At 40.1% G+C, this 144,179-nt stretch overlaps 1 protein-coding gene across 6 annotated transcripts; it reads right to left on the reverse strand.

The window, feature by feature from the left end:
• Positions 1-8,916: 8,916 nt before the first annotated feature.
• Positions 8,917-68,862, reverse strand: SPIN1 (spindlin 1). 6 transcript variants are annotated; one of them, XM_075740537.1, is made up of 7 exons: positions 68,232-68,540; positions 52,340-52,397; positions 32,669-32,894; positions 22,476-22,524; positions 16,866-17,119; positions 15,624-15,857; positions 8,917-12,664 (listed from the first exon to the last, which is right to left on the reverse strand). In XM_075740537.1, exons 3-7 carry the CDS (start codon positions 32,718-32,720, stop codon positions 12,465-12,467), a joined length of 789 nt encoding a protein of 262 aa, XP_075596652.1. In that variant the 5' UTR covers positions 32,721-32,894; positions 52,340-52,397; positions 68,232-68,540; the 3' UTR covers positions 8,917-12,464. The 6 variants fall into 6 exon arrangements, with proteins under 6 accessions (XP_075596652.1, XP_075596654.1, XP_075596655.1 ...); XM_075740539.1 differs by lacking the exon at positions 68,232-68,540 and adding an exon at positions 67,074-67,968; XM_075740540.1 differs by lacking the exons at positions 52,340-52,397; positions 68,232-68,540 and adding an exon at positions 68,732-68,862.
• Positions 68,863-144,179: the final 75,317 nt, after the last annotated feature.

Consider the following 144,179-nt stretch of genomic DNA (forward strand, 5'->3'; position numbering starts at 1 on the left):
TGTGACAAACCTAATGAAGATAATCTTTGTTTGGGTGAAACTATATGGAGTGCAATCACTGAAGAAGTCAGATCAGAAACTGACCGTGGACAATCCCATTCTGTGTGAATACTGGCCACTCAGAAAAGCAGACCCAAAAGCAGAGATCAAGTGAGGGAGCACACAGAATAAAGAAAACATACCACTGGATTAAAGAGTTAAATACACAGCAACCATTGATACAACTTGATGAAATAGTTGTTTTTTTACTTTCACAGTATATATCAATATGCTTTACAGGAGATAGTTATTATAATCTGAGTTATTGATGAGAAAATAGGTAAAATCAGTTTCTACAATGTACACAGTGACTTACAAAAGGGAAGGAAAGAAACCTGCCAACTCAACCCCATACATTAACCAATGAGCTGCTAAAAGAGACCAGTGCACAAATAATTACTACGCCAAAAAAAAAAAAAAATAAAAAAAAATCAATTTTAGCATACACAATCTGCCAACTGAATGAGTTTTTGGATATTCATAGCATTTGCTAGAGCTGCCATGTTTGGTACACTGTTTCCTCAGCTGAGATTGGGAGACCCAAACCCCATGGGTCATTATTACACAGTCAGCAATAATACAAATACTTTGTGAACCTTCCTTCACAACTGTTCTTCTATCCACTTTCTCTATGTAACCTCTAAACACAAAAGACATAATATATTGGTAGGAAAGTACCAAAAGTTTCCAAGTAGGAAAATTAACCAAGTAATGCATAGGTTATTTAAATTGCAATTTTATTACTGTTATTCAAACTGGCTAGTGCCTAATGACATACTGCAGGCATCAAAGGCTAGCTGTAAGGGACTCTTGCTTTCCCTGGGTAAGAGAGATACCGGAATGTAGCTTATCATTCTTACCACAAAGAGATCCAAGTCAGGACTCAATATTGAGCCATAACAGGTACCAATTAACCAAAACATTTTAGTATAGAAGATGCTGTTTAGTTAAGGAACATCCCCCCCCTTTTTTTTTTGGAAGCAAGAGATTGTCACAAATAACAGGTAATAACTATTATAGATAACAATTGTTATACTAACATTTGGAACATACCACTGGGTTCTGGCTTAATATACAATCTTGGCATAAATAAACAACAGCACATAAAGCAAGAGGAAAGAATGTCATTACAAAAACTTATAAATTAGCAGAATTTGTGAGATTGCAAGGAATATTTTTCTTTTAATCAGGAAATACTCAAACCTATTAATAGATTCTAACTAAGCAAGAAATCTATTATATGAAGTGCATCAGCTAAGGCTACAATCTTTGCACTTTTCTTTGGGTTCGAAATTGTAGCAGTGCTGAACATTGGGAAAATAGCAAAGGTATACAAATTTCTCCTTGTTGTATGAAAAGCCTGATTCAACCATCCTTTGCCTCTAACTTTATCCTGGCTAGTGTGTATCACATTGCCAAACAGTGTTAGTTGGTGTAGCGTACAGAAGTGCTGTAGCATTTCTGACCCAAACAGGTATAACAAGGAAGCAATTCAGAGTCATCTAATAGTGCAGCAGCAGCAGCATGGCAACAAGGAACAACATTTGTGCCTGCAGCAGTGGAAAAATACTGAAATAAAATTCTGCTCAAGTTCATCTGAGTTCAGACTCTCTTTTCTCTTCACTCTTTAGCCTTTTGGCAGTTAAGTCTAATTAAGTAGACATTTTTTTTGTGATGAGACCTCTGACTAGGTGCATACCTTTCAGGGTCAGAATCATCCAACATTAAATCTTGCGTTTCTGTGCCTCATGAGAGTGTAAGGCTGTGTGAGGCTTCCTGCAGAACCCAGCGCACTCCTCCACAGTCACTAGCAACCACCATCCCATCCTATCAGTTCCCAGAGCTCTTGATAGGAGAAGGAGGCCTGATTGTCACAAGGAGGGACTCCAGAGTTTCAGTGGTAGTTTTGATATCTTGCATCGAATTTTAAAGTTAATCATGACTCTGCAGTTAAGAATGTTACAGATAGTTTTCCATAGTTAAGAATTTTACAGATTGTTTTGCAGATAGTTGCTAGGTACTGCTAAGGATGACCATTGTGTGGTCCTGCCCCTGTGTCAAGTGATGTTTATACAAACAATGGATCAATTAAGAAGTGATTGTCCAGAGGTAGAAGCGTGATTGTTACTTTGATCAGCAGACCCTGAAGAACCATTTGGAGTTACCAGAAGTATTGGGAAACTAGGGGAAAGGTAATTCTGGCAGGAGGATCTGTGACCACCAGCCCATCAGCCCCCCACCCCAACTACACCACCTACCCAAAAGATAAAGGCGGAGACAAGAACTGACCTTTGCTTACTAGGCAAAGAAACCTGAACCAATCGCTGTAACTGGGAGCGTACTAATTTGTAACCTTTGTGTATAAATATGATAAGAGAACCGGTGTTAGGCGTGCTTGATTTGTGGAAATCCTCCAAGCACCCAGGCCTGAACAAAAGCAATATCTCTGCTGTCTGTGTGAGAATTGGCTTATTGCACACCGGGCAACGAATCCGCTTTTTGGACTACAGTTTAGTTTGCTTTGGTTTAACTAATTTGATAAGCACACACAGAAGTAAATGGCCTCTGCTATATAAATACATCCTCTTCTGGCAAAATTCAGACAACAGGCTTCAGTTCTGGAAAGGACAGCCTGCATCTACTCCTGCAATTCTTCTCAGCAGCCTCTATTCTAGCTAGATTGACTTTGAATGATTTCATTAATCCAAGGATTTCAGGTGATCATTCACAGTATTAGTGCTGATGAGTTGAAATACATTGTAAACAATAAAAGGATTATGTTCTAATTTATAGAGGGGAAACGGGACTACTAAAAATATTGCCATGTATAATGGGCAACATTTTAGCCTAGTAACATTTTTTCCAGCTTCATCTTTAAAAGAGACACTTGAAATCACCTATTGTTTTGTTAGATTATTATGACGATTACAAATTCATAATGTGCAAGGCCAACACAGACAGAGCATGCTTTGAGTACTCAGCCTTGTTTTGTATTGCCCCCGTTCCAGTTTCCCACTGTATAACTTTCTTCGTTAGCAAATAAAGGAACATGTCCTGGGCTAAAAAAAAAAGTCAAGCCGATGTTAAGTGTTTAAGGGCTACAAGCTAGAATACTTTCCTGCAATTAAGCGAGCTGCCAATGCAGCTATCTCGCAGCTGCTGGTAGGAGGTCCTAACAGGAGTTTTGGCAGAGCACATTGACCTCACTGCAGTCACTTGTTTCAGGGGTTTGCAGATAGTCTCCAGAGACTCATTTTCATAAATCTCTGGTTTTGCTGTTTTCATAAAGGGAATGTTATTTTAAGGGTGAGGTTCACTGGCATTTATATTATACATGCTTTATCTAGCCAGTATAAAATCCCAAAGACCTTCCCCTGGCATAGACACACCCAGAATACATAACATCCCATAGCCCTCAGTCTTACGATCTCAAATTTCAAAACCATTAGAAACAGAGAAATAATTAGGAGCTAAGACAGTTAAAACATGGTGTGTTTTTTTGCACTGAGAAAGAAATATCACCAGAAAATTAGTATAGGTTGAAAGCTCTGCTACAAAAAGGCCAGGAAAAGAAGACCTGTTCCTTTGGTTGAACGTGGGTTGAAAAAAACAGTGACTGTATTGTAGAGCTCTAAAAAGAAACTTAATTTGGGAGAATGAAAGATGTCAAAGGCTCAAGATATCATCTGCTAGTCTCTCTGCCTCATGAACCTTGATTTTTGTATAACTACATCATTTTCAATTACGTACAAAATTATCTTAGCCAGGGGGAAAAAAGTCATCACAAGGTTGGTGAGTAGAATAAATCCTTATGCTACTGTGGTAGGTTTACCTTGTCTGGCTGCCAGATGCCCACCCAGCTGCTCTCTAAATCCCATTCCTCAACAGAACAGGAGGAGAAAATATGATGAGAAAGTTCGTCGAGATAAAGTAAAGAAGGTTGCTTACCAGTTACTGTCACGGGTAAGACAGACTTGACCTGGGGAAAATTAATCTATTGCTCTTTCTCAGAAGCCACCCCTACAGCCTCCCCGCTGCCAGTGCCTTGCCATGTAAACCCAAAACAGCTGTTTTAAATTATTGCATCTCAAGAATAACTTCATTCCAAAACTTGTTCTATGGCTGAAACAATTCAGAGGAGGAATTATTTGAACTTAATCGTCTTCTTCATATTCAAGAAATTGGAAGGCTGTTAATTCAGTTAACCAGCTGCTCCAGGGACAGTTCTGGGGCTAAGCCACAGGAGCAGATCACTGCAAAAGGGACATGGTGCAGAGGCAGACAGTCAGACCCAAGATGCAGGGATCAGGAAGCTCTAGAGGTTATTTGCTGCTAGAAAGACAGATCTGTTGTCTGCATACACAGGGAGTTAAGTTTCAAAGAAGCCTCAAAACGTAAGTCTTCAACGTTCACAGCAAAACCACATCACATTCTGCATCTTTGGCTGTGGCACAAATTCTTCCTGTGCGATGGACTTGGACCTTGAAAGCAAGTACTCCCCCAGTACCAGAGCATCAAGCCAGAGCCTATCTTACTGTCGTTAATCACCTTGCGAAGAGCACGCTGCTGCGTGGGACAGGACCAACCTTAATCTGACCTAGTGATGAAAGGATTTTTGCTTCAGAACTAAGTATTTATGTTCTTATAGCTAGACCCTAGTAAAAAGTGGGTTCAGTTGCTGCTGTACCTTGCTGGAGCCTGCTGTCTCACTGCCATGCCAAAGGGCAGTTTGGGATTTCAGTCGGTTGGCAAGGTGATCTCCTCTTCACTCCACTGCACCATTTTCTCTGGTGGTTTTTCTGCGCCTTCACTCTGTCAAGTAGCCATTCCAGATTAATGACTAATCCTAATAAGAAAACAAAAACAAAACAACACGAACCAAAACAAACTTTGAAATCGCGTTAGTTATTTCTAAGATGTTTGCCAGTGATATAATCAGAGAGTTTACGGAAAAACAGAGATATCTGCAGAACTCAAATTTGTCTGCAGCAGCACAGTGCATACTTTCCTTTGTTCTCTATTCACTCAAGTGGACAGTTATCAGCATCACTTATCTTTTCAATTTAGAAACTATGTTGAGTGCAAAAAAGGTTTTTACTCCTCAGAGAACCATCTCAGCACAAAGCATGAAGTAAAAAATGGTGTACAGGAATACGACTACATGCATCACAGGTTTTCTACAGTGAGATTTTTAGCACTCTTGAAGCATTTTCCTTCCTTCCACACACAGCTGTAGAATTCTATAGAAGTCTCAGGCAATTCAGATCTCTCTTTTCATGCTTTCAGGTTATCTGTAAGAGCATGATGGGTTAGTAATTTTGTAATCTCCAAGAGTGTTACTCAGAATACGGAGCACATACTATGTTAATTTGGGCTATTTGCTTGCATAATTTGATTATATTTTAAATATGAGGATTTCCATGTGTTAAACTAATTCTGTGGAAGCCAAAATGCTATGAATCTTCTCCCATGTACACCACTAGCCTCGTAATATGAAGCTGAAGACCAGGATAACGATGTTTGGATTTACACCATTAGAAAGTATTGCCCATCCTAGGCAATAATTAATTTTCTCCACAGTAAACCCCAATCGATTGTGTTTATTATGTATTATGAGCATCCTCTTGGTTAGACTTAACTTCCATTCTTTTGGAATGAACTCTAATTCTCAGTTCATGATCAGCAGATACTGTGTCCGTTTTGGGTTTTTTCCCTACCATCAGAAATCCTAAATCAAAGTAGTTAGGTTTTCCACCTCACTTTTTCAGAAAACTGCACTGTAACTCCACTTTTTCATTTTATTCTATCTGCCAGCTTCTGAGTAGACAATACACTGAGCCTCACGAACAGTAGAAGAGAGTTTTCTGTCAGGCAGAGTGAATATCCTTTTAAGGCAGAAAACTGAGAATGAGTGAACAAAGCCCAAGATTAATGAGGATTCCTTGCAAAACAGTTTCAACCTTCCATAATGAAATGCATAGTAATGCAGCAAAAAGTTACTTGTACAACTTGCTGTTGCTATCCTTTTTACAGTTTTTGAGCAAAATCATTGAATCATTATAGATTTATTCTCTAATGCTTCTGCTATTAACATTGATTTATTTTGTTCTTACAGCTTAAAAGGTTACTTTGGGTTTTATTTATTATTCATGAGAGTTTAAGACAGACATCTGCTTCTGTAAGTTAAAAATGGCTAGGATTTAGCAAACAGTGTTGTAAAATCAAATTAATTAGAACTTTTATGGAAAACATAACCACCAGTGTTCCCAGTGCATGACTCCAATGGTAAAAGTCTTTGTGAAGATAATTTAAGAAGTCATCCCACAGTCCCGTTCAAAGGCAAGTATATACCATGTATAGCTAGTTAGTGCAGCAGGACTAAAAATCATCAGCCCAAAACCCAGCTGAGTGAAATGTGTAAGGATGCTGCCTTTCCTTTCTCATATATAAAGGACGAGCTGCCCTGCTACTGAGCAATCTTCCATATAAATAAGAAAAAAAACAAATCAAAACACAGTCCTCTCCCCTCCCAAAACAGTAGCTGTTTACCTGAAATCACTTTGATTTAACTTGAATGTGCATTTAAAGTAAAGTTGTGTTATTTTATTAACAAAAATATGCCTCTCAACTGTCAGCTCTCCGTGCAACATTCTTAGAAAGTAAGAAAAGAAGTTTGCGCAAATCAAAGTAAGTGTGCCGCTGCCCATGTTCATTACCAGTTACCTTTGACCAGGTCAGACTTTAAGTGCAGAGACCTGAGGAACAATGTGGCACCAAAATGCATCAAAATGCTCAAAAAGGACTTGTAAAAGTCAGACTCCATTGAATACAAGTGAATTTAAGGATTAATTGCACAGGTGTGGAGTGGGTGAAACCACCTCCAAACCATACAGGTTTTTTTAACTGTCGGGCTACAAAACCATTTATAGAAATTGCATACAAGTGAAGTTACGCAAGTCATAACCGATTTCAGACAAATAATGTGCTGAAATCTGTAATTAACATCTAAGTAGAATAGGGAAGTGTTAAGTAGACACCACCTTATTTACACTGGTGAGACCCAGGCTGCTTTCTGTTGTGCATACACGGCTGTACATTGTGCATAGGCAGCACTGCACTCTGAATTTAGAGGAGGAATCAAGGAATTCACAGGGCAGTAAACTATTAAAATGGGAAGAGCAGAGCCTGAAAAAAATGCTTAGTAGCCTGATAACTCTCCCAGGCTGCCAATCATGAAATGAATTAAAATGGTAAGGTATTGATATTGGCAGAAAAAAAGAGTTAAGTGATGTAACACACCAAGGCAGGAACTTACTCACTGAAAAAGAGACTAGAGCTAGATTGAAAAAATGTTTGTAAGTGGGCAAAAAAAGTGAAAATCTTTTATTATCCAGTGCTTGAGGGTGAAAGTGCATACCTTTCATTTCCTTGACCTATTTTTTACTTCTCCTTTTAGACCTTAATGATCTTAAATCGCAGCAGCCCGACCTCCTCCAAAATATCCTTACTATAGCTTATCCTTTCCAAAAAACAATGGAGTTCACTGAAGTCATCAGCAGCTCAACTGCTCACAGCATTATTTAAAAAAATACTAGATTTCAAAATAAATAACTCACTGAACAGAAAACCAGAAGCTTTTTTCTGAAATACAACCTGTTCGTGTGCACAAGGAAGAACCTGACGGATGTGAAGAGTACTAAAGCTGTAGGTCCCGGTAGGACTCCTACCCTTACCCTCCTAAACCTGTGGGACATCACTGTCTTCAAAGCATCTACATTTGAGCTGCTTGTAACGGAGCTCCTAAGCAACCAGCTTTCAGGGGTACTTTCATTCCTGCAGTAACAGAGGTAAAAAATATCTTTGTTTTTATAAGGCTCCTTCCTCTGTGAAGGGAAAAGAGATGCTACAAACCTGAGGCTGGTTCATCAGCTCTAATACTGAACAGGTACTGAACGTTAGTCACAAAACATCAGTGTATCTATTTTCATCTACAATTTAATGCAGCCAGCTCACAGAGACTGACACCTACTTTTTAGATGTAATGCTCTTGCTAAAGCAAAGTCTTAGGCTCTTCCTCACTGGCGGCTGTACGCAATGGAAATCTGCGCTGGGACCAGTTCTCCCGGGCAGCAGGATACAACAAAGAGGACACCGAACTAAGAGGCTTGGGCATTCACCCACACTGCACGCTGGCACAATCCAAAATCTAGTAAGCTTGGTGCCAAAAAATGTATTTTAAGGTGCCCATAGAACACTTGCCCCATTATCAGAAAAGAGGTAAGAATAAAGAAAATCTGTTCAATATTGAAAGTCTGCTGTAGTTATTTAACAACATAAAAAATTAAGTCTTCATGCATTAATCAGAACAGCTTACATGACTTAAAAAAAATCTGCAGCATGGTGATGTTATCTTCTCTGCTCATCACCTCTAACTTGGATCAACTTTGCTTTTTGAACATCAATAAAATGTGCTTAATTGAAATTTGAATTTTATTAATTCAGAGCAGACAAATGTATTGCTTCAACACTGCCAAATGCTTCTGCTGTTCCCCACTGAAATATTTTCTGTGCTCTGGAAACACAGACATGCATAATCCCCTGCAGGGGAGTTTTTCTGTCTTCAGTAAAATACAATTTAAGCCGTATGTTTTACCTTAGCCAAGGTTCGATCTTATCAGCATTTATACTTACTTGGAAAAAAGAATGAAGATTTGGCTTTGCAAGCAAACTTACTTCATAGGGCAAGCAGTATACCAGCATATATGGCTCAGCATTCAAATAATAAATCATTTTTAATTACAAAACTGAAGAAACTGCTTCTTCACAATCTGAAATCACATCACTACATTTTGCTCATGAGAACAAAGTTTACAGTCATAAGTTGCACATAAAGGGTTTATTTTAAATGTTTTAAGGATAGAGTTACATCATAATTATAAAAATTACTTACAGAATTAAGTAACAGATTTAAAGTGTTTATACTTCTAAATGCAGAGAACAGGGAACTGTCTACATTGTTCAAAATAAAATAAAAATAATGAAACCAAGCTCTAAAGATGAAGTCATTACCTAATTTTAAAATGTGAACACGAAGACCTTTGAACTATACACATACCAAGAACCATCCAAATTGCACTAATGATGTAAAATACAAAAAGCACAGCATTTTCAAGGAACCAGAAACTGTTTTTACCATAATTCTTTTCCCTGAAGCAACTAGTCAATTCTATCTGAAGCAAAAGCCTCCCTTTTTAAATAATTCACTTAAAGAAGGCTTCTACTCATTGCAATAAAAAAGGGTTTTCCCCATAGTCTACTCCAACATAGATTAGGGTTTGGCACTCAAAAAGAAAGAAGAAAAATGTAGTGTTTTGTTAATCAACTGTGATTTTTAAATTTTTTTCTTTAACAGAATACGTGGTCCCTTCAAATGCTGTATGACACACACAACTGGAAAATTACCTTCCGTTGGCACTATGCTCGTCTCACCGGTGCATTTAATCCTACTAACAACCATTAAAACAGCACAATAAGCAAATTCACAAAAAACTGAACACAAAATAAAAACAGAACAAAACAAAAACCTAAACATTTTAACATGCAACTTTAGTTTGTTACATTGAACGTTCTAACCCTCTAAGCATGCAAAAAAGGATGGTCTGCATTTAAGTTTTTTTTTTTTTCCTTTTGAAAAGTTTTACATGGCAGCCTGACATCACACACACGCACACACACAATATACAACAATACTACAGCAGGTAAATGTGAAAGGCGAATAACTTTTATACAAAGATCCATGGCTTGTGCCATCACAAGCCCTATGTGATTTTGGAAGTAATGTTGAACCCCTATAACAAGGAACCAACATTTAGTTACCAGGGTAACGCAAGCACTGCATGCAGATCTGAAACATGAGCCTAAAACAAAGCCCAAAGCAGATGGGCAGGGAGTGGAATTAGTCTCAAGCCTCAAAAAGGTGGTTTAAGCTATCAAAAAAAAAAAAAAAAAAAAAAGGAAGAAGATGAAAAGAAATATCCACGCAACAGAGACAACGGGGACATCTAAAAACAACCGTAAAATTTACAGTTTATAGATTATACTCTAATTGGCAGAATACGTGGTGTATTCAAGAGGCTTGCAGAAAACCCACAAATGCAAGCCTAATGCTAAAAATGTTCCAGTAGACCTAAACCTCAGATATTTCAAAACAAACCTTGTATTCCTCAGATATATAGCCCAAAGTTCAGTGTACTATGTTATCCATGTATCTTGTGTATAATCAATACACTCACTCATTCTTGTGCCACAAATATCAACTTGGGCTCATGGAGCCAGGCTCAGCTTTGAGATTTACATGCAGGACTCTTAAGAGTCAATAGAAAACACTTTAACAGATCTGCAGGATGAAAACACTGTGTTGCAAATCTGCTCACTTTGTTCAAAACACAAGGAACATTTACGACTCAGGTACTTAGTGCTTAAGGACTGCATTGAGAAGCTATTCACTGAAAGACAATAGCCTGCCTTTGGTTGCCCATGATGAAATACTGGACATAATGCAATAGAGTAGCAATGGACAAAGAATTAAGGTACCATATTTATATGGAGAGTATTTATTACCATTCAACAGCATAATGAGGCACAAGCCTTAAGGCTAAAATATGAAATCAGGCAAAAAAATGGACAGAAAGGGGCTTAAACCACTGAGTCTTCAATATCAAGAATACCCACAACTGAGGTCATCCGGACCTCTGATCTCTGATTAACAGCACCTCTCCTGCATCCTTCCACTAATGGCATACGGTTGGATATTAGAGTATTTGTTCCTTCCATCAACAGTGTTGACGGTCTTCACATACTGTACTTCTGTGAAGCAGTTCTCTGAAACTTGCAGAGCTCTGCCTTAATGTAACATGACAAATTTGTTGCTGTGCTGATCGTTGGTTGCAATTCTGAAACTTTTTAAAAGCTGCCACACTTAAAAAAAATCCTAATCTTCATTTACAAATATCTTGCAAGATTAAAACTGTGAAAGGATTTTGCTGTTGTGGGCTGCTATTTACATCCACAATCTAATGCAGATGGCTGAACCACTGAGACTGCCTATAGCTTCCATTAGATAGTACACCACTGGCATGCAGAACTCTAGTGTTCATAGAATGAAATTCACATTAACAGCATACCTCAAAGCAAGTACAATGTACATCACAAAAGGCAACAACAGGTTTAAGCTGTAGATTTGTCCGGACACTCCTTATGTGGAAAAGCCAGAAAAAGAGTAAGTGGGGAGGATGCCTTCTTGAACCAAAATGGTTAAAAATAAAAAAAAACCATACAAACAGAGAAATGCAACAGACTGAGCAGAAGGCAACAAATGCTTCTCCTCTAAAGTAAGTCTTCCATGTAAAAGGACCCCCACCCTCCAACCCCTGGCATGAGATTGCATTTACCATGTAAAATATTAACTACTGTTAGGCTTCTAAGTCCACACACAAACATTCAGGTTGCTAGGTTCTGATATTAAATGAGAGACTACTGATTGCCAATGTGTAGTCTAAAGTCTTCCAAAGTAGCATATATACTGTTAAAGTTGTGGCACCAAGCACTTGGGTTTTGCTAAGAAGTGTGGATAACAAACAAAGAAGTACATTTAGGATTGAAGGCAGCCTTGTTGCATGAATTTTACTGGTTCCTACAACTTGTAAATATATGGGCCATTACCCTGCATTTTCTAATTAACTGGTTATACAGACTAAATATCTTTTTATAGTTTAAAGCCTTTTCACTGAAAGGTGCATAAGTCAAACACTTGATTTCCTACTGCCCTGTGACTACTAAAAATACATAAGTATTTCCATGTACAGCAAGTTCTTAAGCTAAATTTGAAATAAAGTGTAGAAACACAGCAGATTGATGTTACTTGGGTTAGGCACTCCTCAATGCTGCACAAACTGTTTAAACCTTTCAAAAAATTCACCTCTGTCCCAACCCTGAAAACAAGGACTGCCAGTAGCCAAGAAATTAGATTTAATGTTACAAAAGAAGGCATATCAAAATATCAAACTACACTTGCATGTGGCAGTTGAACAGGTGAGTGCAAGGTTGAAGAAAAAGTTAAAATCTATGAAAAAATTTAGATTAATGATTACAATACTAGATCAACTTTACACAGCTTGAATTTGCAGCTGTTCTTTGCTTTTAACTCCCTCCTGCCCAAATATATTGACTTCCTTCATGAAAAGGAGTTCTCTTACACAAAATGTGTCATGTTTGTTTATATTCAGAACAAAACAGTTTTGCTGGCAGAGATTGTGGGTTCGCAGGGACATTTAAGCTTTCATTAAACTGGAAAGCAGTCAAGTCTTTGTGTCTACAAATTTTACATGTAATAGTTCCACAAATTTGGCAAAAGTTCACGATGACGTCTAGGATGTCTTCACCAAATCGTAGACATAAATATGGAAATCATCATCAAACTTGATGAAATACACAGATGGTTTGGCTTCAACTTGATGAATGACCATGCCAGTCCTTTTTGAGCCATCTTCTTTGGCATATTCCACTTGTTTGCCTACCAGGCTGTCCACAACTTCACCTGGTTCCCGTTCTGCAGGAGGTGAATCATCTGTAACACAAAAAGCCGTGTACTTTGGTAGACATGATTGGAATTCATCAGTATGGAAGACAACTGCAGAGTCTTCTTTAAAACTCATACAAAACAATCAGAAGTTTTAAAGACAGGCTATGTAGAAAATTAGTTTTGTTCAGACAAGCACCTAACAATTGCCATGCTTCCAGAAAGTACAGTTGCAGAAAAATTTTCAAGTAATACTGTCTTCAGTTTTATTAAGACAAAAATAGCACTTTGATTGGTAAGAGAAGTAAATCTTGTGACATGAAGGTTTACACACAAGTTAGAGAAAATGTCTGTGAATAATTGAATTTAAACCACCAGCAGAAAAAAGCACTGGGTATCCTTAGCAGAAACGCAGCCAAACTAAACCTCCCTCTTACCACACACATTATTCAGTGCATGCATGCCACTGCAACAAAAACATCTCTTCTAAGATGACAGGACGTGTAAACTCCCTATTAAAAGGGGCTTTGGACACCACATTGAAAAAATGCTGTTGGTAAAGTCTAATCGTATTATTTGCTTATTTAGCAAAACCTAGCCAGAAATACCCTTGTATTTTACATGATGCCTACGCTAAATTTGGATACAAAAAGGTGTGATTTGTAACATGCCAGTTGCCAAGGGGTTGGTTACAAGCCAATCACAGAACAAATGTGATAAAAGGTAAAAGCAGGATACTGGAGAACTGGAAGCTAACCACACCTTCTTTCTCAGCTCGTCTTCTTTTTGACTAGTGTAGATAAACTTGTGTTTTGTATTCCAGTGAGGAATTTTCTCAGCAATGGTCACACCTGATGTGACTTTTATTCTGGAAATCCTAAGCCTTTAAATTAATGTCTTTGAACAAAGTTTGCATTAAGAATCCCTTACAGATTTCACCCATCTTCTTTTCAGTTCTGAGAGTTGTGAAAGAACTCCCAACGGAACAAACAAACAAACAAAAAAACCCAACCCCAAACCCCAATAAACCACAGGAAATTAATAGATTGGCTTGTACTTACACTTAAGATTCTTCCACAAACTTAAGTTTCTCTTTCAATTTTTGTTTCAGTTCCTCTATAAATGCACTGTCATACATAGGTATTATCCTCTTAATAACACTTTTATGTAAAGAGTCTTCCTTGGCAAAGATGCAAGTTAAACTCTTACATTTTCATTTAGAATGAATTATGAAGCGTTGACGAAGTTTTAGTATCAGATCCAGCAATACATTTTCCCCTCACCAAAAAAAGCGCAAAAGAAATTATCTAAATTTGGTCTTCTCACATATGCAAAGCCTGTGTTTAAGAAGAAAGAGTTCCCTAGAAATTTTAGTTATAATTCTATGGCAAGTTCCACCAAATTTACAGATATACTTCCAGGTATTCTAAGATCTGATTTGAAAAATACTACTCTTAACATCTAATCCTTGACTTAAGGACCACATATGCAAAGCCTGTGTTTAAGAAGAAAGAGTTCCCTAGAAATTTTAGTTATAACTCTATGGCAAGTTCCACCAAATTTACAGACATACTTCCAGGTATTCTAAGATCTGATTTGAAAAATACTACTCTTAACATCTAATCCTTGACTTAAGGACACAATTCAAAAGATCTGGAAAGCATTCAAATTCAGGGAGGTAGCAAATACTTAGAAGTATTTTGGAAACAGGTAAGTAGTAGATAGTCTCCTGGTGAGCACGGATGAAAAATTGCATTAAAACCATTAATTCTTGAATGGAAAGCATATCAGCTCTTTCCCTACTGCTACTTCAAAGGTGGAAGAAAGCAAAGCAGACTTAAAATACATTCCAAGTCCCTTTTAATAGTTAAGACAAAAAACAAATTATTTGAAGGTTCAAATCTGAAAGAGCTTGCTTTATTTCTTTAGGAAGAGGACGGTCTCTTTTTTCCATTAACATTTGTGGTGTACTCTTTACAAGCAGCAGATACATTGCTTTTTATTATGAGTGGGGAAAAAATATCTAAACACAGATGATCACTACAGACATTATGCAAATAAGTGCCACTTGTTTATTTAGCCAGCAGACTGTTATCAGTGCTAGATCTGAAGGAAAATAGTCTCAAACTCAGCAAAATAATTATAAAGTAATACTTATGTAAAGCACCATGTAGCCAACCACTACAGTTATGTGATTATTAATTTTCTTTAAATCCCTCTGATAGATTGCTGCTGTCAGCAAAGTGTGTTTTAGGTACATGGGAGAAATAAAAACAAAGTATTCTTTACAAGCCTTTTTCCTCTTTTCTGTACCGGCTATCCAAAAGTCTTGAACAATATTGATTATGTGAAAATCCTTCTACATTAACAGGAAAAGCCCCGATGACTTTCACTTCAAGAAGGGAGGGAAAAATTATCCCTTCTAATGTACTTAAATATTTTTCTTGCTAGTGTGTTGCAACATGTGAGAGAAAACGAATTTTCAAAAGATTAGTACCTCTTTCCCCAAGAAGCTACTCAACTTTTTCACAGTGAATACACCTACCCTAACAAAAGTAATCTGACTATATTAGTAGGCCTCAAAGTATTATTCCCACAAGAACTACTTCAGAAACACAAATCAAGAGCGATCTCAACGAGTTGTGACACTTCTATAAGAAAATAATAGTGGAAAAGTTCTGGTTTGTCAGTTTTCATTTAAAAAAATCCAAACATAAACTCTTCCACAGTAGCATGTACATATTTTCAGCAGAATTAGGATTTATAAAATAAACTTTTCCTGCATATGTCACTGCTGATAGAAGTAGAATATCTCAGCACTTAACACAAATATTCCTTGTTGTGCTATGATCTTTGTTAGTTGCGAAACTTAAAAAAAAAAAAAATCAAAGGGAGTAACAAACAAGATCTTTGTTTGTCAACTCTCCTGTCCATAAATAAACCACAGCCAAACGTTAATATAAAAAACTGCCACTTTCCAGAAGAAAACAGTAACTGGCCTACTTACTTGAATCAGGCATAATGCGAAGGTCACCTTCTTTATAATCATCTAAGAGTTGGTACATGTACAAGACGGGATCCTTCTCATAGGTAATATAAAACCATGTGTTCATAATAGGAGCTCGAGCCAAAACCATCCCCCTCCATTCATCTTTTGAGCCATCTTCTGTCTCAAACATGTGTTCCACAGCTTTACCAATCATTGTGTCTGCCAGGTGGGCATCACTAATTCGAGATGAAGCTGAAATGACAGCATTCCATAAGTTCATTCAAAAGCACAGATATATGTCTTTGCGAAAAAAAAATCGTTACTCTGATTCATAAACAAATTTGATTGGAAGTTAGTAAATTCATATACAAAACAAACACTGTCCATTCCAGAGACGACTGAAGAACTTTAGAAATGTTGTTAAAACAACAATGCATCATTGTACTCCCTATGACTAAACAATCATAATGCAAGGTAAAGGGAGATCAATAGAGGGCACAGGAGTGAAGACTCTTTGTATATTACCTAGACACTGGAGGGCATGAGGCAGGCTGGGGAGAAGAGGAAGAGGTGCCAATCACAGAACAGTTCTATGAAGTTAATTTTGAAACTTTGGGGTTTGGTGCCCCCTAACACCATTCTAGAGACTGCTACCAATTGCTTTGCAGTCAGAAGGAGCACCAGCTTATTCTGTTCATAAACTAGTAACTACTTGGGTAATTATTGAACTTCGCAGTTTGAAAGACCTGCATTTTAACCATCTATGGCTAATTCTGAAAATCAAAAAGCCTTGTTACTAACAAAGTTATTTCACTTAGAAAATGCCTTTTCCCCCACTACTAAAAGTACTTAGCTAAAGTACATGAGGAAAAAAATGTGACATTATTACAGTCAGACACACACAACAGATAACACAGCCAGGATGGCTTAGAGTTTAAATTTTAACAGAAATATCAGTGTTAACTTTACATATGGTTCATAAGGGTAAGACTCTAAATGAAAACTACAGAATGTACTGCATATTACTTAAAGACAGAAGGCAGCACTGCGCTTGCTGGTATCATCAAACCTTTGTGGAAAAAAAAAATTTAAATAGAGCACTTAAATTTTATTAGTCAAATTCATTTTTGTCACATGGCAGGTAATCTAAGTGGTCACTTGTTATCTTGGAGGGAGTCTGGAGAGATTAGTGGATGGCATTTAATAGTATATGTCAGCTTATATGTATGTGAATTTAGGAGAAAAACCCGGAACACTTACCAACTCTGTCTGGAAGAACTTCAAGTGCTGAAACTCTTTCATCTTTGTGCAGTTCTAGTCCATACACACAATCAAATCCATCATACTTTATAAGATAGAGAGAGGGATTTACAGGAACTTGATCAAGAACTGTGCCCTTCCATTGTGTTACAGGTCCACTCCCTTCTTTCCATCCATGCTGTATTCTGCAGCCAACAATATTTCTTCGTGGCTGAGAAATAGGTTTGCTTGGTCCCACATTGTTTCTATGCTTTCTGTACAGATACAAACATAATATTAACGAAGTACATACATATTCAAAATTCTACTCCAGACGAGCTGTATGCTTTAATATGGCAATATATTTTATACCTTATTCAAATTAGGGTATAAAGCACATTACACTATATTGGAAAAAAGAAAAATGCGCTGAAAAGTAGTGAAACATTTTTGGTGTGCTTTGTAAGGTCAGTTTCCTAATAGTGGTTTCTAAAACTAGTTTGCTTAAGCTAAAAGAACTACTTTAGCCCTTACTACACCGAATGTCAAAAGTAAAACTCACCTGATGAGGTCTCAAAGCACAAGGTTACCTGGCAGTATTATAACTTTACTACCATGTTTCTCTCTGCAGAATAGTAAACACAACTGCCCCAGGAGGAAAAAGTCAGTGGAAACATTACCTGTGTCTGACGAAAATTCTTCCAAGGCATTTGTTTTCCCTAACCTGTGCTTTCATCTGAAGGAAACTTAGCTTCCTTCTGCATTTACAAGTAGTTTTGACTCCCCGTATTTTTAAAAGACACATGGTAGCAACAACCCTTTTCTAACACTCCTTTTTAGTATAGCAAAATAAAAATGATATGTAATGGTAATGGCAATAGAAGGGATACTCCTTAACGTGGAAAAAAGATTACATATACTTTTTTGTCCTTCCTCTGTTTTCATGGAAGTTGCATGCAAATTCCCTCTGCTGAATAACAGTTGTTCTGATCAACAGTCATGTAAGCTATTTGACAGTTTGAAATCATTGAATGAAAGTGTTATACAAGTTTTGTTCTACCCAGTTATTAAAAACACTAATTGACAATTTTGACTACAAATGGAAGAAACTAAGGAACATTATGACAGTATATTGGTGATAAGGAATCATTATTATATTTATTTTAGCATGTTATAATGCACTTATTCATTCCTAAAAAGATTATTTAGAGGGTTGCTTGATGAAAATTCTTATGAATGTCAACTAGTTGTAAAATAGATTTTTGGGTTACTAGTTACACTTAGTTTACATGGCAATAAAATATGCACACCACTAGTATGCTTAAGAGCAACATCTAAAAGAGAAAGTCAGTTGCAGAAAACAATATTCTTCTTTAGATTAGAGATAGTGACCGAAGAGAAACATCTTCAAGGACAAGGAATGCTCTCAGAAAAGTTCCTATATGATTCAAAAAGGACAAATAACAATCATACCACTGAAATCCTGGAAACAGTCTTGCAGAACAATGCACTCACTACATGACACTGGAATGCATAATGCTGAAGCTGTAATCGTAACTATTAAAAACAAGATGTATGATTCCTTCAGCAGCTTGTCCCACCTCTAGACTTTCATTCACCATGAAGATCTTAGATGGTGGTTTTGTCAAATTTCACTTTTGTTATCATTTGACCTTTTCGGCAAGACCAATCTGCAGTTTTTGTACTCCTAACTTTGCTAGCACAGATTATTATAGGAACTCCAACCTCTTCCTGTTAAGAGGCACTCTCCCACAAAGTTGATTCTAATTTTATACAGAAACTAGAACACACTTTGAAATTTCAGATCTTGCTCAACTATAAATGTATTTTTAAAAATTGTAATAGACTCAGTAATAATTTACTATTACAAAATGAGATGAGAGATCTGGTTCTCAGCACAATAAAAATGAGTTTGTTTTGCATGCAATTAATTTATTTAGTTCTAATGAATCACAGTTCCATTCTAATACAGAATAAAGCTAACTGAAGATTAAAGAAAGTAGTAAAAGAGATAAAACAATGTCAGTTTTAAACAGTTTGTCTATCTGCTAAACATCTCGTTGTCAAAAAAGTAAAAATAACACTGTTAATGTTCAACCTTACAGTCAGTTTTACTTTCTGCCTGTAAAGCATAATCCACTTAATGTTTAAATTGGAGCAATTAAGCAAAAAACTTCACACTAATTTAAAAAAATACGATGGAAAAAGACTACATAACTGAGTTCAAACTTGTAACTACCTTTAAAATGCCTTTGAGAGCAAAGTGCATTACAAATTTAATTAAAAGTCAAGTACCCACCAGGTGTACTTGCAGTTCAAATTTTTGTTTGAAGGTTGTATTACTGTACAACCATTCACCCTCATTTGCAGTGGTTCATACTGCAAGAAATGAGATTTTCAAACTAGTAAATTACCAAGGAAAACCTATTTTTTCTTGCATCTGAACATGTGGTAAGAAAGCAAGCATAGGTTTCTAACTATCAACAAATAATAGCTATGCATATACTCCCATGAAAGACAGTTAAGTAACCAACTCAAACCTCTCACCTCCTCAACAGTGTATTATTTCTGTGATACACCAAGTAATACAAATGTACATAAGCTTCTATGCTCCAGAAGGCCTAACACATTTTTTCCTTCTGTTTCATTACAATTATCTTTAAAATTCCACAAAGACTGGCTCTTGAAGACTGAATAACAATTTTCCTAGACACGTAAAACGTGGAGCCAGGAAAACAAGAAAATAGCAAGTCCTGGAAATAGCTCTTGACACATCAGACACATCCTCACTATAAATGGCTCTTCAACTGCAAAAGTTTCAGATTCTCTCCCACATCTTGAAGGCAGAAGCTGGCAAGTAAAAGCTAGTTCTGTGAAAAGGTTTCATTATCAGAATCAGATACTTTAAAAACTTTCTAGAGACTACACAGGCAGAAAGAAATCTTCCCAGTTTTTGAAGTTGTATTTATATGGTTCTCACACAAACTTTTGTTTGGCAGCTGCTACCAGGGAAACCAATGTAGTGCAGAACTGCACGGAACTGGTAGCAGAAAAATCAACCCTTACTTCAGGGTTGTGCTTAAAAGACAACCTAGCATTTATAAAAAGGAAAATGGCATTTCCCAACAACCTATGAAGTTATCCATTTAGGTTTGGTTGTTTAGTTTTGTTGTTTGTTTGTTTGTTTTTTTAATCATCTCATCTCAGAAAAACACCACAGGGTAGAACTAAGGAAAAAAAAAAAACCACCCAGAAGGTTGAAAGAAAACCATACCCCTCACAACTGTGAAAAACAGGAAGGAAAACTGTAAAACAGTATAAATGCAGTACAGCAGTGATGGTCAGTACAATTTGAAGTCTTTCATGGTGCCAAGCAGAAGTTATTAAAAATAGGACCCAAAACTTATTATAATTGTGATTTGCCTTAAAGACTATCATTAACAGCAGAATGGTGATGAGAAAATTGTTATTAACTACTTTTGACAATATTCAGACTATGAGGCACATTAGTTGAGGCAAAAGTTTTAAAGTATTTTCTGCCCTCCCTCAAAACGCATCATACAGTTGTGAATTTACCTTCAGAAGCTGCAGGAACCAAGATTACAAGTTAGCTTAAAGTGGGATCAGAAATTCAAGATGGTTAAGTTCATTTGTAGTTAAACTACCGGTGTAACCTGCACCTTGAAGTCCTTGAATTGCCAACTACAAGAAATCTGGAGAGCGTATGAAGAAAGGATTGTTTTATACTTACACTATTTCTTGTACTCTTTCCTTATGCACCAAGGGTTGAAAGAATGAGATCTGGGAGGTTACTGACTGATCTGATGCCAGTGAGGCCAGCTTCATATTGATAGAGATCACCACTACCCAGTGACAGAGCACTTGGAAGAACTGCCCTATAACCATAGGAACCCTTTCCTAAATGCTCAACAGTTAACTACCATTTAGTAAAGAAGAGTTCAGAAGACTCATCCACACTGCTCACTCTATCACATTCTCAATTACTGAGTCATGTCCTGTTGCACTGTCTTGGCTCCTTCCTCTGCCATACACCTTCTGAAGCTGGTTTATAAACTCCTCGGATGGCCTTCGAATGCCAGTAGGCTTGTTCCTCTTTTTCTTTAAATGAGGAGTAACTAAATAAATAACTAAATCAGTGACAAAGTATGCATTACTAACTTGTAGACTACCATAAGAGCTCAGAGTAATATCAGCATGTCATTACATGGTTATTCATATCCTACTTTTTTATGGTAAACTACTATGGTCTACTACTCTGCCTCATTCTCAGACAAGTCAGTGAGCAGCACACGAGAAATCAACTTTGTTTGGTGCAAAAAACCTTCACTAAATAATTAATAAACAATTGAACTAAGCTAAATTAACATAAAACTAGGCTGGATGCTTAAGTTAAATGCCTCAAAATCATGTCACTTAGGATCAAAACTTCTTATGCCCCATAAAAGCCTTTATGCTAACAAATTTACAGCCTTTTTAGGTATTTAAATAAGTGTATTTCACCACAACAATAAAGACAAATCTAGCCACCCTCAAGTACAAAAGGCAACCCACCTCTGATAGTCTTCCCATCATACACTCCTTTCTCTGAGCGGTTGAAAGAGAACAAGAGAAATTAAGTTTTAACCAACTCTACCTGCCCCTAGACAAATAAATGTTTCTCTTTGCCTTCTATGAAGATAGACAAGAATGGATAATGATGAGCTTGTGGAATGGATTAGAGTAGTTTTACATCAGGTGTTCTCTCTGGGAAACAGTTAACACTGTTAGCAGTGATTAACTATGTTAATTGTCAAAAATACACCTGCCAAACAAATTGCTTTTGACTGATGCACAACTGTATGACTTTACACTTAAAATACAAATAGTAACATTTTAGTAAGTTTCACACTTACTCAGCTTAGATTTCTCCCACCAGATATGGTATCTCGCTGTTTGACAGTAAGACCAATTATGCCCAGAACATTACGTCTGTTTTCAAACAACTACTCACCAGTGTTCAGCTGCTACTATTTAAAAATGTTGTAGAAGGGAAAAGTACATGCCATGAATGTGTAGGATAAGCAGGCATCCTTCACACACAAATAGCAGCCTCCTTACAGAAGTATTTCAGTATATTCTTTATTTTAGAAAGGTGAAAAACCCTTTTCAAAACTACCACTGTAGTGAATATAAGATTAGGTATTTCTAAGATTATTTCAAGACTGAGTCATCGGTAAGCATGCTTTGCAGTTTTTATTGGCCTTCTGACAATGCATGAACTCTGTGCCAGGGAACAGAGATCCTACAGTAGACGTGGCTAATTTCTTGCTCGCAGCTCCTTCTCTCTGAATTCCAGAAAGAATTGCAAAACTGTATTCAAGGATAATTTCATATTAACAGTCAAAATGATATTTAAAACTCTATTTGTGGGGCATTCTTTCCTATCACCCTCCTGAAAGAATTAGAAGTCTGACTCTACACACATATACAGACCAAGTAGTATTCCACATGATTTTCAAGAACAAAGTGAGAGGAACAATACAGATATATTTCTAGAACAGTACTTCCAGTTACGGAGAGCTGTACTTTGTAAAAATATTAACAACTTACTTGTGGGAAGTTCTTTTCTTCATCATGCTGGCAGACACTCCTGCATGACCTACAACATAAAGGATGACAGAATTAGTGAAAAATAAAGTGTGTATATAATACCAAAAAAGCCATCTTGTATAAAAGTTTTCCTTTCGAATGTTAAAATGTAAAGATTTCATGTTATGACTGATCAATGAACTGCTACAACGGGAGAAGGCTCTGCAGAGAGACACAGGCTACATGCTCTTGAAGCTCAGGGATGAACAGAAGGAGTGACTGATCACAACTATTAAAAAGAAAGCTGAACTTAACACAACAGGGACCCATATGGTCTTTGTTCTAGGAAAATGGCTGTAACAGTTGAGAAGATCAATCAGCTACAACAGTTAAGTGAATCAACTGGCTGTGTAACTTTTCATCCCTGAATGTTGTTGCTGCGCTAAATCAGAATGCTGTGTAATGCTGAATATCTTCAGTTGGTGCTAAAACATTAAACCCTCCTTGTCTGCAATATCGCAAAGAACTGGTCGAAGTACTGGACTGACACACGTGTAACTCTAATGTCTCACGTGTATGTAGAAACATGCCCCGAATTTCAACTATGGATGCTTAAATTAACACCTACAGACAAGTATTTGAGTTTCTCTGTAGGTCTAAACAAACCAATTCTTTTAAATTTAACACTATGCGGATGTTCCAAGCATAGCTTTGGAATGTATAGTTTGAAAACTTTCATGATAGTAGTAGCGTCACATGAGAGAGTCAAGCACTAAAAGTACAATTAACCTTCAAAGTCTTCATAAATATCTCAATATTTGCATTTTCATGTGCAAAACTGAAGAGGACATATAAATAGTTACAGAAATGGCATAATTAAAATAATACTACATCTTCTGATTACAACAGTCAAGCTTATATCAAATCCTCAAAATCTGCATCTTCTTCTGTAATAACATCTGAAATGTTTGTGTTTCAAAAATTAAGCCTTACATGCCAATTACTACAGTAAAGGACCTATTTGCAATTTTTGACTGTTATAAGACCAAGTAATTAAACTGCATGTTTATAAGAACTATTAGATGGAAGTTAAAAAAAACCCCACCCAGTATCACAAAAAGCTTGATTATAAACCCAAAAGACTCTGTGACTTGACTACAACTACAAGCTTTCTGATCATATTGTCAGTTACCTTTTCTGTATTTGAAGTGGCTGTGTTTTATTAATACAAAATATAATAAAACATGTTTTATTAAAAATATGGTAGTGTTATTAAAAACAAAATACTTAGACAAATAAATCTGTTCTCATAAAGCAGAGGAACTGCATCATCAGAACATGATCACACAAATTTTATATTTTACATTACTGTAGGCTGATGAGGCGAAGCTTATCAGCTCCAATAGTTAAAAACACTACAGAAATAACATCCACATATTCTGCAGAATGGTTCAGCATAAAACTTGCTTTCTATCCTCTGCTCAAGGAGTCTGAACCTGTGTATGAGAAGGGACGTCCAAAGCATTTAGTCTTCCAAAGCCTTTGGAAGTGAAGAATAGGAACGCTAGACGTACGCAGAAAGAACATTTACTACAGAAGCGGCAATAAACAGAAAGGAGAAGCTATGCAGATCTCTAGAATGTCTGTTTGCCCTGTTCACTCACTTCCCACCTTGGGAACCTTGTATTTTTGAAAGGATTCAACTTGTTTCTTTCTGTAGTGAGCTCTAAACCAAAGACAACTAAGCACTGCTCAGCTTTTTACGTCAGTCAGTACCTTAAGAGAGCTCCCAGTAAAGTTATGGCATTTGGATGTTTAATACAAAAGTAACAAGATTTCAAGAAGATACAATAACAAGTATTTGAAGATCCTAGGACAAACCCACTCTCGTAATGACTACAAGCCTATTTGCCAGAATTCATCTTTGTATTTGGCACTGAGTTCCATAATGCCTCAAGCAGATGCAAACTCCTTCTAAAGACATCTCAGGTTATATTATTGAGTTGTGTAGCACTTCGTTTGGCTAGACAGTTGCATAAATTCTAGCAAGATTTCACTGAATCATGAACATTTCTGTCCCCTACAGCAGCTCTAAAAACGGGGATGAAACAGCACACAATCCTTACATTTGGCATATTCTAGTAACAAGGTCAAAACCAGAATTATCTGATAAACCTGCCTGAATCTTTCTTTGTCTGGGATAATTCCTTCAGCAATAGTTTTTTCCACTACCACTTGAAAGCTGCAAGAACTCTCTGAGCTACTCATAGGGTCAAAGTTCAGAGTTTGGAATGGTACCTAAACTTAGGTGGTACAGGGGGGAGGAGGAGAAGGATGGCACAGAGAGATGGAAGCATTCAAGATTTCAACAGTACCCCTTTACTATTTATCACTTGGGACAGCATCTTCCTTACTGCTAACACTATATACTCAGATAGCACACCTATAATCCTTGCAATCTTCAGTGAGCATTTTGAAATCCAGACAATTAAAGAAGCCAACTTAAGCAGTTTATGCACATGTAACAGTAAGACAGCCTGATGTAGCAGTTGCATTGTTAAACACACACACATGTGCACCCTCCCAAACCACACCCCCAAATTTCACTGCCTCATCCCCTTTCAGTCACCGAAAAACAAGGATGATGTCCAGGTTAAATGGTAGTAACACACCAGAACTGTTTCAAACTGCTTTTTCTCCCATTTATTATCAAAACTGCTAAAACAATTACAGATACTGATTTATATATATATAAAAAAAAAAAAAAATACTCCAAGCAAATGCAGTTTTTATACCTTAGGAAACTAGTTCCACACTTGAAGACCATATATTACATAATGCTGTAACCCTCAAAATTGCATCAGTAAGATGTATGCACACACTTCTATCTGTTCAACAGCAGCAAATGCAAGACCATTTCCCTAACAGGAGCCTACACTGAAGTCCAGTGATGGCACAAAAAGACAGTATGTTCCAACAGACACTAGCACCAGCAGTAAAAATACAAGGAGTATGCTGAACAGTCTCTGTCACACAGAGGAATATCTATGGACCAACAAGCACCTCTTTAACTATTATTTCTTCCTTGCAAAATATCATCTGAGCCATGCCAAGATAAAACATTTGTTTCAAGCAGCTAATGCAAAGTAGTCTTTGAATGGCTGCAAAAACTATTATTTTGAACTGGTAAAGTCCATTATAACCGATTTACAAGAAAAATATTTAGAAATGTTGTTCAATTTTTCTTTTCCCTACAGGAATTGCGAAATTAATTGGAAATACTAAAATTCCTCTGATGTGTGAGGATATCTTAACTCCTGTGTATTTTGCTTTCTTGCAAGATTAGAGCAAGTGAAGCCACCACAAAATAAAATACATAAAATTTGCTTTATATGGCAAGAAATCAGCTCTGCAGAAGACTCTTCCTTCCCAGTTTAGAATTGCCAAGAGCTTGCAGAGTTTCTTTACAGAGATATTTATTTGTAAGTGCATGACATTTTAATGAGTGATACTTATGGTGTCGTATTGCTATGTGTTAATGACTTAAAACATTCTTTGAGAGAAAGTAAATTTTTTTAAACTACCTTTTAGCATACACATGATCTTCGCCTTCACCTAGTGATTGTGTAACATAACAAAGCAGTAACCTGGCTTATATAAAATCTCCTGAAACCTCCAGTACTATCTAAACAGCTTGGGATAGAAACCTCACTAGCATTAGTCACTTTCTGTCAAGTGCCCAGTTCAAAGCAGAAAGGCACTTAAAAAATCCCAAGCATTTTGAGGGCAGTATCTTCACGCAAATCTTTCAAAAGAAAAAAACCCAAACATCTGCATTCCAAGTGTCCTGGGGTTAAGCACAGTTTGGTCACAAGCACAATGTGACTTCAAAGATGTTAATACTAATTAAAGAACAATAAAGGAGAGTTATTACATTCTATACAACATGAATGGTTTTAAATTCACATTCTTTACCTCCTTTTATCTATGGACAGACAAGTTCTAACTAGAACACCCCATGGAATTCCATATTTTAGATAACACTCAAAATACTGTGTACAACTAAATTGCCCTGAACATACAAATAGTAAAAAAATAACACTGAACAACAAACAAACGTTCTTTCAGGATGCTGAATCCAAGTGAAGTATATATGTCACTTCAACTGAGAGGTATAGGAGGAGAGAATAGGGAGGAGTATGGGAGAAAGCTGCTGGCAATGTTTTGGCAATGAATGGACAGGACCCTCCATTCAATCCATGAAAATCAGACAGACTCTTCAAAAGACACCACAATATCTTATTTCTCTGAATATCCTGTGTTTACATCAAGCAGCAAAAGCTGGATGTTTCTAAGTTATACTTCAGTATCTTTACAGCAGTAATCCCACAGGAACTGTTCTGTATCTGGAGGCTATTTCAGAACTACTTTCAGGGACCCTTCGAAATGCTTATTCACACCTAGTATTGCCCAACCTCAACTTAAAAGAGTTTGGGGAAGGAAGAGAGTTCTTTTAACCAAAGTAGACATAAAATACAAAGATAAAATGAATTCTGACTCTGCCTGAAGATTTCACTGCAATCCTAAGCAAGTCACATCTAGGAGTGGGTTCTCTTTTCTTAGTTCACAGAGACAGTACTGAAACAATTTACACTTGCTTTTAAATGGGAAAAAACTACAAAAGCTTGTGTATGACTTACTGTTTCCTAGTTCTTCACTAAGAAATTACTTTGTTTTCAAGCCATCCAGTAAAGGCATTACACTTGTTCCTGACCATCTGGCAGTTTGGTGGGATCCTGTACCTCTGAGAGATAACTGCTAGGAAGGACTCTAGAGGACCATGCCTTTCACTTATATGTCATTAAAAAGGTGGCCCCTAGACTAAAAAAGGACAAATGTAAGTGTGAATACAAGGGCAATCACAACTTATTTTACAATCAATTATCCTATATAATATTAATGAAGAAAAAAAAAAAATCTGTATTCCCCTATCTTGGAGACAGTCATACACTAATTAGAGAAACAGGCACACTGCTATACAAAGGAGCAGCTGGCTGATCTACTGAAACTATATCCTGGAAAGCAACTCTATACTTTGACAACCTCCTAGAGGTTGTAGCCATATACTCTACTGTTGTGTTGTCCTTCTTTTCTCCATCTTCAATTCTACCCTTTATTTCTCAAGATGGAATTATGAAGTATGTTTTCCAGTAGAGACAGATTTAAAAAACCTAGATATTTTAACCAAATATATCTATCTCTCCCTTTACACCTACTCTACAGCAAATAAAAGCATTTCCTGTGTAAGCAGACAGACAGTACAGATGAAAATCAGCCTTTTTAAAGAAGCCATGACACCTGTATTGTCACTGATTGATAAGTCTCTACAATTGGATGAAATCAAAGTCAATTGCAAAAAGCTTCGGTATTGCGTTAATTTTTGTAATCATATTGGCCTATATGAATACCTGACACAACCACTAGTTTATATCTATACCACCAGATAGGTTTTTGTAGTCTGTACATGATCCAAAAATCTCCTGGAATTCCATGATTACATGATTTTACATGATTAAGAGATCAATTATAGACTTTATAAGCTATTTTCATGCTTTCACCCTATTTTTTAATCAGAAGGAAAAATGAAAACTAGGTTGCTCAGAGAGGTGGTGGAGTCTCCTTCTCTGGAGATATTCAAAATCCCCCTGGACGCGATCCTGTGCAACCTGCTCTAGATGATCCTGCTTTAGCAGGGGAACGAGACTAGATGATCTCCATAGGTCCCTTCCAACCCCTACTGTTCTGTGATTCTGTAATACATTAGAAAGAATATACTAATGCTGTATTATCTGTTCCCAGATGACAGCACTCAATCCCGCTGTTTATGTCATTACTAAATAGTACTGGTCCCAGTACAGACCCTTGAGGGACACCACTCACTACTGGTTTTCAGTTGGAGATTGAGCTGTTGACTGTAACTCTTTAGATGCAGGCAATCAGTCAATCCTTACCCATACAACAGTCCATCCATCAATCCTGTATCTCTCCAATTATGTAGGAAACAAATACCATACTCACCCCCCATTGTTACTGTCATTAGAAATTATTTCAAATAAAGTAATTGTCAAGTTCAGTAGTCACTTAAAGTAAATCCTTAACATTCCCAATGAAGGAAAAAAAAAGCCAACCCAAACCATCACCATGACCACTTTTAAAAGTCTATAAAGGGTCACAAGATCACTGACACGCAATTAATCTGAACACACAGAACACAGCCACAACTGCAGGATTAAAAGTCATTCTCCCCTAGCAAATAAATTTTTAACATAAAACTAAAGAAGAGTATCTTTTCACCTGTTAATAATCAAATTCTCCTTCTGAAAAGAAGAGGTAGAGTTGCCACCTAAACCATTCTGTCACTACCTGGTTGGACCTTTGACAGCTTTCTCTCCCAGAGAAACTTTTCCAAAATAAAAACCCCAAACAACTAACTTGCTATAACCTTAATTTATATCACATTGCAAGGCCTCTCTTCCAGCCATCAAAATAATCATTTTATAAACTCTCATGAATTCAAGTACTGCATTTGCTGTTCTTTTCAAAGGAAGGATTTGACTGCTAGCAGTGGAACTACTGCTGTGATAAACAAAAGTTCTGTCTCTCTTGCTCAGCAATAACAGCTGCCTGCTGCACTCTTTCCTAATGCATATCCATTCTTTCCTAATGCATATCCATAATCAAGAAATAAACGTCAGATAATTCCATGCCTTCCCTCTCCCCACCACACCCCTCAAAAAAAAAAAAAAAAAAAGGAGCATAAAAGCTCTGTAGCCTCAGACCACCAAATACGATCCGGAGGAGCAACAACAGCAAGGAGATCAGCAGCTGTCTTCCTCAAGAATATAACAGCCAGAGGCTGAAAGCTGCTAACACCCACATCTACGCCATAACTAACTATGCCAGGAGTTGAGGCAGACCAAATGTGTATGATTTATGGCTTGTATTTAAATGACAGTGATGGCACATTAATCAAATAAATATAAGTTAAGGAAGGACTTCTCAGTTAAGATTAAAAAACTTCACAGAGAAAGAGATAAAGACAGATTGTAACTGTTGTATAGGTATATTAAAAAGCAAAAATGTCGTCTAAACTGTGTCAATTTTACTGACAATTTTGCATGGTGCAAGTTATAGGGCAACCTATAATGAACAAATAATGGGAAATGCGACTCTTCAACGTAAGTCTATGAATTCTGTCTTTTTTTTTTTTTTTTAAGTCAAAAGAACAAATAGGAAGCAAAATTTTCTTCTCAACATATTTAAATAAAATGTCCTAGCTTAACTTTTTTGGTTTTCAGAAAGCAAATCCAGCCTCATAATCACCCTCTATATAAAGTTTCATGTTATGACACTTCAAATCTGTGCTGTAGTTTTGTTGTTCATCGCATGTCACATTGAAGTCATTAGAAAAAATTCTTCAAACAGTTGCCTTAAAAACCTAGTGTCCAAATCCATTGAACTTGGGCTCAGTGCCCAACTAATGCTTAGAAGTAAACAAGACTGAAATTAAGTACCAGGTCAAAGCCTGCTCTCCTTTCTTTTCTCTTCCAAACACAATTCTACTCCCACAGGGATTCTGCTAGTGTCAAGAGGAAGGATGACTCATAAGTTGATGGAATGAAAACTCACTGAACCAAGTGTTTAAGACTTTGTACTGTGTTTCTCCTTTGAAACCATCTATTAAAAATGTGCTGAAGTTACCTTTGAAATCAGTAGATGTTTCAAATGCGTGACAGCAAATTAACATTAATGTAAGCTAATCACAGGTAAGCACAGTTTGGAAAGTTTCCAAACTGTTTCAGAGAAATTTTCCACTATCAGCTGCTTCAGTTCTCAATGAACTGGATGAGTATTTAAAATCACCAGAACGGACTACTACTTGGGTATTTTAAAAGTTATCTGAGCTTTCCCAGTTATAAATGACAGTTGCTTCAGATTTTTAGAAAAGCACCAATTCATAATGGTTGGTGACAGAAAAAATGTTGCATCATGTGTCTACAAAGTCTTTCCCTGCACAGGTCACTGACTAGTGAGTTTTGCTGCAGCGCAAAATAGGAAGGGTGCTCCCCTTCCCCTCTAAATAACCCACAAAGTAATTTCATAACAGAAAAAAATGACTCAATATACAAAACAATTTACATTACTTAAATAAACTCAGAAGTAACTAATTGAACAGAAGAATGAACAACATTCATCTGTAACCTATTCATCCTCAAAATGCTACTCTGTAGAATTCCTAAACTGCAAATAACAACTTTTAGTCCCTGTCCTACACTAGTGCAGACAGAATACACTACTGAAGCAAAATCTAGCTTAATTTATACAGAACCAACTGTCAACCTACAAAACAATTCTTTGTTAGTCACTTGATTTTTTTTGCATCATTGCTAATAATTCTTACTACAGAGCACACAAGACTGAGATTCACTAGTCTTTCAAGCTGCAAAACTTTGAATAAGCCTAACTAGTCATAAAAGGATTAACGCTTACTCATATTTTGCATTTCTCTGAATAAAAAAATTGCTTTAAAATACATTGACTAACCTGTTTCAGTTTAGCGAGCACACACATTAGAACATTATTTGCATTTCTGTAGTGTTTTCAAGATATTCTCTTTTACAATTCCTAGCTGATCAGCCTCTTTAAAACCATGACGTTTTACTCTAAGTTATAAATATGTGGTGAATAAATTTGTTTCAGGACTTGAGATAAAACAAGAGAAATTCTCCCCTTAATATGTTGTGTTGGTTTTGCGTGGCAAGGTTTTGGTAGCGGGGGGGCTACAGGGGTGGCTTCTGTGAGAAGCTGCTAGAAGCTTCCCCTGTGTCTGACAGAGCCAATGCCAGCTGGCTCCAAGACAGACCCACCGCTGGCCAAGGCCAAGCCAATCAGCGCCTCTGTGATAACGTATTTAAGAAAGAGAAAAAACAGTTAGAGAGACCTTTTGCAGCCAGAGAGAGGAGTGAGAAGATGTAAGAACATCTGCAGACACCAAGGTCAGTGCAGAAGGAGGGGCAGGAGGTGCTCCAGGCACCGGAGCAGAGATTCCCCTGCAGCCCGTGGTGAAGACCATGGTGAAGCAGGCTGTCCCCCTGCAGCCCATGGAGGGAGGATGAGGGGGTGTAGAGATTCCACCTGCAGCCCGTGGAGGACCCCACGCCGGAGCAGGTGGAGACACCTGAAGGAGGCTGTGACCCTGTGGGAAGCCCGCGCTGGAGCAAGCTCCCGGCAGGACCTGTGGCCCCGTGGAGAGAGGAGCCCACGCCAGAGCAGGTTTGCTGGCAGGACTTGTGACCCCATGGGGGACCCATGCTGGAGCAGTTTGCTCCCGAAGGTCTGCACCCCGTGGAGGAGACTCATGTTGGAGAAGGTCGTGAAGGACTGTCTCCCGTGAGAGGGACTCCATGCTGGAGGAGGGGAACGATGAGAGGAGTCCTCCCCCTGAGGATGAAGAAGCAGCAGAAACACCGCGTGATGAACTGACCATAACCCCCACTCCCCGTCCCCCTGTGCCGCTGGGGGGGGCGGAGGTTGAAGCCGGGAGTGAAGTTGAGCCCAGGAAGATGGGAGGGGTGGGGGGAGGTGGTTTTTTTTAAGATTTGGTTTTATTTCTCATTCCTCTACTCTGTTTTGCTTAGTAATAAATAAGATGAATTCCCTCTCTAAGTTCGGTATGTTTTGCTCGTGATGATAATTAGAGAATGATCTCTCCCTGTCCTTATCTCGACCCGTAAGTTTTCTTTCATTGTACCTTTTCTCCCCTGTCTAATGAAGGAGGGGAGTGATAGAGCGGCTCTGGTGGGCACCTGGCCCTCAGCCAGGGTCAACCCACCACATATGTCAATGCAATGCTACAACAAAATTGATTTTGTCCCTTTACAGAATTGTATGTAACTTACAGTTCTAATAAAACTTTGATATTACAGTCTATATTAAACACTTCTTATATGTATGTCTGTACTGCTAAATTAAATTTACATATTCCTTTCCAATTCATCAGCTTCTGTAACAATAATAAACATTCTTTTAAGACAGGAAGGATAATACCTTCACAAACCTTCAACATAACATTAAAAAAAAAAGATCCCATTATAAAAGTAAGAACACTTTTTACCTACTAAACCCAAACAAAACCATCCAGAAAAACACCTCACCTGCATCAGCTCTGGACCGCTGACCTGGTGATTTTCCAAATGGGGTCTTCATTCATCTGTGTTTAAGTGAGCAGCAAAGCTGCTGGACTAGGGTGAAAATCCAGTTCTTTGCAACTCCCAGGATATCTTCTTATTCTTGGAATAAGACAACTACTTATTAATCCACCGTTCAATCATTAATTTGTCCTTCCTCAAATGTAGAAGATGCACTTTCAATTACAGTACTCTGAAAAACAAAACAGGTAAAATATAGTTTGATTCGAGACTTGGTTAAGATAAGCATTAATTGACTTGGTTAGGATAAAAATATTTTGTTTCACTTTAATGCTTGTTTTCCTACTCAACAGAAGTTCCTTCATATTCTGTTACTCTGAGAACATTCAGCAAACAGAGAGCATATAGACAAGACAGCAAAACAAATACTACGGCTGCTACTTTTCCCTAATAGTCATAGGCAAGTTCGGTATCACATCAAAGTCAACTACATACAGAAAGGAAAGATTCTTAAAAAATACTGAGCTTAGTACTGGGAAGAATGACTATGAGCTTCAAAGAAACTGTACTACCTTCACCAGAAGTAAAGCCCAAATCAACTATTTACATGTATTATAAACAAAACACGGTCACACCCACATAGCAGAATAAATTTGCTTCACAGAAGTTCTAAAAAAATTCTGTTGAAAAAATCCAACATTTAAAAGGTACCAAAACACTGATTCCACTGCAATGACTACTCAAGCCACCAATTTGTTAAGTCATCAGTTCACAGAAGATTTGCAGAAGTTTCTGGTGACTCTCTACACCAAAACTCATCAGATTCCTAAAACATTTACTCATCACGTTCCTCTGGATGAGGGAGATAAGTGAGACAACTTTAAGTCCTTTTCAGGATTTAACTACAGAAACTTGTGATCACCTGAAAATTTGAAGAATTACAATTTATTTCAGACTAACATTTTTGGACAGGAAACGTCTATCCAGATTAATCCATTACTTCAGTGCTGCACATGGCTAAGACCATGAGGTCAGATCATCCTTTTAGCCTCATGTCCTTGAGAAATGTCACTTCTGTAATCTGTTAATCAGTTCTGGTCTTCCTTCTTTTACTTCAGTTTTGGAACCTGCTGTCTGTTGGCATACAGGGGTTAAAAACAGGATTGCTCCTAACTAGCGACCCAGCCCAGGGAAAAAGCATACCTTATGCTAAGTCTTACAGAATAAAGGAACATACAAGGACATGCCTTGAAGTATGGTAAAACTGTTACGCAGAAAAATGCATTTACATCTAACAACACTTGCCAATTCTTCCATGAATCGTATCCATTAACTTCTAGGAACACCAGAGCAACACAGACGAATACTCTTAGGGAAAAAAAGCTATAGAAAGACAAACATTCAGGAATTGCAGCTTTTAGAAAGATCCGTACTATGTTTGGAAGAGCTAACTTAGACATCCACAGTCAGGAATTCAGAAGAATTTGCAAAATTAAAGTTAAAAATCCATTTACAGGACCTTAGTAGTTTTTCCACATTTCATCTCTTCCCGAAATCTACCAGTGTATACACAAAAATGCTGAATGATACTAGGGCAACAACTTTTAAAAAGCATCTGAAGACTCACTAGGAAGCAATTAGCTGCTTAACTACTCTACTAGAACACAGTATAAGAAATTTTTCTACTATACAAAAAATATTTTACTATGAATTAAAATATGTTAGCACAAACGCATTACTGATTATGCAAACAAACTCTAAATTCAGAGCACTGCAGTGATATACTACCATATTCAGTCTCACAGGCACTGCATTAAGTATACAAGAGAGATCCAATTTTTTTTCCCCAGGAGAGCTATTAGTTGAGAATCAACTGTAATCTAGTATTATACTTTTCTACTTTTAAAAAAACAAACAAAAAACCCCACCAAAAATCCCTCAAAAAACCACCATAAACCAAACCCCCCCCCCCCCCCCCAACCCACAAACTGTGAAAATCCTTCAGATTTCGAAACTAACATACTCTTTTGCGGTAAGCCATTGACCTGTTGTTCAAGAAGCTGTAAGTATTTCATAACACCTGTATGTATTACATACCCGCCCCAAGATTTCCAACTCATATAAAAAATATAAAGTACTATGTAGGTATTTTAGTTTCACCGGTTGTTAAGTAGCTATGTTTATAAAGATAACTAAAAAACACACACAAATTGTCGTTTTCTACCAGTTAACTTTTTTCTTTAAGCTATGTCCCCAGTCAGTACTACACCACAAATCTGAAGTCATACTTTTAAACAGGAAAATTACTTCCTAATCCTTTTAAAGTCACAATTCATTTCCTAGTACTTAATGAAGTGTTTCACTGTACTCTCTGAACATAAGGACACAAGGCTACTGAACTCAAAATCTGATTCAGTAGTTCAAACTGGTTTTCTAGAAACTAAGCCAGTAACTGTCACTAATTCAAAAATTTTCACTGAAAGCAAATGAAACTTCCTAAAGCTAGCATTCTGAATTCAATTTACATTTCAGTTTCACACTGACAGTTCTGAAGATATTAATAAGGAAGGATAAAACCTGATTTTCTGAAAATAAACTGATGTACTTCGAGAACATCTTGACTTTCAAAGCATATGTAACTGTCTCACTTACTTGATTAAAAATAACCCCAAATCCATAAAATTTAGGATTCTTAAATATGATGAATGACAAAACAACACATTTAATGCCATCATGCAAATATCTTAAACTCTTAATATGGAAAATGATCAAGAAAAAAATTAACCCACAAAATGCAAACCCTTTTATTACAAAGTTTTATTACAAGTCTCGAAGAATGGTATGCTCCACATAAATGCAGAAAAGAAGTTTTTAACATGCTTCTGACATACTCAGTAGCAATAAGCTATACTGTTAAGGAGGAGTGGAACCTCCTTGTTCAGATGCATATAAAATGACTTATGAAACAACCAATTTTTCAGGGCAATTCTGTTGATAGCAGCAGATACGGCAAAACCAATACAAATAGCTTTTTTGGATCCAAACCGATACATCCAAAACAAGTTACACTAATCTTTACAGACTACCAGTAACTTTCAGAAGAGTAGCCTCACTATCTACCCATTAGGCACCAATTTCCCCAACATCTGACAGCACAGCTGCAGGTTTCACTTAAAGACAGGCATTCTTTTCACTATCAGCTGCAACAATTCACCAGCCCAGATGTTTTGCTTGTTTGTTTTCACAAACCTTGCTAGATCACAGCACACTCAAAAAAAACCAATGTGGAAATTAGACGTTGTCCAACAGTGTTCTAATTATTGTGGAGTGTTTCACAGAAGATTGGTTAAGTGTTAGAAGAAAAAAAATGTTAAGACTAAAAACATAAGCACTGCAAATTATCAGTCATACCAGTTTTAATAATGTCACGGTTTAACCCAGCAGGCAGCTAAAACAGTCACACAGCCATTCACTCACACACACACACACACAACCCCCCCTTGCCCCCTCCCCCCCCCCGCAGTGGGATGGGGGAAAGAATTGAAAAGAAAAAAGGTAAAATTCATGGGTTGAGATAAAGAAAGTTTAATAGGACAGAAGAGAATAATAACAATTAAAAAACAATATACAAAACAAGTGATGCACAGCACAATTTCTCACCACCAGGAGCTGATTTTCAGCTAATTCCTGAGCTGTACTGCCTCCCAGCCCACTCCCCTAGTTTTATAAGGAGCATGACGCCATATAGTATGGAATATTCCTTTGGCCAGTTTGTGTCAGCTGCCCTGGCTATGTCCCCTCCCAGCTTCTTGTACACCCCCCGCCTTCTCGTTGGCAGGGCAGTGTGAGAAGCTGAAATGTCCTTGACTGCTTGGCAACAACTAAAAACATCAGTGTGTTATCAACATTATTCTCATCCTAAATCCAAAACACAGCACTATACCAGCTGCTAGGAAGAAAATTAACTCTATCCCAGCCAAAACCAGGACAAATAAGAACAGTACAATCACACTATCAGAGTAGGGAGGACGATATGATATTAAGACAGAAGAAAATAAAACTGTGTTAAAAAATTATTTTTGCAGTATAAAGGCAACAGGAAGAAAAATCAGCACGCGCACAGACTGCAGCAGCTTTCACTGTGAACGAGCTTAACCCCCCTCTATGAATTTAGTTATTCAGAAACAATAAAATGTTTTTATATGAGCTTTTAACTCAATGAAAATAAGTGTAACCACCTAAAATAATTTTCTAGCTTAACTCTCAGTTAACTTTCACGCTTATTTTTCCACTAAATTACATGCATTTCACTGCAACACGCAGCACCATGTTGTTTACTGCATTCTAGTGAAAGCTTCATGACCGTACTATCCATGGAAGAGGGATGTCAGTAGCACAAGATGACAGTTGTGATCATTAATGCTAATGGCCCAAACTCACAAAGTTAAATGCTTCACTCCTAAGCAACGTCTCTAAATTTTACCATCATGAACACAGAAGGCAACTATCAGAACATCTGCTGAGGCAATGCTTTTAGGGTAAGAGTCTGGAAGGAGAAGGAAGGTAGTAGCATGTGTTGCTTGGACCTCTTAGATAGATACAGAGCTGCAAATCATACACCCTTCGCGGCGAGGTGCAGGCTGAGGAGGCCGGCTCCCGCTGCCAGAGGCAGCAGTGAGGAGGCCTGCTGGCACCACCTGCCGGGCTCCAGCACGCTCGCTCCCCTCACAAAACTTCTCCTGCGTGCAACTCCCCTGCTGTGAGTTTGCACCGATAGCTGTTCAGATGGGGACTGGCACGTCACGACACTGCCACAGGACTGTTCTAGGGAAAAAAGTTATTCTGAAAGGGAATGCATCACCTGAAGAGATTCCTTCGTAAGTAATGTTCTAATTTCCATAACTCAGCTCAGAACTGCTGGTACATGTTTCAGTTGAAGTTGTACTGTGGTTTCAGCACTAACAAGTTGGATGAAGCACCTATGTTATTTAGGCTCCCTAATTCTTACCATATGCACAGAAAGGATCATACTATGCCAGTCTTATGCACCCCCCTCCCCAAAGTCAACATTAATGTTAAAATTTTACATCCTAAATGACAGGGAGAATAAAAATATATGCTCATTTTTTGTGTTGCTTTTTTTTTTCTTCCCTAATAAAAGCCCCCAAACACTTTCCTGTGGTATAGGAATTGTAAGCCATTCAAATTCCAAATTCGTTTTGAAGTATCCTAAAGGCTCATCTAGTATATTTGTTATTAAGAACTTTTTTTTTTATCCTATCACTAGGATTTTGCATGGATAGTAACATCTGGTGCCTGAGAAGACACATTACAGTATGTGAACTCTGGACATAAGAGTGAGTTACAGCCAACAGCCATGAAGAGCAATACATTTCAACTATGGATTTGTGACCTGAAAGACCCCAAATCAAACACTACTATCACCTCCCTAAAAAGCCTCTGCAGTATTTCCCCGACCCACAGATGTGTTATTTGTCTACAACTGTACAGAAACAAGCAGCACTGGCATGAAACTGTGTGTGCATACATACAAACACGCACAAATGCACATATATGTGGTTGGACCGGGCTTTGGGCAACCTGATCTAGTGAAAGATGTCCCTGCTCATGGCAGGGGGGTTGGACTAGATGGACTTTAAGGGTCTCTTCCAACACAAACCATTCTATGATAGATATAAAAACATAAATGTAATTTTAAGTTACTTTCATGCTACAATGCTATAGTGATGCAACTGCAGATTATTCAGCAGAAGATGGAAAGAATCTGAAATTCGTGCAAATTATTTCCTGTTGAAAGGGTGTCTATTCAAGTTGAGAATAGGACTGCAAATACTGTACAGTTTCTGCTAAAGAAGAAGCAGCACATGCGTACACTCAATGAAGTCTTGGGATCAGACTATGATACTTCATGATGATTCTGGAATTGAATAAAAATGTTTTTAACCTTTCAGCAAAATCCTGTATTTTTAACTTTGTGTTGATAATATAGAATGCAAGAGACAGTGCATTGCAGTTTCTATTTATAAATAATAATTTGTTAAAACATTTTAGCATAAATAAATGGACAGACTATTTACCCTAATATAGAGCAAAAAAGGGTTTGCTGATAAGTTCTGAAGACGAGAACTATTATAGCATAAAACCAGGGAAGCTGATGTAATTTAGGAATCCTAAAACTCCTGAAATTTCTGTAGTAGAAGAACTATCAAGAGTATTATTACTTTAAAGAACTATCGCAATAGTTCAGAATTAGAGGAGCAGCTTTACAAAGGATACTACTACTTTTTCAGAAGTATTCTATCTCAGGCAACAGTTTGAACAAGTTTTGTGTAAACCATCTTTCAGCAGGTAGTTCTACTAGAGTTAGAAACAGTGTTTCAGGTGAAATGTGGATTTATTTATTTTTTTTCTAAATAATAGTAATTAACTTGAAGCATTAGCACAGTTTTGCAAGAATACATACAAATTGTAACTCTTGAAGACAGCACTCAAAATTCTTACACACAAAAAGAAAAAAAATGTAAGAACAGCCAGAGAGAAATCTTGAAAGTGTAATTCTCAATGTTTCCTAACCATGCTTTTTTTCCTCTTGAATTAGCAAAACATAGCTGTTACTGAGACAACAGTATAGGGTTTTTTTTTTATTTCCACTGCATTTTCCTCAAAACTTACATCATTAAAGCAGTCTGCCACACTTAATTCAATTTAGCATTTAAGACCTCTTATTTTTGCAGCAGATGTAATTTGAAATAAATTCTGACAGTGAATAATTCAGCCACTTTGTAAAGGCAGCAGTAAGAACTTCATTAGAGGCAGTATTATAAAATGGTATTTTAAACAAACTTTCTTTTTTAATTTCAGGGACTTCACCCTCCAAGCATCAGAGTACAATCTTGCAAGATTAATTTTCAGAACTCCCACACTACAGTTCTAAGTTGTAATAAAAGCACCATTAAAGGCAGCAGGAGAACACAGGATTCGCAGCACCCATGTCAGAAGGCACCTATTTCTGATTTAAAAGACTGTTATAGGTTAAATGCTAACAAGATGTTATTTCCTCAAAAAGCTTATAAAACATTTTTTTAGCCTTGTCTGCATTACCCTTATGATAACGTAAGTAGTTACTGTGGGAGATGCAAGGTACAGAAGTGTGTTCTAGTGTGCATCAGAGCACACATGCTTCAATAACCTGGGACTCAAAAAACCCAATCAAGTAGAATTTTTCACTTTCTATGGAAGAACACAAAACAAACCCCCCAAAATCCAGAGGAATCACATTTGACACTACCATCCTGGACAACTGCTCTTAATTACAGGGAGAACACACTATATCTCATTTGGACATATTTTGCTGGCATCTGTTCCTTGACAAGCCCTGGATTACTGGAGAGAGATCAATTTCAGGAACGTAATTCTAAGCACCCAAAAAAGAAGAGTAGGATGTTTGTCTTAAACATTCACAGAAGTATGCATTGAATTCTTAAAATAAATAAAATCCAGAGGTGAAAAACAACTGTAAAATGTGAGATTTCCCAAATGTTTTCCAGCCCAGGAAAACAGTTGCTGGATCTGACTAGTACCACATCAGTGAAATTGCTTATTAAATTTAGCTGTCTAGAAATGAAGCTCTGAAGGAGGCAAAGCCTCTGCAGACAGTAAGAACTACTTTTTTGAAAGTTTAGGTATCTAGAATTGAACTTGTACTTTTTAGAAATATACCAAGGTGGCACTTTCTAAAGCGCGTCTAAATCCTACTGCAATCAAAGGATTATTTCAGACTTTCTGGTCAACTACAAATCACAGTGATGTCATCTCCTTCTCATCTGGCTGGCTTGACATTTTATTCTTGTCCTCAGTATAAACTCCATAACCAACATGAATGTGGGAATCTGGCCTTGAAAACGCAGCAGTCTCCACAAGCGGCATACCTTAAACACAGTTGCAAGGGATTCCCCGTGAAATGCGTTGCATTTACAAATATGAAAGATTTTACTCAGTGGGCCACAAGTGGAAGCAGAGAGTAAACAGTAAATTATCCAAGATAAGCTGCCTGGAGATGACTAAACTAGCAGGTCAGCTGTTAGCCTGGCGGAGCCTAATAGCCATCTGACAAATAGCTATCTGAACATCTGTACAGTGAAAGCACAGAAGTACCTCAGATATATTTCAATTTACCTTTTTTTTTTTTCCCCCCAATCTAGATTAAAGCTATTACAGGTTGTTAGCATAACTTTTGATCATAACAGCAGCCAAAAATTAGGCACAGATACTGTAGTGCAGCCTGTATGCCCTTCATATTTTTTTTTTCCCCTCTTACTCTCTCAGTTCCATCCCACCAATCTCCATATAATCTCTTCCTGTTTGCACAATACCATTGTTTTCATCTGCCATTTGGGTACCCCTTAGAGACAATATCTGGCTTTCTTCCTTTGCAGAACCTTTCATGTGGATGATAGCACTTTCAGCATATTTGAACACATGACTTAAGATTTTAAATATGTACGAACACATCATAAGAGAACTGGTATTTACCTTCAGGGTTACGAAGCCCCAGGTTGTACCAGTCTAGTTTTTCTGTTTATTCTTCAGTGGGGCATGAAAAAAGCCCTTAGAACAAGTTGTCCGAAGATTCTTAGCAAACAAAAGCACAAGCTGAAGCCTGATCCATCAGAGACCTGGAAGGATCTTTTACAGTTTCCTGGAAGTTAGGTAGGATTCTCAATACAACCTGTAAGAAATTCCACTATTAACTCCAATATCTGCCCAAGTAGTTCAAGAAATCACTGTGTGGGAAGCTTTAAGGTGCGGTTATGATAATGAAACCCTAGTCTAGAAGTCTAGAGAGCTACAAGATCAATGCATAAAAGGCTTCCCATAAAGCGACTTCTTTTCTAGCATGAAATTAAGATCATAGGATAAAGATAAAGGGTAGAATTGATCAGAGGTTTGAAAGTGCTTTAACTGTGAACGAGTTAAGTGAGCCACATCTATATTCTTGCTGACTTCACAAATGGTCAGAGGACTACTTTTAGAGAGCACCATAACTAGACAATAAGAAGAACGTTAAATGCTACACAGAATTAGCAGTTACTCTACACAGACTGCCACCCAGAAGTTATGAAATTGAACTGGATGTCTCTGCCACTTAACATAGAAGGATCTGTAAATGTTCTCAGAGAGTGACATGCCCCAGGGTCATCAACACTTCATGCAGCAGCAATGTAACTGCCAAATAATAGAGAGTGACAATTTTGACACTGATATTAAGTAGAAGTTTTGTAACTAAACTTCATCACTTGGGTTATATCAGAATCACTTTATACATTCAAAATTGCCTAAAACTATGACTTCACATTCTTTTAAGAGAGTAAGAGCTGTGAAATGAAAGTGGGAACAAGAACCCCAGTACATATGTTTTTGATCAATGAAATCTGATAGATAAGCTTGCTTCACAACATGGGCAGTGAAGTTTTCCCTTGATCTTGTCTCAGCAAATTCTGTGCTTCTAAGAACACTGGAAAACACAGACCATAATCAAATTACAGAACTGCAATATGAACTGTTATAGCCCAAGCTGTTGAAACTCCAAGATAACAATGTAACTAATGTTTAGATTTTACTTAGATTTCTTATTTCAGAGCAATAAAAGAAAATCTGCCCCAAGAATATGCAAACTAAACACAGAGCAAAGAAGCAGTGTACAATCTAAACTATTTGAACCTTATCTAAACGTTAGATTTAAGAAAAGTACAATTCAGAAATCAAAACCTGGAAATATCAACGTTAAATTCAACTTTTTTGCATACACTGTTTGATAGGTTAAAAAAAGCTTCTAAATTATTTTTAATTTTTTAAGCTTTTTATTTTACAGAACTCTGGGAAATTTTTCTCATGTTCGAAAGCATATAAGTAATTACAAGCTTTTTTCCTAGTAGGATCCATAGAACTTGCCACAGTTCATTGCTATTGAGTAAGAGTTAAATGTTAAAGGCAAAGTCATACACCCATTATATTCGCTTCACTCAAATCACATATGACTCTTTACAAAACCACAATTAATTCTTTCCATCTTCTCTAGAGCTCTGCTCATCTTGCATTTCACATTTTAAGTACCTGGATAATACTGTTCTAGAAGTGACATAAGCCTTAACAAGTGCACAACAGAAGTGACTATTAATACTGCATATGTACATTCAAGCACTTCTATTGAGGGTATCAGGTGAAGAAGTCTGTGTCACTGTCAGCATCTAGCTTGGCTCTGCCCACATTTATTACACACCAGTTACCCTTCCAGATTGGCTAGGTCTCTTCACCTGTGAAAACCACTTGTCACTCTACCATGATTCCTAAAGCTATCTGCCACTCCAGAACACTGAATTTAAGCAAACCAAGAAGTCTTTCACTTTTTCCTAAACTTACACTCTTTCTGCATTATCCTTCTCCCTGACTTTACTCTCCAGTCTTCCTTGCATTTACGTAAGTCATCCTACCATTACTCTATAGAATTCCTCCAGTCATTTGACAATGACCAGTTCAATCAGCTGCCTTTTTTTTTTTTTTTTAACATAGTTCCTCATACCACTACTCTCTTGGGATCACTGCAGCACTTTTTTCTGTCCTAGCCTCTTTGCAAAACTATCTGCAGTACAGGCCTCTTCGTGGTTTCTGGTTTCTCACTGAGGGCTACTTGTCACAAATAACTTTTAGCTGTCATCTCTGAAAAACTCTGCATTTCCATCAATAACAAAACCATTTAAAAAGAAAACATAAAGCAGAACAGAGAATACAAACAGAAAAAGTCTCACTGGTCATCTTCAGCAGCACAACGAATGACACACTCCGAATTATGGCTGCAATGCTATCCAGCCCACACAACACTGGATTGAGAGAAAACATACACAGGAACTTAAGCAGCTCTGCTGTAAAACCCCAGTGGGTGTCTCCTAAGTATGCACGACAAGGAATTGCTCAGTGCTGCTTTGTTCACAGTTGAAGTTCTTCATTAGAAGTTAACTAGGTTTTTTTTAAGTAAAAACACACTATATTCTTACCAAAGATATATAGACTCTCTATACTCTTCACTTTCACATCTCTAATCTAAAGGTTAAAATAGTGGATCAAGAAGGCTACAATTTCTTTCTGCAGAAAACAACCCCTATTTTTCCTAGTTATATCATCATGAAGACAATTAAGCAATTTTGATTGAAGTTTTAATCAGAAGTTCACTCCAAAAAGCTTAAAGCATGCGTCCAGAATAAGAGATGCAAGTCTCTTATGCAAGTCTCTAATGGCTGATCTCAGGCAGTCAAAAGCAATTACAAAAAAGCCCTCTCAAATTCTAACATGAACTAACTTCCAGCATAAACCGAACCATAGGAAGACTCACAGCACCGGTCCCACTGATGACAAAATTCTTATACGCCTTGTTTAGAAGCATTTCCTGACCATGCTCCTTTGGGTTTGTGTGGCAAGGTTTTTGTAGTGGGGGGGGGTACAGGGGTGGCTTCTGTGAGAAGCTGTTAGAAGTTTCCCTTATGTCCAAAAAAGTCAATGCCAGACGGACCTGCCGCTGGCCAAGGCCAAGCCCATCAGCAAGAGTAGTAGCGCCTCTAGGATAACACAGTTAAGAGAAAAAAAAAAAAAGAAAAGGACCAGCAGCTTTTGCAGCCAGAGAGAGGAGTGAGAAGATGTGAGAAACAACTTTGCAGACACCAAGTTCAGTGCAGAAGGAGGGGCAGGAGATGCTCCAGGCGGTGGAGCAGATTCCCCTGCAGCCCGTGGAGAAGACTATGGTGAGGCAGGCTGTCCCCCTGCAGACCATGGAGGATGGTGGTGGAGCAGAGATTCCATGCCAGAGCAGGTTTGCTGGCAGGACTTGTGACCTTGTGGGGGACCCACACTGGAGCAGTTTGCTCCTGAAGGTCTGCACCTCATGGGAAAGACCCACATTGGAGCAGTTCAGGAAGAACTGTAGCCCAGGGGAAGGACTCACGTTGGAGAAGTTCATGAAGGACTGTGTCCCTTGAGAGGGACCCCAGGCTGGAGCAGGGGCAGAGTGTGAGGAGTCCTCCCCCTGAGGAGGAAGGACCAGCAGAGACAACGTGTGATGAACTGACCACAACCCCCATTCCCCGTCCCCCTGTGCTGCTGGGGGGAGGAGGGAGAGAAATCGGGAGTGAAGTTGAGCCCAGGGTGAAGGGAGGGGTGGGGGGAGGTGTTTCAAGACTTAGTCTTATTTCTCATTACTCTACTCTGGTTTGCTTGGTAATAAATTAAACTAATTTCCACAAGTTGAGTCTGTTCTGTGACAGTAATTGGTGAGTGATCTCTCCCTGCCCTTATCTCCACCCACGAGCCTTTCGTTATATTTTCTCTCCCCTGTGCAGCTGAGGAGGGCAGTGATAGAGCAGCTTTGGGGGGCACCTGGCCTCCAGCCAGGGTCAACCCACCAGACCTACGATCTCTCTATGAGTCAAAAATGCAATAGAAGGAAGCCATTTTTAATCCCTAATCTTACACTACTGTATTTCGACCAGCTCCTACACACTGCTCTTTCCAACATTTTATTAGTAGATGGCGGTTCTCCTCAAAATTTTAGAACCAGTGGTCCCTTTCCACCTTCCGCCCATTAATCTCTCATTTACAATTAAATTCATTAGGCCATCCAAATTAATAAAAGCCCTACAGCAGAAATTCAGTTCATCAGCTACTACCTTAATGAAAATGTAAAGGTGAATATGCTTTCTAACATATCAGCACTTTTTAGTTCACAAACACTCACTGCAGTGAACTACTGAATTTTCATTAATTGAACCACATTTGTTAGAAAGCTTTAACTAATACTTGACAAGTTAAGTCATAAATAATTTTCATTAAGTATTCAACAGTTTAATCCAGCCAGCAGCAAAACGCAGGGCACACATAAGCAAGTAAACTCCAATTTCTTATTTTTTAAGTTTAAAAAAAAGTTTTTAAGTATTAGTTAGGCTATCCAAACTATTGCCTTCGTACTTTAAACGAGAGCAGTATTTTCCATTACAATACACAAAACTCAACAGCCCATACACTTGATCTTACACTACTAGGCAGAGCTTAAGAACAAAAAGGTGGCACAGGATTTGGAAGCATTTTTAAAATTTCCTTCAAAAAACGTTTAAAATAAGTAATTTTAACAAATTCTGCAAATTGACTAAAATTAGTTAATAATGCTAAGAAGCAAAGCCTGGCCAAACACTTTACTAGCCGTAACTTCACCAGCCTTTCTCCCTTGATGAGTGAATACGCAACTGAAAAGAGTTGATTTTCCTCTCCATTCAGCAGCAAACACTTAGGAAGACAGCTAATAAAAACAAGCACCAGCCAGAATAAATTTCAAGTATGTGTATCCATGCATACACAACTGTGTACAGCAAAAGAACGAACTATACTGGTTAATTCAACTGACCTCTTCACCTTGTGGGTTTAAAAAGCAGAACAGCTCTTAACCCAGGAAGAACTTCACCTACTACAGCTGAGCACAAAATACAATTATCGCATATGACTGATAAGCACTTTGCATACATTAAGTAAGCAACAGTCTTGAGGTATACAGAATAAGACAACCAACATTTCTACAGAAAGCACAAAAATTTTTCCTATTTTATTGTCAGAGTCAACAAAATAAGTAAGGCTATCAGTTGTAGATGCACAGGAAATCCATTCCTGTTCCATGCACGCAGGGGACACAGCTTCCCTCTTACAGAAGGTAATCACATAACACCATTCTTTCTGACCTGCTTACTATTCATTGCTTTGTTGAAACAGTATAGATATGTAAGTATATGACTACTAACTACGCGGGAGTTTCTTCCCTGTTTTCTGCAGCTAAAGAAGTTTTTGAAGCAGAAACAGTTCTTGTTTGCAGTTTTTTTATTTCCAGTAGTATCTTTTATCACAATTAAAACACGATGTCTTCTACTTTACATTGTGTGCAACCTGTAACAACAAAAACTACTGGTATTAGAAATGCTTCAGGCATTGCCAATATCCTTTTAGAGGCCAAATATTCCAGCTGTGGACAATGCACTGAACACTTGGCCCAATTTTTCAGCAACCCAGCATCTCCCTCTTGTGCTGTTTTTAATAGGATCTAAGTATTGCAAAATCCATCTTGAGCTTCTCTACAAATACAACTGTTTCTAGAAGGCCATCAGAAGCACAAGTATTTCTCATGGCAGCTCATTCCACTAGCAATGCAACGTAGATTATTTTTTTTTAATGAAAAAATTATTGTAATTCAGCCTTATGCATGTGAGTTGCACCTCCTTACAAAATAGTCCTATCTAAGGCTGGGTCTTGCTAGTCCTCTAAAGCAAAAGCTAACTTTTCTAAGTTTAAATGTCAATGCTAAAAAGTTCTCCAGATCACCTGCTTTAACACTCAGCTTATGCAATCGTGTACTTGAAAACTCTCCATTTACATCATATTTAACATCTATCCACCTGTAAATCTGGCTAGAATCAAGTTCCTGTGCTGAGGTCTCCTACTAACCCAGTATAACACAAAAAGGTAAGAGTGTGATTTAATGTGATCTTGCTTCTGTGAAAAGTATTACAAAGGGATGCTTTTCTGTATTTGTAGTGTTGGGGATTGAGCTGATGTCTCTGCTGTAAGAGTAAGACTTGGTTGAAAAGAAACCTTTCTGCTTTCTCTTCCCTTAATTCCCCAGGACACTGGCAATTAAATTACAACTTCACTGACAAGTTGGAAGATTTTATTTCTTCTATTGCAAGACTTAACACTTAATTTTACTAATATGTAGGTAGTCCAGTCACCTAATATAGTATGATAAATAATACTGGCCCTCAAAGCAAGATGAACTTATCACACCATACAATTCTCTTCATAGGGCTTAAGAAAACATTGTTCTAGCTTTTTTGGGGAACACTGAAACAACATTTTTTGCCTCAACAGTAAACAACATGATCCATACACGCCCACACTCTTAAAAAAAATTGTTATGCCAAATAACCTCATACCACACAAACCCCCCCGACTAACTAAACTGAACTCTTAAGTTGTATTTGACCTTTATCATCATTTTCTTTTACTAGCTTTTAAAAAAAAATTGTTACCAACTCATAAAAAAACAAGTTTTCTTAAAAATATCTACATTATTCATCTATAGATTTTCCAAATACTGCTGAATTACTCTGTATGCTGAAGGCTTCAAAGACAGATAATAAATGTTTTCCCCCTTCATGTAACATGTATAATAAAATAGCATCTTAGAGAAGCAGGACTTAAAAAAGTCCTCAAAATGATCATCTATTTTAAGCTGTTTCCTTGATGGTAGGCTAAATTGGTTATAGCTAAAGCATATTTTCCAAGCCTTGTGTTTTCTTTTTACTATTCCTCTATACTTTCCATTTTTATTTTTAAAGTATGCTGCCTAAAATTCTTCTTTTAGATTTTGTAAGCATCCTTCCATTTTATCTTTCAAATCACTAATGGAACTTGAATGAAAACTAATCCAAGGACATGGTTTATCAGAACTCCCCAGGAGATCATGTAACAAGTTATACCCATAAGAATCTTCCACAGCTGAAGAAACTAACCTTCCTAATAAAAACTACCTCTCACTGCATACCTACAATTTATTTCTTATACTTACAGCTTCCATAAGTAGGTTAAATCAAGCGATGTTTTCATCTGAAGAAGGCTGGATGACTGATGAAATCAATGTCTGTTCTAATACAATTACCTCACGATACTTCACCGTATTTAAGAAAGCCACTTCTGTTCTAAGAGATTACACATTTTCTTTCTAAAAATTCACAAAAGCTCTTGTAATCATTGTTACAGATCTTTATGGAGCTAAAATACAGTAATTTTTAAAAAAACATAACAAGTAAATAATGATGAGGTAGTAACAAATTTCCAGAAAGGCAATCTGGTATACACAAACACCTGAAAACTCACCACATATTACCAGTATCCATAAGTACACTTCAATACCTGCATCATGAACATAAGACAAAAAACGATTAACCCAATGAACTTCAACAGCAAGAACTCCTCCATTTTGCCCTTACAAATTTTCAATAGCAGTGACTGACTGGACATTTCTCAACCCTCAGACAGGCAGAAATGAAATGTGGCTTATTAGCTCTAATGACCAAAACAATCCAAGATGTAGGGCAATTCTCTATTATTTTTCAAAATCTGTTTCCTAAAAAGTAGTAAAAGATTGGCAAACAGTTACTTAAAGAAAATGTAAACTCAGCAGAAAGTAAGATATCCCTAAAAATGGTTGTAGACAAATATGCATCATTCCAGACCATCAGTAACTGATATTGCTGTTAAAACTGTTCAGAGAACAACTCTGAACTAACAGGAAAAAGAATCATCCTTCAGCATGGCAGAAAATCGTGAAAATAATCAGAAATACTACGCTTCCGTAGAACCTGTGAAAATATAATTGTCCATAAAATACGCTAACACAGCTCCACAACTTTTAAATTTGCAGCGTTATTTATGTGTTGGGTACAGAAGTCATTAAAGTGAAAGCTGATGAGGGACTGTTTACAAGGGCATGCAGTGATGGGACAAGGGGTAATGGGTTTAAGCTGAAGGAGGGTCCATTTAGATTAGATGTTAGAAAGAAATTCTTCACTATGAGGGTGGTGAGGCACTGGAACAGGTTGTCCAGAGAGGTTATGGATGCCCCCTCCCATTCAAGGCCAGGTTGGATGGGGCTTTGGGCATCCTGGTCTAGTGGAGGGTGTCCCTGCCCATGGCAGGGGCGTAGGAAGTAGATGATCTTTGAGGTGCCTTCCAACCCAAACCGTTCTGCAATTCTATGACTAAAAAAAACACTCCAGTAAATTAATACAGTTCTCTGAACTTTAGGAACTTGCACAGCATGCAGCCTCTGTCGTACCTGCATGAACACAATAAACAGAGTGATCTCTGAAATTGTTTCAGATTTGCGTGGCAAGTCCTGGTAGCAGGGGAGCTACAGGGCTGGCTTCTGCGAGAAGGTGCTAGAAGCCTCCCTCATGTCCTGCAGAGCCAATGCCAGCCGGCTCCAAGACAGAACTGCTGCCAGCCAAGGCCATCAGTGATGGTGGTAGCACCTTTAGAATAACACAGTGCAGAAGGAAGAAAAAAAAAAGGAGCAATAGTTTTTGCAGCCAGAGAGAGGAGATGTGAGAGGACCAACTCTGCGGACACCAAGGTCAGTGCAGAAGGAGGGGCAGGAGATGCTCCAGGTACTGGAGCAGAGATTCCCCTGCAGCCCGTGATGAAGACCATGGTGAAGCAGGCTGTCCCCCTGCAGACCATGGAGGATGGTGGTGGAGCAGAGATGCTCCTGCAGTCTGTGGAGGACCCCACGCTGGAGCAGGTGGAGGCACCGGAAAAAGGCTGTGACCCCATGGGAAGCCCACACTGGAGCAAGTTTGTGAAACTGCAGCCTGTGGGAAGGACTCACGTTGGAGAAGTCCGTGGAGGACTGCCTCCCGTGGGAAGGACCACATGCTGGAGCAGGGGCAGAGTGTGAGGAGTCCTCCCCCTGAGGAGGAAGGACCAGCAGAGACAACGTGTGATGAACTGACCACAACCCCCATTCCCCGTCCCCCTGTGCTGCTGGGGGGAGGAGGGAGAGAAATCGGGAGTGAAGTTGAGCCCAGGGTGAAGGGAGGGGTGGGGGGAGGTGTTTCAAGACTTAGTCTTATTTCTCATTACTCTACTCTGGTTTGCTTGGTAATAAATTAAACTAATTTCCACAAGTTGAGTCTGTTCTGTGACAGTAATTGGTGAGTGATCTCTCCCTGCCCTTATCTCCACCCATGAGCCTTTTGTTATATTTTCTCTCCCCTGTGCAGCTGAGGAGGGCAGTGATAGAGCAGCTTTGGGGGCACCTGGCCTCCAGCCAGAGTCAACCCACCACAGTCCTTTTTGGTACCCAACATGGGGCACAAGGAATTTGAGATAAGGAGAGTAACTGGAAGAGGTAAGAAGAGGCAAAACATGAACTGAACATAGCTAGAGAATGTAATCATGGTTGAGAATTGCTGTTACTCTAATTGTGAAGGGATGAAGGGTGGATTGTGTGCGTAAGCTGTCTACTTTTGTTCAGTGTTGTGATGATGTTCTGAGTTTAGTGTTGGGAATTCTTTTTTGCTAATGTGATTGAAGTTTGTGAATATTCTGTAATGAATATGGATTTTAATGATAATTGTTAAATATGAGATTCACAGAGGTGAGGAGTGGAATGTTTTGGGTTTGCATGGCAAGGTTTTGGTAGCAGGGGAGCTACTAGGGTGGCTTCTGTGGGAAGCTGCCAGAAGCTTTCCCTGTGTCCCTGACAGAGCCAATGCCAGCCGGATCCAAGACAGACCCACTGCTGGCCAAGGCCAAGCCCATCAGAAACAGTGGTAGCGCGTCTGAGATAACAGAGTTAAGGCGGGGAGGGGGAAGGAGCAGTAGTTTTTGCAGTCAGAGAGAAGAGTGAGAAGATTTGAGAAACAACTCTGCAGACAACAAGGTCAGTGCAGAAGGAGGAGCAGAGATTCCCCTGCAGACCCTGGAGAAGACCACGGTGAGGCAGGCTGTTCCCCTGCAGCCCATGGAGGATGGTGGTGGAGCAGAGATTCCCCTGCAGTCTGTGGAGGACCCCAAGCCAGAGCAGGTGGAGGCACCTGAAGGAGGCTGTGACCCCATGGGAAGGCCATGCTGGAGCAAGCTCCTGGCAGGACCTGTGGATCCGTGGAGAGAAGGGTCCAGGCTTGGAGCAGGTTTGCTGGCAGGACTTGTGACCTTGTGGGGGACCCATGCTGGAGCAGTCTGCTCCTGAAAGTCTGCACCCCATGGGAGACACCCACACTGGAGCAGTTCGTCAAGAACTGTAGCCCAGGGGAAGGACTCACATTGGAGAAGTTCATGAAGGACTGTCTCCCATGGGAGGGACTCCGTCTTGGAGCAGGGGCAGAGTGTGAGGAGTCCTCCCCCTGAGGAGGAAGGACCAGCAGAGACAACGTGTGATGAACTGACCACAACCCCCATTCCCCGCCCCCTGTGCTGCTGGGGGGAGGAGGGAGAGAAATCGGGAGTGAAGTTGAGCCCAGGGTGAAGGGAGGGGTGGGGGGAGGTGTTTCAAGACTTAGTCTTATTTCTCATTACTCTACTCTGGTTTGCTTGGTAATAAATTAAATTAATTTCCCCAGTCAAGTCTGTTCTGCCCGTGACAGTAATTGGTGAGTGATCTCTCCCTGCCCTTATCTCCACCCATGAGCCTTTTGTTATATTTTCTCTCCCCTGTGCAGCTGAGGAGGGCAGTGATAGAGCAGCTTTGGGGGGCACCTGGCCGCCAGCCAGGGTCAATTCACTGCAGCAATACCACTGGGATTGCAGATATATAAAACCAAATCCTCTTCCCCCTCTGCTACCAAATGAGCTATCCAGAGGCCAGATAAATTTTCCATTTGTGGAATTAAAATAGATGGACAAAGAACGTCAAAGGGGATGAGTAACTTCACTTGCATCAGAAGAAAGGAGTACAATTATCACGCTTTATCTGTTGTTCATCTTTTGTTTTTCATATAAAAGACAACAAGAAGTTCCATTAGTGGATACATCATTCAGACCAGTACAGTTGTGTAGGAATTAGCTCACCTCTGTCCAGAGGTTTTTGAAGTTCTTGATCTTCCCTTTGATGAACAGACAGGTGCACCTGCAAGAGATTATCATCTTGGCTGGTCCACAGCTCACAGATCAAGGCTTCTCCCATTGTTTGGGTCTTTGAATCAACTGGAACCAGTCTGGGAACCTCTGATCAAAGCCTTCCTCATTATGCTTAATTATGTGCTGCTCTATATGTTCCTGGAGCAGTTTTGAGAAAGAAAAAAGGCCAGGAGAGGCCTATAACCCACCACTAAAATAACTGTGCATCAGCGGTTACGGAATTTACATCCAAGAGCACTAACCTTTAAATTGTAAGCATTAAGTCATATGGGCTGATTAGAAGTAAGTGACAGCAACCATACCACATGTTCACTAAGCCAGATAAGCTATCAATACATCAGCTGATAGTTACAATTAACTATAGACACGGGATTTTGCCTGAAAGGGAAAAGCACTAGTCATTAACACGCACAATGAAAAAAGCACACTGACAAAACCAAAGTGACAAAATAATTAAAGAAAAACAAGATTCCTCAAGTAAAAGGAGTTGGGAGTGGGAAATGACATACACATGCCATATCTAGAATGCAGTAAGAAAAAAAAAAGAACAAACTAAACCTCTTTTCAACTAAAGGTTTGAAGTTCAGTCTCATACTAAATACAAGTAGCTTTCTGAGATTCCTTCCACATTTTGGGGGAAGGGACAACTATATGCCTGCCACTTTAAGAATAAATAAATTAATAACCCAGAAAACAAAAGAAAGTTTAAGTTCTCCAAATATGTATTCCATAAAGCCTTGCAGGTTTAGTTTGTTTTTTAGGGCTCATCAGTAGCAAAGCTAGGTATTAAGCATTTGCCTGAACTTAAACTGATTTAAATGTAATACTTTCTTATTTCATCTGCCTCCCACTCTAGCAGTATCACAACCAGATTCAATAATCGTTGGCTAAGGGATTGTCGCAGTTTAACCCCAGCTGGCAGCTAAGCCCCACGCAGCCACTTGCTCACTCCCCTCCTGGTGGGATGCCGGAGATAATTAGAAGAGTGAAAGTGAGAAAACTTGTGAGTTGAGATAAAAACAATTTCATAGGTACAACAAAAGCTGCACACGCAAGCAAAGCAAGAGAAGGAATTCATCCACCACTACCCACCAGCAGGCAAGCGTTCAGCCATCTCCAGGAAAGCAGGGCTCCATCAAGCGTAACAGCGACTTGGGAAGACAAATGCCATCATTCCAAACGCTGCTGCCCACCTCTTTCTTTCCTCTTCCCCAAGCCCCTTATATGCTGAGCATGACGTTGTATGGTATGGAACATCTCTTTGGTCAGTTGTGGTCACCTGTCCTGGCTGTGTCCCCTCCCAATTTCTTGTGCACCCACAGCCTACTTGCTGGTGGGGCGGTGTAAAAAGCAGAGACCTTGACTCTGTGCAAGCTCTGCTCAATGACCACAAAAGCATCTCTATATAAAACGAAAACATCTCTGTATTATCAACATTGTTTCAGCACAAATCAAAACCATGGCCTTGTACTCAATGTACTGTGAAGAAGATTATCTTAGCTGAAACCAGGACAGGGACTCAATGACATTTTGCCATGTGCTTGTCCTTTGAGAAAGTCCTTGTTTCCCATATTAGTCCAAACAATACATACCAAAAATTGAACATAAGAATCCAAAAAATTGGATCTGAAATTTGGTATGAAAGACACAGGCATTGGCTGTTCTACTGAATAGGAAACAAGCTAAAGAAGGAATAAGAGAATTGTCTAGTGGCAAATGAGCTTGCAACAGCTTCATTAAAAAACAGAATGTGCTTGTCAACATAAAATTTTAACTTCTACATTAATTCATGTACAGGTTTTTAAATAAAAAGCAGTTTCTAGCTTATTTCCTTTCGCACAGCTGCGAAGTGAAACATTTATCTATACACAAACCTTTCAGTCATTCTTTGGCACAGCAAAACTAATTTTGAAAAAAATTTGCCTATTACTGCAAAATTATGCATGCCTTTAGTACTAGAACAATAAAGACACATGCATAGAGCATTTTTAAAGGGTTTAGAGCTCTAGCCTCCTCTTCCCTCAAGCAGCATGGATAAGCACAATCTCTTTTGCTTATTATGGATTTGCCCATGCCAACAGAAGGCATAGTTCAATTTCAGTATTTTTCAGTCCTTCTACTCTGGAACCACCATGAATAGGTATGAGAGTTTAGCCAAACAGCTTTAAAAACAGTGGTAAAGTTTATCACTTAGTAATGTTAATATATGATTTCATTTCTTTTCACCACATTGTTACAATTTTTCCTGTGACTTTACACAATATACCAGTACTCCAAAGCACAAGTTTTTAAAGCATCCACTTAATTCCTTACAGACAATGCAAAACTACTGAGTAAGCCTTGTGTATGTTCCAACTTACTGACTGATCATTTAATAAATGCACAGCCCTCCATGCTTAAAGATATCTTACAAGATAATGCTTTTATAAAAAAAAAAAGTGTAGAAGAGACCTAGTATTTATTCAAAGCCAGAAGAACCTTCCCTGCATGCCTTTATCCAAAGGTAAATTTTAACTCACTTCTAATTGTTCAGTCTACTGCAAATTACCTTGCATTTAACCACAGGGCAAGAACATGCACAGACACCAGGGCAACAAGTTGTCACAGGTCAGTGTAATTGCCTTAAGTTGCACACTTTTGCATCATGGCAAATATGAAGCAGCTTAGCTTCTCCTTATTGATAGGTAGCTGTCCTCCTCTTCACCTCAATGCAAAAAAACATATGCACAAAAATAACCACTGCCCAGGATTTGGCAGCTGCACCTTATTACTGTACAGGTCATATGCTTGCTACAATTCTATGGTAAATGCAAGTGAACTTTAAGTTTTATAATGCAAGTATTTTGATCTTACTCCTGCTCTTGCAAGATGGAGTTGATCCAAATAATTTATTATAATCTTAAGCAAGTTTACTTGGTTTAGTAACGGTTACAAATACAGGCCTCTGGAAACCAGACAGGGAAATGTCTATTTGAAAAAGTAAGACATGTATCTGTTCTCTGCTTAAACGTTTCCTCACAGGGGATACTTAGGTCATCAGCCTTTGTTTGAAGATTAGGTTTAATTGCTATTATGTTAGTCTGAGAAACATTGTTCCAAAGTCAAAAGGGTTGCTCAAACATTCTGGAAGACCAAGCTCAGAGCAAACATACCTAACCCTACTGTTAGAAGGTAATGGAGTGGTAAGTTACTGCACTTAGCTAAGTCAGTTACGTTAATTAATCACAGCAAATCAAACTCTTGGGTTCACATCTCTTTAGGAGGCTGGCTGATCCTTCTAAGTGACATTTTAAGTGTAAAACAGCCAGTTCTCAACAATCCAGGCTAGCAATGCTGCTGCTCCACACACCTTCCAATATTGAGGGAATACGTATTTCATATCCTATTTTAAGAGGGAAAAAAAAAATCTGCCATTTAACAAACCACTTTCAAGCTTTTTAGCTCACCAGTAGTCTGTGGTTCATAAGTAACAAATTATTCTCAGACCTGCGCGTGGTGACCAACAACCCGCCCCCTTCCCCTCCTTTTTCTTAGAAGGGCTCCTGGATGATGTGCACTGACCAGATGCATATTGGTATGTGAAACCACAAGTGTTCACAGTGAAAAAGCAGAAAAGCTCCTTACCTGTGGCTTGTGACTTGATCTTGGAGCACAGGCTGCAAGTCTGATCTTGCAGTTTGATTTCAGATCATAAGTCACAAGTAACTGCGCGGAGGTAAAGCAACTCTATAAAAGCTGATCTTAGAGCAGAGACATCCTCCTGGCCATGGATCCTTGACCGTATGGCACTGCCAGTTGCCTTAACTGCAATCGTTGAGTGTTATTTGTGTTATTAGTTTTATTACCATTAAGTTTTTACAGACTTTTTTCTGCAAGTATAAGGTTAGATCTAACATAGTAACTATTAGTGAATATTTAGATGCTTATTAAACATACATTTATTGGCAATCCTGATGTTTGATTAGTTTAATTCTTTACCCACTGGAACCCAGTGGCTACTATTTCTTTACTTCCTATATTCAAACATTACCGTGTGGACATTAGTTTGCTATTGTACGTATACCTACTTTGCACAGTTGGGTGGAAGTAGGACTGTCAAGGAAGGAGCTACACCAAGCCTATAATCACCTCATTAGAAGGCAACCTGGATTTGTCTCCTCAGCAGTCTGAACCTTTACCGACATGTAACCCCTCACAGCAGTAAGGTTGTGACACTGTTCTGAGCCCTTAGAGCCTAGTACACTGGATGATGCCACTCCAACACTAAATTGAAAAGAAGCATAATTAAAATATTTTCCTAAGCCAAGCTTAAGAATTTGTGACATCAGTTAAGTTTTGCAAGAACAAGTATTTTGCTGACATACTTGAAACGTTTTTTCTCTCTAATGCAGCAGGCTTCTACAACTTTATTCATGAAAGCTCACAGTAAAGAACATACTTTGCTTCCTGCATTCAGACATGACAGTTTATGCTTTAACAATCACTGATTCTTACTGTTTACATCCAATTTCTACAGCTGTTTTATAACTTGCTCATGACATAATCACTATTTGTCTTCAAGATGAGCAGTGGCACGCCACCAGTTTGGGGGAGAGGGTCAGAAGACACCAAAAACAGTGTGTGTGGGGAAGTAAGCCAAGTAATTATAGATCAATACTTAAGATCTGTGCTACAGCAACTACCTATCAGTGTTTAAAGCAGACAAAACACATGAGCATTGAAAATGCTTATCAGGACAAACTATTATTCACAACATTGATTAGAAAGTCAAAATTTAATTATTATGAACCCGAACCTAAGTAACCAATAAGGATATTGACAAATAAGTAGTAAGTCAGCACTTAAAAAAAAGAAAAAGCAGGGCCACAGAATACTTAAAGTGACCAGGTTAGAAAAGAATTACCCACATTAGCTCTGTACGCAAACAGAACTATGACAAGCTGTACTATGAGCCCATTTATTTGTGGATTTGAGACACGCACACCTAAACTTTTACTATAATCAACACCACAGTAACTACAATCATAACACTGTTTAATGAATCACAGGTCTCAACTTGGGTCTCTGTTGGACACAAATACTGACTTGCCGCTACTCTGGTAAAAATAATGTTCTCTTTCTTAAATTAGCTGGGAGTAAGGGGAGGAATTAGAGTGAAGTTATTGGGGAAACTAAGACCTCCTCTAGTCACAAGAAAATGAACAAATAATTTTGTTAGGAATTTCTGCAATGAAACATTTTGTAAACTGAACCATGATCACAGTGATAGAGACCCTACGCCCATACTCAAAGCACAGAAAAATTTCTCCTTACAGACCTGATTTTAAGAAAAGCTTAGACATGATTAGACAATGTAAATCAATAGTAATTTTCATCCTATCCTTGCAATGATCAGGCAAAAAACCCCACAACCCACCTGAAAAAAGGACTCAGGGAAAATGATGTCTTGCCTTTAACCTGCATCTCAAAAAAGCTGAGCAACTAGTCATGAACTGAAACTGTCTTACCTATTTTCTTCCCTTTCAGCCTTTTTATCTTAGATTAAAACAGTTCTCAAACACATTCAAGTAACTGTTTACACTGGAAACATAAATCACTTAAGTGAAAGCACACACTTAAGAATGGCAAGTCTCTTGCCATGGCTACTAACCAATAACGTGATCTTCAGTTTTCCAGACCAACTGCAGAATATTCATTCACTCTCTACAATATTAATATGAATCTCAACCTAAACAGAGTATCAGCTTTAAATAGTGAATAGCTGCAATAGATGTTGAAGTTACAATACGCAGTAACAGCAAGGCACTGAAAACAAAATTCAGCATTGTAATACAAATCATAGAATGGTTTGGGTTGGAAAGGACCTTAAAGATCATCTAGTTCCAACCCCCCTGCTGCGGACAGGGACACCCTCCACTAGACCACGTTGCCCAAAGCCCCATCCAACCTGGCCTTGAACACTTCCAAGGAGGGGGCCTCCACAGCTTCTCTGGGCAACCTGTTCCAGTGCCTCACCACTCACCACTAACAGTAAAGAATTTCTTTCTAACATCTAATCTAAATCGACCCTCCTTCAGCTTAAACCCATTACCCCATGTCCTGTCACTACACTCCCTGATAAACAGTCCCTCACCATCTTTCCTGTAGGCCCCTTCAGGTACTGGAAGGCCACAATTAGATCTCCCAGGAGCCGCCTTTTCTCCAGGCTGAACAATCCCAACTCTCTCAGCCTGTCCTAAAGTACTGGTCTTTCACCAACCCTCCAAACATAAACCAAAAATTGTTACTTATAAAAGAGTATAGCTATAGATAAAAGATAAAGATTGTTATTATTAATTATTATTAATAATTTATGTACTGCAGTCAACATTGGATTCATCAGCAAGGACAATGATAACTTATTAAACTGCTATTCATACTTTTTTCTATAAGAGATGAGAACCATCAGCATTGTGACATCGGTATTTTCTTTGCTTATATACAGTTCTTTCAGATTTTTTTGGTGGAAAACAAAACATCCTCCATAAGTCGGGGTGGGGGGCAGGACAACAGGGAGAGAAAAATCAAGCTGTGAAACCAGTGAATCTCCCTAAAAGTAGTAGACATCAGAACAGACCAATCCTCATACTGCTGGTGCTTTTTAAAACATGGAAGAAAAAAATGCACAAAGTACTAGTTTTGAAATCAGTATGGTATCTACATAGTCATAAAACGAACTGGATCTTGAAGTAGTGAAGACGATGAAGAACTGTTTGAAGTTACTCTGAAAAGTTATTTACTGGATTGTGGAAAAAAAAAGTACTTTAAGAGAACACCTGCATGATTTTGAGTATATGACATTTTTTCCTTAGAAGGAGCTTCCTCAAAACACTTAATTCCTCTTGTTCTGTAGTAGCAGAAAGGTGACAAAATAATGGCAAAAAGGAAGACTTCAATAATAAGGACCACCTTGGAGTCACTTGTGTCCCTACCATACCTTGCTTGTCCCGCAACCATACTTTCCTTTCTGAGACTTTGATGATAAGCTGTGATCAAAACCCCTGAAGTTACTTCACTGTGCATGCAGCACAAATAGAAGTGAAATGATAAAGTAAATTCATCTGGATAGGACTTCAGAGTGAGAACTTGCAGAAGCAACAGCCAGACTTTTCTCTTTTTAGCTTCATAACCTAATTGTCTCCCCAGAAAGCATTGTATCTGACTTGAACTAGATTTGCTAACATAAACATTTAATTGTATTTCCTGAGATTCTGCATCAATGTAGGTATTGATAATAACACCCCCCAAAAAAAAAACCCACATCCCTTTTCCTTTTGGAAATGCACAGACTTATATGCAAAGAGAATTAAGTTGTCCTGTGGTACTTGAAACAAGGATGAGTCCAATTAACTGAGGAGCAGAGAAGGGGAGAAATAAAATTTCAAAAAGGAAAAAAGTGAGATATCTTCCACTGAAAACAGGATCTCAGAAGGCAGGATATCCTTCCCCATAAAAGCAGGTGAGGCTTTCTAGAAGTCTGTCCTACAGATAAACAGAGCACACACAAGAACAGACAACCACACCTCTGCCTTTTATGGTGATTCCTGCTTCATAATTAACCTTGCACCACCCCCACCCAAACATAAAGTCTAGAAATGTGGTTAGAGGCCTAGGTATGACTGAAAACTAGGATGTTTATTCACAGCAAACTCATCTCCCCACTTTTCCTCCTTCAATTAATTTTATACATATGGGAAAAAAAACAAAACAAAAAACCCACTTTAAATGAATCCATATAAATTCTGTTCTTCAGTCATTCAGCCTAAAACTACCTGTAATGTAGTTCACCCCTGGTTCCCCGCCACAGTCACAGCAAGGTATCACCATCTACAAATGTACTTTTCATCCATTAATACAGCTACATGTCCCTAGTGATATGTAATAACAAATTTTTCTCATCTCTCTCCATACAAGCCACAGGTATACAGACAGGTATAACTGAGGGTTGGAGCGAATCTCTCCCCCAACTTGAACTGTTAAGAGAGGACATGAACCAGAAGACAGTCTGCGTGCCCTCTGTCTTATGGCTAGCATCTAACAATAAAGTGCTTTTATTGACAAAATGGAGGTGCAGAAGACTGAAGGATGCAATTCACCTGAGGTATACTCCTGCAGTCTAGGGACTAAAAGTAATTTCTGTCCTTATCCACTCTGAGAGAAGTCTTTTCCTCTTCCCTTCAGCAGTAGAGAGATGACCCTGAGGACAGCCACTGTGAATGCTCCCTCCCCCTACCAACATGTTGTCAGCCATATGACTATTCAACCACCTGTGGCTTCCAGATATATCAAACACCTGCATATTCTTTAACCCTTAAGTGTTAACACTCTGACACTTTCATCATTAAGACAAAGAACTTCTGAAGGGGATTAATGAAGAAAAAAAGTCATTATGTCCATTTAATAAAGTTCTCTGCAACTGGAAAGTCTTCAGAAGGAAGTAGTAAATCTATCTCTTAACATGTTTGCTCCTATTCTGATTTTACTTTGGTATTCTGATCATTACCTAAAACACATGTGGTTATGAAACAGACATAGAATCATACAGACACAGCCAACTGTCTTCCAAGTATAATTATATGAATTACACGACCTACACCCTCCAAGTGATACTTTTATTCATCATTCCTGGTAGACTGAACAAAGACAGTCTAATCTGCAAGTTTAACTTACCTCTGGCCTTCAACTTGAACTGTAAAGACATGTGGAAGAACAGACACAATACTTGCCAGTATCTGATAGGTTCTCTGTGTACTAGAAGACTGAGCACTGTACTGAATTTTAGCACACATTATGTTTGTCAAGGCACTTGGAAAAGGTTACCAAGATAACAGAAATGTGGCCAGGGAACTATTCTAGAAGATGCCTTCTCCTAAGCTACTCAGTTCACAACACTTACATTAAATCTAGAAAGCTGGAAATTTCTGTATTTCAAAATCTCAACAACAAGCACAAGATTATACACTGGACTTAAGCTACCTTTGTTCTGCATACTAGGGAAGAATAATTCTGGGTGAGTCCAGAGGAGGCCACAAAGATGATCAGAGGCCTGTAGCATGTCTCCTGTGAAGACAGGCTGAGAGAGCTGGGGCTGTTCAGCCTGGAGAAGAGTCAGCTCTAGGAAGACCTTACAGCAGGCTACAAGAAAGCTGAGAAAGGGACTGGTGACAAGGGCATGTAGTGACAGGACAAGGGGTAATGGCCTTAAGCTGAAAGAGGGTAGATTTAGATTAGATATAGGGAAAAAATTCTTCACTGTGAGGGTGGTGAGGCACTGGAACAGGTTGCCCAGAGTAGTGGTGGATGCCCCCTCCCTGGAAGTGTTCAAGGCCAGGTTGGATGGGGCTTTGGGCAACCTGGTCTAGTGGAGGGGTTGGAACTAGATGATCTTTAAGATACCTTCCAACCCAAACCATTCTGCAATAAATGCTAAATTAGAAAAATTAGTTTTCCAACAGAAATTATTATTTTATTATAGTAAATACCAGACCAGAAGTCTGACATGTAATAAATCTTTCAGTTCTTACTCACTTAGGGTAAGAGATTACGATCTAGCAAAGTTCATTTTTACATTTAAATTGGAGTAATACAAGTTCACAGGAAAAAAAGAAGGGGGGGAGTTTTTTGAAAGGTGGTCAAATTAAAGTCTATATAGGTGAAATTTTACAGACCTCAGCATGATGGCATGTATCAGCTGGAAGAGCTTACTATGCTTTAGAACAAGTCAAAGAACATTACTGGAAAAAAGTCAAGGTTATTACTCTTTCATTTTATATATTACTGGCCACATCTGGGTAGAGTAGTATCACTCTAAGGAGCAGCATCAGTGGTGGACATGAAATTGCGTGGTAATGTTACTCTTTATAATCTAGTTAGTATAGTAATCTTAAACCAGATTAAATTTACAAACATTCCCTTTATTCATTAATTGTTCTGCTCAAACAGGAATCTAGGAGAGAAAACAAAGCAACACAATGAATATGGAAAAAAAAAAAGCCTCTGAGGTACACATTCAGAGATAACCGTCATCTTAATAGGCTACTCCCCAAATGGGATAGTTACTTTGCCAAATTGGTACCTCAGGATTGAGGAATACCTCTGAACCATTAGGAAGACTCTCTAAAAACAAAAGTATGGAAGATCCGTCACTGACCTTAAAGAAAGGAACACATTTTATTGGAGCACTTTAAAGCACTTCCAAACTTGCAGATAAAACCAGTCTTAAGACTTTACCAGACAGGCTTCCCTGACACTCTGACACTAAAACAAACAACTCTGGAAATCAGCATTAAGAATAGTTAGGTTACCACACACCACCAATCACTCAAGAAAGGCAGCTGTAGTGATTGAACCCAGGGCCCTTCAGCTGAGGTAGCTGGCACTGTTAGAAGGGGACTACCAGCTACAACGCAGTCAGAGAACAGGACCTGCGTACAGTTAGGTCAGAAGTGGTGAAGTGAAAGTGAAGAGGTGACTTCCAAGATGGCAAGTGGACTCGACAGTTGGTCACCATGACAAAATTTTTTCTCCCTATGCAGGGCCACCTTAAGTCAGCAATGTGGGAACAACTGGAAAACAAATGGAAAACACAACAACAAAGGAGTAACTAAAATGATACTATTTCATTTTGTTCAAACTACCATATGGAACCAAAGGTCTAAAGTTCAGCAGTCATTCTGTCCAAGTTAAGCATTTATTAAATCATTGGAACCCACAGAACCACTCTTGAAATAAGTATCCACTCTCACCAGTACTTGTAGGTGCAGACCTCAAATACCATACTGGAACATTCAACAGTAATATTTAAAAAACAAAGCAAACCAATCAAGAAAAAAAACAAAATAAACAAAAAACTCGCAAGAAACCAAGAGCTTACCAGGTCTTAGGGGTTTATAAGCTTTATAGTCTTATGAGAGAGACTATAAAAGCCTATTTGTAAGTGCTTACAGTTTACTGACAGTAACTTATTCTGCAAGCAGATCTCAAAAAAAAAAAAATCAATCATCGAAGATACTTCAAACATCATCTCAACCACCTTGCAATAACTGCAAAGATTAGAATACGCTTAGGTAATAGTTAAGGCTAGATGTCACGACAGCTAATGACAACAATTTCTATATATTCCAGCACTTCGTGGAACCATTTCAATAAAATTTCCAAGTAAGTATGTCAAACAAGACCTTATATAGCAAAAATTTACAGCAGTTTCACAACAGGCATTACAGAAAAGAAACGTAAAAAGGTAACATGGATTTGCAGAACCTTTCTCCACAACCCACTAGCCAAACCAATTTACCTCCTGAATTCTGCACACCATCAGCAAATTCACATTTTATACTACAATAGAAAGTTAACTGCAACCACCACATGGTGAAAGCGCTAAGTTTGAATAAAATTATTTCACCACTGTTTGAAATGGATCAGTGATGAGGCCTCTTTGTCACCAGAATCAACTGTTCATAGATAAATATAAATCATTTAACTACATTGTTTCCAGGAACTCAACACTTATCCATGTCACAGAGATGTGGGTGGAAGCAGTGTGCACATTTATAAAATAAATTTTATATACCCCATTCTTTTGATGTGGTATGCTGAGATCTAGGTAGCATCTGGATAGCAACTGGGACACAGCTTCACATACAGAAAGTACCCATTAGGAAAAACAGTGTCATGAAAGACCAGCATTTGCTTTCCCATCATAAAACCTCTGAACTGAAGTGAGAGAAGGAAAATGAGAACAACAACAAAGCAAAAAATTCTATTATATGTGGTACAAGAAACAAGCTATCTAACTATACAACAGGAAATAACTTTCTATAGTAGTGATTCTCTCTCTTAGTTCAGCTTCAGTGAACAGCTTTCGAAAGATGGTTTTTAAACCATTTTGCTGAATCAGTTTTAGACATCTACAAAAACATATTCTTATGCCACACCATCAAGTTTGATCTTTCTAATACCTGGGGAAATAAAGGAGGCAAGGAAAACCAAAATGAAAGCATGTAAGGTTTACAGCAACAGGTTTCATTCTTTAAAAAACCCAACCAAACCCAAAATCAAAAACCGATTTCATTTCTTCAGAAAACAGAATCTTACCCAAAAACTTTAATTTGTCAAACATTAAGCAAATTATGCATTACATTAAAAAACATTTTAAACCAGCTATTGCATCAGCTAGATGTTTACAGATCTGAACATGTCAGAGAGTACAGCTTGGCAACAGATAGCAAGGAAAGATACAGGGTAAGAAGTCGATGGAAGAATACTATTCAGATCAAGAAAATATACAGAAAGTAATAGAGTATAAGATCAACTGAAAGTGTTTATTACCTTTAGGACTTTATATTTTAATTGGTAATTTCATAAATATTTAGAACTACACTGATTCTTTTGATTGAAGATTGATTGAAAAAATATTTGTTGTTAAAAGGAATTAGTTAGTTTCTAACATCTTCCAGCAAGCTGATCACTGAGACTGCATTTCTTGCAGTTGTCTTTTGCCGTTGTTCTCACTTCCCAATATGAAGTAGTAAATAGTTTTGGAAAAGAAGACTTTACTAGTACCTGATTTTTAAATTTGGTTAAACACAACCTAGCATTACCCACGATGACAAAAATACTGCAGTGTTTTTACTTAGTAGTAGTGAAGACACAAAGATTTGGCAAGTTCTTCAACTAGATCAGCCCTTTGTGGAATTATCAAGACCCACAATACTGATTTTTGACCAAGTCATCAACACAACCAAGACGGAAAGGAAAATCTTCTAGGTGTCAGAAAAGAATACAATTGCAAGCTATAGCAAAGATGCTATAAACGACAAACTTCACAAAGCAAATGAAGCAGAGATGAATTTTACAGAGTAAAAATTCAGTTCTAGCAACAAAACTACAACAAACCAGAGTTACGAAACAGGGCTATTTTTTATGTGATCCATTATTTAAACAGATATGTTGTGGATGGCCTATTTTTATTTTGTTTATTTTGCTCTTCAGCCTAAGAATCAGCTTAAGTATCCAAAGGCCTACACTGAGGGAGGAGCTGCATACTTCAGTACATTTCACACTTATAGTAGGAGAGCAGTAATTTCAAAACTTGGTGGCTATCATAAACGAATGACTGATTAACTACAACTGGTAAACTATTCTAGTGGCTTTACCAATATCACCTTCAGGTTGTTAAATGTAAAAAAACCTGACCGAGTGCAGCAGGAATTTACTGATATATCAAGTTACAGACTTTTGCTAGGACTTTTCCATCTAGAAGTAGTACGGTTGGCTCAGGAGCCATGACGTAGATACACATTCCAAAATGATCTTGTAACTTGGATGACTCCACTCAAGTTTTATGTTGTTATAAACTCATTATTATAAATCATTTTTTCCTCACCTCCAGTTAATCAACAGTTATTGGGGATGGAAAAAGTAGCAGGAAAAAAAAAGTATTAACATATGATACTTAATTCTAGTATTGAAGTGTAGTATGTATTTCTATCTCAGTAAAAGCTGTATGATTATGCTATACCAGTGATTCTCCACTAGAAGCTTCCAAAGCAAAGTAGACAAATACAACAGAGCTAGGACATTTGTTACTTTAGGGCAGTGCTCATATATTAACAGAAGCAGAAGCCATGGCTATCCATGTGTACACAATTGAATAAAGATTGTTACTTTAAATATAATCTTTGAAAAATGAAACATTTGTTATGAATTACAGCAACATCTCTAGAAAGCAGTACAAAGCATCACGTCTTTGCACCTTCACCATTCACTCTTAAGTTACAACCTACATACAAATCTGTTCCAGGGCAGATTGCTTTAGATATGCCCAAACTACCTTCAACTGTTATTTTGGTTTTACGTCATAAGCAAGTAAGCAAAAAAAAAAGCCGTATTTATCGAAGCCAGAAGAGGGTGCTCTGAATAACTGAGGTGGGGGGTATTGAACTGAGCATTTGCCTTGTGTTAGGAGAGGTCAGAAGCATGCTGTCTTGTTTCAGTTTGGGAGCTCACTTAAGTTCACGATGCCATGCCTTTTTTTACAAAAAGGGAATCTGAAAAGCAGGAGCGCTCCTTTTAGCAAAAAGCAATTGCTTCGGTTTGTGCTATTGTCATCACAAGGGCAAGTTAATCTGTGACAGAAAACTAGCAACACAAAGACCTGACAAGTGCTAATTCCAGTTTTGCATCCCATGATTTCCAGTTTAAGATACTGACAAGGAGATACAGGGAATGCAAAGAAATCCAAAAAGCCTATGCTATGTTTTTTACCGACACAATGCCTATTCTGACATAACTAGTTCAGGTCTTTTTAATGTGACTGTGCTGAGTTGATACCCTATACCAAACTACATCCTGAAATGAAAGAAACGGCCCTAGATCATTCTGCAAGTGTAATACAGTATTTCATCTGTGCTAGCACTTTGGTGCATCAGCCACCCCCACCCAGAAAAAGATACGCACATTCCAATAAAGCCTCTCTCAGCGGGGCTCACCCAGTCCCCCCCTCGTTCCCTCCCTGCCTCCCTCGCCCCAGGCCTTGCCAGGCTCCCAAATCCCATTTGATTTTAGGTTTGATTTTGTTGTAAACAGCAAAACGAAAGGAGAAAGCTTCCAAAGCAAGGATCCTTACCCTTGAAATCCCGCCATGCGCGCAATAAGGAGGGTGAATTGTTTTTCCTCTTTTTTTTGGATGGGAGATGAGGGGGGAGGGGGAAGAAACAAAAGCCTAAACGGAGGAGAGGCTAAGCGGCGGAGACAGAGGGAGAAGGCGGAGACCCTGGTGAAGGAGCAGGGCGAGCGTCAGCCATGTTGTGTGTGTTGGTCCAGTATTTACAAACCTGCAGCTGCAGCAGCGCTTGGAGTCTGGGAGAGAGGGGAACGAAGGGAGGGAGAAAGAAAGGCGAGGAGGGAGGAGAGGCAGGCAGAGAGAGAGGGAAGGGAGGGAGGGAGGAGGGGAAAGCGGCAGCAGCAGCAGACAAAGGATCCCAGCGCAGCCCGAGCGGAGCGCGCACACACTCACACACGGGGTGCCTCAGACCGGCAGCGCTGACCGCAGCCCCGCCGCTACCAGCCTGGGGTGGCAGCGCAGCGGCTCCCCCTCCGGCTGCCGCGGCGCGGCCCGGCCCGGCCGCCACCGCACTCACGCCCCCTCCGCCCCGCTTTCCCGCGGACACCGCACCGGGGCACGCTTCCCTCCACCTCCCCTGGCGTGCGCTATCGAGGGGGAGGCTTATCTGCCGGCAGCCCCTCGGCGGGCCCCAGCCCACATACAATAGCTCCGCAGAGGGGAAAGGGGGGGGGGGGGGGGGGGGCGGCACCGACACCTCCCCTCCGGCAGGGGACGAAGGGTGGATGCCGCGTGGGGCCCGTGCCAAGGGAGGGCGGCAGACCCCCAAGGCCCGAAAGGGTGGGGGTTGCCAGGCAGCCGGGGCGCTGCGGCGGAAGGGAGGGTAGAGACGGCAACTTGAGCCCGGGGCCCCCGCGGCCCCGCTGCCGCCCGCCTCTCACAGCTTCCGGGCGGTCCGCTGAGGCGGGCGGCGGGGGCGGGACGGGAGCCGAACCACGGCGGAGGAGGGGGCGCGGGGCCGGGATGCCGCGGGTGGATACATAAATGTCAGCCCCGGGGGAGGGGAGGCGAGGCCGGGCTGGGAGCGGCGGCTCCGGCTCCCCCCACAGCGACTCCCTCCGGCTCTGCCCGGTACTGGGCCGGGCCAGGCCAAGGGCGGCGCGACGGGCTGCGCTCCCCTCCCCCCCCGCCTCCCCTCCCCCGCCTTCCCCGCTCGCTCACCTGCCGGCGGGACGGGCGCCCGGGGGTGCCAGGCGGGCGGCCCGGGGGTGCCAGCGCTGCAGCCGCTGCCGCAGCCCCCTGGCTTGCCAGGCCGCTCAGCTCCTCCGCGGCGGCAGCGGGGACGGCCGCTCCCCTTGTCTCGGTTGCCCCCCTCCGCCGCCGCCGCCGCTGCCTCCTGCTCGCCTCTGCCACATTTGGATCCCCCTCTGCCTACACGAGCACTGCCGCCAGGATAGAGGCCTCCTCACCTTCCTGCCAAATAGTGAGCCACCCGCATCGAGCCGTTCAAAACACAGGGCCGCGCCCCGCCCTCCTCCCCCACCCTGCGCCCCCCCCCCCCGCCGGCACGCAGGCGCACTGCGGCTCCCAAACTGCGACAGGAGCGGAGGACGCGCTCCCCCGCCCCGCCCCGCCCGCCGTCGCCGATCACAACGCGCCTGCGCGGTCGCAGCCGCCGTCCGCAGCTCGGAGGCCACCGCTTCGCCTTCCCCGCTACCCACCGTTACGGCGGTGCCGCGGGCCGCTCCCGGAGCCTTTCGGCAGACGGCCGGCTGCCGGGCCGCCTTAAAACACGGCCTACCCGGCCCTGGGGCGGTGGCGGCTCTCGCCCCGCCCGCTCTCCGCAGCGCGCTCAGCACCGCCTCACGGGCGGGCCGCCGCGGGCCGTGGCGGCGGTGCCGCTCACCAGCAGCGGCTCCTCCCCAGGCAGGCCTTGGGAATGGGGCCTCCTCCCTGGAGCCCAGGGCCGTGGCTGGCAGCCTCACGGGTTTCAGGGCGCCCGGCATTTTCCAGCAGGTTTCCGTGGTGTCCCTGGTCATCTTCCTCAAACAACGTTCAGGTGATGTGGGGAAGTGGTGGTGGTCGTGTCTGTACAGAGAAGCCCAAGAGTGTGCAGGTACCTGAAGGCTGACTACCATTTCATGTGACTAGGCAAAGTTTGTAAGCAATAGAGGCTCTCCGGTGTGCCGAGTTTAGCACGATTGTGAAAGAAAAGCAAAAGATTGCATTTTGCACTAAATTGTCTTCTGGTTGCAATACATGCAACTTTATTAGGATGGAGAAGGAATAGTTCGTCCAAAACTTAAAGGATTCCTTTAAAAACATGTCCTTCTTGTCATCTGTGGAATGGAGAAACAAGAAGATGGGGAACTCTCAAAAATCCCAGCTGAACAAAAGCACTGGTTACAGGTTCTTCACACGGTGTTGATGGACTGTTCTCAGTGCTCCCAGCTGTTGGCTTCCAGTAGGCTGACAGACAATACCCCTGAGAGGGCAGTTGATGGAAAACCTGCAAGCAGTCAAGACTCTTTTTCACCAATTGCCGACCACAAATTAGCGTCATCTACTGAACCATTAGTTTTAAATCCCAGGATATCTAGAAAAAAAGCAGCAGGCTTCTTAACTGTCATGGAGAGCATTTTCCAATTAATGAAACGTGCGCGGTTTAGGTGGAGTTCAACACAAGGAGGAAATGGAATAAGCCATACCAGATATTTTCAGATGAATCTCTGTGTAAACCCTTAATCATAGGAAAGAATAAAATCATCTGTAGGCATTTTGATGAAAATACGATAGTGTCATGAAATCCTAGTCCATCAATTTGGTGCATCATTCAAACATAGACTTCTAAGAACCATTCATAGCTTCAGACTGAAAACAAAATGGGAAGCATCAGTAAGTAAGATTATGTTTTCCTCTGACAATTAAATAATTTGTTTAATGCTGAAAACAGGTGAACAGCTGGGGCCCAGTCTGCCTTATCAAATGTGTACTTTTTCCAAGTAGATCTTGGCACGTGTGTCATCACATCGTACTACTTTTCTTGTTACAACATCATAAGACAAACTATCATTCATTAAGGGAGCGCTTTGGCATGTGGCTAAGAACCACGTGTACACTCAGAGTCAAAGAAATTGATTTGGGGAAAGGATGATTTGGTTCAAACAGTAGCAAATAGGGTAAGATCCAAATTCCCAATTCACGCTCATAGATCACGTCATTCGTAAATTCAGAGTCTTTGACAGAAAGTACAGGAACATGAATGTACAGGCATAGATATTTTGCTTAAAATTGTTGCTGGCAAAGCAGGAGAACAAAGAATCATATCTTTAGTCAGCCCTTTGTTAATTTCACAACTCTTAATTTCATCAAAGAGGGACCATATCCCTGGTAATTCCTCTGACAAAGGGGTCCCCCAGAATCTGTGACATTCTCCATTCACAATTTAAAGAAACTTACAATGAGGGTGACTAAAGAGAGAAGCTTCTGAGAGCATTAGGGAAAGAGAGGGAAAAAGACTGAGAAAGCGTTTTAAAGCTTTGCTTTCTCATAGGAATAAAGTGAGAATTGTACCTGTCTAAATTTTTTAGTGAGTGGGGTCAAAAGCCCTGCTGTCTGGTTTGGACCTTCTCACTTCCCTTCTTTCTACGCTCTCACTGTCTCTGTGGGTAGTGGGAATTGTCCACAGAAGGAGTACATTTTTATTCCTGGAAGGAGAAGTAATGATCATGCATGCCTGTCCCATACCCATCCCAGGTGTGATGATCCCTGAGCTGGCTGGGAGAGTGTTCACTTGATTGAGAAGCATTTGGGATTGACTGCCCATCAAGGCTATTTGTTCGTTCTTCTGAATTGTTAACAGCTCCTGCCAGATTCACCTTTAAACATGGCAGACCAAACCTAACTGTTTAACTCTTGCAGCTTTGGATATCATCTTCTGCTTCAGCCAGATGCTGTGAGTCAGTAGATTGCCTGAGCATAAGCGTGGAGCTCTGCATTACACTATCCCCGAATGACATTTATTCAAGTTATCTGAGGAAGTGTAGGTGATCATGTTTGTACAGAGAAGCCCCAGAGTGTGCAGCTACCTGACAGCTAACTGGCATGTCACATGTTTGTAATAGAGGCCCTCAGATGTTGACAAAAGCAAACACAAAGACTGCATTTTGCACTAAGTTGTCTTCTTTATGGAAGACAGACAGCATTATTTCTTGGGATGGAGGAGGAGTAATTCTTCAAAAGGATTCCTTTAAAATTGTGTCCTTCTTGTCATCTATGGAACAGGGAAACAAGAAAGAGGGTGGAGGAGCACTTCAAAGATCCCTGCTGAAAAAAAGCACTGGGTACAAGTTCTTTACACACTCTTTATGGACTTGGTGGACTGTCCTCTGTGCTCCTAGCTTTTAGCTTCCACTAGGCTGGCAAACCTTCCATTAGAGCTTAGCAACTATAGCGTGACATGATATGACTTTTTGTGTTACGACATTGTAAGACAAACTTTGTTGTATGAAGACGGTCATAAACCACTCTTCATTTGGCTTCTTGTATCTTAAGATTTGAGAAAAGTTTGATTGGACGCCATCATATTCTGAAATCAAAATGAAGTTAACCTAATTAATAATATCCTGCAAACTGTCTTTTAACTTACCAATGTTTAGAAAAAAAAGTCCATACATAAACTTCCTAGAATTTTGGAATGCTTTAAGTGCTACCTAGTTTTTCAGGGAACAGAATGGCTGAACTCTTCCACAAGCTTTGAAGGCTATCTGAATGCTTTGAGTGGGAACCTGGTTCCAAAAAAATTTTCTTTTCCAACATCCTCCCAGCCTAAGAAGAATCAGCCTTAACTACCAAAGAATCAGAGCCCTCTTGACTTGATGGTAGAATCAAGAATCCTCAGAATCCAAGTGGGAAGATCTTTGCTTGATCTGAATTTGAAGGAGGAATGACATCTTGCCTCAGCCTGATTGTCAAGCATCTCTAAATGTTGGGATCGATCAGCCAGTTCTGCTTTAACTTCACTTTAAGGGAATAATTAAGGGGACTTTATTACTTTATTAAAGGGCAACTTTAATTGGCCGCCTGGCCAATCTGTCTTTTCCAAGCAAGTTATCGTAAAGCTGATGATAGAGAAATAATTTAAAATTAAGAGAAACAGAGGCCTCCTTCCACTGTGTTTGGTGGATGACATGGTTGCAACATTTATGAAATGTCATACCTACAGGAACCAAACATCTGTCTTTTAACAATTTTAGTAAAACAGCAATAAGCTTCAAATTTAGGTGATCTACATTAAAATTTGCCCCCCCCCTTTTTTTTTTAAGTGAGTCCTTGCATACATCAGGAAGTGGTGAATAAAACTCAGCTTTTAAGGGAAATGCTCCAACTACTACTGAACTAAAACTCAAGATCTATCAGATATTTCTACCTTCTTACAGAGACAGTGACTTCTGATCAATGTATTTAACTTCTTGGAGCAGGCTTACAGTGAATCTGCTTGGAATTGATTGGGTCGATTTAGATTAGATGTTAGAAAGAAATTCTTTACTGTTAGAGTGGTGAGGCACTGGAACAGGTTGCCCAGAGAAGCTGTGGATGCCCCATCCCTGGAAGTGTTCAAGGCCAGGTTGGATGGGGCTTTGGGCAACCTGGTCTAGTGGAGGGTGTCCCTGCCCACAGCAGGGGGTTGGAACTAGATGATCTTTAAGGTCCCTTCCAGCCCAAACAATTCTATGATTCTGTGATTCTATGATATGTAAAATGTAAATGAAAAAAAAACAAACCCTAAAATCAGTACTTCAATTTGAGCAAAACCAAAAACTAACTGAGATTTAAGAGGTTCGATGGGGAAGTTTTTGTGACAAAATATTTTTTTTCATAGCTCAGTCTCAATTTATGATTAGATTTTTCTTCCTATCAACGAAAGTCTTCATTTTTACTAGTGTAGTTACATCCCCTTTGTAAGTGACTGATCTATTGCTATGTGTCAAGGAATGATAAACTACTGAAGGGGAAAAAGAGTCTAATAAATTTGCTTGGAGAGAAGAGTCACAGATACTAACCCAACATTCCTTTAAAACAGATATGACTTTCTGTCATGTAAGATGAGACCTTTCTTCACAGACTTGCTTTGGTCACAGCAAGAAAGAATGCCAAATGAATCATACTACTATTGCAGAAATTTAAACCCCTCTCTTCCCACTCTTTTTTCTTCACTCCTCTCTGTCTCTCTCTCTCTGTCTCTCTCTCTCTCTCACTCTCACTCTCATCGCCCACCCCCACCCCCAAAAGCAGTAGTCCTCAGCCTTTTGGTAGGCAAAGTATAGCATTTTTTTCCCCTTGATAATTTCCATGTAGGTAGAGGAAATCTCAGTGATAGGTAAGGAAGATATGTACTCCAAAATATACATTTTCTTCATTATTTCCTTTATATAGACTTTGAAACGTGATAAGCTTGATGAGCAGCTTACATTGCAAATACATGACATTAATTTCCATCATGAGAATTTTTGCTTTAAAGGAGGTACAGAAGCACTTGAGACACAAGTGCTATCTGTGTAATGTGCTTTAAAGCTTTCCACGGGAACCAAAGAAGAATATAAAAAAGTACACAGCAGGAAAAAAAACCCACTGTGAGAAAACTTGGGGAAAAAAGACATGACATCCCAACTTATTAATAGCTTTTGAAGAAGATAGGAAAACTCTGTTCTTTCAAAGATTTAGTAGTAAAAGGAAAGAAAAAAATTATGGAATACAGATCGGTTTTTTGAGGAAGCCAAGTTTATTTCCATACAAGATGGAAAATACAACATAGATAATCTTGTGTGATTTGCTTCCAGTAAAGTTGGATTAGTTAGCGAATATTACAGACTATTTTAAAGTTACATAGTGAGCATAATGCCTAATTCTGTTCTGATTTTCCATAGTATTTACATAACTTTTTATTTACTATTTTCATTTGTTATTCATTCACTCTTAATTTATAATATCTTCATTACTTTTTGTGCTTTAATTACGTCATGTCACTTCCAGTTTAGATGCATTTGCTATGTGTTATGCATGGGTTGTGTAAAAAGAAACTTAAGCTTTAGTCTGTTCTGTGTCGATACTGAAGATGGAGTATGTACATAACTTGGTAGAATGATTTACTGTGTTTTAGTGTTCTCAGCTGTGATGGTCTAAGGATACAAATTAGGCTGCTTTGATAGTAATATTTATCCAGAAAGCTTCTAGTAAGATTATGAACATAAAAAGAAATCGCAACATGTAGACTACTAGGTGCACTTAAACTCACACATTAACACATCCACCTTCATAAAACCAGCAACCATCTAAAACATATGCTTGCATAAAAGCCTCAATTACTTAATACACAGCTGTACTTGCAACACAACCTTAAAAAGAATTCACGAAATAAGGGCAACAAAAGGAAAATATTGTTTCAGAGGCTCGACACTGCAAGAAAAAACCCAAAAAACCTATATAGAAATAATATAATATGAAGTGGTAACTCATACTGTTATTTTATACCACTCTGTTTTGAAAATTTTATGAGAATTCATTAAATATAATTAAAGAAGGTTTGGATGTCACATAAACCGCATCTCCCCAGAGACCAGCGAAAAACATCAGGGTGACCATACAACAGATGGAATCAGATTGTACCAGAACAATGGATAAAAGACTTGCCAGCAGATCTTCACAACCATTTCAATAGGTGCCTTCCACAGTTGAACCATAAAAATATAGGAATTATATACATGCACTTAGCAGAATGGGATATACTCCATTTCATCCATCATATGTCTTCATGGAAACAGTGTGGGTTAAACTGGACAAACCCTGCTCATTTACATTGAACCAGTCAATGAAGGATGGAGACACCTATTTAATAGTAGTCTATTAAACAAAATAACTGTCCTTTGTGCCGTCATCTTTTTCTTCTGGGGCAATTAAAAAAACCCCAAAGCTTCAAAACAAGCTTGGGAGCAAACAGTCACACAAGGGAACTAAAAATCCCTAACTAAATTTAATAAAAATACTGGATTTTGACATGTTTCTGTATCTATACATGTTCTAAAATTTCATTGCATTACTAGCACTGACTTTTACTCTACCCTTTGCCAATGTTTGCCGCACCCTTGGTGCAGAGTATTGTTTTTTCTCTTAGGTTTTTTTATGTTGATTAGTACAATTCAGTTAAATTTAGAGTAAATGTTCTTAGCATGATGTGTGCTATTTCTGTTTGATTTCTCAAAAGAAAAGTTCATCTGGTTTGATTTCTCCTCCAACTCCCTGTTTTGTTGGTTGATGCAATAACAGAAATTGTATTGTGTATAAATACCTGCTGGTGTTACTGTGACTGAACATTCCTGTGGGCCTAAGTTCCTAGACGAAGACTGTTATGGCTTTCCCATGCTTCTCGTGTCAGACTTAACTAGACTACCACACATAGTGACTATCTATGTAATGAAATTCTGTAATCTACAGCCTAAAAATAAGTCCTTCCAGTCTGTTTATATTTAATAACAGTATTGGGGTGGTCAATTATTTGTGATGTGGGCACACATCTCATGACACAGAGTTGATTGGTTTACTCTTTTATACTATTTCCTACACTCCGCAGACCCTGTAATACAGGTGGTTACAAAACAATCTATTGTGTTTTAAACAAACCCAAAGCATTTTTGTTTGTTTCATTGAGGAAAACATATTCCTGTCTAAGCAGAACTTGAATTTCACTTTAATTGTTTGTGAAAGTTTTATTTTAACTCTGCTCTACAGTAATAAAAAATATATATAATCTGAAATCAGGTATAATTGGGAGGAATAAATAATATCCCATGTAAATGAAATCAATATTGAAAAATACAGGAAAGTTGCCTCAAACAGTTCTGGCTTAACTTTTTAATAAATGACATTAATCTGAAATAAGCTAACCAGCCTCCCAGCAAAGATACTGCAGAAAGAAAATTGTTTGAAAAATACGGAGGCAAATTGTTTCTATTAATTTTTGATCCAGAGTGGATTTGTTTTCATTAGGAAAGCAAAATAAATTAGCAGTTCCTGCTGTTAGCGGATGTTTAGAATTAACCCGCAAAAAAGCTTACCATGCAATGAAGTTTTAACTGCTTGCAGAAATCATCAGTCTTCGCAACAGGATAGTATCTGAATATCTTAGGTTTTAAGACATAGTTGTTGTGTACTGTAGCAAGAGGAAGGTGATCCTTGAAGTATTCTGCCTGTGGTTCCAGAGAATCCAAAGGTATCTTTTCCATCAGGTAGGTAGAAAATAAATCTTTCTTGTATAGACAATGAAGCAGAGAAGACAGGTAACATGGACTGGCCCCATAGCAACATCCACATGCACCTTGAGTGGGAGAAGGGAATGCCAAATGGGGATTTAGGTTGCAGCTGTGTGTTGGTCAGTAGAGGAGCTTAAGCGGTTGCTACCTCTCTCTCCGCAGGTTCTTTGTACAGTCTCACCACCTCATACACAGTATTTGCCCAGCAGTTTGTGAATACCATCAGGATGGCTGCAGGTTACACACAGATGTGCACGCATATGTACATACTGGAGAAATTTGAGGCCCGCAACTGAGTAAGCTAGCACCACTGCTGAAAAGCCTTGACAAATGACTGTTTGTTTAGCTAGTTATAGAGAAATGTAGTAGGAGGGTTTAGGTTGGTATTAATGGGAATGTCTGGGTGTGGAAGTACCAGGGCAACAGACAGCAGCAGAGGAGATGCAGGCATGGAATGTCTTGATGGCACCTAGATTAGGAGATCATCAAGACATCATGAGGTCTATGCACATCTTCATAGGGCAGCCAGATTGGGATTCAAAGCACAATCAGTTAATCCCAGTGATTCAGAGAGGTGGGACAGGGTGAAGGGACCTATCATCTTCTAAGAGGAAAAAAATATGTCCAAAATCAGCATTTCACCAGTAACCTAAGAAGGGACCTAGAAGTGTTGAGGATCGGTAGTCTCTGTATCTTGTCCTCTACATCACTGAGGAAGTCTGAATGCTGGAAAGACAGCTGGCTTCACACTTAGTGGCACTTGACAGACCTCTTGGACAGACATTTCTTAGTGCCTGTGAGTATTGGGATATGACAGTGTGGGTGAAGCCAGTTTTATTGCAAAGTAAAACCACCTTTCCTTCCTATAAGGTCTCATTTTGAGCTTTGCTGCCAGTGTTACCATATTCTCTCCTATGTAGAGATCTATGTAGCAAAAGGAATGTTGAAAACTGAAAGAACGTAAGAGAAAATGAGGTTGTAAGTAAAGAAATTGAGGGCCTCATAAAAGAGGATGTCTCTTACTTTGTTTGACTGGAACACAGCTCTCTTAAGACTCCTCCATTAAGTCTGAATTGCTGTGCAAGTGCTGTTAAAACACAAATGCATGTTCTAGCATGATAATTAGTAAAATTTGTCTAACCAACAACAGTGTTATAAAGGGGGTGCTGACTGAGGACAAAAGGGATGTTGTTGTTAAAGCCTCACATTTCACCAGGGACAGATCACATAATCTAGCCACAAGATTTCTTTGTACTTTAGATAAGGCCTGTGATGAGTTGTCAAATTCTTTATACCAATGTTCCAATGCAGTGTAACCAGCTTCTTGAGAATTTGCTTTAGCTGATCATAATGGCAATGCAAAATATGTGGGAACAACTATATTATGAAGAGTCACTTTTGGCAGGTGAGGTAAATTCAACATGATTTACAGGGCACCTGTTCTTTTCCTTTACAAGTGTGGTATTTTTTGCCATCTGTATATACATTGTTTTAATTACATGATGTCTAAACTTGTGCTTTACACCCCAGAAAGCTGTTTTCTTCAAGGTGGATGGGCATGCTGTAGTTTTAACCAGCCAAGGTGCACGGTAAAAGGACAAGAGGCAGCAGTCATAAATTACAGCAATGAATATTCTGGCTGGATATAAAGGACAACTCGCTCCTTGTGCAGAGGGTCAGGCCCTGGAATGAGCTGCCCAGAGACAGCGTAGAATTTCCATCTTCAGAGATTTTCAAAACTCAGCTGGACAAGTCCCTGAGCAACCCCATCTAACTCTGAAGTTAGGTCTTCTTTGAGCAGGTAATTGGTCTGTGTGTCCTTCAGAGGTCCCTTCCAACCTAAATTTTTAATGATCCTGTTAAGAAAAGCCTAGTTCTTTAATGTCTTCATCCTGCTTCAGGGCTGAGCATCCTTCTCTGTGGAGGCAATTCTGAGCTTTCCTAAAAACCTTTTGAAAACTGTTTGTATAAACATATGATACAGAAACACTATTTCCCTATAAATCAAGAAATATCAGGAAAATGTTACCCTACAGTTTTCTAGTTAAGTCTAACCAGTGCTATGCTAACATTAAAAAAAACAAAAAACAGAGTAAAAAGACAGGAAAGCTGTAAGCTACACTGTAATTGGCTCATCTGTACCAAATATCTTGTGCAGAAATATTTTAGAGGATTAAACTGGACTCTCCCATGAATACAATCAAGATGTATTTCTTCACCAAAAGTGTTGTCAAGCACTGGAACAGGCTGCCCAGGGAAGTGGTTGAGTCGCCACCCCTGGAGGTATTTAAAAGACACGTAGGTGTGGTGCTTAGGGACATGGTGTAGTGGTTGGACTTGGCAGTGCTAGGTTAATGGTTGGGCTTGATGATTTTAAGGGTCTTTTCCAACCTAAACGATTCTATAATTCTATTCAATGTAATATGCTTTTGTTTCTGTAGAGAGCTGTTCCTCTATGTCTTTTTAGGATCTTTATATAGGATTCACTGCAGCAGGCTCTAGGAGCGAGTGGAAGCAAGCATCCCACTGCAGACAACTGTGTTGATGAGAAAAGAGAAGTCTTCCCTTACGTACCACCTCTTTTCAACATGAGTGTGGCGACCAGTTACATTCTTCTGCTCTGAGTTGCGTGAAACTAAGGGCTTGGGTTCACCTCAACTGGTAATGTAGCATTAGATACAGAGGAAAACAAGAACCAATGCAATTAGTTATACAGGCTTTTTTAAAGATACAGTGAATCTGTATATGTTAAAGGAACTGTAATTATTTTGTTACTGGTAGCATATAACTTCAAAGCCACAGCACAAGCTTGTTGAAGACACATATCTAAGCTAGTAAGAGATTGCAATTATTTGTGAATTTTATCCAGAACCTGTTATTAACACTTACATATAAGGAGTTATATTCTCCAAAAGACCTTGACTCAAAATCATCATAATCCTGTGATAAACAGGGTTTAGTAAATACACCAAGTTGTAGAATTCTCACACAGGCCTGAATAATTTCAGATTTTCATTATGTATATCCCAGCAGTGCAACAAAGTTTATATTTTTATGGTGCTACTACGTTGCTGAAGATAAAGAAATGTGAATTGGCCACACATCTGTAAAGTGGAAGGAGCAGAAAACAACTGATTAATTGACACTTAGTTCTATATTTGTATTCTTTTTAATTGTTTGATTAACGTGGCTCAGTAGCAAGCATGGGATGGAAGAAAGAGACAAACATTATTTAAAGGATGGAATGGAGACCACTTACCTGATTTAAAAACTTATTCGTTATGCTCAGTATAACATGATATATCTATTATCTTACAGAAAAGAAGGCCATATGCTGGTAGTAAAACTGGATTGTAATGTCTCTTGAATATCAACCTGAAAATAAATGCCTTTTACATACACATACACACACACGCACAGGGTTAATGGTAAAAAAACCTTTCAAGCATCAAATAAGCAGGTGTCCCTGATGCTGGAGAAGGATACCACTGAAATGACTTGAGTGAATAGATTTGAAGGGCACTGCGTACATCCAGATGGGGAAACCTTAAAAGCTGGGTCCAGACTATGTCCCAAGTGAATGAGACCTGAGGGGATCCTTCTGCATACCCTGGATTCTTTTGCAGTGCAAAATCTGTGTAGTCGTGCAGGAGGAAGCCAACTATTTTTTGTATCTCCTGCGGTCTGGAAGACTAGTGAACCAGAACTGCAGAACGGCAGACAAAGTTCATCTGCTGTGTATTTAAACACTGGAGACAGATTTATGATGGCCATGCACAACGCCCTTCCAGTCTTCTCAAGTGGCTTGCCTAGGAAGTACTCCTGCTCTTCTGAATCTGGGGGTGGATAGAGTTTAAGCTCAAGGGATCTTTAATGAAAAAAATTGTGGTTGTCACTACATTCTTCCATATCTTGACGTTCAGAATTACTGACCTTGTCAGTGAAATGCCTGGCAGCCTGAAGGCAGGACCAAAAGAGCTTACAGCCAGCTCTTGTCTGCCTTCTCATGTTCCATGTACAGGGAACGAATTTTGTGAATCTGTATTAGTTACTAGGAGTGATAACTTACTGTGTCCTTAATGGTTGTAGATGGAGAGCCGTGTGTCTCTCTCTTTTCCTCTCATCAACAGCAAAAGCAGCAAAGGACATAAGCTCTACAATTAGGTATTATTGGATGTTTAAAAGTTTGGTTTTCAAATGACCAAATTGACAGTATTAGTTTGGATACAGTACAGTTTAGAGGTTTTTAGTATAGGGCAGACCAGAGAAAACTTCTTTGTTTTTCTTTTTAAAGTCTTTCCTGACTAAATTCTGCACCTACATTGCCTTGACTTTGATATTTACAGTGTAAGACATGCCATTGTTTTACATGGTGCTGTGACTTTTTTAGAGCTTACTATCAACAATAATCAAGGACCTGATTGAATCTATAATTGTTTGTATTGCTGATTAAATGGGATGATTAAAAAAAAAAAAGGTGGTGGAACAATGCAGCCAGTGACCTGTATGCCTACGCAAAATGTTGTTGATTGATAGATACAAAATTACTATAGCTCTACTGTTTTATTTTACACACACTCCACCCCGTTTGCTGTTTCTTATAACTTGAATAGTGTTATGAGAAAATTAGGTCAGGTGGTAATAAACAGAAGCTATTCATATTTATGTCTACCTCAAAAAATCATATACTTTTCTGTATAAAAAAGGTGAGTTGAAGAGCACAATCAAAGAAGCACCTTTGGGAGCATAGTAATTAGCAGATCTATTTCCATGAATAAATGGGTATTCACATGAATTTGCTATCTTGATAATCAGGACTGCTACTTAAAGTGATTCAGAAGGTGAAGTAAAATAAGAGCTATTCTGTGTGCAGTATAATTACAATAAAAAGATTAATATAAAACCAAGAACCATCCAATGTAAAGTGTGTTAGGAGGTACATGACAAGTTTAGACAGGGAATTTACTGGTCAGGAGCAAAAAGTGGGTGCTACAGTCTTCCAGTGTACCCATCACCAAATCGGAAAACTTGTAAAGCAAAGAATCTGAAAGTTTGCACCCTTCACCTTTTTACTTATACAACCAGAGCATGCAGGAATTACAATATGTAATACAGTTATCATTGTTAAACTAAGATCACACTATTAAATAGTTACATGTTGCAGAAAGCAGGTTTCTGATACTGCAAGAAAAATGGTTTGGAATCAATACTACAAAATAGATACGATGGCGTTAGCAGAAGAGAAAACTGATGGTAGGGGCTTGGGACAAACAGTGAATATACTGTATTATAGGATATATACATAATATATGTGTGTGGTGGGTGGACCCTGGCTGCAGGCCTCTATCACTCCCCCATCCTCAGCTGCACAGGGGAGAGAAAAATGAAAGGCTTATTGGCTGAGATAAGGGCAGGGAGAGATCACTCACCAATTACTGTCACGGGCAGAACAGACTCAACTTGGGGAAATGAATTTAATTTATTACCAAGCAAAATAGAGTAGGATAATGAGAAATAAACCCAAATCTTCCAGCAACTCCCCCCTCCCCTCCCTTCTTCCTGGGCTCAACTTCACTCCCGATTTCTCTCCCTCCTCCCCCCAGCAGCACAGGGGGACGGGGAATGGGGGTTGTGGTCAGTTCATCACACGTTGTCTCTGCTGGTCCTTCCTCCTCAGGGGGAGGACTCCTCACACTCTGCCCCTGCTCCAGCCTGGGGTCCCTCTCAAGGGACACAGTCCTCCACCAACTTCTCCAACATGAGTCCTTCCCACGGGCTGCAGTTCTTGACGAACTGCTCCAGTGTGGGTCTCTCCCACGGGGTGCAGACCTTCAGGAGCAGACTGCTCCAGCGTGGGTCCCCCACAGGGTCACAAGTCCTGCCAGCAAACCTGCTCTGGCGTGGGCTCCTCTCTCCACGGGGCCAAAGGTCCTGCCAGGAGCTTGCTCCAGCATGGCCTTTCCATGGGGCCACAGCCTCCTTCAGGTGCCTCCACCTGTTCTGGCGTGGGGTCCTCCACGGGCTGCAGGTGGAATCTCTACACCCCCTCATCCTTCCTCCATGGGCTGCAGGGGGACAGCCTGCTTCAACATGGTCTTCACCACGGACTGCAGGGGAATCTCTGCTCTGGTGCCTGGAGCACCTCCTGCCCCTCCTTCTGCACTGACCTTGGTGTCTGCAGAGCTGTTCCTCTCACATCTTCTCACTCCTCTCTCCGGCTGCAAATGCTGCTCCTAAAGTTTTTGTTTGGTGGTTTTGTTTTTTTTTTTTTCTTCTTCACTCTGTTACCCCAGAGTTGCTACCACTGCTGCTGATGGCTTGGCCTTGGAGCCGGCTGGCATTGGCTCTGTCAGACATGGGGGAAGCTTCTAGCAGCTTCTCGCGTAGCCAGCCCTCTCCCCCCCTCCCCCCAAAACCTCACCAGGCAAACTCAATACAATATACTATGTTTCTTTTGAATACATAGTAGCTTATGTTCTTAGTGCCACCTTTACCTGTATAAACATACTAGCTACTATGTACTTCAAAAGAAGATACTTATTAATGTGGTTTACACATGGCTATTACTACAGAATCTAGAAATGCCAAAGTTAAGAGCCATAGGAAGATTAAGAACTGCTTAGCGTGTCAGGAGTATATAGTATGATTTTTCTAATTTGACAGCTAATATTTTACCAGAGATATTCTTTTACTTCAGTTTAATCTCACTAGTTGAATATTTACATTTCTTCAGACAGTATGGCTTGTACAGCGTGCTTCACGAATAACAGTGAAGGGATGTACCTGCCTTGCAAACCCATTGTTGTCTGAGAAATGGAGAACTTGCCTCAGCATGGTATGTATGAGCTGTAAAGCACAAAGATACATCTTTCTGTTGCACTTCTACTCTGCCAGCCATTTCAATTCAGCTGGCCAAAATAGCTCAGTTCTGAAAACACACTTTTGAGTCATTTTGTGTGCATGTTCTGATATCAACAGGACTATTCCTGGTATAGTATTTCAAGGATCAGCGGCTGTAATTTTATGTGAACCAATACTACATGCTTGCTCCATGAAACTCTTGTTGACTTTGAATGTTTTTCCTAAAAGGAAGGTCAGGTGCTGATTCCCACCTCCTCCCCCCCCGCCCCCGCCATTAACTGGTGCCTCTTTCTGCTTTTCTCTAATGTTAGGTAGGTCTCCAATACGAAGTTAAAGCAATTATTCTTTAAGGGGTAAATCTTGTCTTCAATGAAAAGGTGGGGTTTTTTTGTTTGCAGTGAGATATTCTTCCATGACTTATGATACAGCCATTATTTTTTTTTAAGGATTTGAAATTAACACCTGTGCTGGTTTTGGCTGGGATAGAGCTAATTTTCTTCATAGTAGCTAGTATGAGGCTATGTTTTGGATTTGTGCTGAAAACAGTGCTAATAATACAGAGATGTTTTCACTATTGCCGAGCAGTGCTTACACAAAGCCAAGGCCTCTTCTGCTTCTCACACCACCCCAGCAGCGAGGAGGCGGGGGGTGCACAAGGAGTTGGGAGGGGACACAGCTGGGACAGCTGACCCCAACTGACCAAAGGGATATTCCATACCATATGGCGTCATGCTCAGCATATAAAGCTGGGGGAAGAAAGAGGAAGGGGGGGGGGATGTTTGAAGTGATGGCATTTGTCTTCCCAAGTCACTGTTACGTGTGATGGAGCCCTGCTTTCCTGGAGAGGGCTGAACACCTGCCTGCCCATGGGAAGTGGGGAATGAATTCCTTGCTTTGCTTTGCTTGTGTGCACGGCTTTTGCTTTACCTATTAAACTGTCTTTATCTCAACCCAGGAGTTTTCTCACTTCTGCTCTTCCAGTTCTCTCCCTCCATCCCACTGGTGGGCTAGTGAGCAAGAGGCTGCGTGGGGCTTCGCTGCTGTCTGGAGCAAAACCAGCAAAACCACAATAACACCTCAAATGTTTGTTACTTGCAACAACAGAGGAAAATGGTAGTTTTGTGGGTCTGGGAAATTTGGGTCAAGAATGAAGGAAGTCCTGTCTGATTAGGAACAACTGAAATTTTATTGCCATTTCACAGAGACATTTGTTACAAAAAAACCCTGAGAGAATCATATTCCCCTTGTGTGAAACAAAATAGTACTACTTTGTCACAGCTGTAATACCGAAAACCACAGTGCTTTTTGTTCACCTCACACAACTGTAACACTATGGAAATCAACAATCTAATGGATGTATTTGGGTGATTTCCAAGAAACGGCAGAACACAAAATATCCCTGATAACTACTGTCTTAAAAAGATTCTGTGGGTAGAAGTCCACCCCCAGCAGAGAGTATGCAGAGGATCTTCACAGCCCCTAACCAGCCCAAGGAATAAACAGAGAAAAAATGAAAACAACAACTAAAATAAGCAATGGATTTCTCAAAATTTAATCTACTACAAAGACTATGACAAAAGCACTGTCATACAAGAAAGTTTTTGTTAGTTCCCTTTGGTTTTATATTCTTTTACAGTGCTGTTTTACAGCAATGAGATATTACTAGAGCCTGAGGAAGCAAAGCAGGCAAGTCCGATTTCAGTTTTCCAAGATGCATGAAGCAGCATGTATTAATAAAACCACCAACAACAAAAGACTTGGATTTCTTAATGAACTACTCTAATTGCCTCTTAGAAGGGCAACATTTAAAGGGAGTTAAGTATGACTACAAAAGCAAGTTGCTTTTATAGTGACTGCAGGTCTTTATGATATTTAGGACTCATGTTCTCAGGATATATGGCAATGGCAAAGAAATACGAAAATGCCCCGTGTGCTCGTCTTTTGGCATACAGATGAGAGCAACCAAAAGCTCTTTATCTTGCCTCTAAGCTCTACTCCACCTGTAATCCAGATGATAAGACTTCAAACTGTGGAGAAGGTTGTCAAGTTATGGGAGTCATGATTAAAAACCATCTATAAGAGACCACTTTTGCTGTACATGTAGCTTTTTATTCTTATGTCTGAATCCTAAAGTTGGTAAGGATATGGTTTGCTCTACATGAAATTTTTTGCACAAGACTGAGGGTCTCCTCTGATGCCATCCCTCAGAACTCACAGGAAATATATGAATGAACCAGTGTGGTTGTTCACTGTGTTTCAGTTAAGGAAATTCTACTGTATCAATCTAATTTGCATCTGTAGTGAATAAGCTCCACAAATATCTGAATGAATCACCAAATTACATTCATATGTTGCCATTTAAAACCAGCACTCCCTTTTGAAAATTGGAGGCAAATATAATTTTCCTTTGAATCTTCTGCAACCAAGTGTGTCAGGTGATTTGTGGTGACGGATTGCATTCTATGGACATAATTATTTGTGCTGTTTTAACACCTGAGGTATACAGCACAGTGTCTCACTCCTGAGTTAAGCCTTGGGGAAAACATCAGTAAGAGTTCATTTTGACTAACAATGAACTATGATACTGGCGAGATAAATGTAGGGCAGGTATCACTTTTTTACTGTCTCTACCACAAAAACAAAGGGAAGATTTACCATAAATGCTTGTTTCTGATTTATTCTTTGCTGAATTAATTGGATCTAGAAATTAAATACTCACTGATAAATGACGTAAGGAACAATTTATTAATGATTGTTTGAAAAGGTGATTCCATTAATGAAAATAATAGCAAATTTTCTTTGCTGTTTTACAGTAATCTGGCTCATGAGTGAAAATACTTAAGATAATTTTTATGAGTCTCTATGAACTATGTGATGGAAGAAGAAAAACAGATGTCCTGAGAACAGGACTAGTAATCTAGACTCCCACAATTTGAATTGCTGCTACATTAGCTATTAGACAGCTTACAGATGGTTCTAGTTGATTTAAAGATATAGTCCAAAATATTAGGAATGAAGTTTCAGATGGAATTCAGCCTCAGCTCTAATGTTCTACTAGACTACTTCTACCAGTAATTCTTCAGACTGCCAAAACCAGCTTCTATCCACTAAAGTAACCCAGACCTTATGCAATGTACCTTTGTCAGAACTATGAAAATAACCCATAACTGGTCTTACTTTAAGCTCTACAAAACTAGGAATCAGGGGCAACGGTATGAATATATATATAAAATATAACCCAGACTAAGAAAATATTTTCTGTGGACATTAATCTTCCTGCTTTAAGAGTAATTGACTAGAGTGCTTCCTTAGATGTGAAGAGTCCATATTCTGCAGGAGAAGGAGTCCCTTACGCCTAAGAAGTGGGATTTGGACTATCCTCTAGAGGTTATTGAGAGTATAGGAATTTGCATTAGGAATATTAACATTTGTATGAATGAAATATGAACATGATTTTGTGAAAGAAGAAGAAATGGCAGAAGAAAGGTTAGAAAAATAGTATGTATGAATAGCACCTAGAGAAGCAGGTCGTCAAGGTCAAAGCACATGGTAGAAACATTTCTCAAGATCAGGAAAACAAAGACAGACTGAAGCCACTGAGAAAAGATGGAAGAAAGATGAAGAGTACAGCTGGAGTGTTAAGACTCCCAGACAAACGAGACAAAAAATAGGTACATTGGCAAGGTTGCCCACTGACTCAAGACAGATGAGATAGGGTGAAGAGGCAAAAATATCTAATTATTTCATATCCTAGTGGGTGGGTACCAAAGACATGTCTGAAACCCACTTACTTATTATCAGTCATGGCAAGCCAGGATACTTGAGAGCAACCACCCTGTTTCTTCTAGATTACACACAAGAAACTCTGGCTAGACTAACTGGATAAACACATCCTGTGGCTTATGAGTATGAAAGGATAAAAAGAGCTGAGTGAAATCAGTTTTGTTTAAAATAAAAACCACCTTCTCTGCTGTCTCACATTCAATTTGTTACATTAGTTACAGAAAAAAAAATGAGGCATAGTTAAGCCGGTTGGCTAGCCTGTTGGTACCCCCAATAGACATGTGATTGTCATATGGGCATTACAATCTCATGAGGGTACGGTCTTAGAAGGACTGATCTTCACCCTGCAGTTATACCGTACGTTGCTACAGAGCTAACATTTGAATTGCAGCCCTGATCAGAAATTGATTCATAGACTCGTATGCTATATGTGTTGTCATAATCTTCAAGGATATCCTTGCATTCTTGACTGTGAAAGTGTTACAAGAGATCACAGACCTGCAATGCTACAGGCTTGGGGAAGAGTGGCTGGAAAGCTGCCTGGCAGAAAAGGACCTGGGGGTTTTGGTCGACAGCCGGCTGAATGTGAGCCAGCAGTGTGCCCAGATGGTCCAGAAGGCCAACAGCATCCTGGCTTGTATCAGAAACAGGGTGGCCAGCAGGACTAGGGAAGTGATTGTCCCCTGTACTCAGCTCTGGTGAGGCCGCACCTCAAGTCCTGTGTTCAGTTTTGGGTCCCTCACTACAAGAAAGACATTGAGGTGCTGGAGTGTGTCCAAAGAAGGGCAACAAAGTTGATGAAGGGTCTAGAGCACCAGTCTTATGAGGAGCGGCTGAGGGACCTGGGGTTGTTTAGCCTGGAGAAAAGGAGGCTGAGGGGACACCTTCTCGCTCTCTACAACTACCTGAAAGGAGGTTGTAACCAGGTGGGTGTTGGTCTCTTCTCCCAAGTTACAAGCAATAGGACACAAGCAAATGGCTTCAAGTTGTGCCAGGGGAGGTTTAGATTGGATATTAGGAAAAATTTCTTCACTGAAAGGGTTGTCAAGCATTGGAACAGGCTGCCCAGGGAAGTGGTTGAGTCACCATCCCTGGGGGTATTTAAAACATGTGTAGATGTGGTGCTTAGGGACATGGTTTAGCGGTGGACTTGGCAGTGTTACGTTTATGGTTGAACTCAATGATCTTAGGGGTCTTTTCCAACCTAAATGATTCTATGATTCTAAATTATAGATGAGATATCATATCATTGGAGAGAGCTTTAAAAAGAAAAATCCTCAAACATGCTTCTATCTCCTAAACTTACCTTAATTTATATATCATTTGTAATGTAATCATGTGGTTAATAGGGTACTTTATGAACTAGCAGTAGTATCTGATCCCTTCCCATCAACAGCAAATCAATGCTTCATATTGCAAATATTTCCTAAAAACTAGGTGTTGGCATAAGACAGCATCATTAGTTATGTTGTAAGAGCACTCACTGCAAAAACATCCTCATCACCTCATTGTTGCACACCTCAAACTGACACATGAATGTCTGGCAAGGTTTAGTGCATTTTCACCACAACAGCAAGAAGATATGCTGTTTCTACGACTGGCATCCTGTACCTCTACCTCCTTTTCAAACTAATGCAACTTTTATATTAACATGTCTTTGAGGAATCTAATAACTTTCAATTTGAAAAACTGAAAGTTTTAATGTAGTAAAAAAATTTGTATGTTGCAGCAAAGTAATCTTCACAACTCTGGAATAGAGAACTAGTCTTATAAATGGGTTAATGAGAAATAATTGGGTCAGTTCAGAGTTATTTTATGTGTCTCTTTTTCAAAGTAAAATAATTGTAAAGTCTTGTACTGCTACTGAATCTTGGAGACTTAATTTTGTGACTCAACCATCAAGATGGGAGTAATTCTAAGAAACAATCTATCTATAATATGGGCAGGTGTGACAAGTTGGGTTTATGTGGGAAAAACAAGGTCTCATTATTGCTATTTTAATTACACTTTTGGATAAAGCAGTTGCCTAATGATAATGTGATAAAGAAACCTATAAAGAAAAGTAATAATTTCAGTAACTTACTGTGTAAAAATGCAGTGAGGAGGACTGGAGAGGTGTTTGGATCCAGTTCATACTCCATTTCCTCAGGATGAGCACAAAAGCCTGGAAAGTGCTTGCACAACAGTCAGAGTTCATGATTAGTGAAATTACAGGAACTCCTACTCTCAGGATGCCCAGGCACTATCTGTAAGTTTGACAGACATGACAAGTCTACAGGCTACCCCTTTGGTAGGCAGTCAAAAATTAACCTGAGCTTGAAGGGAAGTAAAAAAAAGAGTGGGAAGTATCCTGTTCACATCTTTCATTCTCTGGGGACATGTCATGGCTGGTTCACATTAAGCTGAAGCTGTGCTGGTGCCAACTGGTCCTGCCGCCTTCTGCCCTTTATATATGCACTCCTACTGATCACCCTGTGACGGCTCTAGTGACAAGGCAGTTGTGTGGTGAGTTGGAGCTGCCTTTCCATTGAAAGCACATCTGTACAAAATACAAAAAGGGATTTTTTAATTTGGATCAGCATACTGGGAAGTGTGGAGGGTTATGCGAAGAAAAATAAATCGTTGGACCGCTCCTTTTGACATCAACTCTGCATCTGGTTCATTTAACTCCAAAACTGCATGAAGTGAAGAACAACAACAACAACAAAAAAACCAACCAACCAACCAAAAAAAAAAACCCACCAACTAACCAACGAACCAACCAACCAAAAAATCTTTTTGGTCAATATTTTGGGTAAATATACATTCACCATTCTGTCTTTTATTACACTGTGCTGAATTAAAAGGGAAGAACAAGTGCCTGCATTCCAGAGCAAATATTTGTAAGAGCATGTTGCACTGCAAAAACCCATTAAATATCTTGACCTAACTGTGATTGCTTCAGTCTAGGAAGAATGCCTAAGAGAGGAATTCAAGATGGTCAAAAAACTAGACATACCTTTTTCTTGTGTTGGACTAGTCTTCTTTATCTGTAATGAATAGACTGTCCATTAGCTTTTTGACATTTAACATAATTGTGAAGGTTGATGTGCACAATTTGCAAATATTTGCTCCAAGATATAGTCATGTCTACTTAGGTGCAATTATATCTATTTTGGAAATAATGGCCAACCTCATTATAGAGGTCACCATCACTTCGCTTTTTAATGTCATAAATAATGTCAAAAATTATATCTAAAATATGGCTTCTTTGGCTAGATTCTAGGAAATTATGTATTTCTGAATACAAAAATACCCAATTTTGATGCTTTCTACTGTTGCACTGGAAAAAAAACATAATGCAAAGGAAAAGCACACAGTGTTTAAATATTGATTTACTTGCATATTTAACTTACCAAACACATCAATACTGCATGGTCTAATCTAATCTAAATAATATTACTGTTGTGTGATTACATTTAGGTTGACATTTCAACAACAGTAAATTAAGAACCTACACACATAATTACCTGGGAACAGATTTTATAATCATACTAGAAATCCATCAAGATGGTAGGATTTGCGTTTACCGCAGAACTCATGTTTATACTTTGTCTGTTTAAATAAATTCAGTGTTCAAAGTGAAAAACTCAGAAACTTCCAAATAAATTCTGTTTTACTGAATTGCCATCCTCCTACCTAGAAAGCTGTCAAGGACTGCTGCTAATGTATAACTACTGTAATGACCCAGAAAATAAATAGCAGTTCGGGTGATGTGATAATTTATGTATCAAATCTCTTTCTCCTTTATCCTAAGTTTGTTCTTCCAATGATATTGTGTTGTATTCAGCATGGTAACTTACTTTTTAATACAACACTAGTGTTAAGAGTTACAAATACAATCTCTCTTCCAAGGAGTGCAGAAAAGGGGATAAATGGGATTGAATGATAATAACATTGTGGTGGGTTGACCTTGGCTGGCTGTCAGATGCCCAACCAGCTGCTCTCTCACTCCCCCTCCTCAACAGGACAGCAGCAGAAAATAGGATGGAAAAGCTTGTGGGCTCAGATAAAGGCAGTTTAACTAGAAAAGCAAAAGCTGCATATGGAAACAAAGCAAAAAAAGGGAATTTGTTCACTGCTTCCCATTGGCAGGCGGATGTCCATCAACTTCCTGGGAAGCAGGGCGTCAGCACATGTAGCAGTTGCTTCAGAAGACCAGGACCATAATTGCAAGTGTCACCCACTTCTCCTCCTTTTCCCCAGCTTTTATTGCTGAACACAACATCATATGGTATGGAATATCACTTCGGTCAGTTTGGTCAGCTGTCCTGACTCTGTCCCCTCCCAAATTCTTGCCTACCCGCAGCCTTTGGCCTTTGGTGGTAGTGGGGGCTGTTGGAGAGAAATCTGGATGCTGTGCAAGCAGTGTGCAGCAATAGCCAAAACACTGGTGTGTTGTCAATGCTGTTCCAGCCAGAAATGCAAAGCACAGCACTGTACAGGCTGCTATGAGGAAAGTTAACTCCGTCCCAGCCAGGCCTAGTACGTACGTACTCTTCCTTTTTCTTTTGTCCCATATTTTGAGTATCTACTTAGGCTAGGTTTGATTTGGAATATATTATTGCTATTCAGTATATATAATTTTATCTTGTATAATTGAGAAATTGTGTGTTTTATCACAGATGTGCAAGTTATGAAGTCTTTTGGTTTTACAGATAGATGTGTGACATCCAAGGCAGGATGAACAGCCCACCTTTATGAAATAAGATTCATTCAGAAGTATACACAACCAAGAAATCTCAACTTCCCAGTCCCTTTTCCAGCTGAAGGACCAACTTTTCTCTAAAAATAGACTATTTACCATGTGACTTTTCTTTATTCTGCATAGGATATGTTTATGTGAGCAGTTTGCTTATATAATGTGTATCTGGTATTGAGAAATAAACTTTGCAGTGTATTTAACATAATTGAATATATCTAAAGGACTGATAGACAAAAATGATAAAAGAATGATATGCTTTGTAGTTTCAGACAATAAGATGTCCATGAAATCCTAACTGATTCTGTGAATATAATATTCTGTTATTCAGGGCTAAAATTTGTCTTTTCTCCATTGCCATGGCAGCCTTCCTCTCATGCAGTATTACTAATACATTCACAAAGAATCATAGAACCATAGAATCATAAAACTGTTTTGGTTGGAAGGGACCTCAAAGCTCATCTAGTTCCAACCTCCTGCCATGGGCAGGGACACCCTCCACTAGACCAGGTTGCCCAAAGCCCCATCCAGCCTCGCCTTGAACACTTCCAGGGAGGGGTCATCCACAGCCTCTCTGGGCAACCTGTTCCAGTGCCTCACCACTCTCACAGTAAAGGATTTCTTTCTAAAATCTAACCTAAATCTACCCTCTTTTAGTTTAAACCCATTACTCCTTGTTCTATCACTACATGCCATTGTAAACAGTCCTTCTCCATCTTTCCTGTAGGCTCCTTTTAGACACTGGAAGGCCGCAATAAGGTGTCCGTGGAGCCTTCTTTTCTCCAGGCTGAACAACCCCAACAGTCTCAGCCTATCCTCATAGTAGAGGTGCCTCAGCCCTCTGATCAACTTTGTGATCCTCCTCTGCACTTGCTCCAAGGTCCATGTCCTTCTTGTACTGGGCACCCCAGAGCTGGACGCAGTACTCCAGATGGGGTCTCTACAAGAGCACAGCAGAGGGGCAGAATCACCTTCCTCAACCTGCTGGTCATGCTGGTTTTGATGCTGTTTTTCACCTTTTATGAAAATGAAAACCACATTTAAAGATTAATTTTCAAAAGTCAGCTATTCATTTTGCACACTCTTTGTACCACTTACTGCTTTTCCTGCCACAGTCAAGCATGTCAGAAACAAAGTTCTGTTTCATTTAATTTCTACCACTGGAGAAACAAGATACAAAATTCAACAGAAATAATGAACTTAGCTATGTGCAGCTTAGGATGGTGGACAAGTTGGTTGTGTCTTAATGCTTAAGTAGATATATGAATATAAATTCCAGCTTGAACGGGGCCAGAAGGCCATAGGGCCAGAAAGGCAAAGTGCACTTTCTTAGCTTCCTAGGGTATGAGAAGAGTGAGGCAGGAGGTTCTGCCTCTGGTTGGAGGTAACGTGGCTGCAGAGTAAAGCACCACTTTTTTCCATTTAACACTGCTGAAGTAGAGGAGAGTCTTTCCCTTGACTCCTGCAGTATCAGGATTGAATCTCTGTGATATAAGCATGAAGGTCAGGGGCTCAAGGGGCTTCCTATCATATCTGCAGAAGGTGAGAATTTATATAATTTTCCAGGGAGAGTCATAAGGAACAAAATGGAGATTTTTTTTGTTTATGCAGACCAAACACTTGAGCACATTGAGCCCAATGTGCTGGTGGTAAAAGAAAGATACAGGTTTATGCAGGTGAAGTGTATTCTGGCTCCCAATACTGACCACAGGTATCCTTGTTTAATTTGAACTGTATTTATGAGTGTAAATCTAGATCTAGTAAACAGGGTTACATCAGGCTGGTGGTCAGTCACCAGTGGGGCTCCCCAAGGCTCAATTTTCAGGTCAGTGCTCTTCAATGTTTGTATAAATTTTATGAATGCAGAATTGAAATGTATATTAAGTAAGTTTGCCAATGATACTAAATCAGGAGGAGCTGTGGACTCCCTCAAGGGTAGAGAGGCCTTACAGAGAGATCTGGATAGACTAGAGAGCTGAGTGATCACCAGGAGTATGGACTGTAACAAGAGCAAGTGCCGGATTCTCCACCTGGAACAGAGTAATCCTGATTATGATGATCAACTGCTTAGCTGCTTAAGGACATGACTGACATAACTAACACACCACATATCCAGTTTATTTTAGAACGAAGCATACTTAGATAAGATGTAGCAAAGAAACCTTGAACAGAGGAACAATTTCTCAAACCAGGGAAATGTACATCCTTGGGAGTCAAAAGTCAGCAAAATTCTTCTAGCTGATGTCCTTAGAGTGAACTGTCTCTTCATAAGATGCAAACTACACCTCCAGTGCTGAAAACACCCCCTCCCCAGGTAAAGAAAGACCCCTACTCACCAAACACGCCCCGTAAATTTAAGAGGTATGGTATCTTTAAATCAAGGTGAGGAAAGAGCTAACCAATTGTAGCTGAGAAGGTGTGACTAATAGGTGGAACTGAAGTCCTGACCTGTCTAAATGTACAAGGTAACTGTAACTGGTGTGCTGGCTTTGTGGAATCACCACCTAGCACCCATCTCTGCGCAGATGGGTATTAAACCAAGTATCTTGACTCTGTGTGTGACATCATTGGTTATCGCACACCGGGTAAACGAGCCCCGGTTTGGGACAACAGTGGTACGTATAAACTGGGGGCAAGAGGCTGGAGAGCAGCCCCATGGAAAGAGACCTGGGGGCTGATGGCAAGTTGAGTATGAGTCATCAGTGTGCCCTGGCAGCCAAAAGGGCCAGCTGTGTCCCGGGGCGCATCAAGCACAGCACGGCTAGCCGGTCGAGGGAGGTGATTGTCCCAGTCGACACTGCACTGGCACAGTCCCACCTCGAGTACTGTGTGTGCCTTGATCTAAGAAGGACATCAAACTGTTAGATTGTGTCCAGAGTAGGGTAACCAAGACAGGCCTCAAGGGCAAGACTTATAAGGAGTGGCTGAGGTCACTTGGTTTGTTCAGCTTGGAGAAGAGAAGGCTGCGGGGTCACCTCATCGCATGCCTCCCATCAAGGGGGACAGCAGAGGGGGAGGTGCTGATCTCCTCTCTCTGGTGACCAACGATAGGACACGAGAAAATGAAATGAAGCTGCATTAGGGGAAGTTCAGATTGGACACTAGGAAAAGGTTGTTCATGGATGTGGTGGTGCAGTCATGTGTCCTGTTCCCAGGGCACACTCTGAGATGTCAGGATAAACTCCATTGTGCTGTTATCTTGGTGGCAAGTGCAGTAGCCTGGACCTGGCGTGGCCAGTCACCCCTGGCCACTCTTGTGCCACCTGCTGCCTGAACTGTCCACCAGAATGACTCAGCACAAACTGTGGACAGAATGGAGAATACTGACCAAAGCCAATCATCTCAGGTTCCTACAAAGAGCAATCCAAAAGTGGGACCCTTTGAGCTTTCCAGGACCGGTCTGTGTGACCCAGGATCTCCCCTGCGCTGGGATGCCTCTTGGTAGATTTCGCAAGGACTGAAAGATCATCTGTTGACAATTTCATGAAGACTCAAAGGCCTGATTTCGTGAGGTTCACTGACTGTCTGTTGATGAATGATGTCAAAAGTGAGTAATTTATGAAACTCACGACAAGGGAAATTTTAATCAAAGGTTAACCTCTGCTTGTGTGTATGCAATTGGTTCAGAACGAGTGCCTGTCTGTCTGTCCGCGTGTGTAATTTGATCCAGGATTGCTTGTCTGCCTGCTTGTATGTATGATATGATTTAACGCCCATATGTGAGTGCAACCTTGCTCTAAGTTTCAGGTGACCCTTGCCATTTTTGAATCTTTAACTAAGTCACTATTTTGATTGTAACAAATTCCATTGAATCATTCTGTTAAATTGTCTGATGATTAAGTGCTGTTAATAATTATACAACCTACTCTTGTGATCTATCTCAAAACCATTAATAAATCCTAAATTGCATCTAAACCAAAGCCCTGTAACAAAGTCTCATTTCATGACAACGGAGAGGGTGGTTGGTCACTGGAACAGATTCCCCAAGGAAGTGGTCATGGCAGCAAGTCTGTCAGAGTTCAAGGAGCATCTGGATGATGCTCTTAGTCATATGGTTTAATTTTAGATAGTCTTGTGAGGAGCATGAAGTTCCTTATGGGTCCCTTCCAACGTGATTCTATGATTCTGTGATCTCATGGCTGTCAGACTGAGATACAGGTCTGTAGACTTTGGGTAACTCTTTTTTTGTTGTTTGTATGCACAATCCTTTGAACACATGTGAGGTTGAAGAAATTAAAAACCAAACCACTTCATCACTCTCTTAAAACCCAACAAAATCTAGTGAAAAGGGAAAGTGTTTATGTAGCACTGACTTCAGATTTGATTGTTCAAATCTCATTTTACATCTCAGGAGGACTTGTTACAGTCCAGAAAACAGCATTGGTAAAGGTTATATGATCATACCGTCCTGTTTTTTTCCCTCCTTTTATGATCCTGGGGTCCATTATACTGGTGTTCAGCATTCTTTCATCATGAGTAAGCCTTAGAAGGTTGAAGGCTGCTCCCTTGTGCTGATTCTTAGTAACCAAGAACCTTTTATAAAAGTTGAGATGATCTTGTCAAGATGCCAATGTTCTTGTCAAGATGCCAATGTTCTTGTCAAGATGACAGGACCTCTAAATGCCACAGGGTGACTAGCGTGTCTGTCCCATGGCTAAGCTAGTTGTGTGGTTTTTTTCTTTTGGAAAAAGTTCATCTGATCTAGGACAGGAATAGTTTTTGGTATTCTCTCTTCAGGTTCATGTAAGCAGTAATGTGATTTGGTAAGTCCTCTTTGAAGGGAGGAGAAGGGTAGACAGGACATCTCTCTTTGTAGCTAGCTGAGAAGTAACAAAAGCTTTGCCTTACTATGACACTTGAAGCCTCTCCAAACTGACAAAAAATCTATGTGAGAAGGGGAAATTTGAAAAAAAACCAAACCAACTGACCAAACCAAACACCAAATGATCATTTTAAATTTTAATAGTCTTTATCAGTGATATCAGTAACTAGCTAAAGCTAGTTAAAGATCTACCTATGAAATGAAATGTATGTTTAACAAACACTTCTAAAGATGAATATGTTACAGACTATTGAAAAAGTCTTAAAAGTAGTTGTCCTGTCCCCCTCAGGGTGTTAGGGTGAGGTTAACTTTTTAATTCTCTGCGCGGTAATCAGGAGTAACGACAATTACTTTAGAGGTTCAAACCAATCACAAATTTACTTAAAACTCAGTGGAACTACAAAAGATAGAGGTTTGGTGAAAGTTATAACAATGCTCAAAACTGAACAGAACTATGAAGGGTAAGGGTTTAGCCAAACGTGTGACAATATTACCTTAATGTGCCGAACATGAAGTTACAGACAAAGAGAGTGATAGAGAGGAAAAGAAAGAGAGAAAGAAAAGAGAGAGAGAGAAAAGATATCACCACCCTTGGACCCAGCGATGTTCTCTGCTCGTAGTTGCAGTCTTCAGGTGGTGGGCACATGCCGAAAACTTTTGTTTTCCCCTTTTTATAACCCGATGTGCCCGCCCCATAGGCGGGGGTCTGTCATCACTGAGCAGGTGCAGTATGTGCTCAGGAATGTTCAGAAATGTTCTAGAAATGAGTCGGTGGGTTGTGGGGGTCTGGGGGACTCACTGCCCCCCCACCCCCCGTTCAGGGCTGACCAAGTGAGTGGTGATCTGTCACAGGCACATGATGCACAGGGCACAGATGATCATTGTTTACGTGTTTAGGAATAGAGGAGTGGTCTCACAAGACGTTATCCTGCTTCCACAGGTTCCGTCCTTGTTCAACACTCCCTGGTCATCATCAGCCCATCCCTGTCCATGTCAAGATGGGTGTTTGCGACATTCACTTGTTATCAGGGCCTTACAGTAGCGAAGACAAAAAAGTACTAAATTAACAAACTTCTTCCTACCGGTTATATCATATATATTCATATTTCAAATTTATTAAAAATTACAGATTATAATGTCAACCTCATATGTTCTATATTATATTACTCCCCCCCCCCCCCCCCAGTACCCTTGCTTAATCAATTAACTAAAAAAGTATCCCTTTTTAACAGTATGCTTTTTTTTTTTTTTTTTTTTTTTTCCCCTAAGACATCCTACCAGTACTATAAATCAGGGGAATTGACCAGCTGGGAGAAAATTCATGGATGTTAAAGGATGTAAGGTCCAGAAAACAGGATATTTAGAGAGCTGGGTTTATTTAGTTTAAAGGTGTGAAGACAGGAAGGGAAACTTAACAATTTTCTGATATGCAGAAGGCTGCTGCAGTGAGGAGTAGAATAATCTAATCTATATGACCACTGTGGAAAAAACAAGACACATTTAACTTAGATTGCAGCAGATGAGGTATCATTTGGGGAGCAGCAAAAACTTAAATGTAGGTAAGCACAGGAATAAGTTGATTAAGAAGGTGGTAGAATCACATAAACACTGAAGAAGGTTACAAAAGAAAAATGCATCTGCCAAGAACAAGCTAGGTACAGTGCCAAGGTTTCTCCCAGCCAAATTTTCTACAGTTCAATGAAAAGTGCTTGGAAAAATCGGGTAAAGCTTCACTGTTGTAACACTAAAGAAAAGTGATGCAAGTGATTTAAACTATCTGAAAAAGTGTTACTGCAGAGTATTTTAGACCATTTTGAAACGTCATGAAGGAAGTGGTAAAGGGAAGCATGAGTGAGATCAGGCTGGTTTCCACTCTAGACGATTGTCAAGCAGATTTCCACCATCAGGCTTGGCACTGGAGAGAACTTTTGTGAGCCTGCCCTGCCCCTATTCCTTGAAATTTTCAAAGGGTGTTTTGTTTGTCTAAATATTTGACAGCCTTCACCATGATTCACTCAGGAATATCTACAGGTATTATGGCTTGACAGCAAAAGCATTGATTATTGTGAAGTTTTTCCAGGACGTTCTATTTGACATACTTGAAATAATTTCCATCTTGAACAAATTGTTCAAAACAGACACCAAAATTGAACCAAAAAAATTACCTTGTCTCACTGTGCCTTGTGGCACGACCTTTGACTTAATTGGGAATGGATACATCACAGGCCCTGAATGCCAGAAAAAAACAGACTTTATTCTCCTCTTTTATATGTCTTCTAAATGGTAGTTCAATTAACACGCTGTAAAGACAGACAGCTGTTTAAAAAAAGGGAGGGTCTAGTATAAAAATTAAAATGCTCTATCTTTTTGCACAAACATTAGTTTGGAAGGGAAAGGAACAGAAGAAAAGAACCTGAATAGATTCCTTCCTCTTGGAATATTAGCTGGCAGGGATGGTGGAAGATAGTATCGTCCTAAGTTGGAAGAGAAGCATCTTGAAGCCACTTGAAGCCAGATTTGTTCTGCAAAAAACATGCAGCATAAAACCCAAACTATCAATCCTCCATTCAAATGTTATTCTAGTCTTAATACACAATCATTAAAAATGGAAATCCATCAGAGACACAAGGAGATGCACATACATGTGTTCATATATATATATACTTAAAATCAAATTACTTAGAAAAATAATGTATGTTAAATGGAATGAGTTTATAACAAATATTAAAGTTTAGCAGAAGTTAAACATCTTTTTCTCTAAAGTTATTTATAAAAGAAAATAAAAATTCAGTCCTCTTATGAATGAAACCAGATCATTTTATGTGGAAAACATGCCATGGGGCAACTACAGGAGCACACTAAATGGGACAGGGTAAAAAATTCCTGTATCAAATACTACTTGGATTTTAATTTTTTTTTTCCCTCTAAGTACAGAATAAGGAAGAAAGCAGTTCAGATAGTCAGGAATGGCTAAGTTTTGCTCATATGTTAAACAGTGCCTGGCAGCATGAGAGAATCAGATACCTCCACTAAACCTCAGTGTCAAGGTATTATGGTTGGTTCTGACTATAAACCATTTCCTCAGAATAGCATTTTAGAGTGGGATCAAATGACCAGCCACAGTTGTACCAATAATTATTTTTCTATAGTATATCCATAGCATATAGCTTTCACAACATGCAGATCTTCCAGTTATTCACTTTCTTAGAAACCTACAGAATAAAATATATGACTGTTGGGAAGGAAAGTTCTAGCTCATTAGAGCAATGAGTCAAGCAGCACTTTGTTCTAGTGAAAGTGGATCTCAAATGCGAGGTACAAGAAAACTAAAGCACAAAACTCTGTAGCTTTAAGTAGATGGCAGGGTCCATCACAGTTTACTGAAACAGTTCAAGCCCTTCCTGGAAGGTAGATCCCATTGAATAAGGATGGGAAACTCCATCTCCTATCCTCCATCCCCCTTCTATCAACTGGTTAGTTGGGCAACTCTCTTCTTGGTAGACGATGGCACAGTCTCATCATATTGTAAACCTCACTATCTTTCAGCTGAACCACAGCATGTCAGTATACCTAGCCATGATTAATGCTTTGCAAACTCCAGCTAGAGAACAGCATGCAATATTTCCTCAGCAACAGAGTATCAGGAGCAATTGTTTAATGTCTGCACAGTTTTCCTGCATGCGTGTGTGTGTGTGAAAGTCATTGAACAAGTTGACAAAATATAAGCTCTCTTCTGCTTTCCTCACCTCTGAAATACAAATAAAAGCCGTGAATTGACTATGTCTCTCTCCTCAGGAGGACGGTGGCGATTAGTCACATAGCTCTAACTGAAGATGCTTTAAGTAGAGTGCTCAGCTCAACACAGAACCCTGTATCAAACTTAACTAGTTCTGAGAGTCTGTTTGTAGGTGGACTAAAATGGTGAAAATGTTTGTTTCTCCATGTTCTTCTAGTGAGACGAATGGAAAAATTAGGCTAGAAGGAGGCCCGTCTCTAAGTTTATTAAGTAAGAGGCAGGCTAATCTGAATTACCTGCTCTTTGATCCATTGACATCTTTCTCTTTCAAAACTTGTTCAGAATTTTACATTGTTCCTATTTGTTTCACTGATCCTAGTGCTGCTCTGCCTTTCATGTGGTATATACTTGCTCTTGAACAGAACATCTCTACCAACGCTTTTGTGCTGACTTTTCTTGAGCTTTCGTTACTGCCATGCCTCTTCTTTTACATGAGAAGAGTTTGAGTGTAACCTGTCACTAACTCCAAAGTGATCAAAGCACATCTTGGCATTGTGGAGAAATTGAAAAGACCTAACAAAAGAGTCATCCTCATAAATGAAAGTAAGACATAGAATTTAGTTGGAAAATGCTGAGGACATTTTGTATGAAATATGCTGAAAGTAATAGACATTTCAAATTGTTGTGAGAAATCAAAATAGGTTTCAGATGCTTTTGAATACCCATCAAAGGAGCACAAAGGACTGCAGCTCACATGTACTCTATTTTAAACCTGGCAAAATAATATTCAGATTTTTTTTTTCTGTATACACGTACTCACAGTTGCATGCTAGCTAATTCAAATACAAGCTTCTGTAGAGGTATACAGCATGAAAACAACACAGGAAAAAAAAGATTATATGATATAATACTATTAAAATGCAGAAAGCAGTCACCCAGATTTACTGAGTGAAATTCTGGCTCCATTTCAGACTTGGGAGTTTTGCCAAAAATTTTAATAGGGCCAGGATTTCACTATTTGCATTCTATGATAGAAGAAAAAGGGAAAGAAGATTAAATATAAAGAAAGAAGAGAAAGAAAATTCATACTCATATTCAGCATACGTAAAAATTCACATAGCTATGGATTTCATGCATAATGACAACTACTAGTTTATCAACATGATTTCATGTTTTTAATAAAGCTTTAAATTCAAGCCTATTGTATAGGCGGGAAAATCTAGGTACACTGAGATTGTTGACTTACTATGGCAGCATTTTGTTTCAAGTGTGGTGTGAGAGTCTGGAGGTTGAAGAAAGATTAATATTGAAAGGAAATGGAGCAGAAATTGTGATAACCACCCTTTTTGTTCAAGAATACCATTGCTAAGGAATGCTTGTGCATACATGAATAGAAGTATCCTACTCAGTAATTTTTGTCTTCGTGGATGGATATTTGTGCTTGAGGATAGTGCTATGAAGCCCTGGAAAGTTATTTAAATAACCAGCCCATTATAAGACTGTTCTTTTCAATGTGAGTAAATTGCTTTTGTCCCTCTGCGTGACTTACAAGATGGCTACTAGCTGCAGGATGATGAAAGAATGAGCAGAAGACACAAATTTTCTTCCTTGATACACTGTTCCTTCAGATCCTTATATCTCCAAGAGTTTATTTTTTTAATCTGATATTGTTTTGACAGTGTGCCATTATCCTTCAACATAAGGACTTCAGAGAAAGATTGATTTATTTGTATTCACAATGATTCAGTAATCCTTAAAAAAAGTTGTTTAGTCTTTGGCAAAGAAGAGAATTTAAGATCCTTGAACAATTCCAATTTCCTTCTGTCCTGAGAGTTCCTAATGGGCTGGGAGGTGTTAGGAAGAAAAGGAGACCACATCCTCTGTCTTGTGAAGACAGGGGACTAAAGAGATGGAAGGTCTGGTATCCATGTATGAGGCCTATAAAAGAGGAAAAGGAGATGCCAATTCCAGCTTGGACAACTCCCCGAGCAGTATGATTGGAACACAGGCCCCCGAGTAGAAATACTAGAATGGGAATGTGTTGGTGCCAGAGACCTGTTTGATTTTTCCTTGTTAGAGACTGGAGACAAATGCAGTGTGCTTTCACCTTGGTAGAGCTAGACAGCATTCTCATATCACACCTTGTCTTTGTTCAGACCTCTTACCAAGATTTCAAGGGCAGAATTAATACAGGATGACATTCAATCCTGTTGTGAAGGTAGTGCTGTCTCTCATAGCATTTTTTCACCCAGCTTAGTATTCCACCATCAATATAAGTCTCATAATTTCCAATCTTGTTTTTCCAAGAGCATGCCACAGGTGTAGATCCCATCACTGAAATAGGCTTTGCAGAGCTTTGCAAAGACAATTACATTTTACTTACAAGACTGGGAGCAGTTAAATATAGTTTGCTTGTACAATAGCCAGTAAGCTGAAGACTTTGCTGCTCTGACTCATGTTCCCTCTTGAGCGTGTCGTGGAGATATCCGAGATCTTCAGGCTGCCCTCATTTTACCTGGTGCCTATAGTGGCTCACCGCAGTGTGCCTTCGTGACTTGATCCACATCCCCGCTCGCCTGGTGACTTGGTTGCTAGGTGATCTAGTCCTCCCAGCCAGAGGACAACCTACACTGACAGCACCCTTCTTGTGGGAGAGGATCATCAGGCTTAATCATTCTTCATTGTCAGGCTGGGTCTTTACTGCCTTGAGTATCAGCACAACCTGGAAACAGGAAAAAAAAAAAAAAAAGAAGAAGAAAGGAAGACTAGAAGAATCAGCTGTGTTTCCCAAGTGGAGCATATAGCAACGAAGAGCATAGACACAGAGAATGTTCATGATATCATACTGAATTAATAAGCATTCTTTTTAAAAACTAATATATTCTAGAAATCGTTACACTAAGTTTGGCTAATTAGTCATTAGCATGCAAGGAACTGTCAAAGCTCAGGAGAAGTCTGTTTAAATGTTTCTTTTATCTTCTGCTTACATTTATGAGAAGGTCTTGTTAGTAGTAGTCATTTGTTAGCTGGAAAATTATTTCATATGTTCCAGCCTTTAGTTATATGGAAAAACCTGAAGAGAAGTAAAAATTGCTTAGTAAACAAACCTGGTCCCTAAGTCAGAGAGATTTGTAGTATCTTGCATAGATAGATAGATCTGCTACTTTTTCATTTACATTTATAAATTTTTCTCATCTTTTTAATTTATAAAGTGTCTGTCACTTTTACAAGGAACACTGGTGCTTGAAGAGAAGCCCAGAAACCACTGTGTACTATCAGAAAAGGATATGCTTTTTGTGAGGTATGAGATTACCACACTGATAACGCTGAAATTCTGGAGGAGGATGCTGGAGAACTAAAGGAAGAAAAGCTGGAAAGAAATGAGGAAGACAGACAAAGTTGTACCAGTAACATATTGATCTGAGTTGTGAGGCATAGAAACGATCCAGGTTTATGGAAGACGAACAGAAGAATGCTGTAAGGAAAAGTGAGCGTATAGTGCCAGCAATCAACGTGCCTCTGTGGAACAGCCTCTTTACACGCAGCAGCAGTAAAGCCTGTGTCTCATTAAAGCAAAACTAGGAAAATTCGCAATCTTGAAAGATAAAACTACAAATGGATATAATGGCAACAGGTACCCTACAGACTTTTGAGAAGCATATCTGATGAAAAAATGATCTTGTTAGGCAGAGGCAAAGTTAATTCCACACAACAGTTTTTATCCTCCTCCTAAACTTCTTCAGTGTGCAAATTTAATTCTTCAAAATCAGCCATGCAAATATGAGGAAATACAATGTCACTTTTGCAAGAGCACAGCAGCAACATTCAGCAACAAATGCCTTTTCAGGAATGCTGCAGTCCTGCGAACAAAGAAGCCTCAGAAGATAAGAGGAAGAGTGCGGAGTTATGGAGATGCTAGAAATCATCTTGGAGGCGAAGGTGTAACGACATCCAGTGGCTGTCAGATGATATCGGGAAAGTTCATGCAGGAACTGTGGTTTTAACAGGACATAGAATTAAACATTGGAACAAATGTAAGAAATCACACATCACTTGGAAACATGAAACACTAGACAAGCCTAGATGCAGGACTCACCAGGTGAAGCCTGTGGCTCGCTTTATTCAGTGAGTCAGCCTAATTGGTGATTAATTAATTCTAATGTAGTGTGTGAATGCAGTGTTGCTGTTACACAAAAAATAAAACAGGAAGGAAAACACAGGCATGGTGCAGTCTGCATAAAAATGTTTGCTAAAAATATGCAAATGAAAGAGCTGGGCTCTTTCTCTACGTACTCTGCTGCTCTGGCATGCATCTGGGACCCTCAGAAAGAGAGGGGTAAGTGGAGGTGACCAGGGGAGCTGGGGGTCCAAAGACAGTGCATAATTCCTGTACACCCCAGTGTGGTTGGGGTTTTATTTGTTTGTTTGTTTGGTTGGGGTTTTTTTGGGTTTTTTTGGGTTTTTTTTGATGGTGTTTGATTCATGGTTAACAATACTGAGCAACATGATGCCTCACATCTTGGCCATGGTGGATGTGTCTTTCTGTCACTATGAGCCAAGTTGGAAGGTTTCAAGGACAAAACACTGGCCACTCTAGTTTGGGAGTGGTTCCAGGACAAATGCATTTGGATTAGAGGAAGCCTGGAAATCTTGGCTTTAAACAGAAAATTTGAATTAGACAGAGCCTGGAAAACAGGGTTTTAAATGGAAACAGGACCATGGTGAAGTTATTACCATGAACCCGTAAATCTCAGTTTGGGGCTTTCAAACTACATAGCTCCACTTTGTACTAAATCCCTGTCCCAAACTGACAACATCTGTTGAGAAAGAGCAATCAAGTAGGGAGATCTGGAGGATTTTCATTTTAAGACAGGGATGGCTGAGAAGAGGGAGGTGAGAAACTTCTGGAGAGGATGTTTTGTTTCATGATCATTTTCTGCAGGGATTGGGGGAGAGATGAGAGCTCAACATAATCCCACTTAATTCCTGAGAATTCTTCCCTGATTAGTCACGTTCCCAGCCAGGGAAGTGTCTGCTGATCTTCCTGTGAAACAACTGGAGATCATGACTGTTGTCTGAAGACGGGATAGCAGTGTATGTGCCTATGCATATGCATTGGCATTCCCTCTCTTTCATTTTCTAATTCATGGATGAAATGTGACTGTAAGGATCAGCGTGAACAGAAGTAAAAAGAGCTAAATACAGCTGACAATTACTGATACATAAGTAACATATCAGGATTATAGCAGTTTGTCATACAGTTCAAGGATTAAAGAGAATTTCAAAATTACAAGTGGCAGGTAAAATTCCACACTAAGTTTGCAAATATTAAACCAATCTCACATCTTCAGCTACAACCGAATCCCGCAACACCATGGTCAGTGGGAGTTTTATCAGTCCTGTCATTGCCAGCAGTCTTGGACTGTAGACCTACAACAAGTACAAACCTGTAGTAGCTACCTTTATCAGCAGTTGCTCCAATTCTATATCAATACAAAAGATGGCAGAATTTGGAATCTGATACACACCTGCATTTTCAAGATGAGTAAAGATTTGCCTTGAAGTTTTCAGAGACAATACATAGAATGTGATCCATGTCAAAATATGTAAGTGTAATTGGAAAACACAGAAAATGGTACTTGCTCAGAAAATGAAAATGTATGGTGATCCTAAGCGCTGTACGATCCCTTTTTACCAAAGTGGCTGATCCGATATTCAAGTCCTCACAAGTCTGGGGAAAAATGATGTCAGAGATTGAGGACACAGTAAGGTATCTTTGATATAAAACCATTTACTTTATTGTCTAAAGTATCTTTCCCTGAATATGAAAGGAAGTAAATGATGTGAGGAGGAGGTTGTTCGTCCAAAGCTTATTTAATTTACTAGCTGATCTGTTCACTCTCTTAAGATTTTTCTCAAGGTTCTGCTTCCTCTGGGTCTGTGACTATTGGTCAATAAAAATCACTGTCTACATATTTCTAGCTCTGAACAGATTTGTACTGGATTTTTTTTGGGGGCAGGAGACTTATTCAGTTTGAGACCTCTTCACAGATTCACAGATTCACAGACTGGTAGGGTTTGGAAGGGACCTCTAAAGATCACCTAGTCCAACCCCCCTGCTAGAGCAGGATCACTCAGAGCACTTGTATTTTCAACTTAAACCATAACTAAACAAATGCAAAGAAGCAAATGCAGACATTATTTGGTGTCTTCTTACACTGCAGAAAATTGTCATTGTACCAAGTAATCTCAAATTTAACAAATGTTAAATCTGCTTCCAATCTCCCCAGGAACTTCCCCCCCCCCCCCCCCCCCCCCCATTTATTTCTCCTATTTTTCTCACTTCCTGACATTCTGTGTGAGTGGTTTGTAGATCTCAACAGTCAACAAGGAGTCTGAGTAACCAAGGTACAAAAGACAGGGTAAGGTGAAGAGCATTTAGCAAAGAACAATGGCATAACAAGGAGCAATGGCATGGCTTGGAGGATCAAAAGATTAGACATAGGCAGGTGGATTACCCTAACAATAAATAACTTCTTAAAAAATCACTTTCTAGAATTGCACTTTGAGAGGGTGTCTGGCATTTTGGAAGCATTCCAGCTCATCAAAGGTGTGGTTGTTTCAAGCAGTATTTGTAGCCAAAGGCATCTGCTGGAGGACTCTATCAATGCCAGGGACAAAAGTTTGGTGGAGTTTATTTGGCTGACCTAACAGCCAAAGTGTTAAGTACCTTCTAGGGAACAGGCACCTCATCCAACTTTGAGACGTGTTCTCACCTGTAGAAACTTATTTTCTAGCTCTCTTTCCCTTGATGTACTTTGCCTTTGTTCTCTCCCCTTCTCCCCCCACCCCCCCCTTTTTTCTCCATTTGTTGTTTTCTCTTTATGCTTTTTTTTGACCATAATGTTTGACCCGTACACACGAAACTGGCTAAATCAGTAGGCTGAGCCAGGAGGACTGGAACCTAGCGTGATGTGACAGAAACAAAATTACTGCACAATTCATGGCACAGAATTGGCATTACTTTACTATACTGAATTTGTATATATTTATAATTCAAATCCTTCACAACTTGACAAAGAGGCTGTAGTTATCTGAACTTTATTTACTTCCTCTTCTGTCATTTTTTATTTTTCCCCTCATAAGTAAATAAATTAAAGAGTGAGGAGAATCCTCATCTAAATTATTAGCCTCATTTTAGCAATTTAAGTTAAACAAAACACAATTTGCTGCTCCTTCAAATCAGTTTAATTAATCCTATGAGAACTAAATTAGTCTGTATTTTGGCTGTAATAAGGCCCCTTGTTAACTGGCAGAAACATAAGCTCATTGTATGTCTCAGTATTCATAAGACAGACAAATATTATCTGCATATACAGTTCTTAAAGTAGAAATAAATCTATCTATCTACTTCATAAAAGTGAAATTATTTTTGATAAAAACATCAGCAACAAAACCCATAGTCTTTTATACTCTTATCCTTCAACATTTTTTCTCTTTATTGCTAAAAAAAGTGGAAAGTTGGATTTTTTCTACCAAAAATGTCAATAAGCTTTTAAGTACTTTAAAATAATCTAATACATAAAAATAGGCATTTTTGTTACTACTTAAAAGAATGGCATTTGCTGAATGGATGTGTGTCTTTTGTTTGCGTGTGCAGATAAGTAGGAACTCTGAAGTTTCTCTCATTGTCAGGACAGGAAGCTGCTCCGGTCCACGTGGATTCTTTGTTCTTTAATGTGGTGTAGTCTTCTTACTTAGGCCAAGGACTACTAGTAAATTTTTACTGCTGTTTCTAAACATACCTTTCACAATGTTTTTAGGAATTGTAGTTTTTAAATTTGAATAATAATTTAACTTGAATAAGCAAGCAGGTCCAAAACTTATTTAAGGTAACAAGATAAACATGTGGGCATGTAAAGAAACATACAGACTCATTGCAGAAGTGTAGTTTCCATAGATAATCATCCAACAAAATCACCTCAAGTAATCTTTTTTTTCTTGTGGGGAAAAAGTTATTTTAGCTGGAAAAACACTTCTTCAAGAAATATTCTTCTGAAAAAAATTCAACCAGCTCTTGTTGGAACCCTCAAGCTTGATGTGGGACAAAAATTTGCAATGGAAATTAATTGATGCCTTGTATTAGGTTGTCATGAAATAATAACAATTATTCCATTGTGTTCAAATGTATTTCCTAGCAATACAGATTGGACAGTTCTTTGGCTTGAGAAGCAGGAGATTACTCGATAAAGCTAATACTGCTCTCACTTACTAATTCCAAGATTGGTCACTAGCATTGTGGTGGCTGTTATCACCTGGAGCAGCTTTCTCAGGCTTTTTGTAAAACCTGTTGGTATTAAACAAGGCAATGTGGTCCAGACTGATGTATTTTCTGAAACAGCAGTGACTGCAACAGTGATAAATATGAGGTCAATATTAAGATGGCTTAAATTGGCAAGAGTCAAGTCACATTCTCCTCTTTCAAAATTAAGGTGGAGTTTGAAAAGAACTGATAGTCTTCCAGGTTTTAAATTTGAAACACCGATGAGAAGATTATAGAATCATGGAATATCTTAAGTTGGAAGGGACCTATAAGGATCATCAAGTCCAACTCCCTTCTTCTCTCAGGAGTATCTAACACTAAACAGCATGACTAAGAGTGTTGTCCAGACACTCCTTGAACTCTGACAGCTCAGTGCCGTGACCACTTCCCTGGGAAGCCTGTTCGAGTGATCAACCACCCACTCAGTGAAGAACCTTTTCCTAAGGTCCAGTCTGGATGCAGTTTCATTCCATTTCTTTGTGTCCTATTGCTGGTCACATCCAGATCATTTATAAAAACATTAAAGAGCACTGACTCGAAAATCGAGCCCGGGGAACCCCACTGGTGACTGACCGCCAGCCTGATGTAACCCCATTTTACTATAACCCTTTGAGCCCGATCCGTCAGCCAATTGCTCACCCAATGAATTATGGACTTGTCTTGTTACCTCACAGTTTAAGCTCTCATATGCCAACCATGATGCTTAATGCTGTAGCAGTAGAGGCAGTTGGCTCGCAGTAAAAAATGCAGCTATTTTTGATAATTAACTGCTTAAGGACATGACTGACGTAACTAACACACCACATATCCAATTTATTTTAGAACGAAGCATACTTAGATAAGATGTAGCAAAGAAACCTTGAACAGAGGAACAATTTCTCAAACCAGGGAAATGTACATCCTTGGGAGTCAAAAGTCAGCAAAATTCCTCTAGCTGATGTCCTTAGAGTGAACTGTCTCTTCATAAGATGCAAACTACACCTCCAGCGCTGAAAACACCCCCTCCCCAGGTAAAGAAAGACCCCTACTCACCGAACACACCCCGTAAATTTAAGAGGTATGGTATCTTTAAATCAAGGCGAGGAAAGAGCTAACCAATTGTAGCTGAGAAGGTGTGACTAATAGGTGGAACTGAAGTCCTGACCTGTCTAAATGTACAAGGTAACTGTAACTGGTGTGCTGGCTTTGTGGAATCACCACCTAGCACCCATCTCTGCGCAGATGGGTATTAAACCAAGTATCTTGATTCTGTGTGTGACATCATTGGTTATCGCACACCGGGTAAATGAGCCCTGCTTTGGGACAAGTTTTTGGAAAGCCACATATCATGTGCAGTTAATAAACAGTCTTAGAAAATAAGATGCCCTGTGTACTATGAAATGTAATCACAATTCCACCCCCAGAATTAGGCAGATGAGGCTAAATTCAGTTCTGGTTATAATTTTGTGGTTCCAACAGAACTTGTTGAACTAGTGAGGAGTAGTTCAGACATTGGAAGGGTTGACCACACTTGCTTTCTGGTGAAATAAAAATGCCTTGCAAACTTGGGCAATTCAGCATTCAAATTAGCCATCAGTTTGCAGTTACAACAAAAATTCTTGGATTTGAGTCATTCTGAAAATATTTCTCATGATCAGATGAATAATACTAGTTGTTATTTACCATTATGTTTTATCTGTGGTCACTAGAGCCTGCCATATTACATGTTCGGCAGCACAGAGCTGCTGCCTAGAACTGTTTCCCAATGAAAGCAGAAACATGGGTACAAGTATCTAATCCCACGCTCCAGGTGTTTTAACAGAACATTATTTCCTGTCTCGAAATCTCTCCTTCTGCATCTCCATCTTCCTTTTGGAAGTAAGACAACTAAGGGTTGTAAGGCCCTGATAACAAGTGAACGTCGCAAACACCCGTCTTGACATGGACAGGGATGGGCTGATGATGACCAGGGAGTGTTGAACAAGGACGGAGCCTGCGGAGGCAGGATAACGTCTTGTGAGACCACTCCTCTATTCCTAAACACGTAAACAATGATCATCTGTGCCCTGTGCATCATGTGCCTGTGACAGATCACCACTCACTTGGTCAGCCCTGAAGGGGGGGCAGTGAGTCCCCCGGATCCCCACAACCCACCGACTCATTTCTAGAACGGTTCTGAACATTCCTGAGCACATACTGCACCTGCTCAGTGATGACAGACCCCCGCCTATGGGGCAGGCACATTGGGTTATAAAAGGGGAAAACAAAAGTTTTCGGCATGTGCCCACCACCTGAAGACTACAACTACGAGCAGAGAACATCGCTGGGTCCAAGGGTGGTGATACCTTTTCTCTCTCTCTCTTTTCTTTCTCTCTTTCTTTTCCTCTCTATCACTCTCTTTGTCTGTAACTTCATGTTCGGCACATTAAGGTAATATTGTCACACGTTTGGCTAAACCCTTACCCTTCATAGTTCTGCTCAGTTTTGAGCATTGTTATAACTTTCACCAAACCTCTATCTTTTGTAGTTCCACTGAGTTTTAAGTAAATTTGTGATTGGCTTGAACCTCTAAAGTAATTGTCGTTACTCCTGATTACCGCGCAGAGAATTAAAAAGTTAACCTCACCCTAACGCCCTGAGGGGGATGGGACAAGGGTGCATGAGATTAACCATTTTGCATGCTGTGCATCCTGCACGGAATGACAACATTGTGACTGAATAAGGAGAACCAGTCACCTGTATCTGACCATGAACATTCCTGTATTTCTTGGAGTACTGTTACCATGTGGAACAGGACTTTGGTGGGTATGGCCTGAAATTTGTGTCATGATACTCTTGGATCTGGTACTGATGCTTGCTTGAATTTCTGAGAGGGCTTCAGATTTAAATGCTCAGAATTTACTTGTGACTGTAGATATCTCTACAGTTGAGAGATCTCTCAAGCTACAGCTGGAAAACATTGGTGGTCATTTTTCAAATAGTACAATACGGCAATTGCCAAGAACTTTCAGTTTCAAGACAAGAGGCAGGCTATGGGAATATAAAACTAACTAACTAACTAACTAATACTTTAATGTTTAGAAGTCAGGTCAATTGCAGTGGTGAAAACTCTGAAGCTAATCAGTCTTAATAATTATATATAAAGAAGTCCTTATTATACATTTGCACTTGAAATCAGAGTGTAGTTGTATTGGATAACATCATTTCCATCTGAATAATGAGAAATGGTAATGTCAATGAGGTATCAATCTCCTATACACCCTAGTAATATAAAGAAAACATAAAGGAAATCTAAAAGGCGAAAGAGTATCACATAGCTGGTAGACTGTATAAAACACTTCCAGTAAAAGACTTCGCTTTAAATGTCCTGGTAATTATAGAGACTAGTCAAGGTTCTGTTGACATAAACATACATAGTGGGAACTGCTTGTCTGCTGTGAAGACAAGTGAATACAAATCATATCTAAAAATAATGGGAATTGAAAAATAGTTACTGGAGAAGGCACTGTAGAAAGAATCATTACGCTGTATTATACCTCTTGGGTTAGCTCTTCATAGTCCTTTACACTGCATGATAACAACTGCCAATAAATCAAATGCTACAGTTTTGGATGGCCTTGAGGCATGAACAAGGGCTTCAGCAAAACGATGCTATGGCAGTTAAAGATCTCCAGTTAGCAATTACAGTGCAAGTGCCTGACAGTATTTCTCTGGTAAACTTGGATGTTCAAGGATTCATTTTCTTTAAGAGTTGAATACTTGTGGAGATCGGGAAATAGAGGTCTTTTGCCTTTCTGATTTTTAAGTGCAAGGAAACCAAATGTTTAATGTGATATAAATTTTAGCCAAAGCAGAGGACTCTTGCTTCCTATAAAGCAGAATTAGACTAAATAGGGTGTAATTGATATTTGCATACCTTGAACCTAGGCATAAACACATCAAAATAGTGTAAATGACAACAATATGTAAGCATTTTGTAATACTGTAGTACTGTTAATGGCATTATTAGTACTAACATGTAAACAGTTTGTAATGCTGTGAAGTATCAATACACAAATAATACTAAACCACAAAAAGTCAAACGCAGACTTGTGATGCAGTTGCACAACTAGGGTGCAGGAATACACCAGAAAAATTGTTCATGTAGAAAACTTGGGAGACAAACATCATGGATGCAGAACAAGCAGGGAAATCAGAAAAATCCTGTGGAATGAGCAGGAAAGCTGCCTGGTGGGATCCACGCCCTGAAATCAGATGAATTATGCTGGATGAAGATGAGATTCTCACCTTTTCATTTTTGCACCAGAGGGACCAAGGAGCTGAAGAACACCAAAACTGTTGAAATGGGGATGATACATGTTGCCTCCTTTTGGTTTCAGCTTCCTTCCTTTTCTTCAAAGGGCTTTCAAGCTGGATCAGCCGGACTTAGTGACTAATACAATGGAGAACTTTAGCCATCAGTGCTATCAGCATGGCATCAACTCCTCACTTACAGCTTAATTCAGACAAGATTATTAAGAACTAACTTTGATTATGCAGTGGTAATGATGGCGAGCAAATAAAAGCTTGCCATTGGCCATGTGTATTGTTAGTCAGTGTCACTTTAGCATAGTTTTCTTTTGAAGGTTAAAACTAGCCTCATGTATCAATCTCCTATACACCCTAATCATATAAAGGAAATATAAAGGAAATCTAAAAGCTGAAGGAATATCACATAGCTGGTAGACTGTATAAAAACACTTTCAGTAAAAGACTTTTTTCTTAAATATGAAACCAACTCCTTTACTATAGAGTTATATTGATTTTAATGACATTGCCTTAAGAAGTCATTAACATCCTTCTGGTGTTTGGTATTTCAAGGAGACACATTATTATCAGAGAAATTAAGAAACTTGCTACTAATTTTTATGTAGTAAATTAGATTAAGTCCTTAGCTATTCTGATAATTTTAAAGAACTATCTTAGAGTAACTGTGGTAGCACCTGGTGGTTATTGTGGCTGAAACAAGAATAATGCATTTAGACAGTATCTGTATTGGGTTTATGTGGCAAGGTGTTAGCAGCAGGGGGGCTGCAGTGGTGGCCTTTGTGAGAAGAGACCAGAGGCTGCCCCCCATGTGAGCTCCAAAATGGACCCACAGCTGCCCAAAGCTGAGCCTATCAACAACACTGGTGGTGCTCTGTGATAACCTGTTTAAGAAGGAGTAAAAAATGATGTACAGCAGCTGTGAGAGAGATGAGTGAGAAAAATGTGAGAGAAACAACCATACAGACACTAAGGTCAGTGCAGAAGGAGGGGCAGGAGGTGCTCCAGGCACCAGAGCAGAGATTCCCCTGCAGCCTCTGGAGAAGACTGTGGTGGGGCAGGCTGTCCCCACGCCAGAGCAGGCGGAGGCACCTGAAGGAGGCTGTGACCCCATGGGAAGCCCACACTGGAGCAGGCTCCTGGCAGGACCTGTGGCCCCGTGGAGAGAGGAGCCCACGCCAGAGCAGGTTTGCTGGCAGGACTTGTGACCCCGTGGGGGACCCACGCTGGAGCAGTTCATGAAAAACTGCAGCTCATGGCAAAGGACTAACATTGGAGAAATTGGTGGAGGACTATCTCCCGTGGGAGGGACCCCATGTTGGAGCAAGGGAAGAACGCAAGGAGGAACAAGTGGCAGAGACAAAGCATTATGAACAGATCACAACTCCTGTTCCCCATCCCCTGTGTTGCTTGTAGTGGGGGTGTGTGTGGAGGAGTAGAGGAGTTGGGAATGAAGGAGTGAAGATGAACCAGGGAAGTCGGGGGAAGATGGGTTTCGTTTTGTTTTTATTTCCTGCTATCCTACTCTTACTTCTAAATGGCAATAAATTGAATTATTTTTCCCGAAGTTGAGTCTGTTTTGCCTGTGACAGTAATTGGTGAGTGATGCCTCTGTCCTTATCGCAACCCATGGGCTTTTTCGTCTTATTTTCTTCCCCTGTCCTGTTGAGGAGGGGGAGTGCGAGAGTGGTTGGGTGGGAGTCTGACAGCAAGTCAAGGTCAACCCACCGCATTGTCTCATGTAGACTTGCTCTGTTGTTCACATTCTCACTAGCACCAGTGGAGCCACACTGCTGCCAGCATGATAAGAAGCCACCTATAATGGAGGTCAGGCATATTAGAAATACAAGTTTTCTTTAAAAATCAGAAGTAGCTAAGCTATGAATACACTCATTTGGTAAGAATAAAATAGTTTGTAGCTACAAGTTCATTTGTAAAAGCATGCACTACCATAAAGGCAGTTATTGCAACACACAATGGTAGTAAAAAGAAGCTATTGTGTCAGCCTTACTGTAGCTAATAGATGTTAAATCTAACTCCTGAGAGATGCTGCTGATTTACATGGTAGTAAGAAAGCCTTAGTTTCAAGAATCAAAATACTAAAAGAAACTACTCCTAATTAATTTTTCTGATGTAAAAAAATATCACTGTTTCATAGCCACGAACAGATTCTTAAAATCATCTTGTAAGGCTGTCCTGGAACTAGGAAGCTTATAAAAGCCTTTCACAGTGAGAAAGGGGGTGAGGCATGGGTCTATGTTTGCTAATTTCTGTGTCATCAGGCTGACTGGTCCCACAAAATAAGGAAGAAGAGATGACAAATGTGACCATATAGACCTGAAGAAAAACTGACCATGGTCACAAGCCCTACAGATCAGCTGGCTGCCAGTTGTCACCTACCATTACACTTTGTCTGGAGGGAACAATAGCAATAATAGTAATAATAGTATATATAAAAAACCAAACACCGCGTTACAAAGAGTAGTCAAACTGTAAACAGAATTTGACATATGGCATAAACAAGTGTCTGAAACTCACAGTTGTCTGTTGCTTTTCCTCAGTTAGAAGCTACAATAACTTTGAAATTGCTGTGGTCTGACTCATACTAAGGAGGGCAGCCTTCTGGCCTGCTCAGTCCAAGAAGCAATATACTTTTACACCCACAAAGATTTTATTAATAAATAAAAATATGTTATTAAAAAATCCATGTTTGTTGGAAAAAATCCAACCCTGCAACAAAGTTTCCTGCTGTCCTATCTCTCCATTTATAATGTTTTCACACAAGGATTTGTTTAAGTAGGTAAGTAGTTCTCTAAATAGCTGTTTAGTTACTAAGCTGTTAGGATTATATTTTACTGTTTCATAATCAGTTGCTGACAATAAACTGGAACTCATTTTACCTTCTTATGGTAAGGTATGTTCCTTTTCCTAGAAGGAATGAAATCATTGACTCTTCCTGCAGCAAAATAACATTTACCATGTTTATCTTAAAATCCGTTATTTGATTTCTTTGAACTGTAGTGGTCTCCTGTTTTGTATTTTGTTTCAGCCTTGTTGGACATGCAGCACAGTCTCTGGATAGATAAGATGTGGATTCCAATGCAGCCAGCCAGATGCAAATGACACCTCCTTTGGAGATTTGATCTCCAAGAGATAGCTTAATACAGAGAAACAGATGACTGAAATGCCTGTCCTCCTCAATTCAAGTATTAAAAAAGTAAGAGGCCCTGGAACAGGAGACAACTGCTGTCCACAAAAGAAACAGAATTTTTTCACCTATTACCAAATTATTGCAAGGCAATGGCTCTGCTCTTACAGCTTCTAACTGTGAACAGGGAAACTGTCTGTAAATTCCAATCTTGCTTTGGCTTCCTTCCTTCCTTCCTTCCTTCCTTCCTTCCTTCCTTCCTTCCTTCCTTCCTTCCTTCCTTCCTTCCTTCCTTCCTTCCTTCCTTCCTTCCTTCCTTCCTTCCTTCCTTCCTTCCTTCCTTCCTTCCTTCCTTCCTTCTCCTCCCCACCCCCTTTCCAGTATGGTAAGATATTTAATATAATGATTCAGATTTTTTTTTTTAATGATGGTCCAGCACAGGTACCCATCTGTTTTGTTGTATATGAGACCCATTCTTCTCCGAACTGTACAATACAGAAGTAAAATCCAACAGTCACAAATTTCATAGGACAGACAGGACTTTCTCCTTCCCCCTCCCCCCCCCCCGCTCCCCCTTGCTTTTTAAAGCTCACAGAGGGCAAAGAGATGAATTTTCAAAGATCTGATGAAAAACACAAAGTCATAATGGAAAATACACTAAAGATGGTGAGGTGAGAATTTAATTAAAATATTGTCTCACAGCTGAAAAGGAGCCAGCTGAGCAAGCTGCTGAGATTAAGCTCCTGTTCACCATATCTGAAGCTAGACTTTCACCATGCTTTTCTAGCTGGGTCTTTGTACTAGCGCACAAGAGCTCAGTTGTTCGTTTGGTGCTGGGTTGTCGCTGTGATCTTGGTCACATGTGGAGGCTTTCAGCAGACTGTTCACATTCCTTTAAACTCTTGCATAATAGAAAGCAGTTGCTGAGCATGCTGCTGAACACTTTGCTGTTCTTCTTTTAGCCGTTCCTCATCGTGGAGAATCTCCTCCTGCAGGGAAACTGGAGATGCAGCTTTAGATGAAACATCCAGATACAGCAATTAGCATGGAGAATGAGTTATATTTTAACTTGCTACCCAGCCACTCTCCATCCAAGCTTCACAACTGCTAGAGAGCTACTGCTCTGGTAAACTGACTTTTTTTTTTAGCTAGCTTCAAATTTACCACCCACCCCCCCCCCCCCAACAAACCCAAACTAAAAACATCAAACCACAAAATACCCAGAAACAGAACTCCACAAAGTTAATCCTCATGATCAAACAGCAAAGTTGCTATTTTGGGCATGCCCTCTGCAAAGAAACACAAGAAAATGGATAATTCAATTCTGGATTTGCAGGGAACAGTCTTTTCCTATGTGATGCCTCTGGAAGACAGAAACCTTTTACCTCAGGGCGATGATCATGACCCACAGAGGATTTACCAGGAGCTGAGAAGATTGCACTATTTTTCTCTCCCTGCTAGCACTGCCCAGTGTTGCAGGTCACACACCCTAAAGGAGCAATAACTGCACAGCCAGCTGCCCTTCCCCCAGCCCTGCTCAGCCCCATGGGCACGTCCAGCTGTGCCAAGAAAGAGCCCTTCCTAATCCTCAGAAGTAGAGGAGGCAACACCATGAGGAGACAGCTGCCCTCCTTGGAGCTCATTATCTTAGGGTTGTCAAGCTAAAAAATTAAAAAAAAAAAAAAAAATAAAAAAAAAGAGAAGAGAAGAGAAGAGAAGAGAAGAGAAGAGAAGAGAAGAGAAGAGAAGAGAAGAGAAGAGAAGAGAAGAGAAGAGAAGAGAAGAGAAAAGAAATAGAGAGGTTTTCCTATCCTGTAACCCCCTTCCTACAGGTTTACTTAGAAAGCACAGGCATGAGCCAACAAGCACAGGCAACTCAAACCCAGCCAGGTCATCCCTCCTCCTCCTCCTCCTCTGCTGTCTCTGAGAGGAGGGACATCACTTTCCTGGGTTCACAGACTGAGCGAGGGGGACTACGGAAAATTCAAGACAGTAAGCACATGGCTACTTGTCCAATATACTATTTTTAAAATCCAGGACAGAACAGTTAACCTAAAGACTCTCTTTGGGCATGCTGGAATACGAGTTAGTAGTCTGTGACTCTCACTGCCATCTAAGGTTCCCGGGCAGCATATTTTGCCTTTATTTTCTGTCTAATCACAGGTCCAGTAAGTTGGGCACCCCTGAGGAGACTCAGAAGGAGCCTAACTCCTTCATGGGTCAGCATGACCTCATGGTGGTGGGAACAGCACTGTCTCAGTTCAGGTTTCTGTGTGTAAAGCCAGAGTCAAGGACAAGATGTTCCTTCAGAAAGCACTTGACTCCCAGGAAGCTTTTCTCTATCACCTGGTACCTCTCATTCCAAAACAAAAAGGCAGAAGTGGGGTTTGCAGAAACCTCCCGGTGGGTGGAGTGACATCTGAGCACCATTGGGGAGCGATGAGGACAGCAGGTATGGTGGAGGTTGGCACAGCTGTCTCTGCACCGCCAACCCCCTGCTCCGGCCTGAGTTCTGCTTCTGTCCAAGGAAAGACCTGAAGTCACGTCTTCACCTGTTTCTCTGGCGAGAAGGAAAAACACCCAAGTTTCAGCTTGTAGTGCCTCCCCTCATTATAACTGCAGAAGGCTGTGTCTGCCCTCGGGGTAATAAAAGAAAGGCGTTTTGGTAATGATAAGAAAGCCTGGCTCTGCATGGACCAGTTAGGATGTTTTAAATGTATGTGTCTAGTAAAGCAGTACAAGAAAAGGGGTTTTGTTATCTTCCTACAAAATAAACTTTTTTTTTGGGTTCAATTCCTAATGTGGGAATTTTATAATAATAAATTAGAGCTTAAATAGACCTGTGGAGAAAAAAATGTGTTTAGTATTCATGCAACTGTTCCATCCCCCATGTCCACAAAATGTAACTAAGAAGTTGAAGAAAAAACCAAGTACCAAATTTGAAAGCAGTTTAAAAATGTCACCCAGAACCAGCAGTCAGTGAACTGTTCCCTGGAGTATTTAGATAATAGCATTTTTTTATCTTCTTGGTATTCAGTGTTCAAGGAAGAAGAAAAACATTTTGCAGTAAGAACATATTAATATTGCCCAAAACATATTAAAAGGATCCAAATGGAATCTTCAGCTATACCCACAGCAGTACAACCTCTTCTGGAAAAAGTTCATGGATCTGTCTTCTTTCCTTGCCATTCTCCTCCAACCTGGCCTTGAGCCAGGCTCCATTTTGGGCTTTTTTGCTTTCTGAGGATCTTGTGCAGTTCATGATTTAAAAATAAGATTGCAAAAATGAATATCCATCCCTAGTATCTATTAACTTAATACATCTGTACATGATTCGACAGATTAAAAGATAATCTAGTCTCTCAGAGAGGTCATCTTTAAGACAAAAATTTATCAGAAACACATTACCATTCAACTTGAGGTTTTTCTATGTATTCCTTTCTCTCCATTGTATTTCACTTGCTTGTCTGTTTAGGAAGCAACGAGAAACTTTGCAAATTTACCATTTCAATGTCTGGTCCTATATATCTCAGTCCACATTCACTTGGCTAAGTTTTGCTTGTATGATGAGTGGTAATCAGTGAACCTTTATACCTGAATAGTTGAACTTGTGAGTGAAATCTAAAACCTCTTCTGTAGCTGCACTGGATGTCTTTCAATATCACAAAGAAGAGATATAAGCACATCTGAAATCATTGCTGGGATGTTCCCAGGACAGATCCTGTGCAAGTCTCAAGTTACACAGGTAAGGATTATTTTGTAAATTGAACTTCAGCATTGATGAGTGTTTAGGCTAGCGGCCTATTGACATTGCCTGAAAAAAGTTGTTCTTAAATTAATACAAAAGGAGATATGAATAGACTATTATAAGTATTTGTGTGCAGTTCTTAAAATTAATTTTTTTTTTCTGACCACTGGGAGGCAATTTGGAATCTTAAATGTGTATTGAGCAATTAATCATCAAGCAGTTATGGAAAAAGGCACCTTCTTACAAAATGTACCTAACCTGTTATAAAACACACCTCCAAGATGAAAAGGTCAGGAAGAGTCAAAAGAGTCAACTAAAAGCATGCAAACAAAGAACATAAGTAAACCTAGATTAAATTTCTAATTGGATATCCTCTTCTAGTAGTAAAGTGAGCTTTGAGCTTGTCTAAGTACTCAGGTCCCACACTGCTTATTCTTATTAGTCTTACAGAGTTAATAGAGCTAAGAGGAGCTAAGCTGACTGACTGTGGTTCATGTACATGTACAGTTAAATCCATGGATATTTATGGTGACCCTGCAGCTGGTGAAAGGTCATTTTTTCTTTGTTCTACTTACAAACTCTGCATGTATTCTTATTTGGCATTTATTAGTGGAGTCATTCAGGCAAAAATATGAAGGCCCATGCTTTACTTGGCTGTTGTTGGCCTCGCTAAAGGAGGAATGGAAAAAAAACATGTAAGAGCACTGGAAAAGAGGGTAAGCAGCTGAGCTTACCCAAGCAAAGCTGGGAGCAGAAGCTCAAAAGAATAAAAGATAAACAACTGGCTTTTAAGTTTCCATATTCAGTGGAAGATGTTCTGTATAAAAGCTGTGGTCAATCCCATTGCTGATACTTGATTCCAGCTATTGTCACAAAAAGAATAAGTGCTGGGAAATACAGTATTCTGGGGGTATTTCAGTGGAGTGGTGAAACAGATTGAATGTATCTGCCAAAACAATATTAGAAGCAAGACAGTTAGGAGGGGAATAATTTAGAGTAAGTGAATTTTAAACTTCTTCTGTAAACAGCAGAAATCTCTCAGTGAACATTTAGTCAATCTATTCTCAACATCTGTAACAATCCATTTGAATGATACTTGTTAAACATCACGACACCTTTAACAGAAAATCTCTTCACCTGTAGCTCAAAAACTGTCTGCACAAAGAATATGTGCTTTAAATTATCAACTCATTTTGCAACCATTATTTCTTCAATATTCATTCTCAATGCACAAAATTATTTTATATCAAATACCTGACTGTAATTCAGCTGAAGATACTTCCAAAAAGGGCTAAAACAGTTAATTCCTTTAGGCTGGATCATTCAATACTTAAGCTGATGTAAGCCAGTCCTTCTATCAAAAGAATCAGTCCCCCTCTCAGTTACCCATGACTTGTACCCATTCCCTTGTTCCAGTACAGTTGCCTGAGTGGCTAGAAGGTTAGCTAGATCAGAGAACTTGTGGACATCAAAAGTAAGTATTTTGCCGATTTATTCCTGCCAGCTAGTTCCGTGATTCACTTCACTGCATGGCTAAACAAATTGTTTTGCAGGAGGGATGGGTAGGACTCCTTCTTTTGACACTGCAAGACAACTGTGGCTGTTCAGATTTAAGAGTTTGCTCCCATCCTCTATTGGAGGTTTCCCAGTGTTCCCAGTGTACACATATTCAGAGTAGAGAAAAAAGAATGTGTTTCCACTCATTCAATATGATGTCCAGAAACCTGTTTAAACTCGTCATCATCATCATCACCAATTTAAGTCAATCCTCCAGACTTTCCACTGAAGCCTGTATTTTTCCCTCTTTAGAGGGATTAATCTGTAGCAAAGAGGTGGAATAGATGTTTGAGGAGTAGGGTTTTTTAAACTTCCATATCCTTTTATCAGTGCCTTAGGTGCAGGAAAACAGAAATAAGAATAAAAGGTTCTGTCATAGTTTAACTACAGCTGGTAACTGAGCACCATGCAGCCACTTGCTCACCTCTCCCGCTGCAAAGGGGATGGGGAGAAGAATGGAAAAAAACTCATGGGTTGAGATAAGGACAATTTAGTAGGATAACAAAATAAGATAATAATAATGATGATTATAATGATGATAATAATAATGATGATAATGACAACAACAACAAGAACAACAACAGCAACAAGAACAACAATACAAGTGATGCACAAATGCAATGGCTCACTGCATGCGAAGGGAAAAAACCCAACACAATGCCCAGTCTATTTCCAAGCCATGAATGTGCCTCCCAGCTTGCTTCCCCAGTTATATCAGGAGCATGACGTTCTATGGTGGGGAATATCCCTTTGGCCAGTCTGAGTCAGCTGTCCTGGCTGTGCTCTCCCAGCTTCTTGTGCACCTGGCAGGACATGAGAAACTGGAAAGTCCTTGACTTAGTATAGACACTACAACTACCCAGCAACAACTATCTATCTGTGTTATCAACATTATTCTCACATTAAACCCAAAACAGAGCACTACACCAGGTACTAGAAAGAAAATTATTTATTTCAGCTGAAACCAGGACAGTAAGTACCCTTTACTCTATACCATCTATGTCATGCTGTGAGAATTGCACGTAAGAGATTAAAACCGCTGATGTCTGCTTATCTCTTGTGCAAATGTTGTGGATGGAGATCCACAAGGTTGGTATGAGAAGCACCCGATGGAGGGAGTCTTATGGCAACAAGACAGTCGTATTTTGGGTAAAGAAAGCAGAGTGCAGGCCACAGTTTGCCTTACCTTGGAGGGGCGTCCAGTACACCTGGAATCGACTGCCCCAGGGGTGGAAACACAGCCCCACCATTTGCCATGGACTGATCCAGACTGCACTGGAAAAGGGTGAAGCCCCAGAGCACCTGCAATACATTGATGACGTCATTGTATGGGGCAACTCAGCAGAGGAAGTTTCTGAGAAAGGGAAGAAAATAATCCAAATCCTGCTGCAGGCTGGCTTTGCCATAAAACGAAGTAAGGTGAAGGGGCCTGTGCAGAAAATCCAATTTTTAGGAATAAGGTGGCATGATGGGCGGCGTCAGATCCCAATGGATATTATCAACAAAATAGCAGCCATGTCTCCACCAACCAACTAAAAGGAAACACTGGCTTTCTTAGGTGTTTTGGGTTTCTGGAGGAAGCATATTCCAAATTACAGTCTGATAGTAAGCCCTCTCTACCATGTAACCCGGAAGAAGAATGATTTCAAATGGGGCCCTGAGCAACGACAAGCTTTTGAACAAATTAAACAAGAAATAGTTCATGCCGTAGCTCTTGGGCCAGTCCAGGCAGGAGCAGATGTGAAAAATGTGCTGTACACCGCAGCCGGGGACAACAGCCCTACCTGGAGTCTCTGGCAGAAAGCACCAGGGGAGACTCGAGGTCGACCCCTGGGGTTTTGGAGTCGGGTATACAGAGGATCCGAGGCCTGCTACACTTCAATGGAAAAAGAGACAGTGGCAGCTTATGAAGGGGTTTGAGCTGCTTCAGAGGTGGTTGGCACTGAAGCTCAGCTCCTCCATGGTGGCCCATGCCCTGTGGGGGTGCTTACAGCAGTGGAAGGAGGGCAACTGGCAACGCAGAGGGAAACCCATCTGGGCTGCCCCACTGTGGCAGGATATTGCTGCCCAGCTAGAGAAGCTGGTTGTAAAGGTACGTCATGTAGATGCCCATGTACCCAAGAGTTGGGCCACTGAGGAACATCAGAACAACCAGCAGGTGGATCAGGCTGCCAAGATCGAAGTGGCTCAGGTGGATTTGGACTGGCAGCGTAAGGGTGAATTATTTCTAGCTCGGTGGGCCCATGACACCTCAGGCCATCAAGGAAGAGATGTGACATATAGATGGGCCCGTGATCGAGGGGTGGACTTGAGCATGGACGCCATCTCACAGGTCATCCATCAATGTGAAACATGTGCCATAATCAAGCAAGCCAAGCTGGTAAAGCCTCTGTGGTATGGAGGACGGTGGTTGAAATATAAATATGGGGAAGCATGGCAAATCGACTACATCACGCTCCCGCGAAGCCGCCAAGGCAAGGTTATGTCCTTACAATGGTGGAAGTAACCACGGGATGGCTGGAAACATATCCTGTGCCCCATGCCACTGCCCGGAACACTATTCTGGGTCTTGAAAAGCAAGTCCTGTGGCGACATGGCACCCCAGAGAGAATCGAATCAGACAATTGGACTCATTTTTGGAACAACCTCATAGACACCTGGGCCAAAGACTGTGACAGTGAGTGGGTCTATCACATCCCCTATCATGCACCAGCCTCTGGGAAAATTGAAAGGTACAATGGACTACTAAAAGCAGTGTTTGAGGGTGGTGGGACCCTCAAGCACTGGGACACACATTTAGGAAAGTTAAATTTAGTTAACTAACTGGTTAGTTAACACTCGGGGATCTGCCAATTGAGCTGGCCCTGCCTAATCAAAATTTCCACGCTCAGTAGAAGGCGATAGAGTTCCTGTAGTGTGCATGAAAAATACGTTGGGAAAAACAGTTTGGGTTATTCCTGCTTCAGGCAAAGGCAAGCTCATCTGCTTTTGCTCAGGGACCAGGGTGCACTTGGTGGATGATGAGAAAGGATGGGGAAGTCCGGTGTGTACCCCAAGGAGATTTGATTTTGGGTGAAAGTAGCCAATAAATTAAATTGTATGATGTGAATAGCGATATACTGTATCAATGGTATGACCATAAGAATCACCCAAAACTAATGAAGGATAGACTTTGAAACTCAACAAAGTGCCATGATGATGGAACTAGAACTAACCTCAACTTGTGGCCAGGAACCATCGAAAATCACATCTTTGATGTCCAGATTGTGAGCATGGACCATACCAGATACACCAGCCATGAAAACTCCGGATGCAGCGTGCAACAATCCATCAGCATGCACCATTGTTCTTGCCCTGAGAGACTGTAACGGCAGGTGGAACCCAAAGCCATGACCTAAATGAACTCAACAGACATTTTAGAGCGATGGCCCATAGAGTAATGGAATGGTGTCAGTGAAATAATCTGGGCATGATGTAGATGGTATAGAATAGGTGGATAATGTCCCGGTTCTGGCAAGGATAGAGTTAATTTCACAAGGAGCCAGGGCAGGTGAGCCAAGCTGGCTGGGGGCTATTCCATACCATGTGATGTCATGCTCACAATAAAAAGGGGCTAGTCGGGCAGGGTCGGGTTCTGGCAGGGGCAGGTTCTGGCAGGGGCAGGTTCGGTGGGACCAGCTGAACATCAGGTAAATTGTTTTCTCTTATCTCCTATTGTGAATATCTGTTATCAGCACTGTTGTTGATTGTTTCCCTCTCCCTTGCTGTCCCAGTAAACTGCCCTTATCCCAGCCCTCGAGGTTTTGCCTTTGTTTTGCCGTTCTCCTCCCCATCCTGCCAGGGGAGGGGTGAGTGAGTGGTGCCTGGTGCTCAGCTGGGGCTGGGGCTAAACCATGTCAAAAGGACATTGAGGAAAATACCCCAGGGGGAGAGGAGAGATTGCAGACCTAGGAGAGGCAGTCGAGGGGCTGTGCTCCTTCTCCTCCACCCACGACAGGGACTCCTTCTTGGTAAGCCTTCACCTTCCCTTTTTTGGTGAAGAATGCCTGCGACAGCATTTTGCTAACACTATCATCATATACTAGTGCTACTACAGTAAGTGTATTTATCAACGGCAATTCTGAATTTTTATATCTGTTGCCTTAATAAGTTATCTCTCTTTTTCAGCTTTGTGAAACTGCCTCAGTGAAAGTCCCTTGGGGGCTCTGACAGGCAAACGTTGACTCTGATGAATGGCTACACACATAATCTTTTAGACATAAACTGTTGACCAAGGCTGGTACTGAGACTGAACCTAGGTGCACCTAGGCTCCTCTCTGAGAAAGAGTTTAGAAAGCAAGGGGGTCCTGTCTGAACCTCGTGACTCAATGAGAGGGCCTCCCTCAGCCACACATCAGACTCATACCCTTTTATGCAACGCATTCCCAGGTCCTATATTTCCCAATACGTTCCAATTAATCACCATCGCTTTTCCTGTCTTTTATACGTACACTCAGATATCATTCCCTTAGTCTATGGGCTATCCCTCTAAAATGTTCGTTGAGTTCATTTAGTCAATGGCTTTTGGGCTCCATCTGCCATAACAGTCTCTCAGGGCAGGAAAGACGGTATGTGATGTTGGATTGTTGCATGCTGCATCCAGAGCTCATAGCTGGTGTATCTGGTGTGGTTCATGCTCACAGTCTGCGAGTTGAAGATGTTGATCTTGAGGAAATTGCTGGGTGCTCGTTGCTGAAGCCAATTCTGGTTTCATCACCTCTGTACCTTGCTTGGTTTCATCAAAGCTCATTCTTGATTATTCTGGGTGATTCTTGCTGTAATACCATTGTTAAGATATATAGGAAAGTCAGTAGTAATGACATGCAATATTATGTAGCAATTAACATCATACAATTTAAATCATTGGCTATTCTCACCGAAAATCAGATCTCCTTGAGGTACGCATTGGACTTCCCCATCCTACTGCATCACCCACCAAGCGCACCTAGGTCCCTCAGCAAAAGCAATCCCATGGATGGGTTTGCCTTTGCCTGAAGCAGGGATAACCCAGACCATCTTCTGCAACATAGTCTTCATGTACACTGTGGGGACTCTATGCCCTTCTACAGTATGTGGAAGTTTTGATTGGGCAGGGCCAGCTTGATTGGTAGACCCCCTACAGCAGACCAATCAAGTGGCCTTTGCTAAATGTGTATCCCAATGTTTGAGGGTCCCACCACCCATTGCTCTCAGTGTAGTCTTTAGCAGTCCGTTGTATTGTTCGATTTTCCCAGAGGCTCGTGCACAACAGGGGATGTGATACAGCCACTCAGTGTCACACTCTTTGGCCCAGGTGTCCATGAGGTTGTTTCAGAAATGGGTCCAATTGTCTGACTCAGTTCTTTCTGGGGTGCTGTGTCCCCACAAGACTTGCTTTTCAAGGCACTGGATATGTTTCCAGTCATCTGGTGGTTGCTTCCACCATTGCAAGTACATTGCACTTTTCTTGGCAGGTTTGTGGGAGTGTGATCTGCCAGGCCTGCCCATATTTATATTTCAGCCATTGTCCTCCGTACCACAGAAGCTTTAACCAATTGTCTTGTTTAATCACAGTGCGTGTTTCACATTCAAGGATAACCTGTGTGATAGTGTCCCTGGTCAAGTCAGGAGCCCATCTACATGTTGCATCCCTTCCTTGATGAGCTGAGGTGTCATGGGCCCATCAAGCTATACATAAGTCACCCTTATGTTGCCAGTCCAGATCCACCTGAGACTCTTTCACTCTTAGCAGCCTGATACATCTGCTGGCTGTTTTGATGTTCCTCAGTGGCTCAACTCTTGGGTATGTGGGCATCTACGTGATGCACTTTTACAACCAGCTTCTCTAGCCGGTGACGTGGTTTATCCCCAGCCAGTTTATCCCCAGCTGGCAGCAGAGCTCCAGGGGGCCGCTTGCTCACCCCTCCCCCAGCGGGATGGGGAGGAGAACGAAAAAACAAAGGCAAAGCCACAAGGGTTGGGATAAGGGCAGTTTACTGGGACAGCAAGGGAGAGGGAAACAATCAACAACAGTGCTGATAACAAATATTCACAATGGGCGATAACAGAGAACAATTTACCGATCCAATGACCAATGGACCAGACACTCAGTCCTTCCTGGAACCACCGTGCTGCCCTCCCCACTGCCCGACTAGCTCACCCTTTTATGGTGAGCATGATGTCACATGGTATGGAATAGCCCCCGGCCAGCTTGGCTCACCTGTCCTGGCTCCTTGTGAAATTAACTCTATCCTTGCCAGAACCAGGACAGCCGGGCAGCAATATCTTGCCACAGTGGGGCAGCCCAAATGGGTTTGCCTCTGCGTTGCCAGTTGCTCTGCTTCCACTGCTGTAACCACCTCCACAGGGCATGGGCCATCATTCATGAGTCAGTAAAGAGGCAGAGCACTGGCCACTTTTCTCGTTCAGCAATGCCTAAAGCCAGCTGGATGGCTTTCACCTCTGCAAACTGGCTCGATTCACCTTCTCCTTCAGCAGCTTCTGCAACTTGCCGTGTAGGACTCCATACAGCGGCCTTCCACCTCCGATGGTTTCCCACGATGCGACAGGACCCATCAGTGAAGAGGGCATATGGTTTCTCATCTTCTGTTAGTTTATTATACGGTGGGGCTTCTTCAGCACGTGTCACCTTCTCCTCTGGCGACATTCCAAAACCTTTCCCTTCTGGCCAGTCTGTGATCACTTCCAGAATCCCTGGATGACTGCGGCTTCCTATTCTAGCCCGTTGTGTGATCAGTGCAACCCACTTACTCCATGTAGCATCGGTTGCATGATGTGTAGAAGGAACCCTCTCTTTGAACATCCAACCCAGCACTGGCAGTCGGGGTGCCAAGAGGAGCTGTGCTTCGGTGCCAATCACCTCTGAAGCGGCTCGAACCCCTTCGTAGACTGCCAATATCTCCTTTTCTGTTGGAGTGTAGCGGGCCTTGGATCCTCTGTATCCCTGACTCCAAAACCCCAGGGGTCGACCTCGAGTCTCCCCTGGTGCTTTCTGCCAGAGACTCCAGGTAGGGCCATTCTCCCCGGCTGCAGTGTACAGCACATTTTTTACATCTAGTCCTGCCCAGACTGGCCCAAGAGCTACGGCATGAACTATTTCTTGTTTAATTTGTTCAAAAGCTTGTCGTTGCTCAGGGCTCCATTTGAAATCATTCTTCTTCCGGGTTACATGGTAGAGAGGGCTTACTATCAGACTGTAATTTGGAATATGCTTCCTCCAGAAACCCAAAACACCTAAGGAAGCTTGTGTGGATACATAGCTGCTATTTTGCTCATCATATCCATTGGGATCTGACAGTGTCCATCTTGCCATTTTATTACTAAAACTGGATCTCCTGTGCAGGTCCCTTGCTGTTACTTTGTTTTATGGCAAAACGGTCTTTCAGAAGAATTTGCACTATTTTCTTCCCTTTCTCAGAAACTTCCTCTGCTGAGTTGCCCCATACAATGACGTCATCAATGTATTGCAGGTGCTCTGGGGCTTCACCCTTTTCCAGTGCAGTCTGGATCAGTCCATGGCAAATGGTGGGGCTGTGTTTCCACCCCTGGGGCAGTCGATTCCAGGTGTACTGGACGCCCCTCCAAGGTAAGGCAAACTGTGGCCTGCACTCTGCTGCCGAAGGGATCGAGAAAAACACATTAGCTATATCAATTATGGCATACCATTTGGCTGCCTTTGACTCCATTTTGAAGTTCTAGCATGTCCAGCACAGCAGCACTCATTGGTGGCGTGATTTCATTCGAGCCACAATAGTCTACTGTCAATCTCCACTGTCCGTTAGATTTTCGCACTGGGCATATGGGACTGTTAAAGGGTGAGCAAGTTCTGCTGGTCACTCCTTGAGGTGTTATGGGATGGGAATCAGGTAGTCCTAGTGCAATATTGCTGCCAGTGCACAGTTGTGGTACTGTTCAGCACCTGTTGTTCTTCAACCCTCAGCAACCCCACAACAGAAGGGTCCTCCAAGAGACCAAGGTAGACAGCTGTTTAATTTCCTCTGACTCCAAGACAGCTATTCCAAAAGCCCACCAGTACCCTTTTGGGTCCTTGAAATACCCTCTCCTGAGGTAGCCTATCCCAAGGATGCATGGAGCCTCTGAGTCAGTCACAATGGGGTGCTTTTGCCATTTTTTGCCATTCCCAGTTAGGCTTACTTCAGCTTCCAATAGAGTTAGCTGTTGGGATCCCCCTGTCACTCCAGAAAGGCAGATGGGTTCTGCCCCTTTATAGTTTGATGGCATTAGGGTACACTGTGCACCAGTGTCTACTAGAGACTTGTACTCTTGGGGGTCTGACGTGCCAGGCCATTGAATTCATCCAGTCCAGTAAACCCAGCCATCCCTCTCCTCCACTTGGTTGGAGGCAGGGACCCTCTAATCCTGGTCAGAGTATTCATTACTGATTAATGGATTCATGTGGCACACATGGGTTGGAATGTCATCCTTGTTATTCACTTCTTGTAAATATGAAACAGAAGCTCCTTCCATTAAGATCAGAAGTAAGATCAGTCCTCCTACTCTGTCTAGGGAACTGCCCACCGGAGACTGGAGCAACAGTTTTCCTGGAAGAATCCCCATTTGTGATTGTTTTTCCTTGCAATTCATGTACCCGTGCCTGTAGGCAGGTTTTCCATTCCACTTCCTCATGTCCTCTTTGTGGTCACACAAATAAAACTACAGGGTGCCTCGTGGTATGTAGCCTCTATATCCTCTCTCCTGAGCAGAGGAACACTTACTCCTAATAGCTGACGTACTGGTCCATAAAAGCAGGCAATTGGAACACATCCTCTTTAAGTTGCTGGACCTCCCAGGACAGTTTCTCCAACAGGTTTTTGGGTTTTCAGACAGCCTTTCCACGGCTGAGGCATGGGCTCATAGGAAGGAAGAGAGATTTTCTTCATATTGCCAGAGTTAGACAGCCACTTCATCCACTGTTGGTGCCTCTTTGCCTTCCCAGGCCAGTACTGCCAACAATTTGTTGTACGCTGGTGGTGTGCTGTGTACAAACCTCTGCCACATAGGGTGGGTACATTGGACTTCATCTGGATCTGTGGGTAACTGCACATTGTCTGGGTCATAATAAACCATCTCCCGCACAGCTAATTCCCTCAGGTACTGGATACCTCTCTCCATGGTGGTCCACTTGCCTGGATGACATACAACATCCTCACCTTTCCCTCATGCCTGACAAGAGTCACCTCCAGAGGGTGAAGACTTGTGTCTTTTTCCCAGTTGCCTTGTTGATGCCCCCTTCCTTGGACAGGTATCCCAGCTACTTGGCTCTAATACCAGCCTATTTGCCCCATCATCCCAGCATCACTCTGGTCAGATCTATCACTATCTCAACGCTTTGTTGAGATAGTGTCCCTGTTCGGGCACCAAAAAGGACTGTCATGTTTTAACTCCAGCCGGTAACTGAGCACCACGCAGCCACTCGCTCACCCCTCCCCCCACAAGTGGATGACGAAGAGAATGGAAAAAAACCTCATGGGTTGAGATACGGGCAGTTTAATAGGATAACAAAGGAGGAAGAAGATTATGATGATGATGATGATAATAATAATAATAATAACAACAATAATGTGATGCACAAATGCAATTGCTCACCATGTGTGGAAGGGAAAAAACAACCCATCACCCAGTCTGTTTCTGAGCAGCAATCCCAGCTCCCAGCACGCTTCACCAGTTATACCCAGAGCATGGTGCTATATGGTGGGAAATATCCCTTTGTTCAATCTGGGTCAGCTGTCCTGGCTGTGCTCTCCCAGCTTCTTGTGTACCTGGCAAGGTGTGGGAAATTGGAAAGTCCTGGACTTAGTGTAGACACTACAACTACCTAGCAACAACTAAAACATCAACGTGTTATCAACAATATTCTCATACTAAATCCAAAACACAGCACTATACTGGATACCTGAAAGAAAATTAACTCTATCTTAGCTGAAACCAGGACAGGATCCTAGTGAAAACCTAGTGGAGGAAAGCTATTATGTAACAGCTATTCTGAGATGGTTTTGAACATAGATGGACCATTTCAGATAGCAGCAAAGCCAAAATCCTGTTGCATTTCCAGAATAAAAGGGCATCTCAAAATAAAAAAGGAGAGGAAAGAGTTTCTGAAGAACAGTGCAAGGACTTCTTAGACTAGGTTTGAAGCCACAAACAGCTTTGTGTGAAACTTACGCTTCTGGTAAGCCACATTCGAGAAACATTTGCCCTGACTGACACTGGTGAAGAGAGAAGCTATTAAGATCACAAGTCTTGTCAGGCTAGTTTTTAAGTTAAAAGTGAAATGTAAAGGGATTCTACGTGGTTATACCCAAGCAAAATTTCCAGCTGTGCTTCAAGTACGTGGAGGACAATGAAAGGAAAAGACTGAATATGGGGAAGTCAGGAACTGGGAACTCATACCTCCAGGATAAGAAAATCTTACTACATGCTGCTGATATTTCTGGTTAAAGAAAATCACTCTACACAGTGAGAGCCTCTGAATTTCTTTACCATAGCATGAAAACCATTAGAATGGACACCGCCACAAATAAAAGGCCAAATATGGAGTAGAAGAAAAATGAAACAGATATCAGCAGGGGGCAATTAGGTGCTCTGTACCAAAGTCTCATTTAAAACACCAGGTGTGTACAGGGAATTAAGTACCACCTTAATTTTTTTGCTTAACAGCACAGGCATTCAATAGGAAAGCCATCTAGATCTAGGTTTGCAAGATTTTTTGAGAGAGAGTCTAATTTTGCAGACCAGGTCATTAATTCAGTCTCAATAGCAAGCAGTAGCTCATATCTGAGCTCAGAAAGAAAGAGATGAATATACAGTACCAACCTTGCTTTTCAAGATTAACTTGGCAAAGCTTTGTTCTTCCCCTGCTCCCATACCCAAATTTAAATCAGCTCAATGCTGAATGAAGGAGTTTGCTGCAGGACACAGAAAAAGTTGGGCATAAACATCATAACATAGTTGAAGGCCAGATTTGCCAAAAAGTAAGTTACATTTAGTATCTATAATACTGCTTTGGAAAAACAGTGTAAAATATTGTTTGAACATCTGTAAGTCAGCACAGAGAGGAGACAGAAGAGAAAATTGCATGATTCACTGAAAACTTGAACAGTGAAACACAGAGAAAGTAATGTAGTTGAGGCTTCAGTTCAGATGCATGATGACTTTCTATCAATGTATCAGGAAAGCTACATGTTTCAGAATATGAAAATGGCAAGTGAGTGTTCTCTTTTTATTTATTTGAAACAGAAGAAAATTCACAAACACTTTTGTTGTTAAGATGCAATAAATATTTGTGGGATTTCTTTTTGTGCCACCTAGTCTTTGGAAAAGTTGGTTCTACCTAAGGCCCATAGTGTAGCAGCACTTAAAACCCAGTTCCAAAATTTTTAGCAGTGAAAAAGAATAATTTTTAGAAGGCTGCAAAATTAATGAGTCATTTAAATAAAAAATATATGTAGACTTTTTAACATAAGAAAGATAACTACAAAATACACAGCATCAACTTTCCTACCTCCAAGCCCCTACCATAGAATGGAAAAACTGGAGAAAAGAAGTTGTATATTACAGAAAGAAACTCAGACGATTAATCTTTCAGAAGAACAGCAGGTTGCCTAGGAATTTGGTAGCCAAGGGACATAACAGCTGGCTAAGTTATGTAGCGACATATTACAATGTCTGTGTAGAAATAACCCTCAAATAACACACTGTGGGAAAGTGTTACTACGTTTTCCATCTTATCCTTTGCAGTGGTAAATTCACATTCACAACAGGGGATTATTTCACCCCATTCAGCAAAGGGTGCAGCACAGAACAGGTGCTCAGGTCCTAAGGACAAATGACAGAAAACAAGCTCTGGTGCAGTACAGCAGAGAAAAGGATCCAGAAGGAGCTTGCTAATGCAAAAATTTCTGTGAAAGGGTGGTTAGGAATGTACAGGACAAATGTTCAATCTCTTCAACTTTCGGCTGTTTTTTTCCCTATTCCTTCCTGGATGTTGACTATTTCCTCTTGAAGGTTGACAAATTCTTGTAGGCCACCTCAAGACTGTGGATCAAGCAGTTTGTTGTAAATTTGTTGTTACATTCTTATTAATATTCTTGAAATAAAAACCTTACACAGTATCCATGTGTGATTTATTGCTGCAACGTTTTTTGGGGGTTTGGTTTTGTGTTTTTTTGTTTTTTTTTTTTTTTCTTTTTAAGCTGGGAAAAATGAGAAGGGGGGCAGCCCATGTCAGCTTAATTCTGTACTGGATTTATTAATTCTCTGCCTATCATATTCCTTTTTCTATCCCACAAGGATATTTTCCATGTATAAGTGTTGAGGAGAGAAACTGCATCCAGCTGGCTGTTGCCCAAGAAACTTCCTTCATGTAGCTTTAATGGTAGCATTTTCAATTTCTGAGGTAATGCAGAAAAACACTAGGGGTGCATAAATATACAGGATCACACTAGGAAGGTCATTCTATCATACAGAGAGCATGGGGAGTGCAGAGAAAGAAAGGTGTAGCCATACTAGTCACAACAATCACATTTTATGCTGGTATCTCTACGATTCTCATATCCCAAAAGCCTTCTGCAGTCAATGACTAGGAGGAGGAACTCTAGACCTAAATCTCACACACCACAAGAGGTTCTTGTTCACCTCTGTATGGCAATGACCCAAAGAAGAAATACTGTCTATGAAAATGAAGCCATTATTTGTGGTATCAGCCCTACCTGGAAAACTACCTGCTGCTGCTTTCTCTTGTTGAAAAGTAATAGTGGGCTGAAACATTTCAGATTTTCTCCCTAAAAATTCCAAGAAATAAAAAAAGAGAATACTTCTTGTATTGATATTTCAGAACTCAGAATGTAAAGATGCTGATGTTTTCAATTTCCTGTAACAAAAAGCATACTATCATTTGAAGTGGAAATCTGATGTTGGAGATCTTTGGGTGCATGTGAGTACACATGCACAAGGGAGTAACACAAACTATGGTAAGACACCTGAAACATGCTCAGCTTGCAGCCCGTTCTAATCTTTTGAGAATGTAGTAACCATCACTGACTTCTTTTCTTTCTAAGAAAGAGGTACACCTGGAAGCTGCATGACAGCAAAGAATCAGTTTTCATAGCACTGAGGATACACCTGAAGCAATACTCAAGCATCATAGCCTGAGCTGGCGGTAAAAATATCCTTCAAGAAGTATAATAGAGAACAGTTTTTCTGTAGACATTAAAAAGAAAAAAGAAAAAAGAAAAAAAAAGAAAAAAGAAAAAAACCCAGACAGCATGATGTTAAACTATACTTTTATATTAAGATGCATAGCACATCGCCATTTAAAGAATTTATGCACTCTTAACAAATCGAGAGGAGCGTGTTCAGTTGCACATGGTGTGCTGTGATATGTAGAAGGAAATCTGCCAAAAGAGGAACTCTGTGTCTCAGGGGCTTTCCAGACATCTTTCCAAAGTTCTTTTCGTCTATGGTTCCCAGCACATCAGAGTCTCCTGACTCCACATTGGCCAAGACTGAAAGAATTAACTTCTAAAAGCATGGCTCCTAGTGGAGATGGGATCCAGGGAGAAGTCTGTCAAATCAAATAATTTCCACAAGGTAAAAAATATAACTAAATTCTAACAGGAAAAAAAAAATCACAGAAGATCTCTGGAGATGCTCTGCCTTCAGGAATAAGGAAGATACCTTAGTGCTGGTCAACCATCTTTGGACAGAATGAAGCACATTCTTCCACTTGTAGCTGTCAGTGCTCTTTAGCAAAAATTGTGACATGACAGAGCACTGTGATACTCCAGATCAGTTCCTCAGTCATTTCATGAGGAGCAATTACTTTACCTTCCCTCATGATATAAAGCTCCTTGAGACCAGTCAGACCAACTCCTTCCTTCCTCAGGACTTCCAAAAGCTTCTTTCAGCACTTCTCCTTCAACTTCTGTCATAGCAGCTGTGACTCGAACTGGCCAGATTTGCCCAAAAAACACCTGGGAGATTTCCTACGCTAGACTTGACTCTCTGTAGAAAGACTTCTGAGGAAGGTTTCCATTTAGTCTTAAGCACCAAAGTCTTCTTTCTTCAAGGTTGGTTTCTTACCCCAAAACATTCTATCAGAAGACTCTTTCTGAAGAGCTCATCTCTTCAAGATCCTCTTGACCAAGTTCCTATTATTTTTTAATCTGCAGCAGGTAACACAAGGCCGTAGCATCAGGAGTTTAGTCCATCTTCTTTACTGAACGTTTCTTGAATTACTTATTCATCTAAAAGCCATGTCTTGGAACAAAGTTGACAGGCTCCATATCCACATTGTTCAGAAATGGGATGGATTTCCAAACTCCGTGCCTTTCCTTTTGCAAGTGTGTGCTTGTGCACTTCTACGTAATTAGTCCTTCCTTATTGTGTTTCAGTGTCTAAATTTAATCCCTGTTAAAAATACAGCAGTGGTCAGAGTCCTTTACTGGGACTACAACAGTTGGGGCAACCTAGGGTTTCCATGTGGATCATTCTGATTCTCATCAGATTTCTAGGATACTACGGGGTATGTGCGTGCACATATGCCATACATCTTCTCCTCATACTGTTATACAGTCATATATATAATACACCAATATTATTCTGTCAGAGCGGCAAACTGGCACCTTGAAAACCAGCACTAAATAGCAGCTCTTCCAAATTTTCATTCAGTTTTCATTCAGGTTTTAAAACCTTTGACATTCCAAAACTATACTATTTTTGGACAAGTTTTAAGCAGACAGTGTAAGCATTATAGTTTCTGTCGGCTTTTGAAATTCCAGGTCCAGCAAGGCAAAGTCTCTGGCAGTAGGGTCTATTTATGCACTGAAAATAAATCTCTGAGTTTAACTGCCTGTGTAGAAAGTCATTAATTAACACAGCTGGAGCTACCATAGAGAACCACAGAAGAAGAGAAATAATTTAAATACTATTAGCCTCCACTCTTCTCTAAAATGGTATGTCAAAACCAGTCTGAATTTTCTCATCAAAACCCACTGTTCTGGTAACCTGTTTTTCCCCTTGTGATGGTAAGTGGAGTCAGGTTTGGCTTCAGCACTGACCTATTTTGGTCATTATCCCACAGTAGGGAGCCATCTCAGAATTTGTAGTTTAGTCAAGTCAATTACTTTTATGTTTTTTCAACCTGTGTCACTGGGTAGTCATTTTGCTTTCTGTGTTCCCAAAAGAGATTTATGCTACTGTGCATTTTCCTTATTTAATCCCTTTGACAGCTTTTCTTTATTTAATTCCAGTCTCTCAAGTAAAACAGGCTTCTACTACTAGTCCTGGAGGCAGGCCTGCAACTCTTCTCAAGTTCAGACTTGAATCATCTGCAGTCTTCCCTAAAGGGAATAACTCTGCATTGAAATTATTAATAGTAATAAAATAATGCACCAATTCTGCAAATAATTCATAGCGGATTGTTTATTAATTTCAAGCCATTCAGGATGAATTAATTCCTTTACTGAGCAATGTCTTTACTTAGTAATTGAATCACTAATTATATATTTTACTAAGTAAATTAAGTACTGGGTAATTTATATGTTCACTAATGTTGTTACTGGGTAATCTGGGAAATCTTCCCAAGCAAGTAATTGAAAGAACATATGACCCATTTAAATTGTTCCCTCCAGCAAATAGTTTATCTAGTAATTGTACTGTAGCAATAATTTTTAAATTATATTCCCAGAAGACCACATAAGCAGGGTGTACACTGAGCTTGCAAACTTAAATTTTCTTGTGATATCATAAAAATGTATGAAATAGACCTGAAAAGTTTCTACCAAATAAGGAGTATATTAGCCCATAATTTTAAAGTTGTTGTTGAAATTTCTACATGTGTGACAGTGGCGATGGAATAATACTGTCTGCCCCATTTTTATTGTCCTTTGCTATCCAGTAAAGCCTTTATGCAGCTGAGAGGAGAATGCTTCACTGAACTGGGATCTTAACCAGCAAAAAAATGAAACTTGTCTTAAAGACAGGAATCTAAATGTCACTCTTGTTACATGGAGAATGAAGGCTATTTACTTGTCACCCCAGTCCAAAGGGTATATTGACACTCTGGGGAAACCTTGAGTCTAAGCCAGAAATCAAAATGTGTCTATTGCACGCTTCGTAAACAAGCTTATGCTAAAAGGGCATCTTAGCTCAGCGCTGGAGTCAGCCTAAGCACATTTACTGCCTTAGCACGGGCCTTGCTTCTCTTGTTCATGGTTCTGGAGGAATCGAGTACTGATGGATCCATACAGATTCAGAGGTATGCTACAACACATAGAGAAGTTCCCTGTAGGAGCACTTGCTTTGTTTCCAGTTTCCTGAAGTCATTCACCTCTCCAGTGATGTTTACAGGGTCACTTCCTTATTTAATATTATCAGCTCTTATATGTAGTGCTTTCTGGAACAAAAGGAATATTCTTCCCTTTTGCAACACCAGCCCTTCCTTGCCTGGCATTGATGCTTCTCTATGGGACTTCAGCCTGCTTGTATTCAACTCTGTTGGGCTCATTTTGCAAAGTCTGAGAACAGAGGAGTGGGAGGGCTGGTGTCTTAGCCGCAGAGCTTTCCCAAGCTCAGGTCTGCCTTGCAGATATCCTGGTGGGAGCAAATACAGATATAACTCCCTCTGAGTCACCTATGCAGCTGCTACTGAATGGTCAGAAACAGGCATCAGCCAATATAGTTCAACTCCTATAGGAGTCATGTTGCCAGAGGCTAGGGAAGCACAAAAGGAGCAGTCACTGCTGCAGGATAACTCTGGTTCTCGGTATGCATATTCCTTCCATAGATCCTTGAGGGTTTTACTAAAGAAGCAGTTCCCTTCCCTCCTGTGCTTTCCAAATGATGTGCAAGTTCTGACACAAGAGTGTTTCTCCTGTGATTCTTTCTTCCTAAGGCAGAGACCTCTATATAAAATGTACACTTTAAAAACAAAAACACCCAGCAAAACAAACCACAGCACTGAAAATATAAACAAATAGGAAAGTGTATCTGCAAAGAAACCATTTTGTATTTGCCCTGAGGCATAGTAAGATACAAATCATGCCCACGGGATTCAGGACACCTGTCTTTCTTCCTTGCAATAAACCTGAGAGTTAATGTCATACAAAATGAAACAGATGCAATACTGCACCCCTTCCTGCTTTACTTTCAGATAAACGTGCATTTCCTCAATGTATCTAATAAATCTATATAGCTCTAATAAGACAAAGAAACTGAGCATCCAGTTCTGCTGATGAGAAGTTGAGATGCTTACCGTACCGCAGGTATGTGTCCATCCTGATGTTGAGTGGTGATTCTGTTAATTTGTATTTTACTTTGGGCATTTTAGTGGAAATACACCTACACACACGTGCATGCACGCATAAGACTGTGACTGAACAAATTTCAAACAAAGAGAAAATGGCTGTGTAGAAAATGAATGCTGCTTTTCCTTCTTTTAATCTGGAAATCTGAATGGAAGTCTAACTGTTCATATCAACAGAATTATTTGCTATATTTGGGTAAAATGAATAAAGCTACTGGCAAATTAGCTCTCAAACACTATTTGAGAGCCTGAACGTACAGCATTACATTCTATTTTCTTTCTCACATCAAATCCAATATCCATGATTTGTATTTTATATCAGCATGATATCCTTAATTGTTAATAGCAGTAGATATTATCATTAGGTGAAATGCTGCATATCTCACCAGACTAGTCACATTGCATCAGAAGAGGCTATGGCAACAAAAGCAAGATTTATTCATTATATTTTAAGTTCTCCAGGGTTGAAAAGTTTGGAAATGATAAAACTGCTTCTGAAATTGACCATGCTTACAAATGATGTAAATTTGTACATAAAAATACAAATGAGTTGTATTAATATATCTGTATAAATAAATGTATCTATTACAGAACTATAATAATAAAGACTAAACACTTATTCTAGTTTAATAATGAAGAAAAAAAAGGCCAGTTTAAATTCTAAATACATGGTCACACCTTAAAAAACCTTTCCGCGGACCTAGGAGTAAGACATCAGCTTTTTTTCACTCTGCCTGGTTTAATATTCTAACTGGAGGAGTAGTGCTTTGCTATATGATCCCTGTCACAGACTTTGCCTGAGCCCTCTGAGGAGGTTTTTGATCCAAATCTGACAGGACTAATGAATGAGAACATTGAGCTGCTGGAGCTCATAGTCTGCCATATTAACATGCTGAAATGATGATTTGTCTTAATACATGAACTGAATTGTCTTAGCATATGAACGGATGAACAGCATCCTAGCTACAGATAGAGCTCCCTTGGGCAGAAAAGACAGGGTGGACAGCTTGCGTGAACGACCAAAGATGGTGATGTGCACCATCTGGATGCTTTCCAAGCATGTGATGGCACTGTGAGGAAGGTAGAAAATTCTCTCAGACTAGCATATGCTCACAGCTCTGTAAAGTCACAGATCTATCCCTGCATTTTTCATATACTTCTGTCACTTCGAAGTACAGACATCTCATGCTCCAATGCCATGTTTTCTGTCATCTATATGGATCATCTTCCTTTTTCCCCTATTCTTTTTTTTGCAAAACTCCCTAGAACTTCCTCATTTTCAGGAAGAGAGGACATGTCTATTCCATATTTGCCCTTGTTCCTTCGCCATCATGAAGGACATGAAGGAAAACTAATGGTCTTCAAATACGTTCAAGGAGCAGCTGAAGGTCGGCTTGGTATAAGCCTTCTTTCTTCCTGACACATACGATCTACTGATAAGACACATATGCTTCTTTCAATTTCTCAGTAGTCCAGTGAAGAAGGTAAGCCTGAAGTGAGGGCTTCTGGAAGCAGAGAGAGGAGCAAAATGGAAAAGAAAGAGAAAGGAGAAAAGCATGTAAACTTCCACAGAAGGGAGTCTGAATGTCAGTAGTCATGTCTAAATATCAGCCCATTCTATCACTATCATTACAAGTTGGTCTTTGGCTAGCAAGGGAAATTACTTACTAATCCCCTCTAAGAGAAACAGCAAAACAATGAAAAAGTGCAGGGAGTGCCTACTGCTTTTTCCTTGAATCCCAAACTGCAAGAGAAATCTCCTTCGTTATGGAAATTAAGCCAGATATTGTCCTTCAGTACATTAAGGCAATTTACAAACAAGGTCTAGAGCAAGAAATTATATGTATATTAAAAAAAAGATTTTATATGGGAAACATCTTTTACCCTCTTAGAAACTGTTTGGGTTAGAGTCATATAGTTTCAGTAGCATTGGTAGATGCCCTACCTATAACATGCTGAGGTTTTCAAGTGTTCATTAGCAGGGTGTGTTTCACACTTTCACAATCACATACTTCAGTTGGAAGATGCAACTAGCTTAGAACATGACTGACAGGTCTGTTAGTGGGTAAGATGGCAGAAAGAATATTAAACAATTTCTCCAAATATCATCCCGGGTATGTACTTGCATGTTGATGTTGCTAAGGTGTAGATACAAACGCCTTGGGACAGGGGCTGTCCCTATTTCTCTGCAAGAGGCATGATAGAACCATATTCTAATCCCATCTGGGTCATATTTGCTTCAATAACATAAATACTAACTAATAATAATAGCTGTCATTCTAGCTGCTTCAGCAATTGCTTTTCAATATCAGCACAGTCCATCAGCTGATGAACTCCTGAACCTGTTTCTTCTCTCTCAGCTTTAATTTCCTTTTACATTTTCTTACTCTTTACTCAGTTGTAAATATTTCTACCTTGTCGTGAGGTTTTCAGTGGAATGGGGGACAGCTGACTCATCTATCCATTCACTTATGCCGCAGCCGGGCTTCGTCTTTATCCCATCCCACTCAGGGGGTGAGGGTGAGGTTAACTTTTTAATTCTCTGCGTGGTAATCAGGAGTAACGACAATTACTTTAGAGGTTCAAACCAATCATACATTTACTTAAAATTCAGTGGAACTACAAAAGATAGAGGCTTGGCAAAGGTCATAACAATGCTCAAAATTTAGCAGAACTGTGAAAGGTAAGCGTTTAGCAAAACGTGTGACAATATTACCCTAATGTGCCAAAAATTAAGTTACAGACAAAGAGAGTGATAGAGAGGGAAAGAAGGAGAAAAAGAAAAGAGAGAGAGAGAGAGAGAGAGAAAGGTATCACCACCCTTGGACCCTGCGATGTTCTCTGCTCGTAGTTGCAGTCTTCAGGTGGTGGGCGCGCGCCAAAAACTTATGTTTCCACTTTTTATAACCCGATGTGCCCACCCCATAGGCGGGGGTCTGTCATCACTGAGCAGGTGCAGTATGTGCTCAGGAATGTTCAGAAATGTTCTAGAAATGAGTCGGTGGGTTGTGGGGGTCTGGGGGACTCACTGCCCCGCCCTGTTCAGGGCTGACCAAGCGAGTGGTGATCTGTCACAGGCACATGGTGCACAGGGCACAGATGATCATTGTTTACGTGTTTAGGAATAGAGGAGTGGTCTCACAAGACATTATCCTGCCTCTGCAGGCTCCGTCCTTGTTCAACACTCCCTGGTCATCATCAGCCCATCCCTGCCCATGTCAAGACAGGTGTTTGCAACATTCACTTGTTATCAGAGCCTCACACCACCCTGTGGCTCAAACAGACATCTTGATTTCTTCTTGGATGTCATTTTCTAGGGTGGTGATTCTCACACAGTGAACAGAGGGGGAAAGGAGAGAAGAAAAGGAAGAGGTGGCATGGGTAATCATACAGCGAACAATAGCTATGCCCATGATTAAAAATATGAAACCGACAACTAATGTTAGTCCTATTTTCATTAACCATGCCACCCATCCCATGGGTCACATGGATCATAGGATGGATTGTAACCAAGAGTTTGGAGTCTCGCCATCAAACCAGTCTTTTGGTTGCATGGATTGAAAAAGTTCTGCCATCTGGTCTGTTATCTCCTTCATTTTTGTTCGAGCCTCCTCTGTTGAGGTAGTAGCATTGTGTACGGTGATGCAGCATTCTCCGTCGGTGAGATTTAACATTCCACAAACTCCTTGTTCTTTAAGCAATATCAAATCCAGGGCTAGATGATTCTGAAGGGTCGTCTTTGATACCTGTTGGACCTGTAAGTTTAATTCTCCAAAAGCATATTGTGTCCAGTTACTTAAAAGATGTACCTACCAGGTAATATTTTCTAGGACAAATTGGTGTCGTTTTAAGGTTACATAAGTGGTAAAAATATTTTCGAACATTAATGCAGTTAGTTGTCCAGCAGTATAATAATTGGGAGTTTGGATTCCATTAATTGCCCAGTCGGGACGAACCTTTGGATTACTTCCTGCTTCTCTATGCAATCGCTAGGAAGGTACTATAAAATTAAAAACACGAGATGGACACAAAGAAGGGATAGCTAATCCACACCTAAGGCCGGCATGATATGCCAGTGTTAAGTAAGAGTAAAATTTTCCATTGGAGCATCCCCATGCTAATCCCAAGGGAGCTGGATATATGCTAGTTTTACAGATGTATTGATTCATATAATTTACAGCATATATAATAGGTTTGGTGTTTAAGGGTGTCCCTTGTAGGGGATAATGAGTAAAGGGTACTCTACACAGTTCTTGTTTAAAAAAATTGCGACTTCCGGGAGAGTGATGTTACAAGTTTTGTCACTATTTCGCCATCCCTTTGATGGATATCCCCAACACGTGCACATATCTCGAATTAGAGTTCTGAGACTATCAATAAACCCAGTTTCAGGAGGATCTCCTGGTCCTGAATCACAAATGATTGTCTTAGAACAATTAAAACGGGGGTTTTCAACTTCCCTGATAGGTGGATCAAATTTGGGCTCTATAAAAACTTCTCCCACTTTGTTTCCTGACCAAGCACACATCAAATTATTTCTATCTCAAGAGGTTATATGAGTTTTATTCAGGAGTAGGATACACCATTCTGGGTCCCATCAAGTAGAACAGTTTGCTTCATAGAAATCAGGCTTTGCTAATGGATCAAACAGAGGATCCCATGGATAATAATAACAGGAGGTTTTCTTGGTGAATTTTTTGAAAGTGACATTTCCAGCAGGTATGTTCCCTTTGGTGCTAGCAAATAATGAGTTTGATCCATCTATCGGAGAAGGAATAGAGACATTAAATGATGGTCTGGTAGCTTTACACACCACTGTTTAATATAACTTTGCATTTTGGCTTGTTTTGGAGGTTTACTCCAAACGTCATATATATCAGACCTTATCATTGGCTGTTGTCGAAAATACACCCAGTTACTCCTGACGGTCCAGTTGGGTGACAGGAATGTTACAGATGTGGCATTAGTCATATTAAAGATAAACGACAGATTTACAGGTGACATAAAAAACCTTAAACCTTTTTCGGCTGATCTAGGTAAAGTAAGGCACAGACCTTTATTTTGGTAACCCCAGATTCTAACAAAACCTTGAACTAATTCTCAAGCTAGATTTGGGGTATTTTGGCTTGTGATTCCTATAACTCATAGGGAGTGACGAAGAGTATAGGACCAGACCCACAATTGTCGGTGTTGAGCAGAATTGACAGTCATGGTTTGGCTATGTACCTCTCTGTATCACACAGATTTTGAGTACAAATTCCCAAAAATAGCACAAGCTTCAGCTTTTCTGAGGTAGAGGATGTTTCCGGTAGTTATATCTGTAAGAAAGAACAAAGGAGAAGATCCCAATTCTTTCAAATCGGTGGTTAAAAGAACAGGACAATCCATCTGGTATTAATCTTGTGTTCCTTTCCATGGCTATCAGTAACTATCCATGAACAGGTGTTCAGTGGAGTTTTAAGGGTCAGAGGCACCTCCCCCCACTGTTGGGAGGTCCTG

This window comes from Balearica regulorum, chromosome Z, assembly GCF_011004875.1.
Source record: "Balearica regulorum gibbericeps isolate bBalReg1 chromosome Z, bBalReg1.pri, whole genome shotgun sequence".
Classification (NCBI taxonomy): Eukaryota; Metazoa; Chordata; class Aves; order Gruiformes; family Gruidae; genus Balearica; species Balearica regulorum.

Excerpts from the sequence above, each read along its gene's own strand:
- SPIN1 (XM_075740540.1), bottom strand. The coding sequence starts at position 32,720 with ATGAAGACCCCATTTGGAAAATCACCAGGTCAGCGGTCCAGAGCTGAT. Across the intron at positions 17,120-22,475 it reads AAGAAAAGAACTTCCCACAA|AAAGCATAGAAACAATGTGG; the intron begins GTAAGTTGTTAA and ends GTATCTGTACAG. Across the intron at positions 12,665-15,623 it reads TCGCATTATGCCTGATTCAA|ATGATTCACCTCCTGCAGAA; the intron begins GTAAGTAGGCCA and ends TTTGTGTTACAG.